The 144,179-nt window shown below is 48.6% G+C and overlaps 1 protein-coding gene across 1 annotated transcript; it reads right to left on the reverse strand.

Annotated features, from left to right (window-relative positions):
- Positions 1-20,886: 20,886 nt before the first annotated feature.
- On the reverse strand, positions 20,887-103,474 carry EPAS1 (endothelial PAS domain protein 1). Its single transcript, XM_080814302.1, has 16 exons — positions 102,928-103,474; positions 56,465-56,655; positions 48,075-48,226; positions 47,574-47,658; positions 44,017-44,135; positions 43,715-43,920; positions 35,099-35,205; positions 29,719-29,866; positions 28,827-29,041; positions 27,376-27,566; positions 26,781-26,891; positions 25,390-25,877; positions 24,463-24,589; positions 24,115-24,232; positions 23,635-23,802; positions 20,887-23,124 (listed from the first exon to the last, which is right to left on the reverse strand). The coding sequence occupies exons 1-16, from the start codon at positions 102,951-102,953 to the stop codon at positions 22,973-22,975; spliced, it is 2,604 nt and encodes an 867-aa protein (XP_080670428.1). The 5' UTR covers positions 102,954-103,474; the 3' UTR covers positions 20,887-22,972.
- Positions 103,475-144,179: the final 40,705 nt, after the last annotated feature.

A 144,179-nucleotide genomic window follows, 5' to 3' on the forward strand; every position in this document is an offset into this window, starting at 1 on the left:
AACCAGAAGCTCAACTAGATTTTAAGGCCTCAAAATACTAACCACTCTCCTTTGAACTCAATGGATATTGCCATTCTACTTCCTTCAGTGAATTGTCCCAAACTTAGCCCAATACTCTAAACTACACACAGTAATTTTAGCTAAAGCCTATTTTAAAATTCTCATTGTTTTTTTTAAAGCTGTAGGTACAATAGATCCTACTGGATTTCCTAAATATTCTATTAGATTAATTCAGTGTTGATTGCTTGCCTGCTGTGTGACAGGCCTATTCTCAGTACTGGGAATATAGCAGTGAATAAGTCATACAGGAATTCTTGCCCTTCTGGAACTTACATTCCAGTGACACATGGATAGAGTTGACCATGTAATAGCTAACATTTATTGAGTGATTGCTATGTGCCAGGAACTATCTAGATTCTTTATACATATAAATTCATTCTGCCCTTAAAACAACCCTTTGTGGGGGCTCCTGGGTAGCTCAGTCATTAAGTGTCTGCCTTCGACTCAGGTCACGATCCCAGAGTCCCGGGATTGAGCCCCGCATTGGGCTCCCTGCTCAGTGGGAAGCCTGCTTCTCCCTCTCCCACTCCCCGTTTGTGTTCCCTCTCTTGCTGTGTCTCTCGCTGTCAAATAAATAAATACAATCTTTTTAAAAACCGCAAGCCTTTGTGGTAGGTATTATTATGCTCATTTTATAGAGCAAAAGAGAGGTCAGTTATATGCCCAGAGTGGCAAAGTCAGTAGGAGGTAGAGCTGGGAGCAAATTCTTGCTGTCTCTTTCAGAGACCAGCCAAATACCTGCTGTACCAGCTCTCCGTGTATGGTAACTCCTCCGAAAAACTATACTGGGATCAACTCATCTCAGTTATGATTTTTGAGCTCAGGCCTCCATTAACCTACAACTTTACCAAATCAAGGTCCATTGCTCCAAATTCTGCAGAACTCAGGCCTAACTCTAATTGTTCTCTCTTTTCTTGTTAGTAAATACGATGTCACCTTGAGAAGATCCTTTGTCCCAAAGCCATTTAAGAGCTGCTCAGAATGTTAGGGATCTAATCTCTCCTTGCCTTTATCGTCTCTGTGGGGAGTCCTAGCTGGTGCCATCTTGTCCCTTTTTAGAGAGGCAACTCTCCACCCCCTTAAAATATTAAGTGGGCTGAGTGAGCATTCCTTCTAAAACAAATGCCAGTTTTTTTTGCAAAGGATTATAAGCTGGGGCTTCTTGGTCCAGTGTTTTACAAGAGGTGTAGGCAGCTCCATGCACAGCTCTCCCATGTGAGACAGCCATGGTCATACCTTGGGATAAGTCAGGCCAAGAATATTAAAAATGGGGTATGTGGCATTTGATTCTGGACAGGAATCAGTTATGTTAGACTGAGCTGCTGACCATGATTGAAGAAAGATACCACTTGAATTATTCAACTGACAACTTTAAAGTTATGGGTCCTGTGCTGTATTTTATTTTGCTTGGTCTACCTGATTTGGACCACAAGTTTCTTGGGAGACAAATCCAGTCAGTATTCAGTTAAGGAGAATTCCAGGAAAGGGCACCTTCCATATTGTCTGCCATGTACATTACTATAAATGGTCCGTTCTTGTTGGTTTATACTGTTTAAAAACCCTAAATCTAAAAACATAAATAAATAGTATTTGATTATAAATTCTATATAAATCACGTGGTTATAACTCAATTAAAATAAAAAATACTAAAGATAGTAAACCTATTTTGGACACTGTTGTCAACATAATGGGATGTATTGGTCTGATGATTTATTTTATGAAAGGTCAAAATAACTTTTGGGCTCAGAAAGTCACTCTAAATCTGTAACTTTTGTTTGAGAATTGTAATTTTAATGCCTGTATATGACTTAGCACAGCCTTTGGCCAATAACCACAAGTCTTTCCCTTCCCAAGTCTGGATATTTTAGCCCAGATTTAAAGGAAATATCAATATTTGGCTGGGGAGTAAGGTTTGGTCTATTTGTTATTTGCACAGTGAGTATATTTTTAAAAATTTTTATGTTTTAAATCAGGAGCATGAGAACTCTTGGGTTTATTTCTTACTGCCCTCTTTGGGCTATTCGCTCCTGTGCTTAGAGGAAAGAACTTGGAGAACTAGCTGCCCAGATGTGTGGGGTTCTTCAGTCTGCCAGGGCTGGGCATACGGCAGGTGCTCCCAGAATATCCGCAGGTTGGCGGTGGAGCAGGGGGTGGGGAGGGGGGGTGGTTTGCAAGGTCAGGGGCTCACCCTGTCTAGACATTGCACTAGCATCATTCCCAGGTCCAGCTGGCTCCAGCCACCACGGCCAGTCTAGATGTTTCCAGGTCTTGGCGACAGATGCTGCCTGATGGTGACATGTGGGGCCCATAGTTGCCCCTAAAACTTGGAGAGGCAGGAAACTAGGTCACAGGTGGTGCTGTGCAGGCTGCGGAGCCCTGAGGAGGAGCAAGGGGCATGTGCTCTGGGCTATCTCCAGGATTAGATGTATGGTTAGACTCCCAGGCATCTTGGCCTCTTCCTGTCCTTGTCTGGAGTCTATGGATGTAGCGATAAGAGCTCTGCATGCACATTGAAGACCTTGGATTCTGTCCCTAGCTCGCCATTGGACAAATAGTTTCCTCCTCTGCAAATGAGGGTTAAGCTAATGAATGATCTGTAAGGTCCTTTGAGGACACACATTCTTCGTTCTATCACTTCCCACTTCTCGGTGTTTTTTCTTTGTTTTCTGTCCCTGCTCTGGGGGCTAAACGTTGGTGCCCTATGTGATTGGATACAGGGTGGGGGGTGGATGAAGGGTGGGGTGCAGCTCCTCCCTCTCTTGGCTCTCACTTTCCCTCTTTTCCCATCCTCTCTCTCTCTCCGGGATTGAAAGTGCTGCAGAAACCTCCCGACTTGCAATATCCCACAGCAATTTCGGAAGCTCGCTATGTGAATTCGTGAACTAGGCAAGGCTCTTCTCCCCTGACAATTTTTAGTCAGATACCTGGTGGCGTGTCCCGGGAAGAGCAAGGTGCTTCACGTGAATTTGGCTGGGATTGCAGTGACTCGGGGAGCTTGCCCCTGTGTGTGTGTGTGTCTGTCTGTCCCTGCATCTGAGCCAATGACAGACTACCAGGACCTGAGCCTGAGGCCAGCCGTGGTTGGGGCTGAGGTAAACACCTTGAGACACTTTGTCAACAGAGCCTAAGCCCTGTCTGCATGTGGACTGGGAGACAGAATCAGGCCTCACAATAGCCCAGGGAGGGCTGGCATCTGTCCACCTAGAGTACTTAGTTTTGTCTCCAAAAGCTGAGCCTAATCCTTTGAGCCCTGGCCTCTCCATGCCTCCAGGGGAGGAACGTAATGCTATCCTTTCCTCCCTAGGCTTAAGGTTATGCAACTGGTTCCAGGCCCACAAGAGGGCTGGGCCTGCCTGTGTTGTCTCTGGGCAGGGAGAGGAGGGGAGCGCCTGCTAGATCTTCCTGGGGAGCTTCCTGGCTGGCTGGACGCCTTCCCCCAGGCCTCCTGCATGCCAGAGCCCCTCTCCATCCGGCCCTGCCCTTCTCCTTCCTTATTCTCACTCATTCTCAGGAGCTCAACCCCTCCCGGCTCCCAGGATACCTTGCTTCCAGCCCAGGCCTCTCTGTTGGGCTCTAGACACACACCACCTCCTCTTCGGGTGTTTCAAGGTCAGTGTGGGCCAGAGGGGTTAAGGACAAGGAGACAGGCTCTGAAAACCACGTCAGGGCTCTGATGATCATTTTCAATCCCTCTGCCTCGTTTCCCAGCTGGCGATGGGGAGGTAAATAGCACCCTTCTCAAAGGGTCAGTGTGAGTTGAAATAATTCATGGAAAGCTCCTAGATCAGTGCCCAGCACCTAGCATTTTCTCTTCCTTACCACCCCTCCCCGCCAGCCTGACCCTGCCCAGTCTTCCCAGTGCTAATGAATGGCTCCGTGATGACCCAGTCTTCCTGGATTGTGCCTATGCCTTTCCCTGCATCGGGTCATCTCCAGGTCCCAGTGGCTCCCCTCCTCTCCATTCTTGGTGCCACTGTGTTAGCCTAGAACCCTTTATTTCTCTCTTTCCTCTGGCTCAGGCTTCCAGCTGGGCTCCATACCTCCCATCTCACTTCTTCCAGTCCGGCATCAACCACCAATCTGATTGTCCCCAAGAGGCCTCCAGTCGCTGTCTGGCAGCTACAGAACTGACCGCCCGCCCCTCCCCCCACGCCCAAGTGCGCACAGCCTGCCAGCGTCTGGCCTTGGCCTACCTTTCTGGCTTTGTGTCAGCCTATGTTTCTGTGCAGCGAGCATGCCAAACCACAGCCCATGCTTCCACCTCCCCGTCCCGTTTATGCGGTTCCTTCTTCCTGGAACACCACCTTCCCTCCGCCCTTCCTCATCGGCCAAATGCCTGCTTTTCCTTCGAGAACAATAGTGATAAATACATTTACAGAACCTGAAAGCTGACATTGTTCCAAAAATGCTTTTGGCGTATTAATTCACTGAATCTTTTCAACAACCTTGTGAGGTGGGTAGCATCTGCAGAGTGAGGAAATGGAGGCACGGAGAGGTTACTAAGTTAACTGAGCCCCTAGAAGCAGGAACTGGCAGAGCCTGGGTGCAGACCGACGCAGCCAGCTCTAGAATGTACACCTGGCCAGCTCCGCATGCTTCAGAACCCCCTTGGGCACCACCTTCCTTGGAAGCCCCTGGCCTTTCCAGGCCGGCTGTGATGCTCCCTCCGTCTTCTGGGCTGATGACTGCTGCACATCTGTCACAGCCTTGGTCCCATGGCTTTCTCTTGCAGAGAGAAGACCCCATTCCATTCATTTCTGCATCCCCACTCCCACAGTGTTTGGCATGGGGGACGTGCTGCCATACCGCTTTATTGCACAAACAGGAAAGTGCTGATGAGGGAAGGGTCATCTGTCGGGAGGCCATCTTGTTTCTACCAACCTTTGGCCTCCGTTCCCAAGTCTTATCTGGGACTCGCCTTCTCCCAGAAGCCTCACCCTCCCTCTCTGGTTTGAAGGATTCCTCTCCTTGCCCAGGACCACATGTCTGGTTGGCTCTTGATTGGGTCTGTTGACAACAGAGGGCCCAGAAGAAGCCAGCAGACTCAAGAAAAGCTCTGATTTCTCTTTGGTTTGAGAAGAGGGAGCTGGGTGGCTTTGGGTCACATCATGCCCAGCTAATAGGACAGCAGAGTGAAGAAGGGTGTGAGGCTGAGGGCAGGAGACAGGCCAATGGTAGGTTCTGTTAGGATGTCCCTCTGCCACTACAGCCACCCCAACTCCGATGACTGGGTAACAGGGAATCCAAATGTAGAACCAGGGGCGATTCTGCCCCTGGACGCCTAGAGTCAAGGAATCTTACAGGATAAAGGAAATGTCTTATCCGTACTATTCATTCTGAAACCAAAACTGAGAGTCGGATTAGGCAGAGCATTTTGAGGCTGACTTAAAGTTCCCACAGACCCCAGAAACTTCCCTCAGTCTAGCAGCCTGTGTTTCAGGGGCGCTGATGGGTCACAGTGGGGCGGAAGAGCCACCACTGAACAGGATCTTTCTATGTGCCAGGCCCTGGGCTGGCCACCCTGACACAGTCCTCACTGAGACTCAAGGAGCTGGGCGTCTGGCCCTTTGTGGAGACGACACTGAGTCAGGAACCAGCTTGCCAACCCCCAAGTTGTCTGTCTCTAAGACCAGCCACTGGAGATTTGGACGTATCTCTTCCCTTCAGTCTTTCCCATCAAGGGGGACGCACCACCCAACTTGTCCCGCAGCTCCCGGAAGGAACTGAGGTCTGTGGGCTTCGGTGATGTGGGCTCCTTCCTCCAGGAAGCCTCCCCTCTTAAAATGTGTCTTGTTTCCAGGTGCTTCCTGCAGCCTCTACCCCATGCTTCCTGAGGAAGCTGAAGCCCAGAGAGGGCTTGGAACATTCTCTCCGCCACCCGGAGAGCCATTTTGGTGTGGATGTTTCAAAATGGCCCATCCAAATGTAAAATCACTGGTTATTTTTTAAGTCCCCAAGTGATATGTCCCACACCGCTCCCAGCCATCGCCCCACTTCAGTCCCTGTACCCCATGCCTGACTTCCTCACCTCCCTCAGACCCTGCCTGACTCTCAGATCTCAGATGAGCTGGGGTGGGGGAGGCAGGGAGAGAAGAAAGCACTTACTTGCACGTACCTTGTAATTTTTCCAAAAGTAACATGTTTAGCATGTATGGCTGTGCTGGTTTTAGGTGGCATTAAAATGTCCCTAGCGTGGGCCCTCTTCCAAAATGTTGAAGCTCGGGGATTTCCTGGGGGTTGACCGTGCAGAGGGTGGGGTTTCCTAGGTACAGCAGCTTCAGATCGGCTGGGCCACAGTTTGGCTGGGAAGTCTGAGTTCCCTACCCCTGGGCCCTGCTGGCTTCCTTCTTGAGGAGGGGAGGGGTACTGAGAATCCTGCAGGACACCGAGCTGGGCTGGTGCACATAGGGCAGACCACCCGTGGGGCCCAGGTGGGGACCTCAGTGAGCTCAGCCAATCCTGGCCGTGGCCGCAGGACCTGGAGGGAAGGCACTTACCTGGGCGAGTGTGGGGTTTGGAGCCAGGCCGACTGAGCTCCATCTTCAGCACTCGCCACCCACGTGACCCTGGGGATCAGCCTCATAACTGCTCTGGGGCTCCTGTCCTTGTCGGTGAAGGGCCACAAATGTGCCGTAGCTGTAAGTTTGCTGTGAGGGTGGGATACAGTGTGTCCTTAGACACTGCCCTTCAGTGTCCTGATTCCTGTGGCCCGAGCCCCCCACATTTAGCCTCACCCCTGTCCCCACTACGTTGGCCTCGGAACACGGCAGAGGAATAGCAGACTTGATTTCCCAAAATACTTTTTTTTTTAAGATTTTATTTATTTATTTGACAGACAGAGATCACAAGTAGGCAGAGAGGCAGGCAGAGAGAGGGAGGAAGCAGGCTCCCTGCTCAGCAGAGAGCCCGATGCAATGCGAGGCTCAATCCCAGGACCCTGAAACCATGACCTGAGCCGAAAGCAGAGGCTTTAACCCACTGAGCTAACCAGGCACCCCTCCCAAAAGACTTTCTGTAGAAAAGCAGTTGCCTGGGGCTGGGGCTGGAAGGAGGGAGGGAACGTAAGGGGCACCAGGAGACTCAGGCAGGTGGGCGGGGACCTTCACAGTTTTGTGATGATGCTTCCGGAGGTGTATATCAGGACCAATCAGTCTGCGTACTTTCAGTATACTTCATCATACCACAATCCATTTGGGGAGAAAATTAAGAAGCTGGATTTCAAAGGGGCACAAAACACAAAAATATGCTTTTTTTTTTTTAAGATTTTATTTATTTATTTGACAGAGATCACAAGTAGGCAGAGAGGCAGGCAGAGAGGAAGGGAAGCAGGTGCCCCGCTGAGCAGAGAGCCCGACGTGGGGCTCGATCCGAGGACTCTGGGATCATGACCTGAGCTGAAGGCAGAGGCCTTAACCCACTGAGCCACCCAGGCACCCCAAAAATATTCTTTAATGCTACATTTACATTTCCTTAAACCATAACAGAACATGAGAGAAAGGTGGCTTTGTCCACTGGCTCTCACTAGATGGTCTCCCCAGAATGTGCCATCACTGCCAGGCTCTGCCGGGGCCCCAGGCACCAGCATGGTGCTGTTCCTCAGACCGAGCCCAGAGCCAAGCACCTGGTGGGCTTGCAAAAAGGTGGAGGAGATTGAACAATGCGGAAATGAAGCTCCAGTTTAGAGGAGCCCCTGGCTTGCAGCCAGCTCCTCTCTGTCAAGCCTCCTCTGGACCTGCAGAACATTGCCCATAGTTCCCACCCACTGCCCCCACCTCTGGTCTGCCCAGGACGCCGTGCGGGACCCTTGGCGTTGCCCTCCCCACCACCCATCACCTGCATGCCCCTCCCCCCAACACCTGCTTCTCCCGCACATGTTTCCTGGGGCTTTAGCTGCTCTGGGGTAGCTTCCTCTACGCACAGTGGAAGGGGGAATGGCACGTGGGTGTGCCTGACTCCTGGAGAGCGTATTTTCCATTCCGGAGGAATGTGCACTGTGGGTGCTGCAGTCACGTCATGGGCATAATTAGGGGTTGGACCTGGTGGCTTCTGACACCCTGTCCTCCGCTGGCGTCCTATGGTGCTGTCACTCCTGGACACCGTTGTTTCTGTTCAGACTGATGTATTTGCATGCTGGGATGGTGCACAATTCCAAAGTTACAATATGTGGCTCTGCCTCCTGGTGCCCAGCTGTAGAGGTGACACCACTGCTGGCTTCTCCTGTGTCCTTCCAGGGACATTCTAGCATATGCAAACCTAGAATGAAGCTTGAGGACCTGGGCCAGATTGGGTCAACCTTTGCTGGGTTGGTGTCGACACCGGTGTGCTATTGTTCAGATGCCCCGTCATTTACTCAATCCTTCCCCCACCCCGCGAGATTTAGGCTTAAAAATAATGCTGTAATGCATATCCTTGTATGTTTGAGTACATGTACAAATAGAACTGTCAGAATCCTAGAAGTAGAATTGCTGCTTCAAAAGATGTACGGCATTTCAACCTGTATAGATATGACCAAATTGCTTCTCAGTGATATTTACAATTTATATTTCCACCCGCAATAGAGGAGTGTCCATCTCCCCCACAAACCTGTACCAATAATATTTATCGAATCCTAAGTATGTAGTATATGTAGTAGATGAGTTTTCCCAAGTGATACATACCTATGTAACCACCTTCTAGGTCAGAAGTAGCATATGACCAGCATCCCAGAGCCCCTCTCTGTGCTTTTCGTCACTACTCACTGTTCCGCCCAAGGGTAATCGCTACCTGACTCGTCATGCCATAGGTTAGTTTTGCGTGTCCTCGCCTTATACATGGAATTATGTAGTTCGTAATCTATTGCTTCTGGCTTCTCAGGCTCAGCATTTATGAGAATTCATCTGTGTTCTTGTGTGTGGCAGCCACTCACCCATTTCCCTTGTGGCTGCTTATTCCATTTTTAAAAATGCGGGACGACTTATTTGTTCACTCTGCTGGTAACAGACTTTCGGGTGATTTTTAGTCTGGGGCCACTGAGAAGAATGCTGGTGTGTATATTCTCATACTTGTCATGTAGGACAGCTGGACTAATGTCTCAGGTATTTCTGTGAGTAGAACAGCTGGGTACAAGGGAGTGCGCTTAAATTTAGCATTATAAATTGAATTGAGAGCTCCGGCTGCTTTGCGTCCTCTCCAGAACTTGGTGTTGACGGAGGTTTTCGACTTGAGCCATTCTGTGGGGGTGGAAGTGGTTTCTCACTGTGGTTTTCATCTTCATTCTCCTGATGACTACTGTATTTGAGCTCTGTTTTACATTTTTTGGTCACAAAAACTTTTGTGAAGTATCTCTTCGAGGCTTTTGTTATTTTTCTATTGTTTTTTAAATTGATTTGAGGAGTTCTTTATCTATCCTGGACATGTGTTTTTTTGTGAGATGTAAATACTGCAAATACTGTCTCCCATTCTGTGAATTACCTTTTCATGCTCCAGAAGTCTTGCCTACTTTGAAGTCCTGAAGATGGTCTCCTCTGTTATTTTCTAGAGGCTTTATATATCTTTTTTTTTTTTTTTTTTTTTCAAGACCTGAGCTGAGATCCAAAGTCGGAGGCTTAACCAACTGAGCCAGTCGGTTGCCCCAAAGAGCCTTTATATGTCTTTTATATTTATATCTCTATTCTATCTGGAAATCTTAAGATTGATGTGAAGTAGGAGTTGAGAATAACCCCCCCCCCCCCGCCGTGGATATCTTATTAATTAGGTATATTTATTGAAAAGACCATCCTTCCCTCATTGCTCGTAGAATGAGTGTTCATGTATGAGTGGGTTGATTTCTGGACAGTCTTTCTGTTTTATTGGTCTCTTTGTCTAATTTTACACAATATCACACTGTCACAATTTTTGTGATTTTTAAAAATTTTTTAAAAATATGTTATTTATTTGAGAGAGAGAGAAAGAGAGCACAAGCAGGGAAGAGGCAGGGGAAGAGGGAGAAGCAGACTCCCTGCTTAGCAGGGAGCCTGATGGGGGGCTTGATCCCAGGACCCCAGTATCAGGACCAGAGCCAAAGGCAGACACTTAACTGACGGAGCCACCCAGGTGCCCCAATTTTTGTGTTTTTAAAGTAAGTTTTAGTATCCAATTGTATAAGTCTTCCAACTTTGCTCTTCTTCAATATTGTTTTGGATACTTTGGGCTCGTCATTTTTACATAAAGTTCAGAACACATGTTTCAGACTACAAACGCAAAAGCTCTAGGATTCTGATTGGGATTGCATTTGATATATAACTAAATTTGAGGAGAACTGACATCTTAGACATACTGACTTTTCCAGCCCATGAACATGGAATAGCCCTTTATTTATTTTGGTATTTAATTTTTCTCAATATTTAAGGTTTTATATTTAGCACTCTTCTACATCTTTTAGATCTATTCATGGATATTATATGTTTATTGGTTGAATATATACTTAAAAATGTTATTTTCACTTGTTAGTATATAAAAATACAGATGATTCTTACATATTTAAATGTAGTAACCTGAAGATCCTTTTGCATTTTCTATATACACAATCATGTAAACCACGAAAAATGGCAGTTGTTTTCCTTTCCAATCCTCATACTTGTTATTTATTTTTCTTGTTTTATTGCACTGGCCAGTTCTTCTGCATTACGTTGAGTAGAAGTAATGATATTGGCTTCTTTACCTTGTTTCTCTCAGGGGGAAAGCTTTTAGTGTTAGTATTTCACCAGTAGATATGATGTTTGTTTAGGTTTTTAAAAAAATTTCTTTATTTGACAGAGAGTGTGCAAGTGTGCGCACAGGCAGGGGGAGTGGCAGACGGGGGGGAGGGAGAAGCAGGCTCACCGCAGAGTAGAGAGCATGATGTGGGGCTCGATCCCAGGACCCTAGAATCATGACCTAAGCTGAAGGCAGATGCTTAACTGACTGAGCCACCCTGGCACCCCAGGGTGGCTAAACCCTGTTTAGGTTTTTAATAAATATCCTTTATTAGAATGAGGGAGTTATTCTCTATTCCAAGTGCACTTATTTTTTTCCCTATTAATGCATTTCAGATTTTATCAAATTATCTTTTCTACATTGAGTTTTTTCTTTATTCTGTTAATATGGTGAGTTACATTGATCAATTGTTCAGTGCTAAATTAGCTTTGTTTTCCTTTAAGAAACCCAGTTTGTTCACAGTGCATTTTCCTTTCCATATGTTACTGGGTTTGATTCGGTAATATTTTGTTGAAAATCTTAAAATTGATGTTTGTGAAAGAGATTGGCCATCTGTCCGTTTTCTTTTGTATTAAGTGCTTGTCGGGCTTTGGCATCAAGGATATCTTGGCCTCATAAAGGAGTTCAAAATGTGCTCTCTTTTCCTACTTGCTAAGTATGTTTGAGAAAGAGTGATTGTCCTCGAACATTTAGGAGAATTAATTAATTAATTAATTTATTTGAAAGATTTTCTTTATGTGAGAGAATGAATGAGAGGGAGCACACAGGAGTGGGAGGAGAGGTTGAGGGAGAGGGAGAAGCAGACTCCCCTGCTGTGCAGGGAGCCCAAATGGGAGAATTTAATAATGAAGCTATTCTTCATTAAGAATTTATTCTTTGTAATTTGTTCATTTATTTTTCATAAACTGAAGTTTTCTTAGTGGGAAAGTTTTACTTAAGAATTCATTTTCTTTAATTAGTAATGGAATTTAATAATGGAATTAAAAATGGAATTTCTTTAAATAATAATGGAATAATGGAATTAATAATGGAATTCCTATTCTTGTGTCAGTCTTAGTTTGGTTTTTCAAGAAGTTAGTGTATTTCGTCTAGCTTGACGGCATAAAGTTGTTTTTAATATTTTACAGTCTTTTACTTTTGGATATTAGTAATTTGTATATGGTCTCCTGATATATTTTGCTAGGTGTTTATCAATTTTAGTCTTTTCAAAGAACTAATTTCAGCACTGTTGCTATTTCTCTATTATACATTTATTTTCTAGTTCATTGTTCCCTTCTCATTTTATTTTCTTATTTCTGTTTTTTGTTAGGTTTACTTGGCTGTTTGTTTTTTATGTTCCTGATAGAAATACTTGTGTCTCTGGTTTTTATCCTTTTTTTTTTCCTAGAATATCTATTTGAGGCTATAAGTTTCCCTTTAAGCATGGCTTTAAATAAATCCCAGACGTTTTGATACACTGTTTTCATTAATACTTAATGTATGTTCTAATTTCCAATGTGATCTTTTGTGAACCATGAGCAATTTAGAAGTACTTTATATTCCTACATTCAAGACTTCATGATTCTTAAACTTCCACTTGATTACTGGCTGCTAGTTTAATTTCACTGTGGTCAGGGAATATGCTCTGTGTCATTTTAAACCTTTGAAATGTATTAATATATGCTTAATATACTAATACTGTGGCTTAGTCTATGGCCAATTTTAGTAAATTCCCCATCTGCACTTAATGTGTCTTCTGTGCTTACAGGGCACAAGGTTTGACATATGCCATTAGGTCTGTTTCTTAATTGTGTACTTCAGTCTTTTATACTGTTGTCTATTTTTTATTGAGCTGTAATTCACATGCCATAATATTCATGCTTTGAGGTGTATAATTCAGTAGTTTTTAGGATGTGCAACCATCTCCACTAATTTCAGGACATTTCATCACCTCAAAAAGAAACCGTCCCCATTTCTCCCTTCGTCCCTTGGCAACCACTAATTCATTTTCAGTATCTATGGATTTAATTATTCAGGACATTTCATATAAGTGGAATCATACAATATGTGGCCTTTGTGTCTGGCATCTTTTGTTCCATATAAGGTTTCCAAGGTTCGTCTCTGTTGCAGTATCAGTACTTGGTTACATTATATGGCCAAATGCTGTTCCACTATATTATCCCACATCTTGTTTATGCTTTTATCACCTGCTGGACATCTAGGTTGTTTCTCCTTTTTGGCCATTATGGATAATGCTGCTATAAACATTTGTGTATAAATTTTTGTGTGAACATAGGTTTTCAGTTCCCTTGGGGGTGTGTGTGTGTGTGCATGCGTGTGCTTGTATAGGAGTAGAATTTCAGGGCCATATGGTAATTCTATGTTTAATATTTTGAGGAACTGCTGAACAGCTATCCAAAAAGCTACACCATTCTACATTCCCACCAGAAATGAATGAAGGTTACAGTTTCTCTACATCCTCACCAACACTCCTATTGTCTATCTTTTAGCTGTTAGCCATCCTACTGGTATGTGAAGTGATATCTGATAATAGTTTTCATTTGTGTTTCCCTAATGACTAAAGACCCTGAACATCTTTTTATATGATTGTTGGCCATTTGTCTGTCTTCATTGGAGAAATGCCTGCAATGTTTTGCCCATTTTAAATTGCATCATTTACCTTTTAGTTGTTGAGTTGTAAGTGTCCTTTATATATTTTGGATATTAGTCCTTATCAGATACAACTTTGTAAATATTTTCTCCCATTTACAAAGTCATTTTTCACTTCCATGATTCTTGTTTACTATTTTTGGCTTGCTGTGTCAGTCATTGAGAGGTGTGTGTTAAAATCCTCTACTATGAGTATAGATTTTCTGTTTTTCCTTGGAGTAATATCTAAGACTCATTAGGTGCATACAAACATAAATTTATAATATCTTTCTGTTGCATTGACACATTTTATTATTGTGAGATGTCCCTGTGTTTTAGTAATGCTTCTTCCTTAAAGTCTACAAATCTGATATTAGTATGCTACACCAGCTTTTTTTGTGTGTTTATAAATCTTTTTTTGTCCTCTTAAAGTTCTTCTGTCTGTATTCTTACTTAGACACCACATATCCTGTAAGCAGCTTATATTTATTTTTTAAACCCAGTCTGACATTTCTCATTTGATTGAAATATATAACCTGTTTGTATTTTATGTAATTACTGATATCTTTAGATTTAAATCTAACATCTCATTTTCAGTTTGTCCCACTTATTTTATGTTCATTTTTCTTTACTGTTTGGTCTTCTTTGGAGTAATCATGTATTTTGTTAAAGATTCAGTTTCCCTGCTTTATTATCTTGTTAGTTACACATGATCTTATGATTCTTCTAGCGATTGCCCCCATGATCACAACATGCACCCTTGACTTATTAAAGTCTCATATAAGTTAGTGCACTTGCCACTTCCTAGACTATGCAAAGACTGAAAGTCACTTTCTCCGTTTACCTCTTCCCACCTGTTGTGCTGTGGTTTGCATGTACATTAATGTCCATTATTTAAAGCCCCGTAATATATTTTCATTATTACTGCTTTAATAGTCTCTATTCACTTAGATTTACTCATTTACCTATCCTGTCCTTTGCTCTCCATTTCCACCCACAATTCTTTGTTTTTATCTGGCATCCTTTTTTTATTCAGTTTTTTTTTTCTCTAAAGAATAATTTTGGACTTGTGGAAAAATTGCAAAGACAATACAGAGAATCACTACTTCCCCTGCAGGCACTTGCCCTGATTATTACCTTACATCACTATAATCTATTTCTTACAATTAATAAATGAACTAGTACAATTAGTATTAGCTAAAGTATAGCTTTTATTCAAATTTCCTTCTTTTTTTTTTAACCTAATGTTCATTTTTCCCTTCCAAGAAACTACATTATATTTAACTGTCATGTCTCCCTAGGCTCCCCTTGGCCGTAACAATTCCTCAACTTTACTGATTTCTTAGAGAGCATGCGCTCTAAATCCATATGAAGAAAACCATTTTAAAATTCCCAGGTCAACAAAATTTGCACTTTCTTCTGCCCAGACAGGAGATGAACACTTAAGGGGCAGTGAGAGTTCTCCTCTACTTGTCCTGGGCTCTACGGGGCCATAGATGTCCAGGCTGAGATCTGAGCAAAGCTTTGAAATTGGGTGTTTTTGTTTTGCTTTGTTTTTTAAAGATTTTTTTTAATCCTTTTTTTTTTTTAAAGAGATTTTATTTATTTATTTGACGGACAGAGATCACAAGTAGGCAGAGAGGCAGGCAGAGAGAGGGAAGCAGGCTCCCTGCTGAGCAGAGAGCCCAATGCGGGGCTCGATCCCAGGACCCTGAGATCATGACCTAAGCTGAAGGCAGAGGCTTAATCCACTGAACCACCCAGGCGCCCCTTGTTTTGTTTTTTGAATCTTGACGCTATATCCTTGAATGGCATCACTCTCTAACTTTCTTTGGTGCTCAGAGTAAAGACTTAATTTCCCTATTATACTGAGAAGGCAAACACTGACACGCTAGGGGAGGAGGACGGTTTACTCTTGAGTACGTTTGCGTTGAGCTGAACCCTCTGCACCTGCAGGCCTGGTTCTACCATGTGGGCCATCTGGGAAAACTACACACTATGCTTTCTCCAGCTATCTGAAGGGGGTATTTTGAGATTCCCCAAATCTTATTTCCTCTGGGACAAACTGTCTCAACTTCTCCAGTCAACTGCGGTGACGTGCTTGTGAGGCCTGTCTGCATCTTAAGTCACCCTTCTGTGAACAAACTCCTGTTTCTTTCTCTGTTAAGGTGTGGTGCTAGAGAGGGACATGATCTATTGGGGTTGCTGCCTAGCCTGTAATCTGGTGGAAGTCTAAGCTCCCAGGGCCTGAGCCCAGCCCCGAGAGAGTTGGCCTGTGGGGTTCTGTCTATCTGACAGACATCTGCTGTCCATCTGACATCAGCCACCTCCTAGATCCTCCCGTCTTCTCTGACTGTGCCTTCACCTTCCTCAGCCTGGCTCTCGGCTGAGGCCCCTGCCCCCTGCAGCCATCAGGGAGTGGTCCGTTTCTCTTGTCTAGGCATGCCATCAGGCAGGGCCTAGAGGTGGAGGGGTCCTCCTACTTTTGCGTCGCTGCTTCCAAACCCCCTCTCCCTTAGTGTCCTAGGACTCTTCTTTCTCCTCCTGGCTGTCGACCTTGGCCTCTAGTTACTCCCCCTTCAGTGATTTTCGTCCAGAGCTCCCACCTCGCCTGCGCCTCTCTACTCAGCATCATCGTGCCTCCTGCCATGTCATCCACTCTCCCTCACTTCCTCCCACCTTCCCCTCCATGTTACTTCAGCCACCGCTGAGATCTCAAGTTTTTAAAATTTTTTACAAGTTTTCAATTTACATCAAGTAAAATTCTTTCTGATGTACAGTTCTACGATTTTGCGCCTGCACAGGTTTTCGTAACTACCACCACTGACAGGATGTAGAATAATCCTAATACTCTGAAGAACTCTCCCATGCAGCCCCACCCCTGACCCCGGACTTCTCCCACCCCTGACCCCGGGCATCCAGTGGTCCACTGTCCCTGTTATTTTCTGCTTTTCCAAAATGTCCCATACATAGAATTACATGGACTGTCCTGTTTGATGCTGGCTTCCTTCACTCAGAATAATACCTTTGCTCTTCCTCCATGGTGCTGTGTGAATCGAGTTAACTCAGATTGCTAATTGGTATTCCATTGTAGGAATGGGTTCCAATTTGGTCTTTTAAAAATCCATACCCCTGTTGAAGGACATTTGGGTTGTTTCTAGCTCTTGATAATTATAGCAGCACTATTCATAAGTGTTTGTGGGCAGATGTTACGTAAATCTAAAGTTTTCACTTAAGATAAATACCTGTTGTATTTACTTTTGGTGTTGCTGGGTCATATGTCCGTATAAGTGAAATTTCAATTTTCAGGTTCCTTTCCTCTGACAGGGACTATCTGCAGGGTTCCCCTTGTCCACACCTCTCTCTGACCCCTCCCTGACCTCATTAGGACCTCTCGTTCACTGAACCTACTGATTTTTCACTGGTCATCCTCCTCTTTTTTTTTTCCTCGCTCCTTCTCACACAACTTAGATTTCATGGTCTCACACAACTTAGATTTCATGGTCCGTCATAATAGTCATTCCCTTGGAAACATTCCTATCTCCTTCTGACATGCTGTTCCCGCTGGCCTCCCGCCCCCGCCCCAACCTGGCGACCGTTCCTTCCGCCTCCATTAGGGTGGAACGGTGTGGTCAGAGAACAATATACAGCTGTGCCAGTGGGTCAGTTTGTGACCAAAATCTCACTTGAGCATCTGATACTAACCATCAGTCTGGCCGCCTAACACGATGATTCCACACTTCTCTCTGCTATGAACTCTGACAGCCCCTCCCCTTCTCTCCGCTAATGGTCTTGTCTCCTCCATCGCTGTGGAGATGGAAACAATAAATTGGAGTTTGCTTAGCATCTTGCCCTCACCAATTCCACCTGACAGGCTGCAGCCTTATCTACTCTTTGCCTTCCCTCCTTTAAAATGATGAACTGGGGGTGCCTGGGGTGGCTCAGTCAGTTAAGCATCTGCCTTCAGCTCAGATCATGATCCCAGGGTCCCGCCTCCAGCTCCTTGCTCAGCAGGGAGCCTGCTTCTCCCACTGCCTGCTAATCCACCCCTCCTCCCCGGCTTGTGCTCTGTCTGTCTGGGGTGCCTGGGTGGCTCAGTGGGTTAAGCCTCTGCCTTCGGCTCAGGTCATGGTCTTGGGGTCCTGGGATTGAGCCCCACATCCCTGCTGAGCAGGGAGCCTGCTTCCCCCTCTCTCTCTGCCTGCCTCTCTGCCTACTTGTGATCTCTCTCTCTCTCTCTGTCAAATAAATAAAATCTTTTTAAAAAATGATGAACTGACAAATGTTTCTGTCCATGCTGCATTAGCTCCCATCCGTGCCCATTATTATTCTCAATGGCATTATTCCTGCAATGATCCCGTCTCTTGCGAGCCCTAATCAGTTCCTCCCTCTGCCATCACCATATCAGCACTCCCACGGGCTATAGCTCATCTTGAACTAGAACGTCCCTGAGAAAAATCTGAAAACTTTACAGAGAAACCCGACAAATACCACCTCAGCCAACTGATGGTTAATAACAACAGCGAGAAGTCACACTGATGGCATGGACCCTCGATATGATGGGCTGAGACTGGGTCTTTGTTGTCTTCCTCCCTCCAAACCCAGAATCTCTAACCATGACAATAACATGTGACAAATCCAAACTGAATCCAAAATATCTGAACAGCACCCCTCAATACTGTCAAGGTCATCAACAACACAGGAAGTCTGAATGACTATGATGGACCCTGAAACTATCACAGTCTAGAGAAGCCTGAGGACACATGACAGTTACATGCCATATGGTATCTTGGATAGGATCCTGGAACAGAAAAGAAATTCATTAGACAAAAACTAAGGAAACTGAAATCAAGTACAAATCTTAGATAAGGAGAACATTCTCAATACTGGTTCCTTAGTTGTGACATACGTACCACAGTAACATTAGCAAGAGAGGGAACTGGTGCCCAAACTCTCTATAATATTCTTGCAATTTGTTGGCAAATCTACAATTATTCTAAAAGTTCATTAAAGGGACACCTGGGTGGCTCAGTTGGTTGGGTGGCTGCCTTCGGCTCAGGTCATGATCCCAGCGTCCTGGGATCGAGTCCCACATCGGGCTCCTTGCTCGGCAGGGAGCCTGCTTCTCCCTCTGCCTCTGCCTGCCACTCTGTCTGCCTGTGCTCGCTCGCTCTCTCTAACAAATAAATTTTTTAAAAAAAATTAAAAAAAATAAAAGTTCAGTAATATTAGAAAGCAGAACCGGGTCTTCTAGCTTTACTCCATTTCCCTGTTTCCCTTCATAAGGAAAATTCCCGAAAGAGCTGTGTGTTATTGTGGCTTCTGACCCCGCTCTGCTCCAGGCAGCTCACTCCTCAGTCCGCTCCCATCAAGCTGCTGTGCTTTGCTCTCTGTCCAAACCATTGTGCAAAGTCAGTGACCATCTCCATGTTGCCAAACCCCAGAGCCAAGTTTGTCTCCTCCTCTTACCTGACCTTTCAGTCTAGAGTGAGGCCCAGTTAACGGTTCCATGTAGGAACCATTATATATGAGGAACCTCCATATATGAGGTGGTTAACACCACCTCATATAGGGGAATTACTCAGAATTACTTTTGCTTCTGCTCTGAGCTGGTAAGCTCTTGGAACACCCCCGTCTCTTGGGTTTTGGGATGCCACACTCCTGGGATTTTTCCTACTTGCTGCTTCTGCTCAGCCTCTTTGCTGGCTCCTCCTCTGACTTTGACCCGGGCTCTACCTTAGAACTGTGCTGTCTCCGATCTTATCTGTTGGGTAATTTAATCCAGCCTCATGGAGTTAAGTACAACTTACCTGTTGCTGATTCCCAACCTTCACCTATGAAGTAGGGACTGTTACCATGCCCTGTTCCCAGGGAGGCAGACACAGGCTCTCAGGCATTAAGGGCCTTCCCAAGGTTACGCAGCTAGAAGCAGCAGACTGAGGACCCAAACCCAGGTCTGACTCCAGGCCTGTGCTGTGAGTGGCCAGGCTGCCATCTCTCCAGTCCAGCGTCTCCTGCAGATGCCGTCTGTTCTTATCATGCCTTTGTCCTCCTCATCCGCTCTTGAAATAACTTCCCTGCCACTCCCATCTTCCCTCCCAGCTCCACTGGGGGTTTCTCCACTCTTGAGGCCCAGGCTGATCTTTCCTGGCCGCCTCTGAACTGGCACAGGACCTAGATTTCACCCAAAAGCAACTGTGGGTTCATTTGTGTCTATTAGTTTTGTGCTTTCTGAACCCAAGATGGGGGTCCTTGGCCCAAGTACAAGTGCACTTGGGGACACTAAAGTCCAGTGTCTGAGACAGGAACTACCTAAGAAAAATGTGGGCACTGGGCCTCTATCATTGAACACCACCTCATATAGGGGAATTACTCAGAATAGCTTTTTTCTTTTTTTAAAGATTTATTTATTTATTTGACAGAGATCACAAGTAGGCAGAGAGAGAGAGAGAGGGAAGCAGGCTATCTGCCGAGCAGAGAACCCAATGTGGGGCTCAATCCCAGGACCCTGGGATCATGACCTGAGCTGAAGGCAGAGGCTTTAACCCACTGAGCCACCCAGGCGCCCCAGAATAGCTTTTGTTTCTACTCTGAGCTGGTAAGCTCTTGGAGAGATCATGACTTCACCAAATGAGTATCATTTCAAAAAACTGGGGGCGGGGGGGGGGGGGCGGTGCGGTGTGTGTATGTGTGTGTGACATTCGAACTTTAAAGTCTCTTCTCCTGATCCTGCCTGGGTGGTCATGGAAGTGAAGGGATTGATTTCAGTTTCACAAAGGCCACAGAGAGGCCAAGCAGTTCCCGTAGGGACTACAGAGTCCAGAGGAATATGCTGAAATGACTGGTTCTAGGCCTGACGGTTGTGAGCAGAGGCTGCTGTTGGCTCTCTCCCCAGCCTCTGCATGACCCTACAGAGACAGATGCCTGTTCACAAGCTGGGAAGGATTTAGGAAGGTAAAGTTTGCATTTGGGAACCCATCAAGCCATGTCTAATTCAGGGTTTTGCCATACCTTGTCTCCACCTGAGGTGGTCTTGGCCCTTTCCCTCCTACCTTTACGTTCTCCCTGGGAAGACCCCACTGGAGCCCTGCTGCCTCCAAATGGAGGTCCTCTCTGACCACTCGTTCCACACTGCCCCTTCGAACCTGCGTCTCCAAGTGCAGCTCTCACGCTGCTTCATGTAGTCTTCTGAAAGCAGGATGGTGACTTCTGTCCTCGGGTAACACCCCCCACCCCAACCCCCAGGATTTGAGAAAGGGCCTAGCAGCAGTAAGAACTATAGGCAGAAATATGGCTGATGCAACATGGCAGCCAGTCCTGAGCTGTGCCCATGTTCGTGTTGCTCTCTCCCTCCTGTCGACTGGCCTCCATTGCCTCACAGAGATCAGGGTCCACGCGCATTGTCTGTAAGCTGTGTAATAGAGGTTTTGCTTTCCATTGGTGTAGCCCGTGACAAATCTACACGAAGAAGAGCCACCAGCGATGGTAGGTTCAGAACACTTTAATAAGATATCAGTGTCAAAATACATTTCTTTATAAAGTTAAGCTCCCCTCTAGTATTGTTGTCAGTAGGAGTTTGACACTACGGTAATGTTCATGAACTCATTACGCTGACAGGTTAAGGTTAATATGAAGCTTGGAATATTTTTTCAGAGTTTTTTTAGTAAAACTGCAAGGGTAAAAAATGCCCTTAATGCTGAGGCAACACACACAGGAAATCAAACACCAGCGTTTACACGTCAGTAACCCTTCAAGTTCTGCCACCGTGTGTGGGGCCAAGTGGTGGTGCTACAGCGTGATTGGGTCAAGGCAGCGGCCAGGTCGTTTTTCTCCTAGATTTCTTTTGAACTTCGGTCTTTTGCTGTGTTTTTGGCAGTAAGTCCATCCAGCTTTACCAAATTCTTGGCCCGCTGTGCTTTGTGTGTGTTTCTAGAAACTTCCTCATTGTACCCAGCACAGAAGAGCTCCATGTGATTGCTATTTAAAAATCAAAAGGTATTGTCCCTCTTAACCAGTGAGTTATAAAGTGCTCTGAGACACTTTTCAGTGCTTCCTACCTGAATGTCACTTCAGGTGACAGACCTTGGGGAAGGCCTGAGGCTAGGGGCCAACCAGGAAGTCTGCCTGCTGCTCCTGGCAGGGCCACCTGACAGCAGGTTGAGGAAGGGGTGAGGGCCTGGTCAGGACCAGCTACGCCCCCTCTCCACACCCTCTCTCAGGCCAGCTCCATGTGCTCCGGGCTGGTAAGCTGGGAGGACCGTGGGCTGGAACACTGCACCATTTCTGAATCCTTTCTTTCCTGAATTCCCACTGAAACCATCTCATGGTAATTCTGGAAATACCCAAATGTGCCATGTGAAACACCTTTAGAGTCCCATAGCTCAGTGCACTTGAAGGGCTAGCAACAAGATCTGAAGAAAAATTAAAGCATTTCCCCTCCCTTAGATTCGCCCCACCCTCACCCCATAACATGCCATCAGACCCTCTTGGCAGCAATAATAATATACATACATACATACATACATAATACATATAGAACATGAGAAGACAGCTCGCAGTGCTCCCACACTTCATGATTCCGTGTCTTGGATTGTTTGTCACGCCTATGGCATATCCCCAAAGCAAAAAGCCAACAGCGAGAGATCTTGAGCAGAGCTAGGACAGGCCCAGGGACATGCCGAATGATGGTGGTGTCGGCAGCACCAGGAGAGAGAGAACCCACATCTTATAAAACAGATCTTAAAGTGATTCCATGAGCAGGATTCCATTTCTGTTTCTAAATTTTTAGATATTACAAAGTACCCATATATATGATAAACACATTAAACCAGATATAAGTTTTCTTTTAAAAAAATCTGTTATGGTTTTGAATAATAATTAATAAATCCACCGAACGGGAGAAGAACCCCAAACAGTGAGGGGGAAAAGCCACATTGCACAACCTTCACAAGCACTTACGCCAGAGTTCACCTTTCACGTTTCTCTTCTTTCCCAAAAGTTGTGTCAGGATTAGAGCTAAGAGTCGGCTTAAGAAGAGCAAAAAGATGGAAATTTACGGTAGGGTGATTAGTTTTAAGAAAGAAGGGAGAAGGGCTTTGAAAGGAACAGGCTGTGAAAATCTAGCTTGGATAGCAGAATTACTTTGTTTCTCTTTGGCAACGCCACCACCACCATTTTTTTAGTAAAACGAAGCCAAAGCTTTCCCGACAGACCAGACGCAACACAAGACTTGTTAGTATGGATACTGTGTGTGAGAGAGCGAGATAGAAGGACCCATGAATAATATAAATTAGAAGTAATCAAAGTTGGGGAAAGAAAAATCTTACAAAATTTAAGAACACGTTGACAGAATAAAAGGCAGCAGGTAAAACGGTGTATCTTAAAAATACAGCTACTAAAGTGAGCATCTTTAGAAAAAGGCCACTACTTGGTGACATGGGCAGGTTTGCCAGTAGGTACATCTTGTAAAAAGTGTGTTGGTGTTAGAAATACCTAGTTGCAAAAGTAGATGTAGAGAGTGAAGCTGGCAGGGCAGCGTGCACAGGGGGTGCCCGCCCAGGGGGGCCCTGGCTCAGGTGGCCTGGTCCAGGGCTCTGAGGAGGTCCCCTCCTTGCAGGAGCGTGGAGCTTCCTGGCACAGGAACATTCACCTCACAGTCATATCTGGTCAATTCGGGCAGCAGGTAGGGCTCAAAGGAGGGCCCAAGCAGCCGACTTGCCATGCCTGAAAGAATGGTTGGTACCGTTTTTAAAGCTCTTGTCAAACATTCCAAAAAGGGTCTCTTCCCTAAGAGGGCTTCTGCTGTGTTTTCCCCAAACCACCGATTACGTTCATGTCAAATAGCAACCCTTGGGGGCTGGTAATGAGGATCTGTGAGATGGGAACAGACTCAGGCAGCCCAGGGGAGAAGGGTGGCTAACCCTCCCCGAATTCTCCAGGGCCACCCCGTGGCAGTGCGTTCTCTGTGCATGTCCTCAGCTCCGTTCCTGCCCGAAGGCAGTGAATGAGGCAGTAGGCAAGATGGTGCTGTGAAACACTGAGCAGAAGGCACGGGCCTGGGGATTCTTACGCCCCAAGAGCCCCGGCTGTGCCTTCTAAAACCCTGGGGTCAGGCAGCATCCGCCCCTGCTGTACTATTTCTGGGACAGGTAGCTGCCCTCCAGGGCGTCAGTCTTGTCCCCGTACAAAGCTGAGCCCTGCTGCTGGCTGGTTCCAGGTCCCGGACACACTCACCTGACACTTTGGGAGTGGACGGCAGGCTGTAGTCCTGGTACGGAGGGGCATAGCACTGCGGGGGGAACCCACTCTTGGCGTTCTCCCCCGGGCTCATGGCAGACGGTGGCGGTGGCAGGTGTCTCAGAGGCTGTCCGAGGCCCCTCATGGGATTTTGGGTGAACTCGTCTGAAAGACCAATGCCAGCAAGTGAGGACAGTGCCAGACCCAGGCAGGGGAGAGACTGCACGGCCCCCAGAAGCCTCCTTCCTTCACAAAAGGTACCCAGGTACTTCCTTCACAAAAGACCCAGCTCCTGTGGTCCCAGAGCCCAGAACTTCCTGAGTCTCTCACCCGGGCCCAGTGGAAGGGGCTGGGCGGGGGGACGGGTACACGGGACACCACCTTATCCTTCGGAGGCTCAGAGAGGCAGGGGTGAGACTGCGGAGGAACCCAGAGGCGCCCCTGCTGCCCCCCGGGAGGCTTGGACCCGCTGCTTACCATTGGGGAGGTTTGCACTCAGGAGTTTGTCGGGCATCAGAGGGCAGTTCCCGTTGGCTCTGAGGCTCTTCACCCTTTTCCACACCTGATGGGAAGTGCTGCTTCCTGATGGATCCCCCTGGAGGCAGAAGGGAGAAGGCCAGAGACGCAGGTCCTCAGACGGGGTCTGGGGGGAGGGTGGGCCTGCGAGGGGGCTGGGGTGCTCTCTGGGACAGGTCACACCCACACCCCTTCTGCCCCTGGCAGGCTCTCTGGGCCCCCACAGCCCCTGGGAGAGGACCTCGTCCTCACTGTCTCCACACCCCTGGGCTGTGGAGGGAGTCCAGACACCACCAGCAGGGGACTCACCCCGCTCATGTCTTGGAAGGCTTGCTCCTCATACTCTCGCTGTCGCTTCAGTTTCAACTTGTTGGCCAGGGCCACCATGGCTGGGCTCATCACATCTGGGCCTTGGGGGCCAAAGCCCTTTGCAGACCTGCCAATGCCAAGAGAAAGAGCCATGAAGGAGTTGGAAGCCCCACATCGCCATGTTCTCTGCACCTTCAGAGGACCCTTCCAGAACTCAGACTCGCCCGTGTTGGCTCTGAGATGCGAAGGGCAGAGTCCCCAGATGAGGGGCCCCGGGCTCCAGATGCTGATGGTTCAGGTCACCTGTACCTCCCTCCACAGCTGCCTGCCGGCCTGTGCTTCTGCACAGCCCTCCATTGTGGCTGCACAGTGGGTGACATTGGTCTTGAAGACCTCTGTCTTCTGCCCTGTCTCTCCCCTGTACTGCCTGGACTGCTCCCCAGGGAGGATGGGCAGGTGCCCCCTGAAGGGGGCCCTGAGCACGAAAAGTCCCAGATCAGCCACCGTGACTTGGCCAGGTGAGTGCCCCCCTGGTTGACATGGGCCTTGCTGGGGAGATGGGAGGAACCAGGGACAGCTGCAAGGCAGGGGAGAAGCAAGGGCATCTTTTATGCTTTTCTCAACCAGGGTCCAACAGCGCAGCAAGAGTCCTTCAGATGCCCCGTGCATCTGTGACTCGGCTGCGGAGCCCTGGTCTGAAGGGAGACACGGTGCCGTTCAAGGCCCTCAGCAGGCCCCTTCTCTCTGCCACGGTCCGGACACAAATGTGTTCTGCTCGTGGCCTCACATACCTTGGGGTGAGTCCCCCACAGCCTCTATTCTCAGAGCACAGGGGAGGAGCAGGAAGCCTTTCTGGGGCCCCAGAGCTCCAACCCATCCCCTGCCGTGGGAGCTTCTGCTGGTGCAGCAAGGGTCTGGGCCATTCACCTTTTCTTGAACACGGAGAGATGGGGTGAGGTGATGGGGGCACCCAATGGTGATGGCCCCAAGGACTCCGTGTGATCTGCGGCAGGCCACTTCGTGGGCCCAAAATGTAATGGCGGGTCAGGGGGCCACTGGGTGTTGGATCTGCCGCCCATGGAGGAGAGAGGGGTGCTGGTTTGGCCACAGCACGGCGGCAACGCCCCCTTACTCCCGCCATCAAAGAAGATGGAGGACATGGGCTGGTGCTCAGGCTCGATCTTTTTGCTTCCCAGCTGTTGCTGATACTTGTCCAGGAGGAAGGGACTGTGGGAGGCCATGGGCGCCAGCGGCTGGAAGATGTTCGTCATGGTGCTGAAGCAGTGCTGGGGGGTGGCCTGCGGCTTCTCCGGCAGCAGCCTCTCCTCGGGGCAGATGGGACTGAGCTGGAAGTCTTCACCATCCATGGGGATGTAGGGGGCCAGGGTCTCCAAGTCCAGCTCACTGAAGTCCGTCTGAGGACAAGGTGTGGGGAGGCGGGCATAGCCTTGAGAACTCTATTCCCTTGTCCCGCCCTCGTGGCCCTGCCTGTGCCCTCCCTCTCCTGCACCGCTTCCCTTCAGCAGTGTCCCTCCCTTGCTCTAGCACCACCTTCGATCCCTGTGACCCACCAACCAAAACCTCAGATTAGTCTACTTGCTGTGCAGGACTCCTGGCCTGGGACACTAGCCTTTCCAGGGGTTCATGCCCCGAATCGCCATGCTCCACTCGGTGGTGCCTGCACATTCCCCACGGGTGACCCTGCCTCCTCCCACCTGAAACGACTTCCTCTCTACCCCACTTCTCTCCTATAGCCCCAGTGAGACTGCCTGTGAAGCCCGTGGTGTATACAGTGGCCCCTGGGGAGGCAGGGACAACTCGGTCCTCCTTTTCCTCCTATGCTCTGTGAAACACCCACCCCATCCCTGTTTTGTAATTTTTCAGGAATACCAGTCCCTTTCAAGAATACTGCCTCTGTACATTCCTGAAAAGTGGTGTGTAAATGAAAAATCTGTCAGTCCTCTATCCTTTAAAATGCATTTAAAATAAAAGTTATTATTTCAGAATCCTAAGATGAATGTGTTTGTGAGGAGAGTAAATTTTCCTTATTTATAAACCTCTCACAATTCCTGATCTACTCTTTAAACATAAGGCTTCTTTAAGAAAGGAGCAGGAGTAATTTGCTTTCTGGGGCAGAGGAAAACCGGCCTCAGTAGAGACTACATGAGCTGGATTGGGCCTGGGGAAAAGGGGACTACCCCAGGCTCCACTTCCCATTTAAGACCAGGGCCTTGGCCAAGCACCACCCCTCCACCCCCCTCAGGCTCTTTAGTGAACGTGGCTGTAAGAACGGGTGTGAGCCGGCACAGCCCATCTACCTGGGAGCTGCCCTGGTCCTTTGCCTCTGTATCCATGGTGAAGAGCTTCTCGATGACTTCAATCTTCAGATCGTCACTCAGGGATGTGTAATAGTCTCCTGGGCTGCTGGGCTGGGGGCCAGGAAGAAGAGTGACCAAGTCAAGAGGAGGGCACTGGTCTCCCCAGAAGTCCAAGGTGAAAGGGGCAGTGTGTTTCTAGACTCACAGAGTCTGCTCCAGCCCACGGAACAAGTATGTGGAGGGGACCCCTCCTTACAAGAAGGCTGTGGCCGGCAGGGCTCTGGAAACCATGCCGCTCTCTGCCCCGAGCAGGATGGTGACTGCCCTGCCCAGCGACTGAGCGAGGGGCTCAGAGCTGTGTGCCACTCAGCCCATCTTCAGGGAACTTAGCATTTAGATGGGGGTGCACACAGTAAGAGCCAACAGCTGGAGCAGTGGGCAGGCAAGGGGCCCCCCACCCTGGGGGACTCCGGGATAAGTCGAGGGCCATGCGGGCAGTATTCCTATCTGATGGCCATCTGCTTGGCCATCCTGCAGCAGCCACAAAGGAGCAGCCCACCCTTTCCGTGTCCTCACCCCAAGGCGGGGTGCTCACCGTGGAGCAGCTGCTGCTGCTGGTGGCACTCGGGGTGGCACTCCCAGAGGCCGCTGCTTGTGGCACAGTGAAGGCAGGCAGGCTCCCGGCCTCGCTCTGGGTGCTGTGGCTCCTTGGCTCTCTGGGCCACGGCTGGCCGGGGGGCAGGAGGGTGTTGCTGTAGGATGAGGAGCCCTGGAAGCTCTGGCTCTCTGTGGAGACAAGTCCAGGCTGGTTACCACCTACAACCCCTGGGCTTACCCCAGGGCAGCGAAAGCCCAGAGGGTGTAGGGAAGGTCCTAGGAGGGTCTGAAAGCGTGCCTGAGGCTAGGCGCTCGGCCTCGAGGCCGGGGGCGCAACTACCGGCTGTGAGGCAAGTCTCCCTTGGAAGGGAACACCCTCTTGGGTGTTTCCTCGTCAGGGTCTACAGGTCCTAGGACTCACTTCCTTGACAAGGGGCCGGGAATGTCCATGAGGAGGAGGTTGTAAGAGGGAAACTGGCCAGTTTGCCTCAGTACTGCCAAATCGCAGGGCCGCCGCGAGACTTGTCCTGGGGCTGTTGCCCTTTATAGTTTCTGAGGTTGCAATCCCCATGTGGCCTCTCCAGAGCTTCTAGAGGGGCCAAGCCAGCATACGGTGACCAGGGGGAGGGGCTTCTAGCCCTGGGATGGGCACAGGAGGGTGGGGGACAGAGGTGGGGGTGACAGCCTGGGAGCAAGGGGCATGTCCAGGCAGTGTTTCCAGCATGGGAGGGGGACAGGGCTGAAAACTCTGCCTGGACATGCCAACATTTACACTTTTTTTTTTTTTAGAGAGAGTGCATGCACAGGATGGGGGGAGGGGCAGAGGGCAAGGGAGGGAGACTCCCCCCAGACTCCACACCTGCCCAGCACCGAGCCCGACGCGGGGCTTGATCTCACCACCCTGAGATCATGACCTGAGCCAAAATCAAGAGTGGAATGCTTCACTGACTGAGCCACCCAGGCGCCCTGTGGAGAGGCACACATTTTTTTTAAAAATAGTGCATATAAGGGCATCATTTCTCCCACCACATTTCTGGAATGATTTCTCCTCCTATTTCAGCCTGGCCCTCTACCTAAATGGCATTCTGTCCTTTGAGGCCCAGGGGGAGATCTGCCCTCTCCATGCAAACACAGCAGCGGCCTCTGAACATCTCTCTCGCTGCCCCCTCCCTCATGTCAGACTCCCCCCGCCTCTGCTGGACAGCCCACGGCTCAGTCCCTACAACCCCCACCAAGGCAGCGTTTTGCAGAGTCCGAAGCAGGACCCTCTCACTCCGTGCCAGACCTGCACCTTGCCCTTCGGCACTCAGCACAGAGTCTGGCTACAACAGAGGAATCACAGGACGGGGAAGGGGGCAGGGGTTGAGGAAACGCTGAAGCCAGGGAGGCTGGTTACAGTAAGGAGAGAGGAGGGTTCAGCAGGCCCCTGTTTGGCTAGGAAGAACCCACCGAAATCCAGAGAAACAATGACATCTCCTGCAGTGGGCGCCAGCTGGGCCAGCTCCTCGGGCTCCTCCTTCAGCTTGGTGAACAGGCAGTTACTCTTGTCGGACACTGCCACCTCCCCGCTGCTGTCAAAGATGCTGTTCATGGCCATCAGGTGCGGCTTGAACAGGGATTCCGTCTGGTCCATGGAGAACACCACATCATTCTTCTCGATCTCACTGATGGGACAAGAAGGGTCTCAGACCTTCCATGTTTTCTAGCAAAAGCCTTTTATATCCCCAGACATACAGAAAATCAGACAGCTAACCCTCTTGGCTGAAAACACAGGTGTGGACGCTGTGCTAGGGTTTTGTAAGGCCCTGTGCGGTGAAGTTTGGAGTCATGGAGGCAGCAACCACAAGCCTGCCCTCGGGACAGGGATGACTCTGGGATGCTCTTTGATTACTGGGCATGCGCTGCATTGTGTACATGGGGGGTGAGGGCTTCGGGTTTGTTTTACTCTAGCAGGGACCATCTCCAACTTTCTTCCCAGGCACTAGGGAATGAAGCTGTTACATCTTCTCCCAGAAAACCTGAGCAGTATCTCTTTCCTTGTTCCCCATTAAAAAAATACTAAGTGACAACTATGCTATCTGCCTCCCCATGTGGGTCAGAGGCATGACACAGATGACAGATGGGGGGAGACGAAAAAAAAAGTCACCAGGAAGGGCCACCCCAGATGTCCTATAGTCCCCGAGACAGCCATGAAAATCCTCTGGCTCCCAAGGATTGGCACAAAGAGCTCACAGAGGCAGTGCCCGGGGTCGGGCAGGTGTGTGTCCTCTCGGCCTGCTGCCCTCGGTCTGGGGAGCTTGGGTGCCCTGCACAGCCTGCCCCACGGCCCTCACATGCTCACCTCAGGACGTAGTTCACACACATGATGCACTGGGGTTGCAGGTTCCGAGGGTTGTAGATGACTGTCCCCTGGGTCTCCAGCCACACGTAGCCCCCATGTTTGGCAAGCATCCGGTACTGGCCGCTCACCACCTGCCCTTTGGTGCACACTAGGGGAGGAGAAATGGAGCCCAAGGTCAGGGAGGCTGGGAAGCTAGACCTCACAGGGAGGGTAGTCTACGGGGAAACAGAAAAGACCACGCACTGAGACACAAGGACCTCCACATGACTTCTTTCCTCTTCTAGATTATTCTAAATGCTCATTTAACATTTACTGTAGGAAAGCACTGGGATGGTGTCCCACATGGCCCAGTCCAGAAGGTTCATCTACTCCCATTAAACAGGAATTAATAAATCTCTTTAAAGTCTACCAATGTTAGAATTTCTGGTAGTTTTCTGAACGGTCCATCTACTTTCATTCCTTGGGAATTCATTCTTCAGAATCCTAGCTCCGACCTCCTCCGATCACAGAGAATGGGAAGAGGCATGATGAAGGCGTTAGAAAATCTTGCCAGCATGGGGGCTTTGGGGAAGGAACAATCCCTCTTAGTTTTGGTTTCCTCATCTGCAAAGTGAGATGCTGATAAAAAGAACAGTGATGACGAGAACGACGTTCCTAGTGAGCCAGCATAGAGCAGCTGTTCACACCGAGGACCGGGTCTGCCGAGCTGGCTGATCCCGTGCAGACCTGTTGACAGAACGTCCTGGACAACGGCCCTAGAGGAAAAGCCCCCTCTTCCCCGGGTCCATAGAGAACGTTGTGAGGGGTCCCACGGGAGAGCATCCAGACTCTTGGTAAACACAGATTTGCACTCCATTCTCCTGGTGAACAGGGGCCACCTCCCTATTCACCAGGCTTGGGAGGCTGAGGACGGCCGCTCGGTTCCTACTGATGCCGCTTGTGGCCCTTTACCTTTATGTTTTTTGGGGCATGTTTTACCCACTTCGAAAATTGAACAAGCACCGAGGTGCCAGAGTAGTAACTTACTTGTGTGCAGTGCTTTGCAGTGTTTGACACTGTCTCAAGATGAGCTCACTGGGGCAAAGTGGTTAGAACTGCCTGGCACCTAAGTCGTCCCTAAGGACCAGCATCCCCATCAGCTGGTGTAATTCGCAATGACACCATGAGGGGTCTCTCGTGATTCCTGTTTTACCTCTGAAGAAACTGAGGCTGGGAACTCCCAGGTAGTTTGCCGAAAGGGCCCCTCAGTGGAAACAGTAGACGGGCTCACAGTCTACATGTCAGACTCCCGACCTAAGCTTTCGTGGTTTGGTTTTCCTTTTAAAAATCAACTTCAGGGGCGCCTGGGTGGCTCAGTCAGCTAAGCCTCCGCCTTCAGCTCAGGTCACGATCCCAGGGTCCTGGGATCGAGCCCCACATAGGGCTCTCTGCTCAGCGGGGAGCCTGCTTCCCTTCCTCTCTCTCTGCCTGCCTCTCTGCCTACTTGTGATCTCTCCCTCTCTCTCTGCTGAATAAATAAATAAAATCTTTAAAAAAAAAATCAACTTCAGTGAGGTTTAGTTTACCTTCAATTTAAAAATGCAACCACTTGAGATGCACAGTCCAACGCATTCTGACAAAGCACGTGGGACTGTCACCACAATCCAAGGTAAACCACTGGGCCCTCACCCGCCACCTCCGAATTCCTTAGGCCTCCTGCCGCTCCATCCTCACAGCCACCCCTGGTCCCAGGCTCCCCCTGATCTGTTGTCTGCCACTCTATGGTGCTCTTCTTTCCACCTGCATGTAAGTGGCCTCATACAAGAGTATGTACTCTTTTGTGTCTGGCTTCTTTTCACTCAGCATGTGTTCCAGATTCCTCGGGGTGGTGCCGGGACTCGGGCTTTGCTCCTTTTTATTGCTGAGCTGTGTTCCACTGTATGGAGGTACCATAATTGGTTTATCCATTCACCTGTAGATGGATGTTTAAGTTGTTTTCAGTTTTTTTGGTTATTGTGAATACCGCTGCTATAAACATTGGTGTACACATCTTTGCATGGATACATACAGTGGGTGCAGCTAGGGGGACAATGGCCAGGTCAGTGGCTAAGTACATGCTTCCTTTGTAAGAAGCTGCCACATCCTTTTCCAAAGTGGCACATCACCCTAGTCTAGTCTTTTGGACCACAATTCTGGGCTGCAGAGAGGATAGATACCACCTTCTTTGGACAGGAAGGAACTAAAGCCAGGGGGACTGTGACCTGCTTAACACGATGTAGGACAACGGAGCAGGAGAACGGCACTCCCAGCCCCTCACTCTCTGGCTACGACCCTCATGCTGCCATTCACTGGGAAGCCTCGACTTGCTGTGGCTGTGGTCCTGCATCGTCATGGGCTCCTGGGCCACTGCTGTCCTCCCTGGGGCCCCTCACGTGCCCCACTGAGGCTCCCTTCCTGCAGAGAAACGATTCTTGCACAATTTCAAGTGCCTGGAGTTAACTTATTTAGACGGATCTTAATGCAGACAGAGTTCAGGGCTCCTATTCTTTTTGATTAAGCAGTGCAGCGAGCAAAGGTCTTAACTGCATTTCTAGTGATTGCAGGCGAGGACCTGTTCTGCCAGCACAGTATAATTACGCCTGCTTTCTACCCATCTGGTCATTAACGCCAGCCTTGGTGAGGGGCCTGCTCCTTGGGAGATAGGCCGTTTATAGCCTTTAATCTTGTTTTCCTAAGAGCACATAATGTCCTCACACAACAAAGAGAAAGCGCCCCCCCCCAGCCCCTACCACAGACAGTAACGATGTATAAATTACTAATCCATTTGGAAATGATGGCTTTCAATTATCTAAATCTGGTTTGAGGACAGAGCTTCCCCAGTCATTTGGACAGTAAACGTTCACAGGCTAAAACACACATTCACGCGGAAACTCAGGATGCTGGTGTATAAACCTGACCCAGCCTCCAACTATCCCGCCACAGTAGTGTGACTCTGTGGTATGACTTTATTTGCACAAACCCAACCACACACACACACACACACACACACACACAGTTGGAGACACACAAATAGATGCTTTCTGTTTTAGCTGTCATTAATCCAATTTCCAAGCCACACAGACTTCCCCTTCCTGGATCTGGGTTTGCTGGCTGGGCGTGGGGCCGTGGAGCTCTGGGCAGCTTTACGTGGCTCCATCAGGGGAAAAAGGGAGCCTGATTTCTCTTTGGGTTGTGAATTACCTTTAAGGGTGCCTAATACTTCAATGTATGGATTCAATAAAAAGCACCATATTTCCTCCAGAGTCAGCAGGAAACTGATAAGACCAATTTTTATCCCAGCTCTGTTTTAAGGGTCAAAGATTTTTTAAGAAGAAAGAGAGAATCCTTTTTCTTTGCCCAGGGAGAAGTCATCATTTTTGTTCCTTCTGAAAGCAGTGCCTCGGCTCTTCTATCCCCAAAGACAAAGTACATTACTGTCCTCCAGGAATTCCCAGAAACTTTTACTATTGTCTCCTGCTTTGACTTCACCCTGGGCTGAGGAAAAAAGCTGGACTTTTCCCGTTTCACATGTAAAGGAGGAAAGACCCAGAAAGCCAGGCCCTGGGGAGTCTGTGGGTCAGCTGGGGCAGAGCCCAGGTCCCGGAGTCGCAGGGTTGGGATGACTTTGGGATTGAGAATCACCCTGTAACAGAAAAGCATGGGAAATCCCAGCATGAAGGCTGGAACCACATCCTACAATATCAAAGCTGGGGGAGGCTAGGGCTGGGTCACGTCCATGGGCACACGAAGCTGCCTTTACCTCCCTCCTCCATTCTCTGGGTCCCTGCATGGGGCTGAATCTAGGCTGGTGGCTTGGTTGGTTTTCTGCCAGACAGCATAGTGAAAAACTTCTCTGATATTGTAAGGGGCCGTCTTGTACTTTCAGCTCAAACCCCAAAGCCACGAGGAAAAAGCAGAGAGACCAATTAGAAAGAGAAGATCTCACTCCATCAGAGGACAGGAACTGTGCTCACATACAGTTTATTGGGTTGCTGATCTGTGGGCTGCTCTGAACTCAGCTGTCCTAACCTTAGCACAGACGATGGATTGAGAAACAATGGACAAACAGAAGCATCTCCATCTTCTCCCTTGCCACCCCAAACCACAGCTAATCCCGGGGGCCCCAGACCAGCAGGGCCACCGGCAAGCTTGTTAGACTTACCTTATCCATTTTTAATCCGCCTAGAATCTCGGCACCTCTGTCTGCACTGATTTTGAAGCATTCTTTCCCAAATATGAGTGCTGCCCTTGGGTTTATCACTGACTTAGTGCCCCATTTTATCAAACACTATGTTAAATATTGAGGCTAAAAAGATGAGCCACCTGTTCCCACAGAGCCGACAACCTTCCTTTTTCTTTCATTGGGGAGCAATCCTATAAATGTCTATGTCCCTCAGTGGGCAGAGTATAGCAGAATCGACCCAGAGTCCTTTGCATGTTGATGGGCTGCATGGATTCAAGGGAGACTATCTTGGATCGCCTGTGAACAGGAAGGCTGCACTGGGAATATGGCCAAGTGAAGACACTAGAGTTGCCCTGTCCCATGGGGTAGCCATGTCAAGTCTGGTGACTGAAATTTAAGTAAAATTAAAATTTTCAACATTCAGTTCCTTGGGTGCACTAGACACTTCACTCAGACTGTGCCGATGCAGAACGTCTCCCTTGCAGAGAGTCCTGCTGGACAGTGCTGTTCCAGGATCCTTTCATAACTTGGTTTTCTTTCAAGTTGCAAAGCATAGTGTCCATGTGCCACCACTGGTTTGCCTGGACAGCCTCCAACTGAGTTCTCTGACCCAGCAAGCGAGCTGTTGGAGAACCGAGGCCTACCTCAACACATCTGTGAAGTTGCTGCCCTGGTACCTTCATCTGTTGGGCCTCGTCCTCCCCCATCGTTCAAGGTCCAACTCAAGAGCACTGTCCTCTCCTTTCTTGAACCTTCCCAGGCCTCCTCTTCTGCTTCTATAGCCCACGACCCAGCTGACCATGTGTCCTCTTGTGCTGTTCTCTATAGGGCTGTTCCACAGGGCTGTGCCAACTGCTGGCCACACGGGGCACTGGGTGGAAATGGAATGTGGGGACTGAGATTCAGCCCACCTTCTACTCTCTAAGCTGTGGGCCATGGTATGGGTGTGTCCCCCTCAGAGGAACGGGGCCTTTTTCTAATTTGCATCAAGTTGTCATCTGGGCTGGTGGCAGCCTTGGATTTCCAACCGTCCTGAGGGCACAGGTCTTGTCTGCCACCCAAGATGGTGGCTCTGTGGAGGATGGAAGCAGGTCTTCTCTGGTCTCACTGGTGTCACACCTCATTCAAGGCCATATTTCACAGACACAGGGAGCCATCCAGGGTGCTCCAGGAACTTACGGTTCTGGTGACTTTTGGTCATGTTCTCTGAGTCCAGAGCATGGTAGAACTCGTAGGCTGAGCGGCCAAGCAGCTCCTCAGGGTGGTAACCAACCAGTTCTGTGATTCTGAATTTTTAAAAAAGCAAAACAAAACAAAACAAAATCATGTGGGAAGAGAGACTGTATGAATGTGGGCAGGGGCTCAAGGAGCTAGATCCAGAAGGTAAGTCAGAGGCACACATTCAGACGAAAATGCTCCAGGCATCCTGGTCATCCCGTTCATCCAAGATAAAGAAAACATGGTGTTCAACCTGCAGTGGTGGCTCCACTCAACCTCTCTCCACTCTTCCCGCACTTTCTGAAATCGTGTCTGGAGAGTCGGGATTCCCTACGCCCGCCGCCAATACACATACACCTAGTCTCCCAGCAAGTCCTGGAAGGGGCTCTCATACCCTCCACCCCCCAGCTTTGGCCAAAGAGGGAGATCCAGGGGGTAACAGATAGTCTAGTTGTTGTCCACGTGAGAGCCCAGGGACAGAACAAGAATGAAAACCAGGGCTCCAGATTACCAGATCAAGCTGATGCCAGTACTGGGTGATGTAAGTGAAAAGCGAAAATGGTGCGGCCTCTGTGGGGAGGAGTGTGGAGTCAGCCTTTGTCTGTTTGGTAAGCATCGAGGGAGGAGGAACCCGGGCAGGAGAGCCTGCCCTGCCTGTGTCTGATCTTTAGTCGTCTGAGTACTCTCCCTCAGGTCCTGCCTGGTGACCTCAGGTACTTCTCAGACATCGGACATTGGGCCTGCCTACCTTGGAACTTTAGCTGCCCCTCCCCATTTCAAGGAATGAGGATGGGCAGGAAGTGCTGAGAGGAAGAAATACAAAATCAAGATGTTAGAAATGTGCCTCCTCATTACACTCTGATAGATGGGCAGCTCTGAAACGACAGGGCTCGGCCATCCCAAGTGTCCCTTTCTTCATCCTGTAATGTGTCTGGTTTCATGGGAAGCCGGCCGAAAACAGACAAATGTGGAGAACCATGAAGGATCACTTAACACTCTGAGGACTCTTTTCTCTATACCAGAATCATTAAACTAAAGATGCCCCACCCAAGAACCACCAGATTAGCCACTTTCCCACATCACACCTAAATAATCGTTTCTTACAAGCTTTGCTGTCTCCTGCAGTGTTTCTAATGGGCTCATTGTCTTGTTTACTTGGCCCACCACAAGTCAGAAGAGATGCTGTACTCTTACGATTATGAGCTCTATTTCAGAATGTATGACTTCTGAGTCCTATCATGTATCCACACTGGAAATTAATGACACAGAGGGGAAACCAAAATCAGAGAGCAGAAGCGGCGGCTCCTTGGTTTCCTGTTCTTATTCTCTCCCCCTCCAAAGGGCCTCTACATATGTCTTCCAGAATAAATCATTCTAAAATAGGATGGAAACCCTATTTCCCTCCTGCTCTGCCCCATTTAAGCATCTACAGCTTTCCCTATTACCAACCGCTATTGACCACTGTCGTTACCGTGATCCAGAGTAAATACAGTCCTTCTAACTTCCAGGACCCCCCAGAATCTGGTCTCCAACTCCCATGCAGTGTGATTTTGGCTAACCAGCAGTGTGTCTTACATCCTGTGTCCTGGCAGTCTGCTCCCCTTGGAGTTCCCCACAGCCAGCAAACCCATTTTTGCTGTAGAGCCTTGACGTCTTTTCTTCAGCCCTCTTCTCCAAGCCCTGATGACCACAAGGCTAGCTCATGGCCTGGCCATCTCCACAGAGACTTCTCTGATTCTCCCAGCCCTCAGTGACGTCTCCTTCTAAGTCCTAACAGGCAAACTCACGTCACAGAGAATTACTCACATCCTAGGCTGCCAATCCCTGAACATAGGGACCACTTTCTTCTTTGGCCTTCCCTACAGTGGGTGCTCAGTAAATTCTTGAGTGGCTGACTGGCAACTCTATTCTTAGGACCCAGGGTACAACCAGAGCCCTGCCTTCCCCAGCACTGCTAAGGCAATAAAGCTTTACTCTCTCTCCTAGAACGAGATTAACTGTGTCAACGCACGTCAGTGCGTGTGTGTGGCACACGCACACAGCTCTCAGTGGGACCCCTTGCGATATTTAATCCATCCTTTCTTCATCCTGGAACCTGTACCTGGTGTTGGCATGGTCAGAGAAGAGAAAAATTCCCTCCCTCAATGAGACTGAGGGGTGAAAGCCTTTGTCAAACAAGGGGCAGCCCAAAGGGGCTGAGCAGCTTAGGCCTCAGCTGATTTAGCCCAGCAGAGATTTCCAGTGAGATTTCAGCAGTTCACGTGCAATGGCAAGTTCACTTGTGCCCGCTGGTCTCAGACGGGGAGGATCTGTCTCCTCACTTGGCCCGGAGCAGACAGATCTCTGAACTCATCAGCAACAGACATGTTCCTTGGTAGCCTGATCCTGGGGCTGGGGCCCAATGGCCCCTTAGTGAGGTAGAGACTGGGGCAGAGCATGGAGATGGTAGAACAGTGCTGGCCCTCTCTTCTCTATAACCGAATGGCTTTCCTGTTGGGTCCAGTCCTTTCGAGCTTAAGCCTGGGAACAGGAATTGTACCAGCAGGCCCTGGTGACAGTGAGCTGGCCGATTTGCCAGATACATTGCTTCTGTTCCTGGGCAGGGCTAGAATTTTCTAGAGACCCTCCAAAGTGAGGCTGCTCTGGAAAAGATATGGTACCACTCCCTGAAACAATGAACTTTTCTTTCAAGATTAGAATCTTTAAAATGTTCAAAGTAAATGTTTATTACCACCAGCCTCATAATAAACCATTTTAAAAATCTAATTACTGTACCATACATTCAAAGGCACACAATGGGCATGTTTGGGAAGTGTACAAACAAACCAGGATTTCAGAATCACCAGCTCGCTTCCCAGGAGTGGCCTTCATTTATCTTGTCAACTAAAATAAATATTTAATGTCTCCTTCTTCATTCCTTTAAACAGACTACTATAAAAACTGGGAAATACACACACCCCAAACACAATTGAAGAACGTTTGAGTTGTCAAACTTCACAAAGCCAGGAAACCCCAACTTGAAGCTAATGGTCATTGGCCTCCATGTGCAGGCACGCAGACGCCAGTGGGGAGGCTAATGAACCCAGCTTGTTTATAGGGTCAGCTCCTCTGGCACACAAGGGCCTTCCCTGCTCGTTTCCCCGGGTCCCAGAGAACCCTGTGGAGCTGGGCTGTGATAACACAGTTTCATCTGCTCTCTCCATCAGGGGCAGGGAATTTTTTTTTTCTTTCTTTCTAATTAAGAGCCCTGACTCACTGGAAAAAAAAAAATCAGCCTGGGGTCACCCATAAATTTAAAGTCAACTCAGTAGGGCTGTTCTGTTTTTGAGAAGTGGGAAATGTAAAAGGGCTTCATCTACCAGATTTCAGAAGCGAGAACAGTGGAAGAAGAAAGAGTAGAAGAAGGACGAGGTGAGGAGAGAGATGTAGACAATGATGGGCAGCCGTAGGAGGCAGAGAGAGAAGAGGAAGAGAACAGAAAATATAGAGGAAAAAGGTCTTTATATTCTGAAGTGTTACGCTGAGTAGATATGCGGGTCAGACCGCCGGGCTTCAGACTTCAGCATTAGAGATGTCTTCATAACGTAAAATGGCAGTTACTCATTGTCCTGAAACTGTTTTTTACCCTTAAGTGCTCAGAGGCTCTTTTCAGCATGGATTCCCCGCGCCCGAGTGCCGGGAAGGAAACGGTTCCCTCAGTGTCCATGCCCTTGCGTCAAGGGGCAGAGGGAATCCAGTAAAGGCCTAGCTATGACGGCTTGCCCCCGTTCCCGGGAGGCCACTGAAGCGGCGGGACCTGGCCGCGGTTTCCACCCCTGCTCCCTATGCCGCTAAGGATTTGCTAAGTCAATTCATCACATAAACAAGTTGGGTAGAAGAGTACTGTAAATTACTTAAGAGGATGAAAGTTTTAAGGACTTTGTAACCACCTATTTGTTTTCCAGAGAATGCATTTGCTATTTAACCGTGCATATCTGAAAGTCTGCTTTCTTTCCTTCCCCCATTCTGGCAATGGCCTCTCCCAAACAGCCTGATTCTCCTCATTCTGGTTTCTGTAGGTGCTTATAAGCCTTGGCACGGCCCCTCCTTAATCATATCCAGATTTCAGGGCCTTCTGCTTTAATACACTTTTACCCAGATTTTGCTTGCTTTAAACAACAGTCCTTAAGCCCTGTGTTTTCCTCACATGGTATGTGGGCATGGGAAGCCTATACAGCCAGCTCTGTAGTTCAGGGGCAATCCATTTCCATCTTGTTGGGGTGATGTGTTACAGGTGTGTTACAGGTACTTTATGCCCAGGAAGACTACCCTGGTTCATCAGTCCTGGACCGCCCCTGCTCTGAGTGCCACCAGATGCCACAGCTGCCTTGTAGCACCTTGAGACCCACACGCAAGGAAGCAGCAGCTTGCCTTGAATTGCAGCAAGAGAGGAGCAGATCATGTAGAAGGAATAATTTTTGAGTCAGGAGGCCAATCACACCTGGAAATACATTGCAAAGCGAATTTGTAGAGGTGTCACTTCTAGGAGTATTTGGGGCAGATTAGACAAAATAATACATATGCATCTCTCATATACGTGCCCCAACTCTGGGTTGATTGCAGAACACCGTCATTCGGAGGAGACACAGATGCACAGGGAGAGCACTTCAAGTTCCTTGTGACTCAGGGATTTAGAGAAATTCACTACGCCTTCTCATATAAGATTTGTGCGGAGAGGCTAATAATGTGTAGGTCTGCAAGAAGATTTGGAATATACTATATAGGAAACTAGAAAAGTACCTGTAATGAATTAATCTGAAAGGTCTCTCTGGTTTTTAAAATGTCACCCGTCCTCTAAAAAAAGGACAAAAAAATTTAGTAAACGTATGTCATTACGCAATGAAAGTACTGTTTATGACTAATTTGCCTGAAGTTAGCCTATCTTCGTCCCAGATTTCAAAACTCTTGCCTTCCACGTGTTCTGACATGTACGTATCTTACAACTCATGGCTGTAATTGTCTCCACTGACCTTCTCTTTGTGATGCCCAGCTCTTCTCTCACTAGTATCTGTACTCTTCCCGACTTCTCGGAATAAAAATAATTCATCATAAATTTAAGCCACAGAATTTGAAACACAGGCATCCTAACTTACCCAATTTATTAAACTCCTGGTTTTAGGATGCCCTATGTCGCCTTGATTCAACGGTCAAACAGGGCTGCCTTCAGCTGCTTTAACTGTAACAGTTACATGATCCTCTCTTTGTTAACCTGAAATTTTCACTGTTAACGGTGGCACCGTTTTCTCCTTATTGATACCGATGCAATCTACACAATCTGCTTGGATAATTTATGTCTCGGATACAGAAAGGCGTCTACAACTGACAAAATCACAGTGGGATAATGGGAATCACACAGCTGGCCCCATCCTCCCTGATGCCGGGCTCCCTTCACAAGGACCCCCTTTCGCCACTAGGTGGCACCTCCCCACGAAGTTATGAACCACCCCCATTTTAGAGTTAAACTATTTGGGAATAACCTCTCTCCCGCTTTTCAGGGAATGGAATGCTCTATTTTGCACCAACTGTGGCTCATTAAGCGGCTGGTGTCTTGATATCTAAACTCTCGGAGATCAGGAGAAAGCTCTTCTACTACTTTGATAGACTAGTCTCCCGCACAGGGTTAACTAAGCACCTGGCACGTGCTCAGTAAATAACAGGTTGTTCACCGGTTGCTCGGTACTTTAGGAAAGGGAGACGAACGGCTCTGTATGAGTCAGAAACGGGACAGTTCACCATCAGTCACAGTGATAACCGGGACATCCTCCTCTTGCCTCGCCACCACACTGCTCCCCTTGTCGAGAGCAGTCAACCACATACATGGACACGTGACAGATGTGCGGTGTCACAGCATTTGCTTTTTAAAATGTTTCCTTTGTTTCAGGCAATTATTATGAGACCTCATACGGTCCTCTGACCCTTTATTAAAGAGGAGCGGGACACATGTATTCTGAGCCGTCTGTGTGCCTTGACTCAACCCCAGACTCTCCAAAACGGTTTCGGCTCCCAGTGGCTCTGGGAATCTGGGAGTTTGATGCCAGCTTTTCTCTCTTCTGTTTTATCTCCCTCCCCTCTCCATTCTCCCTTCCCTTTTCTCCATGAGCATTATTCATTCATTCATTCATTTGTTTATATCTGTGGCCTTCATGCATTGAAGAAAAAGTGCTAACCCGGGTTTAAAAGTGATTTCGTGGATTCCAACTGCCTTATATTTTCATCATATCCTTTCCTTTGGCTTACGGGAAAGTAACCCCCTTGTGGAAAATTATTGCCCCGCAATGTGTATTAGATGTCATCAAATCTAGTGAATTCCTAGATTTAATCGAAAGTGGAAAGGGCTCCCTGCCTCCATTAGCTATCATATGTAAATGTTGGTTTTTGAAGTACTGATCTCAGAAGGGGTATTAAAGAGGCAGAAAGAGAGGGATGGAAGGAAAGGGAGGGAGGGAGGGAGAGAGGGAGAGAGAGAAAGACGGCACATGTGTGCACGTGTGTGCGTGCACACCTTGCCCCATTCTAATGAAAGAGAGAAAACAAAACAAGCTACCCAAACCAGAAAGATCCCAGTCTTCATCAAGGCAATAGAGAAATAGCACTTAGGGATCAAGGACTTAAAATAGTCACCTTATAAACTGTCTGAGCTGTGTCTGTCCTTGTTAACTAATCTGCTAATCGGTTAAACACAACTTTCATGGGGCCCAGCACTCTGGGTACGCAAGCGCCTCTGCGTTCAGCCCTCTAGCACCACTGAACTCCGAGTCTGGGCCATGTAATTAGGTTTCTTGAAAGGCAGGATTCTGCTGAAAATGCAATGTGTCCAGCAGCTCTGAAACGCAGTATCGCCCTCCACACTGTGAGTCACAAAGCCTTAAATCACAGGTTCCTCCACGCCAGTATCGACTCCGCCGACAAGCCCTGAGCCAGACGAGGCAGACAGGCCTCACGTGGGTCTCCCCGTTCCGTGGCCGCTTCCTCTCACCCCATGGTTGGAACAGTTCCTCCTGTTTTTGTCCCCTCTTCTATCCCAAGCAGCACTGCTTTTGGGAAATGACCCGAAACTCATTCAAAGCAAGGTAATGAATGGAGGACAACATCTGATGACTCTTTCCAGAGATTTTTTTTCTTCCCTTTAACAAGGATCAAAGTCTTAAGCTTAAAAAAAAATCCCTGTCTTCTATTAGCTAGAGATGATACATTATTTCTCAGGCTGCAGGGTCTTCCCAGGGCTTGTGGGGTGACATGAGGGGGAAGCTTAAGCAGGGCTCGCATGGTCCCCAGCACCAAAGCCGCCGCTCTGGGCTGGATGGCGAAGGCATCCACAGCAGTGCCCCATCCTTGAGCCAGCCCTGTGGGCTACGTGCTGGGATTTCCCGTGCCATCTCGACAGCCTAGAGAGGGGGGTACATTACAGAAGTGTGTCTTCTGCCCACAGGGTTCATTTGAACTTAGAGCCTCCATCTGAGAAATGACCTAACACACAGGATGGATTTCTCTAGAGCCTGCCTTTGGGACAATTTTATCTCCGGTGTGCATCCTGATCCCAATAACAACACTATTAAGCACTGTAATCAATGCTGACTGGGTCAGAGTTCCAGGACAAAAGTCTTCATATGTGACATTGTCTCCCTCTGAGGTTACAGCATGTTCTTCTACTTAGAGAATGACCTGCTGCCTCCAAGAGTCTAGGGCCCGGCATCATGGTGGCCAAAATGGGGGGACAGGAATGACTCAAGGATCCTCTCACAAAAGTCCTTTGACTTTGCTTCGAGGGGAGGCCAGTTCTGAGAAGGGGCATATGCAATCTTAGGTGCTCTTTCTAGAGCTTTATAATAAAGAACAACTTGTAGTGAGAATAACCACTCAAACCAAACACTTCCTGTTGAGCCTGAGCCTAGGTCATCTCGCCAGAGCTGATACTCCGAAGCGCGTCACTCTCCCATGGGAGAATTTCCAGTGGGGCCTGGTGTGGGGGCTTAGAGTCTAGCTTGGCTTCCTTCATCAAAAAGCCTTTAAAATTAGGCTAAGCAGTGGCTGGGATGGAGAAGACACAGAAGGAGCAAAGGCTGAGGGACAATAAAAGACAACAGTAGAAGCCACGCCACCGCGGGCCAGTTTCCAGGCCAGAGCCCAAAGCTCCCAGCCGGCCTCTGAGTTGCCAGTGCTGAGGGACATTGCTAGACGCTGGTCTCCATTCCCAGGAGCATTCCTGGAAATTTCCTCAGGAGCCTGACACGTATGTGAGAGACTATGCCCATACCACAACAATGAGCAATGAGCCACACAGCAGAACTGCTCTGGGGTCAGCCCCTGATGTTGCCTCCATGGGGAGCCACCAAATATGGCACCAGGAGCCCCGCAGCTGCACCGATGGGATGACACAGTGACACACGTCCAGAGACTTGTACCCAGCGATGCAATATCCGTGCCCCAGACCCATATCTTCCCCCCAGGCATAACCACACACACATACACACACACGCGCACACACACAGAGGTAGGAAAGACAGCCCGGCCATGGCACAAACACTCCCAGGCCCCCACCTGTCGTCACAGTAGGTGAACTTCATGTCCATGCTGTGGCGGCTGAGGAAGGTCTTGCTGTCCAGGGGGATGTCCATGTGTGACGGGTGCTGGATGGGCTCGCACATGAGGATGAGGCAGGACAGCAGGGGCTCCTTGTAGCTGCAGAGACCGCCGTGAGGGGGGCAGCTGCTGTATACCTTCACCTGGCCAGTGCAGTGCAAGACCTGGAGGATCAGCCACGGATGGTCAGACGCGGGGCCAAAGAGAGTGGTCTCAGGGCAGGGGGAGGGGACTCCAACCCGGTCCTGATGTCGTCCTACCTTCCAGGTGGCTGACTTGAGGTTGACGGTCCGGCCTCTGCTGGTGACGGTACACTTCATCCTCATGAAGAAGTCCCGCTCTGTCGACGTGTCTTTGCTTTTCTTCCCAAAACCAGAGCCTGCATGGGGGAAGGGTAGAGGGTGCCGGGTGACCGTGGTTTTAGGTTTGCATTCGGCAGAGGTGCCCTGGGGCCATCTTTGCCGGGAATGCATGTTTTGTTATTTCCCACGGATCTGCTCCCTTAGCACCCGTGGCCTGCCATGAATTCTGACCATGATCTTGGCCTAGGGGCTAATGTTTTCTCATCTCCGGCTTGTTCCCCCAACTGGAGTCTAAGCTCCTGAGGGCTGTTTCACTGTTTTGTTTCCTCCTGCATCTAGTATATCGCCAGTGCTCACTTGACAGCGCCAAGGCAATGAGGGCCTAGAGGCCATAATCTGGGCACAGCTCTCATGCGGCAGGCGCATGTTCCTTCACAGGAAGTCCAAGGGACAGTCTGGGTGAGACCACCATCCCACATGGGGATAACCCTCTCAGACTAGAAAGGTCTCTCAACACCCGTTTCATTTTCAGGCCTATCCGTCATGAACACAACCCTCCGGTACCCGGTCTTCGACCCACCACCGCTGCACTGGGGACACTGCATGTCAGCTCTTCCCTAAAGTGATACGTGTCAAGGCTCAAGAGAGACTGCTGGCCCAAGCCTCCTGGGTCTGGTGAGCAAGTTCACTCTGAGGATGAACTCAACATGGATCAGAGCCTTTCTCGGCCAGAATTAAATAAATCACGGAGACAAATGACACAGCCTCTTTTCCTGATGGGTCTCCCAATGCCTGCTCACTCAGAGCTTTTCCCACTTTCTGTAAAACAGAGAGACCAATGCAGGAGAGTCCCCATTGTCCACGTCTAGACTCTGCCTCCACCACCACCATCTCCGGCTTGGACCTTCCCAGGTACACTCCTGCCCCCTCGCCAGCATCACAGAACAAGCCAGAGCCTCCCCCTCCACCAAATAGTCGCACCCCTCCATAAACCTCTAGAGGGCCATGATTTGACAGATGTATCCCCAAAAAGCTGTGTCAAATGAACTTTGGCATCTCTGAATCTATCCCAAACATCTCTAGAGGAGAGCCTACCAAATAAGAGAATGAAAGTGAGAAAGTGAATCTTTTTTTTTTTTAAATTTTAAAGAAAGAACATTCTTCCATCATGACTATAAAACCGTCTCTCCAAAACTTAACGATGTTCCTTCCAGTTTTAATTTTCACAGGTGGGGTCTACCTATCATGAGATATTCTTGTATCCTAGGGTCTGGACCTACCCTGATGACCAGTTCAGGTGCTGGGAGTAACTGCGCTAGCGATACTCATCTGTGGCTATGGCATGGGTTACTATTGTGGCCGAACTTGCTAACCTCTGGATTCTCCCCATTCTGCCAGTTGATGAATCTTTCTACACATCGCTTCGGTCAGATTACCCCAACCCTGCTCAAAAACTTGTCAAAAGCTCCCGTCTGTCTACAGGATAAAGTTCGAGGCTTTCCGTCCGGCCTTCGAAGCCTTCCACAATCTGGCTCATGGTCTTATCTTCCTCTCGGTGTTCACACTAACCCTTTGCTTCCAGATCACGAGTCCACTCAGGCCGGTGCCTTCAATAAGGGTTGGCTGATTCATGGAGTTTGATCCCGAGTCCTTGACACATGGACTGAGAGACCTAACATTCTACTCAGATAAATATAGTAGAATCGGGCTATGAATCATAGAACTTGAGAGCTGGAAGGTCCTAGACTTTGCCTGGTCCAATACCATTCATCTAAAAGGAGAGGTTCTGAGGAACAGGGCAACACAGTGACCTGGTTCAGGTCTCATGTTCGGACTGAGACTGGGACAGTGGCTGAACTCAGACTGAGAGCCAAAGGGCCGAAGAATTTCTGGAGTACAGAAGAGACTTTCTGATTTTTGCAGACTTCCAGCACATGCTTTAGAAAGAGATGCGGAAAGTCTGAGGACCCCTGCCTCACACAAGAGATGAGATTTCTTGGAAGCGCAGAGAAGCCATGAACAGCCCCGTGGACTATACTCTAGGATAGTCTCGAGGCAGGAGAGCAGAGGGGCTGTGTGAGAGCTCCGGGGGGGCGGGGCTGTCATGCTGCTCTTTGTGAGTTCAGTCTGTCCCAAGGCTGGAAGCACCTGTATTCAGCAGCGTGTGTGCGAACAAAAGCTGGGCCTTGCGGGCTTGGTGCCGTGGCCTCCGCCATTCAGACCGGACAAGCACGTGCCCCCCAGTAGCAATAGGTGAGAGATGGTAAAGGAGAGGGACAGACACGGGCGTGATGTGCTCAGGACCATGCTGGACTCTCCGGTTCAGAAGGGACCACGAAGGTCACTGAGTCCCCCTTCCTCTCAAAGCCTCAGTCCACTCGACAATATCCTCATCCGTGCATTTGCCTGAAGGTCCCCAGAGACAAGAGATAGATCCAACAGCTCCAACGGTCACTGCAAAGTGCTTTCTGCTTATGTGGCCCTCCCATCCACGATCATCTGCTGGATACCCCCCACGCACCCCCGGCCCCCCGCAATAGGTAGGGTATAGTATATGAGATCCCGTCAATCTCTTCTCCATCAAAAACTGTTGTGGGGCTTATCACCAGTTGTGGGGCTTATCCTGCTATGGGTGTTATCACCAGGGGACCAGATTCATTCCTTGGCTCCAGGGTACCTAGGTTCCAAAGGTGTCCCCAGTGAGTCACATGTGCCTCCTGATAATCATCACCTTGTGTACTTCCCTCCTACTCTGAGCAGGCACTGGCTTATAACTCCCTCTTAACAACAGAAAGAGGCAGAGGGACGCTGGGCAAGTCCCAGGACTCAGCCTTCGGAAAGTCTGGCAGCCTCTACTTTTGCACTTTGGGAGCCCTGAGCGGACAGGTCAGAGGTCTGGAGAGGGAGGGGCTCTGGGACTCCATGGAGTGAGAGGGAGATCCAGCCCCACCAGTAGCAGAGTCCCAGCCTCCAGCTATGGGCCGCAAGGTCCCAGAGGTGCTGGGGAGCCATCACTGTCATTCCACTTCGTACGGTCCCCAGACAATGGCAGCCTTGCTAATATCACTTGGAACAAGAGAACCGCCCACAGAACCCACAGAATCATGATGGGTAATAAAATGATCGTTTAAGCCACCATGTTTTGGGTGGTTTTTTACACAATGATAGACAAGAGCAATCAGTTTCATGAACATTTGGGCACAGATGAGTATACTGGTTTGGGTGATGCCATTTGGCAGAGACGCTGGCCTCTCAGGTGTTAAGACCTAACCCAGAAGACTGCCTTCCTCGCATGGCATCGGGCAGGAAGGGCCAGCTGGAGTCAGTTCTGAGTACAAGTCCTTCCGGGGCCTTCCATCTCATGCCACAAGCTCTGCTGGATCTTTTACGGACGCCAGTTATTTTCTGGATCATGAGGACCTGGATCATCAGTCCTATATTTATAGACAAAGGGAATGCAGATCCCCTCCCAGGTGGTGTAAGAAGGAAGGAAACACACAGCAAGAATACTTTACCACTTTTGAGACTCAGGTTCTCACGAATCTCTTCATGGTCACAGGGATGAGTGAAGTCAAAGATACTGTGTCCTGTGAGCTCCACCTGTTCCAAAAACAAGGTTGGGCTTCATTCTTCCCACTGCTGCAGAAGTCTCCAGGAGGCAGCTGAGCCACCTTCCAGGCTGGGAGACAGGGAGCAGACTGAAGCAGGTCTTTTGCATCCCAACCCAGAGCTGTCTACAGACATGCAGACCGAACAAAGGACCGCTGCTGCTGACAGAGACTTGATTCCCAAGGGCTGCTTTGTTAATCAAGCTGGCAGAGCTGTCCACCAGCAAGGCCTGCCCCAACACCAGAGGCTGGGACTGCATTCCTGAGGCTTGTAGCCTGAGGTCAGAGAGAAACAGGGTGGGCACAGGCAGGGAGAGGTCAGGAGGAATGTGACCAGAACCCTCCACTCATTTTTACCCCCAAATGGAAACATTTTCCCTTTCTGAAAGAGCCAGAGGAGGATGTCACCTGTGTGAGTCCCATGAACTTGCTGATGTTTTCCGACAGAAAGATCATGTCGCCATCTTGGGTCACGACGGCAATGAAACCCTCCAGGGCTTTCAGGTACAAGTTGTCCATCTGTTGGTTAGCTTCAGGCTCAGACTCACTTTCAGAGCAAACTGGAAAGAGAGGGGGGTCGGATGGCTTACAGGAATGTGGGACTAAGACAGATGTGACTGGCAGGAGACCCTCTGCCAGAGACACGTCAAAGGCATTACGTGGACTTTTCCGGAAATGCACACTGGCAGTCTAAGTGTCTGGTGCATGCCCAAGCGGTGGATACCTGATAAGCACCACGACACAGAGGACACCCTGAAGGGGCTTTGCAGGCAGTGAGGCTGTCGTGGTGGCATACTGCTGGGACTAGAGGTTATGGCTGTGACGGCAGTCACAGTAGTATGAGGAACCATAGTCTTCACCTCTCATATACACTGAGCAACGACTGCACGTCAGGTACCGCCCTGAAGCCAGTATATGATCTCTACGGTGCCTGTGAGGTAGGTGCTATTCTTTGTCTCGTCTCATAGACGAGGCTTAGAGACACACAGTTGGTCCTTTGCCTGAGGCTGTAAAGACTGGTTCGCGGGCTCCGGCTGCTGAATCCAGCAGATACACTCCTAACCATTTATGGGCTTTGGAGTCAAATAGACAAGGTTCTATTCCTCTTAATTGGCTACGCCTTTGGCCATTGACCTCTTTGAACACCAGTTTCCTCATTAGCCCAAATGGAAATAATTTCCAACTTTTTGAGTCATAAAGATTAAATAAGTATTTAAAATGCCCCAAATACTACATCATGGTGGTTTTTCTTCCCCTCTGCTCCCTCTAGGACACCGTTGCTGCCTTAAAGGTGCTGAGAGCCTAGACAGGGGATGTGCAGCACACACAGGCCCAAATCTAAGTTTAAGACTCGGGAGCAGCAGAGCTGCTGGTGACCGAAGAGGAGGGGAGACAGTAAGTGCTCACGGGCTCAGAGGAAGAGGGGGTCCCTCTGACGTGGCCAGAGACACCTGCTCCACAAAAGGGCATTTGAAGAGGCTCATAAATGACAGGCACTCACTCTGCGAAGCCAAAGAACTTTCTGGGCCAGGCTGGGCTGGGCAGACACCGGGCAGACATGGAGGTGCTAGAGCCTGGAGCAAAATCCCTCCCCAGGGAATAAGGAGACCCCCCCCCACCCCCTCCATCTGGCCAAAGGGGAGCTCCATTCCCCAGACTCAGTAACCAGGCTGTTGAGGTGGTACGGCGTTCCGGAGCAGCGGCATCTCAGAGCACTGCTTTGCGGAGAATCACCTGGCAAAGGCATGCTGATGGTTTGCAGAGAGACAGTGAAGACCAGAGGGGCAAGAACCACATGGGGGGGCCACCGCGCTCATGGCAGGCTGGAGAAGCATTTGCTGGGGGCCATCTGGGGAAGCACCCACCCCTAACCAACCACTGTGAGTAGCCCTAGTCTGCCAAGTACACTTCTGCCGGCTGCCCCAGAGCAGATCAAATGTAGACTCAGCTCTTGTCCCAAACAAAGTGCTCAGGCCCCAGGCCCTTGGCTGTTGTCTCCACCATATTATTTAACTCCAAACATACCTTTACTTTAAAAATTTGCATTCCTCCAGTACAAACATCATGCCAAGCAGACCTCATTTAACTCATAGAACAAGGGAAACAGAGAGTAATTTGTCTGTTATAAAAGTTAATATTTACTTAACTAAAAGGCATCTTCCAACCTGAAACTGTTCTAGGGAATGTAAACTACAATTAGATTTCTGGGCCACTTGGAAAAAAAATGCATGGATATGGTGAAATGAGGTCCAAGGGACTCTCTGCGAGGGCACCGGGTTTATTTGGTTCTCTTTTCCCTTGAGCCCCTAAATTTAAGCTCTGGGCTATATGCTGTTATTCCTCAAGAAGAGCAAATCCAAATTAGGAGAGGTCTCTACCAAAGGGCTTCAGTGGTACCACTGGGGACCAGTCACCCTCAGGACATAGGATCAGCAAATGTGCCAGAGTCACAGAAGAACAGAGCGGGCCCATCCAGGGATGGGCTTGCCTTTAGAGCCAAGAGTTGGGCTACAGAGAGTAGTATCCTGGTGACTTCCTTTCCGTTTTGCTAAAATGGTGGAACAAAGGAGGGAAATTCTTTCCTCTTCACACCCTAGCTAGCTTCTGGGAAGGGAGACCATCTGGGGATGGCCTTATGCCACACACATCCCCACACTTGATCCCTGCTCAGGGTTTCTGCCAACTAACTAGTCAGCTGAACTGATGACGAGCCCAAGTTCTAGGTGGCGGTGTGGCCGCTGCCAATGTTGGTGCTTCAGCTAATGGCCATATTTAAATAGGGGCTTTAGGATGTAGGTGATGTAACTCAGTGCTTTCACGGTTGAGCGTGTACCACCATCCCCTGTGGGGCTCGCTAAAGCAAGGATTTTGGGGCCTGGGGCTACTGCATAACTCATGGGCCCAGCAGGGAAATGTGGGGCCTCTTGTTGAAAATTTTAACCATGTCCAGGGCTCTTCTGAGTGTGGAGCCCTGTGGGACTGCACAGGTCACACACTCAAGAAGCTGGCCTGGGATGAACCCTTCCCCAGAGTCCCTGATTCAGCAGGTCTCAGATGTGGGCTGAGAATCTGCTTTTCTAACAAGTTCTCAGGTGATGAGGATGCTGCTAGGACCACAGATTGAGAATCACTGCCATAACTCAAGGTCCTACGAGTGACCCTTAATGCTGAGAAAATCCAATTGTTTTGGTAGAGGGTGACCTACTTTGGGGATGGGTGAGGAGAGGTTTCCAGCACCATCAAATCACACCAGACAGGTGACCACCTTCTCTAGACAGCAAGAGCCAGCCCTGTGAGTTCTGCCCTATTGAGAAGATTTTTTTTTTCTCTTCAATTTCTTTGATCTCAGTGGCAACACTGACCTCAAAATTTGGTATAATCCCAAGACAGCCCTATTTGGGTTAACTAGGCCCAGAGAAAATAGTTCTGCTTAAAATTTCCTGTTTTTAACAGTTCCAACCCAGCCAAACTGGTTTCCATCCATGCCCAGTACACTTGCTTCCAGGAGGTGGCGAATTGGCAAGAGCAACTGGCCAGCGGGTCTCTGGGAGGAAGGGAGAGCGGTGCTCAGGGACCACAAATGGAAACAGAACATCTTGGAACTGAAGTCACAATGGCTAGAAGACCAGGAAGCCAGCAGTCTGGCCCCGGGGAACCCCTGGGACAACCTGGTCTCTTTCCTCTATGGAACTATTTGCTCCCGCAGCACCTGCTTTTCCTCCTGGGGGACGCTGAAGGTTCCTGGCCAGCTCACAGTCAGCTTGGGGCTGAGGGTGAAAACGGCAGGGCCGGAGGCAGATCCTCACCCTAGCGGCCAGGGGTGCGTGCCTATCCTCCTCTGCTCCTCTCCTGCTCTTTCTGGGGAGCATTCGGTCTTCCCTACAGCATCATTAGTCTCCAGCTCAGTGTCAGGCACCTAGAAAGCTCACCTACTCACTACACCATTACCATACCCCGACTACGTGTCTGCCCTGCGCCGGGCACAAAGTAGGACATCAGTCGGGCCATCTGTCAACAAGTGTCCCTGTGTGCTCAGCCCCACCCTAGGGAGAATCAGGGATACGGAAGGGTATAAGAGCCATCTTTTTGCTCAAGGAATCTACAGACCAGTGGGGAAGACAAGGCTAGACCACCATAAGCTTACACAACAATCCAGAAGAAACCTGTGGTGCTAAATAGAGAGGAGCCCACAGTAGATGCTCGAGAAGCCTCCAGTGGGGTCTCCAAATCGCTGTGGGCTCTAGGTCTCAGTTACTTGCTTCCCAGGTCCCGTCAGGGTCCGGCCCCCTAGAAGAGGGGCGGGCCGTCAGAATCAGAGGCACTGTGCTAAGACCAAGTATGCTCGGCCTGGGGAGCACAACAAGATTCTTTAATGCTAACAATAGCCCCAGTAAACAGGCTTTGATGACGACTCCCCACAGCCAGGATATGCGCGGGCTGGGGTTTCGGAGCACTTTTTCCGGAGCAGTGCTCATTTCCTTCAGGCGGCACCACCCATGCGGGGCGGGACCCCACGGGCAGCAGGAGCCGGGCGTCTGGGGTGAGCGGGCAGGGCAGTGGGGCGGCCGAGGAGACGCTCCGGACCAGGTCTCGGAGACCAGACTGTGTGAAGGCCCTGCTGGTCCGGATTGGACCTTATTCCGGCAGACCGACCTTCCTCCCTCTTTGTCTCCCCCTCTGACAAGTTCTCTGATAATTCTTAAAACCGTGTTGATGTGATTCTCCTGGTTCAGTCGCCACTTAATTATCATCACAGAGGCTTTCTTTTTGAAACGGACTCCTCACTCCAGCTTTCCCTGCAGACCCCCCACTACCATTACCCGGTAGTAGGCTGGGGTGACCCTCCCATCTTTGGCAGAAGGCACTGTGTTCTACCTGCTCTTGCTGGCCTCCCCAAGGGCCTGGAAAGTCCCACCATTAGAGATTCATTCCTTTGTTCTTTACATAACTTATTATCCTATCTTAACCTCTCCGTGTACCCTTCCTTTATAAGATGTAGCACAGGGCTGGGGTCAGCAAACACCGGCTGACTGACCAGACGTTTTTGGTTTAAATTAAGGGATTGATCTGATCAGGGTCAGTATCTCTGGAAGAGATTGTCATTAGCTGCTTTCAGCCGTTAACATCCTGGCACGACTCTGCCTCTCAGCTCCTCTCCAAACAGCACCGAAAAAGGCCGTGATTTGGAAGGTGAGTGGGGCAAAGCGTGAATGGATCGATTCATTCATGCCAATGCATCAATAATAAAGCTGACATTTTTCCTTCGAAAACTTGCTATACGAGGACCTCTGGCAATCGTGTAAAATCAATTTGATTTCCCCATATCTGAGTGTGGGGAAGCCAAAAATCAATTTTATCGTGAAAAACGCATTTTGTGTATTTCCTGCTGTCTCAGACCCTCTGAGTGCAGAAGTGATCCTCATTTGGTTGTGGCTTGTGGGGCTCATCTTGAAAGAGGATTTAAGACAATCAAGTGGTATTTCCACCGATGTTCCCGTCAGAGTGTGTTCTGTTCTCGGCCCAGCGTGGAAGCTAATATCATAAAGCCATTGTTTCAGTTTGCTTCCTGTGATACGAATCTTAGTCGGCCGCCCCGACTCCCAGCTTGGATTTCTCAGCGCTGAGATTTCCTCTCCCACATTCCCACACAGAACAGCCTACTGTGAAAATCAAAGGGAAGCGTGTTACTAAGTAAAGAAGAAACTTTTCTAAAGCAAAACCTGGTCTTTTTTAGCCTTTTGAACTCTGAGGTATGCAACCAACTATTTCCTATTTTACAGTGAGCCAACCCTGGTGCTCACCTTTGTTAGAAATGCTTCCGTGAGGAATCTGTGGTTTGTTTTGACTTGGAAAAACTTGACTACTCCGCATTTCGATAGGCCCAGCTGACGGTGGGTAACAGGACAGTGCGAGTGTGGGTTTCCACTGGGTTCCCGCTGACATCATTTCTCCAGAAGCCTATACTTAGTATAAATCAATCTGCTTATTCATCATAACCTTTATTTCTAAGCTGTCACTTACAGAGAGCCTCAGATGTGGCAGGCAAGAGGATAAGGACTTTTCTCGCCACTTCTCTCCATCCTCAAATAGCACTTCAGGGGAAGGACTGGTATCACTCTTGTGCGGATGAGAAAGGAAAGCTCAGAGGTAGTGAAGAGATTCTCACAAGCTTGTAAAGACAGCCATGAGACTGAGTCCCCAGGGTGGGTCTATCTGCCCATAAGTCCTGTACTCCTTTCCACTGGATTGCTTGTTTTGAAAAAGCAAAATGTGATTTCAGAAAAATAAGTAAAGACCCGAGCTCACATACAATTCTTGAAAATGATCTCCACACTTGGTCTAAAGAATGTGCAGCAGGACCGGAAGAGAAGGCAGAGAAAGGGGGTGTTGAAAAGCCATCCGTGTCCTCCTCCTGCCCTAGATGATGTGTGTTTTATGAGAACGGCTCCCTCAAGGATACCAGGACCAGAGGGACAAATGTAGACCCTTCTTATCCTTTTCCGTCATTTCCCTCCTCAGGACAGAGAGGACCAGGGCGGACATGCTGAGGCTCTGGTCAGTTTGGGGCCAAGCCAGGCCAGAGGGCAGGCAGTTGGTGCTCGTGACTTACAATAGCACCCGAGCAGGGGTGTGTGCTGTCTCTCTGTGGTCCTATCACTCGGGGGGGGGGGTTGGCATGTGGGGGGCTCGTGCCAGCACACAGGCAGGCAGACATGCTCTGGGGACCCAGCCTCTGATTTGTAGCCATCTCCAAGCCAACCTTGGAACCACTGAGAAGGATGATTGTGTGGGGGAGAGCTTGGAAATCAACGACGCACACCAAGAGAAAGGATGGAAACAGCTCACTCTAGGTGTGAGGACCATCTCTGTACCCCACTGATCCGGGCTGGCCCCCAGGTGCCTCTGCTCCACTTTGGTCCTGTTGCCAAGGAAGAACCCTCCTCTGCCCTCCACACCAAGCCCTCATCAACATCTTTGCCTGGCCAGGTCTGCGGGATGCTCCCACCCTCCCACGGCCGTCTTTCCCACAGACGCAGATTCGAAAGAACTTGTATTCCAGGTGCAGACTCACCGCGTGCTAAGCATGTGACTTTGAGCAACCTTCACCTACTTGTACCCCACTTGTCCTCTTTCTCCAATGTTCCAAAAGTCCAAGTTCAATCACAGAGGTGTCCCCGGATGCACAAATTATTCCTTTTGGGGTCTCTGTTGGTGGGGATATGGGGCTTGGGCTGGAAGGAAGCAATGATTTACCCAAAGGCATTTCTGTCTAAGAGAATTGCAAGTATCGTAACAGGGAAGTTGAAGAGATGTTTCTGAGTGTGGGGAAAGGGTCTCTGTCTAGTCCTTAATTCCTCTACTGCAGGCTCTTTGTATATGCAAAGACGATTCTCACACTACCAGACACTGCCCTCACCTGTCCAGAAAGAGAAGCCTCTTTAAAGAGAGAGGTACACATGTGCCCTCTGATGGTGCCTGCAGGCCACTGTTCCCTCCTTTAGTCACATCTATGACAAACCTGCCATTCCCTGGCATTGTTTCTCTGGAAGTATTTATAGAGCATGTCTTTGCCCTTGGTTCTCCCCCTCCGGTCTGCTCTGTTCTGAGACTCTTTACATTGGCAGTGCAGAGTTAGCCCTCCGACCCTTGGAGCTCAGTGGGTCTTTCTTTCCCCATATCCTTCCTGTGCTCCAGGGCCCAGAATAGCACACGCTGGTCTGGCCTCCCCACCTCACGCTGGATTCCCTCTGCTCTGGGTTTCTTTCCCAGAATAGCCACTTCATAACAGGATGGCAGAGCCGACCAGCTCCAAGGCACCAGGCTCACTCAGGAAAAGCAAAACCAACCACAAAAGAATCTTCCCTTGCCTGCCTGCCTGCCTCCCTCGGGCTCCCCGGCTGGGACACGGCCACCTGCCACATGGGAGAGGCGCTCCCGGCCGCCCAGTTTCCTTATGAAACTGACAGACCAGATGGGACTGTCACATAGGATCTGAAACTGGAAAACTCCCCAGGCTGCTTCTTTCTGGTCAGGACTAACAGGAAATGGTTTTTTGAAGATTGTGAACTCTGAGGGAGGAAAAAAAATAGGAAAAAAAAAAAAAAAAAGAAAAGTTTTGTGAACTTGAGTCACTGTGATACCAGGGAGGGTGAGAATTTTTAGCAGGTTTTTGTGGGGAGGCTGTTCCCCGCCAAGGACTCTGTAGTGTGAGGGAATGCGGCCGGGTCAGGGGCGGCGCAGACCTGGCCTCCTCTCCTTCTCACAGATGCCCTATGCAGTAAGTACTTTTAACCCCTGTTTGCAGACGAGGAAACCAAGAGGAGAGATGCCACGTGCTTTGTCAGGCACACGGGCTAGTAAGAGGGGAAAGGACGCACAGGCACACCGCTGCCCTTCTGGAGAAGGTAGCTGGAAGACGACAAGTGCTTCCTGGAGACACGCTCCGCAGTGGCGCGTGGGCCTGGAGGTGGCCAGGCAAGGGGGAAGCTGGCGGAAGGGCCTCCTGTCCAGCCCCGGCCGCCCTCCTCAGCTTCTGGGTGTCCATGCGCTCCCTTGGTCCCGTCCCTGCTCTGCACCCCATGGCCCTATTTGTTGTACAGGTCACTGATGGCAAGGAGGGGTTCAGAACGAGGGAACAAAGCCCCAGTGGTGGCCTCCACGTGGACGGAGGTTCTGCAAAGCCCTTCCCAGGGGGCCTCCCCATGCCCGCAGCACAGGGGAACCTCCTGCAGGCAAGCAGGCGCTGGTCGGGCGGCCACTGTCACCGGCACCAGTGGTGGGGAGACTGCCGGGCTCACCTGAGGACAGGAGCTTGTGGGTGCGCAGGAAACTGATGGCCAGCCGCATGATGGAGGCTTTGTCCAGGTGGGAGCTCACGCTGTGCGGCAGGGGCAGCTCGTGGGCCAGCTCATAGAAGACTTCTGTCTCTTTGCTGCGCCGGCACCTGGCGGCATCCCGGGACTTCTCTTTTCTCCTCTCCGAGCTACTCCTGAATGCAGAGGGGAGGGGTCAGCTCCTGAAACATCACTGGCATCTTCTCACGCGCCAAGTCAAGACATCCCCGGGACCCCAGACCGTGGTGCAGCCAGACCCTCCCGCAGAGCTGATGCGGCCCCCACCTGTCATCCAGCACACGCGGCCTCTGCTCTAGGTCAGCAGCCTGCCTTCGCGTGTGTGTGTGCTCTGAACTGCCTCCCTCCTCTCACACCCCTGTGTTGCCCAGACCTGGGCTTCGCGTGCGGGGGCTTAGAACACGGACTTGCCGACTCATCAGCTAGCATTGCCTGCTATGTTTCTTGGTCCTGGGTTACCAGAGGACTGGGGCAAGGCCCCCAGGATGGTGAGGGAAGTGTGAGGAGGCTGTGGCCACTGGCCCAGGAGGCTGTATCAGAGGACCTGGAAAACGAGCTGAAAAACTGCTTCCAGACCCTCTTTCTGGATAAAACGCACTTAGGAAACGTGAAGCCCAGGACTGGACCTTAGATCCCATTTGGTATCAGAGAGTGATCACCACAGTGAAAACGAGAAAGGCCATTAGAGCCCAAGCCCAAGAAGAAACAGCGAGCCAGACATCTGTCAGTCTGTTGTCCCACACAGCATGGCTGACGAGGGTTAAAAAGGAGCGAGAGCGAACACGTTTTCTCTCATCCTGCCAGCATAGGTCAGCAGCCTGTCTCACGGTTGCTTTCCTCCTCTTTGCAGGACAGAAGGAAAGACGACACACACCCAAACCTGCCTCTTGCAGGAAACTCTAGAGAAATTCTAAATCTTCTCATAAAGCCTATGTTGTTAAGTCCTAACACAAGCAGGTTCAAAAGCCAGCCTGCCTGGATTGAAATTCTAACTTCTCCACTCGTTGGCTCTGAACACGTCGGCTACGTGAACTGCTCAGACTCTGTTTTTTCTCATCTGTGTAATGGTCATAATAGTACTTATAATATATATAATAACTTGGAATTATTATGAGGATTGGATATAATTTATTTAAAATCTTTACCATAGGTATATCCCAACTGTAAGCTAGGAATTTTAGCTAATATTAATAACAAATCTGTCCATGAAAAAAATGATCACGAGTAAAAATGATTTCACTAAAGAGTATGGTATATCCTATTTTCATAGAAACGTAAGTATTCTACATAAGACATCTTATAGATTACATAAGAAAAGGTCTAGAGATAGAGTAAGATGAAAATAACTATTATTCTTATAGCCATTCATATATAGTGTTTACTGTATTTCAGGAGCTGTTTTAAGCACCACTGCATTAGCTTTCTATATTCTCACACCCGCCCTTAGAAGCAGTATGACAGTTATCTCTGATTTACAGATGAGAAAACAGGCACAGAGGAGAGGTGATTCACCTGCAGCCCTTGGGCACGTAAGTGGGGAAGTGGCTTTGCGCCAGGCGGGTGGATCCCAGAATGAGGCTTTTTATTCATCAGTGATGCAAGGGGGAGGGGGTTATTATTATTTTTTTCTAGTACTTGTCTGTATTTTCTTATGTTTCTATAAATAACCTGTATTTCTTGTTTAATAAACATTTTTTAAAATTTATTTTTCAATAAACTGTCCAATGCAGTTCTCAAGGCCGCCTCCGACCAGCTCCAGGTCACCGCCTCAGTCCTCCCTTCTGAGATTTCCAAAGTTAGTCGTGGCTTCTCCTTCTGTTTGGTTTTGCAGCCTAATATTTGACCGAAAGATCAGTACTTGGGGATTCACGGAATGTTGACATACTTCTCAAAACCCTCAAGGTTCGGGGCAGAGGGACTGTTTCACTTTACAACATGCTTCATTTTTAAAAAAAAAATGGGCCCTCCAACTCCCTGGATGGATTACACACCATACACTCAGATTGTGGGAAGACTATCCAGCGGCTGTTGATGGGCAAGGAGACCCTTCAGAAAAATTGTGAAATGGGTGAAATCATTTTTTCCTGTCCCCTCTCCCCTTGCTGTTTCCTTTCCCAAACTTCTGTCTCCTCTGCTCTCCCCACATCCATTCTCAGAACCCTCACCCTGTACCGACCAGTACCCCACCATTTGCACTCTCTCAGAGCCTCCCACACCCCAGCTGTAACAGTAGTTTGTACAGGAGTCCCTCCCATTTGTGTTTGAATCCTGACCTCTGACCTTGGAGCAAAAGCAGCTGTTGGAGCTTGCAGACGTCTGGGCACAGGGAAGGACGCTGGGAGGGGACAGGACACCAAAACTGTACACTTCACTCCTGTCTGTCATGAGAGCAGGTAAGGGAGAGCCAGCATCTTCCAGATGCTGGATTCCATTCACTAGCACCAACCTGTGCTCCCCAATGAAAGCACATCAGCACATGACCAGTCATTAGAGCACCTAGGTGAAGCGATCCTGGGTAGAAAGGATCCCCAGCAGAGGCTGCGACATGAATGCCAATGTCTGCAGGCACAGTTCCCCTTTGCTGTTGCTCCTCGCTTGGAGTGCAAGGACAGACAAGGCAGAGAGGAAGAGCCAGGTCGGGGGAAAGGCAGGCTGGAGTCAATGCTTTGTCTGGCAATGGCATTCGAGACCTGGCACCTACTACATTTCCTTGACCATGCAGAAGTTCATTCCCACCTACTTTTGTGCCTCAACACTGCACCAAGGACCTTACATATATGACATTATAATCCTAATGATAATATGGTAGGTGCTGAGGGCACAGTTCGCACATGTGGAAACAGAGGCTCAGACATGATGTCTAACTTGCCCAAGGTCACAAAGTCAATACCTAGTCAATGCCTGCTTGCCTTGGAGAGCATGCGGTCAGTGGGCAGACACCGAGAGGTTCTGACATGGGTGCTCCGTGTCTAATTTCATCTTCACAGCCTGCATGTAAGATGGGCAAGACTGGCATTGCTCTTGCCCCCATTTCACAGATCTGCAAACTGAGGCCAGACCAGGCTAAGTTACTCACCCAGGACAATCCAGCTAATCAGTGACCAAGTGATGGCTAGAATGCATCTCTTCCTAGGCCAATAATATTCTTTCCACTGCTTAACCCCAGGAGAGAGGTGTTAGCAAGAAATAAAGAAAACACAACATCTTAACATTTAGAAAAAGAAAGACTGAGAATCTCACTCAGCCTCTTACTTCAAAAGCCGTGAGCTCCGTTTTAGCTACCTTGTTTTTATAGTGGCACTCAGGGGCCACCATGACTTTAATTGGATTATCTAGTTAACCTTGACACAGCCTAGAGATGCCTAACGTGGACTCCTGGAAGAACAAAAACGTGTAACACTACTCTCATTTAATTAGCAACACTGAAGAACAAGCATAGTTAACGCCAAGGGTGACGGTAAGACCTTCCTAACTGATGCACACACAGCCTGCTTCCTCCGGCCGTTTACCACAGATCGGGCCTCTTTGCAAGTAGAAGAGGAAGCTGGAAGTCAGGAGGACTGGTGTTTTTTTTTTGTTTTTCTTTTAAGATTTTTTTTTTTTTAAGATTTTTATTTATTTGACAGACAGATCACAAGTAGGCAGAGAGGCAGGCAGAGAGAGGGGGGAAGCAGGCTCCCTGCTGAGCAGAGAGCCCAATGCGGGGCTTGATCCCAGGACGCTGGGATCATGACCTGAGCCGAAGGCAGAGGCTTAATCCACTGAGCCACCCAGGCGCCCAGGACTGGTGTTTTTGATGTGCTGGCCACAGGACAAGCTAACCATCAGATTTGGGTGAGAGAATACATTCTCTGTGCCCTGATATCCTTGTGTGTAAAATGGGAGATACTCACGTCTTATTGGTCAGGATCAAAGGAGACAAGTGTACGAGGGCTGGAAGGACTCGGAAGCTCTCCACCGAGGAAAACTGTCATGACATCTGGCAAAAATCTGAGAGTCAGTCGCATTCAGAGTTTTGCCCTAACAGCTGCTCTTCGTCGCCAAATCAATGTTGTCCCAGGGCTAGAGGTGTCACTGGGGGTCGGGTTGATTGTGACGAGTTTGTGTTAAATTGCTGAAGCTTCTCAGGTCAATGAGGCTTCATTTCCAAAAATACTTGCACTTTATTTTCTCTCCCTAGATAGGTCCTAGAACTACCTGCAATAGACCAGCATTGGTGGTGGGGGGGGGCAATTCTAGACATGGCACTTTAGAATTCTCTGGTTTCTCATAAAAGCATGGTTTATCTTAAGTTTTTGAAATCATCAGAAAAGACTCAAATTTACTTCTTACTCTAAATTGCTCATTCTACAAAGTGCCTACTCCTGTCTTTCTAGTTGGCTCTCCTGCAACCACAGGGTGGTCCCGGGTGCACAGTATTTGTTGTACGGCACACACGGCATAAATGGGGCCCTGGCTAACGGTATCCTCCTTGCAGACCCAGAAGCATTTATTGAACTCCATGCTGGGCCCCGTGCAACTGCACGGCGGATATGCTGCCCCCGGCTTAAGGGGAGTAGACAGTGTGGTTGGGGAGCCAACAACCTGAAACACCTCCATTAACCACGGAATTACGCATGGACAATAAACAGTGCATGTGGTTAAGACAAGAAACGAGTCAGTAGGAGCAAGGTGACGGAAAGCTACCCAGGGAGACAGGATTTCAGCTGATCCCAGAAGGAACACCACCCTTCCATCGCTTGAGGGTCAGAATCCACTTTCTCCCGTGTGTGTGTGTGTGTGTGTGTGTGTGTGTGCTATCTCATTTGCTTCTCATAACAACCCCGAGGGATAGGAACTAGGATCCCCGCTTAATAGATGAAGAAGCTGAGATTTGGAGAGATCCTGTAACTTGATAAGAGACATTGTCTCCAACTGAATTCTTCTGGGTCCGAGATCAAAGATTTTCCCACTGGCAGCAAGGAAGCTGCTGTTGACTGTGCGCCTCTGACGTGCTGCGTGCTCTGTCAGACACTTGCCCACAAATTGGGTGCTCACGGACACCGTGGGAGAAGGGGAGGTTAAGATTTGAAAAGGACACAGTGACGTAAAGATTCTCTGTCCTTAAGTGAGCACCACTCAGCTTGGAATCTCAGCAGCAGGATTGAGGCACTCTCTGAGTTTGCATGGGGTCGGGGAGGAAGAAGGGGTCAGTGCTGTGGGCCTGAGGGATGCAGCCCTCATCACTGGGGGGCTGGGGTGAGGGTGGGGGGGTACGCTCGAGGGGACTCCCTCAAGGCTGCAGGTCCAGCTGGTAGGAATGTTCCTCTCCATATTACAGATGAGCACATTTCTGTCCTTTTCTTTGACATGCTAATATCTACAAGTTTACACCTGCCCTCCCCAAGGTGGAAACTCACACTCTAAAACATCTGATCCTAAGGGAGGCAACCACTTAAGGACCAGGCAGCTACTCGGAAGAGAAAGCAAAACTGACCTCAAGCTCCAGTGTGTATATGCCACAACTCAGCCAGGAAAGACCTCTGTGTCCAGAGCTTTGTTACCCTACACAGGACTCCTTAACTTCTGTGTCTGGGCTCCAGGCTTGGCTTAAGTCGATAACTGAACCATTATCAGCTCTTGGTCAAGATGATCCTGGTTGCTGACTTCCAGGTAAGCACGGCCCGGTATAGGGGGTCCCCAGGATGTCTCCAGCTGCACCAGTGGGGCTGGTTCTTTCTTTAGCTATTCTCCCCTGACTTTCAGCAGGAGCAGGACCAGAGTGCCATAACACGAGGCCTGTTAACCCTGTAAGGTTAGCTGGCCTACAAGTAGAAAGGAATTCAGCAGATAGGGAGGGAGACTGAAGCTAATTAAGCCAGCAGTCTGTGGGTTGGTGGTGAAATTCTAAGCTGGTGCCAATTCACAGGAGGGTGTGAATGGGGGAAATGAAGGTCAAATGTGGGAGGGGGTCTCGTGACTCTTCCGTGAGGCTCTGTGGCCGCTGCACAAGGGCCGCCCAAAGGGAGGAGCACACCAGCTTCGGGTCCCAGAGATCAGGGCGAACGGCGGGGCCCCCACACCCAGGGGCTGAAAGCTGCCTGGATGGCATCAGAGCAGAGGCAACACTGGTGCTTCTCAATCCTGGCTGCTCACTTGAGTCACCAGAGGAGCCCTAAAGACCGATGCCTGCGTCGTGCCCCTCCCCCCAGAGTCTGATATAATAGGGCTGGGGTGCAGCTGGGGCATTGGGGACCTTAAAGCTTGCCACGTGAGGCCCATGTGCACCCAGGGCTGGGAACCTCGACTGCAAAGCAGGCAGCTTAAAATCAAAAGGTTTGTTTTCTGGTTTTTGTTTTCGGTGGGAGGAAAAGGAAACTAGTACTTAGGGAGCACTGGGGAGAGGTGCATTTCCTGGACCGCCTCATCGGATCCTCAGTTAAACTCCAGGGTGGTATTGGTCCTGTTCTGCAGAGCCCTGATTCTCAACTTTGGCCTCCAGCAGAATCACCCAGAGGGCTTACTGCACCGCAGGCTTCCATGCCTGCCGTCACAGGTCTTCAGGGGACTGACACCCGGGTCTGTTTCTGAGACTAACCACTGCTCTAAGTATTTTGGGAGGCCTTTTAGAACTAATTTCAGAGCCACACAAGAAAATCAGTCATAACACTTCATAGAACACACTTTATTTTCAACCCCAAACAATATTATCAAGGCCTGCCAACCTCCTTTAGTCACCAGACTCGGCTGAGAATGGATGTTGGTTGTTTGAAAGCATGAAATGTGCCCTCAGAGATAAGGCCTTGCCACAATTGAAGATGTTCCAAAGAATGGTCTTTGGTTGTACAGGCAATTGCAAAGGAGAGGCAAAAATGGGCAGAACCGGGGGGTACTCTCATGGCCAACTTTCTGGGTGAAATCTGACGTTTGTCCCGAGGCAGTGGTAATTAGCTTATGAATCTATTATAGAGGGGAATAAAGGCATCAAATGTTAATCAGTCAAAATAGAAAAAATTCAGGAGGAACTGGGCAGATCAGATGGACTACCATGAGGGGAAAGGAAGCATCCATTCACTTCAACTCACACACCACTGGTGAGGGGCACGGGCTCTGCTCTGAAGGAGACCAAGCCCCACTGGGAGGTGAGACACACTACAGACTAGTACATCAGAAGGCCTAAACAAGAGGATACAAAGAAGGAGTGAGGGTTGGGAACGGGACGCTAGGACAGGAGGGGATGTCTCCACTCCTCCCTTCCCTGAAGGAGGAATCCTGGAAAGTGTCTCATACTTCAACCTCCCAAACTCCCCACTGCTGGGGCTGAGCCCCTGCCTCCCTGACCCACACAGGCAGTCTGTGGCCCTGGAAAGCGAGCCTGGACTGCATTCAGAGCTGACAGCAATGTCTGGGGCCCACTGGAGATGCTTATCTAGTGGGCTTCTGGGCTGCAGGCAGCCTCCAAGAAGAGCAGCACACTCAATTACCAAGCAGCCCCATAGGTACAGCCCACGTGGGGCTCCAGATGCCCCTCTCCTTATATAATCTGAGGACAGGTGCAGTCCCAAGCCCAGCTGGGAAAAGCCAGGCAAGTATATAGGAGTGACCGTGAAGTGGTGCTGTGCTTAGCCCCGCAGAACCCAAGCCTTAGCAGAATTTTCTTTGTTCGACGTGTTGGGAGTAATACCACTTTGCGTCTGGACCAATCACTACAGTTGATACAGCACTTTAGAAGCTGATCTGTAAATCTCGCCCAGCAGGATAGGAAAAGAGCAGGTACCATCATCCCCATTTTAGAGATGATGAAAACTGAAGCCCAGAAAGGCAGTGGGAATGCGTGGACCTGGGACAAAAGCCCCGAGCTCTGACTTTCTCAAGGACACATGAACAGGGAGCCCACTGCCAGCCAGCACCAGACCTGTCACACAGTTGCAAACAGACCTTCGTTATTCATTACCCTCCTATAACCCTGCTTATCTTAAATCATTTCCTTTTTAAAAAACGCTTTGGTGAAGATAAGGGTAATACACATTTAGTGTAGGCAATTTTAAAAGTACAGAAAGATAGAAATAAAACAAACTGAGATTTCATGAGATTTATGGCTTCTTAATATTTTATCACATTTTAAAGAGTTCTTTCAAGTTTCCACGACAGCCAGCCGCTCCCTACTGTGGGCATGTTACCATGCAGCACGCGCTCGTTCACTCACAGTGTCTCGTCTCTACGTGTTATAAATGACACTGCGGTCACTGTGTGCCAGGTGTCGTTCTCTAACTTACTTTTTATGATAAAAGAGGACACACATGCTGCTGGCTGCCAGGTCCCCACTGCTGCCTCCCGGTGACTGCCTCTTGAAAGCTGGGGATTGAACATTAGCATTTCTAGGATCAGGACTGACCACCACCCCTACTGAGCAGGGCTGCAGAGGGAGGTACGGCAGGGGTGGGGGTAGGGTGTAGGCAGGGAAGGAAAGCAGGATGTGCACACCTTCTCAGCAGCTTTCCCTCCTTCCCTGCCCAGTCACCTAGGCTCTCCTAGGCTTCCTCTTTCCCTCGTGCCATATTCAGGCTAACACACTGGAGGAGAGGCAGTGGAATCAGAAATTCCAGGTTTGCAAAGATGGCCACCCTTGTTGGTGAGCAGGACTCTTCTCCCACTGAAAGTAAAGTGTCTTTCCATCTCCTTCGATCTTACCACATCCAGTGCATGCATAGAGCAGGCTCGTGGCATTTGCACCTGTGAAAAGAGGAGAAGCCAGCAGCTGCAAGGGGCCCCTGCCTGGCCCTCCACTGCTCTCTCTGGCCTCCGATGCCTGCTCCTGCCCAACGCCCTCCACAGTGCAGACTCCAGCCAAGAGACTAACTGGCCTCGGCAAGCTGACATCCTGCTGCCACAGCAAGGAAGGGGCCATACGCGCTTCAGGACTCTCATCACCCTGCCACCGATTTCATCCTGAAACGATCCTATAAAGTAGGTACTCTGCCCAGAAGGAAACCGATCCCGAGGATGTCAAGTGGCACGCCCAGCATCACCCAGGGATGGACCCAGCTCTCAAACGTGTCATTTGACCCTAAGTCCTATGCCCTTGATGGTACTGCAGCATTCTGGGAAATGCCCCGAGCAGATTCCTCTTGTAGGTTCAAAGGTTTAGCTGAGCTGGGTGTGTTGGGGGTGAAACCTTCCAGGAATACTAATAGGATGAATTCTTGCTCTGGGAAGCAGCAAAGGGGACATCCGGGTCACCCTCCTGCTCTAGGTCAGCTCCTCCATTAACAAACCAGGCCTAGTGGGATAGATTTCCTCTGCTTGGAGATGTCTGTCTTAAAAAAAAAAAAGGGAAAGAAAAGAAAAAAGGCAAAAAAGGAGAAAAGAAAAGAAAAAGAAAAAAAAAAAGTTCTTCCTTTGCCAGCAGAGTCCACAGATGCCAAGGTAAAGTGTTCCATTCTCACTAGGCCAATTTTTTTTTTGATTAAAAAATTTTTATTGAGGTACAATTGACCTATAAATTATATCTGTTTCAGGCACACAACACAATGATTCTCTATTGCATACAATGCAAAGCAACCGCAGCACGTCTAGTTCTCCTGCTCTTTTCCTCGCCACCACTTCTCTGGGTCTGGGGCTCTTTCCCCACACTGGGCTTTTCTCTAAAGCTCCTACCCACCCACAGCCTTCTTCCCCGGAAGCCCACAGGCCTCTGACAGCGTGATCCAAGGTGTGGTTCAAGCATTCTGCCTGCGCAGCTGCCCTGATCCTACACCACTGCATTCCGCTAAGAAAACGGAACAGACGGCACAGCAGCCAGACCAAGAAAAAAGTGCCTGAGATGAGATGCAGAACAGATTCACCAGCATGAAGCATGCACGTTCTCTGGAGGGAGGCGAGAACCGCTTACGCCAGTCCCCGTCGGCCTCTAAAGCTCCTGGTCTTCCGCATCCCATGTCCCACCTGAAGCACGTGCCCTTCATCCCCTGGGCCGGGCTAAGGGATCCCCATCCCCCACGACCCCTCATGGCCCCTTTCCTCCAGGAAGGGCTCACTTCCGCACATCCAGCTTCAGCGATGTCACAGGGCATGAGCCAGCTCTCCTCCTTATTCTCTACTTATTTCACTTCCAGAGCATTTGTCTCTCCAACTAGACCACACACTCCCGAGGGAAAGGAGCCCTCATCTGTTCTTTGGGGGTCCTCCAAGGTATAAATACCACCAAGTGATGCAAATGGGAGACACTGGAGAAAGACCACTTAAATCATTCCTGTTCCGTGAATCCCTCCAAGTCTCTCGCTGTTCTAGGTATTCCGTAAGAATTCTAATGCAATTCTCAGTCAGAATAAAAGGTTTCCATCCAGGAAGAGCCACAGCACAGAGAGACACTCAAAGATGAGAGTGTGTGTGTGTGTGTGTGTGTGTTTCCAACTATTTGAATGAAACCGGGTCTGAACTAGAGCTGGAGAGACTAGCACTTCTCAAACTTGACTTTGCACACAGATCACCCAAGGAGCGGATTATAGTTTCTGACTCAGGAGGTGTGGGCTGGGGTCTGAGAATCTGCATTTCCAGTAACCTCCCAGATGGTGCTGATTCCACTCGTCAGTGGCCACACCCAGGGACATGATGGAGATGTCATCGCTGACAGGGTCAGTGCTACCCTGATGGCATCCTTAGCCAAAGCCACCTAAAGTCTAATAAGCCATATCTTCTCTTCCGCCAGAAAGAATCTTCCCCTCTTTTCATATTTCCTATGGGATTATTTCACTTAGCCCCACTTGGATTTCCCTGTCTTCTTTTGTGCCTCCCTACCTGCATCATCTCATCCCCTTTTATTTCTTAAAACTCCTTCCCTCGGGGCCAGTCCAAGCCCTGCTGCCCACAGATGCTTTCCCAGCCACCCTCACTTCCTGCCCACATTACTCACTGGCCCTCATTAAAGGCCTCCCTGTCTTGCTGGCTTTTCTAAGCCAACGTCCTGCTGCTCTAACTGGGCTTTAAGTACCTCAGTGCTCTTGCGGGGAGAGGGGGGCACAGACACAACATTGACTTCTGTGCATCCTTCACGGGACCTTGGCCCAGGGCAGACAAACTGGGTAAATATTTGCTAACTGATTGTAAGGACAATTCAAATGTGCCCTTTACTCCTCTCTCCTTTCCCTCTTGGGGCCGAAAGCAAAAGTGATCCCAGTGGCCCTGGCCTCCATCCCCCGCCCTGGGGCCCTGCCTCTCCTAGGAGCTGCAGCCGGGCCTGCTGAGATTTGGGGCAGCTCCTCTTCCCTTCAGTGAAGAGTTAAAGCACCGGGAAGGCTGCTTCCCACTTGGAAACCTCCATTTCCTCATGCAGCGTGAACAAGAGAACATCTATGGACAGGGGCTGAGAGAGCCAACTGCACAGGGAGTGAACTTGCTCTGAATGGGGCTGTTCTAACGCCCGCCAAGTTGAGTCATTAAGATGCCGTCCCCGAGGTACAGCCCCCCGCGTCACCTCTAGATATCCCCACGGCTGGCGGCAAAGGGGATGAATGGCGAGCACAGAGCCTACTCAAAGCAGGCTCTTTTATGAGCCGGAGAGAGGGACTGGGGCCACAGAGGAGGCAAAGGCGGCAGTCCTCTCTCCCACCCCCCCTCTTCACCATGCTGAGCCAAGTTAACCCCCGGTTTGCACAGTGTTGCCCAAAAAACTGCTCCCCGAAAGGCAACCAAGGGGAGGGGGCGGGCAAGAACGTTAGAGAAAATATGTGCAATGCCAAAAATAATTCCTGTGTCATGAGAACACGGAACCGGGCCGCCTCCGGGGCCAGCGCTGGGCAGCTTCAGGAAAGAGGGGGCAGAAATTCCCCTGGCAGTGTCGTCACACATCTGGGTGGAAGCATTTAAAAAGCCCTAACTGGAGTAGATGGTCGTCACCGAGAACTCTTCTCTTGAACAGAGTAGGATTTTAAGGGTCAGGCCTCTCCTCTATTTCAGACACCTTAATTTCAATGCAGAGAACACTAGTCTAGTCTTTGAATCAGAACTGATGCTTGACCATATGCTAATGTGAAATACCCCAGGATCTGTCTTACTAATCCCAGTTTGATGCCAGAACTTTTGGTGCCTGGTATTTAAAGTATTTCAAAACAGCAAGGGTGGGGGGCGGATAGGGGGACAGACTCACTTTCTACCCCCCTCCCGCCCGCCCCATCCTATAACCCCTTCTTTCCTCCCTACTTAAAAAAAGAAAGCAAGCAAAGACAAAAAAGAAAAAGAAAAAGAGAGAGGACCCCAAAGAAAATCTCAGAGACCCTTTCTGTTCTGGGATTCCTCTGATTTTCAGTCAGTTACATGGCCGCCTGTCCAGAGCTGTGGGATCTGATTCATGGCCAAGTGCCAGGCCTTGCTTTCTTCCCATTCTGCCTGCCCTAGTCATACTACGAAGGGAGATGTTCGTGCACAGTGTGGAAGCTACATTCCATTCCTGTGTAGAGAAGTCATCCAAAGCCATGGGAAATGCCAAAGTCTTCTCCAAGTTACTATCATGCTCTCAAAGGATGATGTTGAGCAATTTGGGAAGTGGGGTTGTTCTCCTCCCCAGCAATAGCCTTTCCTCTCCACTCATTCAGCAACTATCCATGAACCCCTCTTGGTGTGCTCGGGCTGGGAACAGTAGCAGGAAGCCTGGAACGACAGGCCTCGGGGAGCTGGCGGCGAGGGGCAGGGTCAAGCACTACAATGCGAGTGTGCCAGGAGAAAGTCTACAGGGCTGAACGGTGCAGGGAGAGCTGGGTGCTGGAGGCGGGCTGTGGAGGAGGCTCAGGTATGGAGTACGGGCATGAGGAATGATAAGGACGAGGACAGTGCTGGGGAAATGGGGGAGGTGGTGGTGGCCAGGGGTCAGGAGACAGGCTGGAGCAGGGTACAAGGCTGGAAAAGTCAGAGTGGTGGGGATGCATTCATGCCACAAACACTGTTGAGTATCCAAAAGGGGCCAAGCAGGGAGGAGGGCTTTCAACAACAAAAGGACCGGTAAATAAAGTCAGATGATGGGAGAAGTGCCTAGCCTACTGCCGAGGTAGTGTCCCAAGAGCCAGGTCATGGGCAGTGCAGAACCCAGCCCCGGATCCCTCCCCTGCTGGCTGTGCTTCTGCCACACTGGACAGGAAGTAGGGGAACCCATCTTTCTTGCCAGTTACGCCAGGGGACATGAGTCCCCTTATGAAGAGCTCTAAATATGGCAGCAACTCGTGGGCCACCACGGGCTGAAGCCTTGGCATTCCCGCTGAACAGTAACTCATAAACGCTACCCCCTGGGACGAAACATAAACTTCACCAAAGATGCACACCTCTTCAGGCTCCAGTGGTGTTTTATTTTCAAAGACTTTAGCTCCCATCTTCTAGCTGTTTCTCCTTGCTCTCTAAGCAAGAAGCATACAAGTCCAATCAGACCTCAGGGAAAAGGAAGAGCTCACCAAGCCACTCCCAGACCCCTTTAGCCTGTCACTGCCCTATTTAAAAATGGGAGTGGCTCCCTCCTGCCCTCACGATGAAGCCCAAGCTCTAGGTGTCCCTCAAGGTCTCTTCATTCCCGAAAGCCAGCAGCACCCTACCTGCTCCAGCCAGACCATGCTTCAGACTGTCCCCCATAACTCAGCACCCCTTATCTGCCACCCAGTTACCTTTTTCCACCTGAAATGTGATCCTTCCTATCCGATATTCCAAACCCTATATTTTCAGAACCACCACTTCCAGCGAGGTTTTTCTGATCCCTCTACGCAGCCCACACCGATCCCCCACTCCTGAGCACCTGGAGAACTGACCGATACCATTTACCGTAAGGTAGCATCACTTTATTGTTCCTTATCGTATGGGTCTTCTCCGAGGGCAGAGGCAAATGTCCAAGTTCTTATGCACACAGAGCCTGGCACTGGACCTTACCCCCAAAATAACAGTTTCATCTCCTTCAGATACAGCATGGCGAGCTGGAGTGAAGGCCCAAGTAGCTGGGATTCCGCCAGCTACAGGACGGGGACTGTAGAGTTAGAATGCCTTGGTCGGCATTGCTCATTAGAAAGTGGGTTAATAAAGAGGAGGGACGGGGGGTGTCTTCCTCACTAGGTTACCTAACGTTCATTGGGACCTCACCATCCCAGGAAACAGGTTCCCATACCCTAGGGATATTTTCATATAGAAGGTGCTGGCTGAGCCTCTGTCCACACCACAGGGAGTGTTCAGTGAGCCAAATGCCACCCAGTTTCACTGACGCGTACAAGCCTAGACAGGGGCGGTCCCCTCTTCTCCCCACCGGAGGAGACTTGGCGGGGTTTCTGCCTCTGATCCCAGCTCCTTGACACAACAGAACAACCGGCTGCCCAACACTACCTAGCACCCAAAGCCTTCCTGCCACATGGATAGATGCCCTTCTTAGAGTCAGATTTCTAACAAGGAAGACACCAAGGTTTGGCCAGGGTTCCAGCCCCTCAGGGATGTAACACGGAAGTGGGAAAATGGGCCAGGCACCCCCCACAAAAGAAAAGTTTCTGAAGGCAAAAATCTTAAGAGATAAACACCAAACAAGTTAAAAACCCAACGACAACCCTAAAGGTCAGCAAGGAGGGCTCAAGACCCACACTTTGGAATAAACACTCTCCATTAGCCTGAATTTCAGTGTTTCCAAATCTAGACTCCAAGCCTCAATCCCACCCCCTCAACAACACACGCATCAGACCAGGAGGGGGTTAACAGAATCCAGCTGCTCCCCTTATCTGGCTAACCTGCTAATGGCAAATCCCTGCTCCTAATATTTTATCAGTGATTTCTGCAGATCACTTTTATTAGAGATAATGTCATTTTTACTTCATTATCCAGCCCAGCAGTCAAAGAGAAAACAATCTGGTATTTTTTTCCATGAAACACCAGTTCTGTCCATTAATGCTGACAGGTGACAGCGAACTGAAACTCTTGGCCACACTTTGGGGCAAAAGCCTGGGCAGTTAACCCTCCGTTTCCTGGGTGGAGCAGAGGCCCCCAGCGGCCTCTTCCGCAGCCAAGGCTGGTTTCTGGGTTTTAGATGTCCGTTGCCCTGAATGCGCAAGGAGGGCCCGTTGGCTAGGCCGCAGCTGTCCGGCAGACTCCATTCCACCGAGGCAGATAAAATGGTTGTCTAACACCCAGGCAGGCCAGTGCTGTAGCACTGTTAATTCTACTTTGTGGAAAGCGATAATTAACATATGAGTCAGCAGCAGAGAAAGACTTTAAGCCCAGGGAGAAAAACGGCCCCAGAGTCCCTGAAACCTCAGAGGCAGTACAGTGTTCGATTAAACGCTTTAGATTAGCCTTACTACGGGGACACCTGAGCAGAGGGTGGTTTGTGACCTCAGTGGCTCTCACGAGTGGCTCGTAGCCACTCCTGGGACACCCCCAATCTGACTGCCAGTGCGTAGAAGGAGAAGACCTCTCTCTCCAGCTTCCTTGTTTCCCCTAATTATTTTATTATTTATTTATTTAAAGATTTTAGTTATTTATTTGACAGAGATCACAAGTAGGCAGAGAGGCAGGCAGAGAGAGAGGCGGAAGCAGGCTCCCCACTGAGCAGAGAGCCCAATGTGGGGCTCAATCCCAGAACTCTGGGATCATGGCCTGAGCCGAAGGCAGAGGCTTTAACCCACTGAGCCACCCAGGCGCCCCTTATTTTTTTTTTTTTTTAAATGCCAGATGCAGCTTTGCTTTCTTGGAGTGACTTCTGATTGCCTTAGAGATTGTGACAAACCCATTTGTCCTATACCCACCGTAGTGGGTCACACCCCACAACCCTGTAGCCCCCAGAAGAAGGTTCTAAAGTAAGCAGAGGACTTAGCTAAAAGGACAAGTGCACCTTCGCATTTTAGCATTTTTAAAAGAAGTGTGGCTCTTTGGAATTTAAATCCCATCTGGGATTTATGTCTGGTGAGCTTTAGCTCTCACTAACTGAACATTTGCTGAGTGTCCACCCTGTGTCACGCACTGGGGATGCGGAAGGGAAGACAGGTCTCTCTCTCTCAGTGAGCTGGACAGCCAAGTGAGGGACACAGGCAAGCAAATCTGGGCACAAGGCCAGATGGGCTGCCTGGGCTGTGGGGCTCAGACACCCTCTCTGTGAGGCAAGAGCTCCTCAGGTTTTTCTAAACCTTGTGTCCCATGAAACAGTGACTGTAGAAGTCCCTACCTCCTCGAGCTCTCATGGACTAACACACCCATGCAGCTTAGAGCTGTGTCTGACACACACCGTGAGCTGGCAGTCCTGAACCTCTCACTGCAGAAGTCAGTAGTGAGAGCTCTGGAGAGCACAGAGGGTGCCCTACCCCACTCTTCGGGAAGAAAGGGGGCCTTGTGGAGGGTTCCCACGTGAGACTGTGAGGATAAACAGGCGTTGGCCACAACAAAGAAGTGGTGATGGGGCCCCTAGAAGATGAAGCAGAATTAGGCACCATGAGGTTTAATAAAGGGGCCCTTGGCTCAGGTTTTAGGAGCATAGGCCTTACCAGGCGGGGCTGGCTTCCAGAACGAGGGCTGGGACCGTCCCTCCCCAGGTGTCCCAAGGTGCCCTCAGACAGCAGCAGAATCCTGGGCTAGTTCTGGACCAAGGGGCAACCCTGTTGTGGCATTTCTTCTATTTTTGCATTTCTTGTGCTTTGACAATGAGATGATTGTGTGGATATTACAAGAGGTGATTATCTCCATGGGCACGGAGCCTGTTTTAGTGCAAGGACTTTGCCTTGTCGGAGCCAAGACTTCTGAGGTCACAGCTAAGTTGCCAATTCCAGAGGACCTCTGACAAACCCCAAGGCCACCAGGGAACCTGCTCTTTGCGGGACAGCTTATTTGAAAAGACAAGCTGCCACAGGTGTTGGATAGGAGACAGCCCGCACGTGGGCCCGTGCTGGCTCAGGGCGGCGCACTAAACATCTGTGTGTGCCCAGCTTTGTGTGAGGGGACTGGAGGCAGTTACCGCTCAGAAATGGTCATCATACTTCTGTATTCCATGAAGCATCTCACCCCAGATTTATGGGAATGGGAGTGCCCAGTGCAGTTCACATCAAAGGAGTGGGGAGCCCAGAGCTTGTCTGACTCTCATGAGCAAAAAGTGTTAAGATGCAAACTTGAACAAACAGGTTCAAGAAAATGGAAGCAAGGAACATAGTCCTGCTTCTTCTATGTGTTACAACAAACACAGGGCACCGCCAATGTTCTGGGACCTCACCCTTAATATGGTCAGCAGTTACACACTCTTAGCTGGATTCTGCATAGGATTCCTCTTAATGCCTATAAGTAAACTTCTTGCCTGGGGATGGGGAGGGTATGGCTAGAGAAATTAAAGTGTGTAATATTCCGTAGGAGCCAGGCAGAAGGTATACAGACGGCCAGTAGTGTTTTAATCTTTAGGAAAGCTGTTTTGATTTGTTTTGTTTTGTTTTGTTTTTTTTAAATGAAAATGTTACTATTCTCTTTATTTCTATCTCTAGGGGGAAAAAAAAACTTGCCATAGAGGGAGGGCTCCCCAGTCCCAACGCCTTTTAGCTTCCAGCTTCCCTTCAGCATCTTCCTGTTCTGCAGGCTAGCCTACATGTTCCTCTCCCGCCCTGCAAGGCTCCAGAGTAGGAGCTGAGTCAGAAGGTAGGAGCATTCTAGAAACAGCACCTCTCGTCCAGTTGTTGCCTAGCACCCAGATGATGATCCCCAAATCAGCATTAGACCAACCAGAGGTCTCCACTTTTGGACATGGTCTAACCATCCAGGAAGGATTTCTGGAGCTGCCCTTATTAAGGAAAAGAAATGTAATATGTGACTTGACTTAAAAAATCCAGGAAGTTCTAACACTCTATCAAGCTCTTAAGATTTTTTCTTTCCTCCATAATCCTTGGCCAAGTTCAAAGGTGAGCACTTTCCCAGAGCCTCATTAGGAATAATGTTTATTTCATACATTTGGGGTTGCAAAGTTTGATTCCATCTTGCTTATTTGGGAAAAGAGAACTTTTTTTTATGAAAGGACGGTGGGGGGGGGGGGCGGTGCGGATGAGCCAAGGGTAAGATTTGGGAGAGAAGAAAGGTGCTTAGCAGGCTCAAGCTCTGAACATTTGTCGTCTGTGATTTTCTCTGGAAGGTTATAAGGCCAGGTCACTGTACCTTTCCCCCTTCCAAACCTCCGTGACGCCATCTGCCCTCCCTACTTTTGTGGGTGCTGGTGTGGACATGTGTTCTGATGGCAAATATGACCTATACTTGCGCCTTCCCAGAGGATTCTTGATGAATTAAGTGTACTGACAGTTATTACTAAGGTTTCTGGGTGAAGGAAATTCGGCAGAAAGCTGTGTGAGGGTTTGTGGTCTGCTCATCTGAAGCAAGGATGTCACGAAGTGGCCTACCAAGCCAGGCCATCACTGACTGCTTGGGGGATAAGCAGCAATTCTCCACGACTGTTTGAGGGCAGGGAGTTCATTTTAATGGCACATCTGTCATTTCCACTCATATCCCTGCCCCAGAACAAAATGGCAGATCTAACCGGCCCCGCCGCCCCCTCATGGTTGGTTAGTGAGGAGGAAGTGTGGGGGTACAAGTAGGGGGGAATAACAACTACGTGATGCCTCTACCCATCTTATCTGCTGTCCAGCCTCCACACATCTTTCAGAGCCCAATCATGCCCCCAGCTCACCCCTTCCAGGAGGGGTCCCCCATTCCCTGGCCGAGGTGAACTCGCTTCCTGTCTACACCGCTCTTTTGTCACGTGGCAGCCTCCGCCAAGTACTGTGAAGTCTCTTGTGACCTGCGGAGGCCAGGGTCACTCATGGCCCAATCTGCGTATCGACCTTGAGGAGCTGTGGATTAGTCAGGCTGCAGGAGAAATTTGAGGCTATTGCTGAGTCTCCTCAAAACCCAAGTTCCAACGCTGCTGGGGAGAGACGACGTGGAGACCCTAAGAAGGGTAACTCTCAGGGAGCAGGAGGCCCATCTCTGATTAAGTATGGCTCAGGAGGCATGAGGCAACACTGAGCTCTGGCAAAGCGGTGGCGGGAGGGCTCTGCAGGGCCACTTCTGTTTGCCGCCCTCTAGAGGAGGGGCTGAGAACACCACCATGATGCCCGGGGGCTGCCCAGAGCTGTGGAGGGCAGGCAGAGCACTGGGCTTTCCCACATGGTTGCTTTGTGCCAGGCGCTATGTTCTAGTGGAATGATTGTCCAAGAAGATCTGGAAAACCAGTGTCCGCCTCCTTATAGTTTCAGTCCCTACTGGTGCTTTGCGAGAGGAGTTTTATAGACTTTGTCCCGTCTCCACGCTAAATATGTAACTGTGGTTTTGCCACAATTCTGCTTTAAATGTGAATGCCATGTTCCATGCTGAAGAATCCTGGGGTTTGGTAAACAAGCAGGAGCTCCTGCCTACAGCTTCTGTGGTCCTCTCTGTTGGATTCATGGCTGCTACATATCTCCTCACTGCTCTGGTCCCCTCTGTACTCTCTGCTCCTATTTTCTTACCACCCATAGCACCAGGAGTTAGATTTCTAATGTTCTCTCACTCTCTAATATTCTCCTGCATCTCAGTGTCCTCTCCTCACTTAGACTATAGTTTCTTGAGGGCTGGGACTGCAGATTCTACTTTTGCTCTTGGCCACCACGCTCAGCACAGTACTGGGAATAGCACACAGTAGGCACTGAATATATGTTCAGTCACAGAACAACAGCGTTTTAGAATACACGCAATGTTAGCGTTTATCCAGTCCGATCTGGTCCCTTCGACGTACAGTTGGGGAAACCGAGGCCTAGAGGGCATCATTCACTGACTCAAGCAGCACATCCCATTGGTGCTAAGAGCAACTTTAAGAGTCACTAAGACACACCGTTGGACACAGGCACTACTAGAATGACCCCCCTGTTGCCCATGAGGAAACAGGTAGGGAGTGCTTAAGCAACCTAGCCAAGATGCCTCTGCTAATAAGCAGCAGAGCCAGGACCAGAGCGCAGGCAGTCTGGTTCCAGGGCCTACACCGTTACCGTTACTGCCATTCCAGAACCTTCCAGAAGCCCTGGAGGTGGGACACCCCCCACCACCCCAGCATGGCATTTACCAACTCCTGCCTTGACTGTGACCACCTGCATGCTTGTCCTCTCCTACACGGCCCCCACTTAGACTGGAGCTCGAGAGGTCAGGAACAAAGGTGTCTCCATTTCCTCTAATCCTCCAGGGTTTCCAGGCCACTGCCTACCTTACAGAAGGTGTTTATGGGGAAAAAAAACCAAAAACCAAAAACCCTCCATTATATATAATAATTATTAATAATTAATGATTATTCCCCACTTGGGAATAAGATAAAGTGTGCTACGTTAGATAAGGCAATCAATCTCTTCCTCCTAGAATGCTGTGCAGTAGTTCTTATACCTGTCCCCCCGCCCACCCCCCCACTCCTCCATCTCCCCCCGCCTCATACACCACCACCCCTCCCCCCCAAGGAGGATCTAGGCATCTGTTAGGAGTGCAAATGCCCTTGCAAGGCCTCTCCACCCTGGCCAGACATTGCACAAGTATCGCACAACCATTAAGTCCTACAGGAGATTCATCCTCCAGGCAGGTGATCCTACCACTCCTTTCTGCAGCTTTATTCGTGGTTTTCATTCCCTTATTCTTTCACTCTGTGCAGAAGACTTTGTGTTGGCCCACATCCTTAAGCCACTGGCTACTCCAAGATGTCTTATTTCCCTCAATACTAAGTAGGCAGCTAGGACTGGAGACTTATATGAAAGCGTCTTCCAGAAGCCCAAGTTGGTGCCATGTGGGTGGGAGAGTCAGCAGCGATGCTAGATTTGGGGGTTTCCCAAACCCACACAGGAGAGGGAAATGGGCTCTCCCTGGGGTGACAGGATGGAGGGACTTGCCCCAATCCCAGCAGCACAGGGTCATTCCCTTTCACAGGGAACACCACTCTTCTCTCAAATATTCAAAACAGCACCCACGCTACATTCCAAGGCTCCCCCTTAGGAAGACTGACCGGGCCCCATAATTATAGTTTTCTTTGCAGGAAGTAAGCACTACAGCTCAGCGCTATTTTCTCTGCTCAGGACGTAAATGGGGTAAGAGCGAGGGGTGTTCTCACTACCCGTGTATCTACAGCTCTCTATTGCTTCTATATTTTGTATCCTTGTTTCAAAAGCAAAAGCCCTAACACAAATTCTGCAAAACATCACGGTAATGCAATTTCAAGTTTTCCACCAAATTTCTCATCTATACAGCAGCCATGGATAAACATATATAAAACCTACCAGAAGTGAAGGTGCACATCCCAGCGGAGTTTTCCTATATCTGATGGCAGGCACAGAGAAAATGGGGCTGAATGCATCCTCTCTCACCTGCCTGATAGCACTGGCCTGCCAACCACTGTGCTCCTGCTGGGCACCGTGAAGGCTGAGCAGCTACGTATTGGTAACTTCTCCCAACCCGATGTGCTGCGATTCTCAGCTGAACTGCCAGGAGGTCACCACCAGACTGGGTCACCTTTCCAGGCTGCATGGTCATTCTCACACTGAGATTATTAGGGACTTTACCATGAAGGACCCACACCCCTGGTGTCTCCCCCAGTCTCTCAGCCCCAAGGAAACATTCACATTAGCAGAGTTCTTCATGCTCCTCTCTCATTTCCAGTGGATGGGGCAAAACTACTTCCCCCCCAGAAAATAAAAAACATGGAAAATATAAAAAGACATGAATATTCTTATATAACACACTAACGCCTTTTAAAACCTTTTCTCATCCAAGACTCCAACCCTGCACATCCCAAACCATCGCCCACTGGAGAATAATGGGCCTTCAGACCTCAAGGAGCCTTCTTTCAGGTGCTTGAGTCGGGAGGGGGGCTCTTCCCAGGAGCCTGTTCTTAGGGAACTTTTCTGCTCCACCTGGGAAGTTCAAGTCCACCAAAAAGATAAACCAGATCCGTTTTCTTCTCTTTCAGTGTTAAACAAGCTATAGACCACACCTAAATAGTAAACAATCTCTTTCAATTGGGAACTTCCCAACCCAGTACTGTAGCTTAAGTCTGTACCCACACCGAGCAGGACAGAAGTACGGCTCCTGTCGGCTGGGAGACTGGCTCTAGCCAAATCCATTTTCAGTGCCGAGCAGGAACATTCACTGGTTTTGAATTTCCCTACCCTTGACATTTAATGAAAACAGGCTCCAAACAGAGGACTCTGCCTCTCCTCTTAAGCCTTTTATACGGTGCAGTCAGCTTCCCACTTATGTAGCTGCTTTTAATACGTGGCTTTAAGACTTACTGTGGAAAAACCTTGACATCCAGGAGTTGCCCAAAAATGACCAGGTTTCATTCTAACCAACCCCATGGCAGGTCTTGCCCACCATAGGGCGTCACAACCGTCAAAATGGGTGGAGATGATGTCATTCCTTTTCTTGTGCTCCCGACATCTACATGCTATTCTCAAACCAAGATGGACTGTTCAAAGCATGTATACTATTTAGCCAGGACAGGTGACATCATAAAGGAACCCTTTTTTTTCCCCCTTAGCGGTCCTATGTTCAAGTTTTTAACCATTAAATGACCTGTTCTTGTTGATCTATTTCATTTGACCTGCATGGCCGTGGCCAATGGCTTTCAATGGCCAACTGAGTCACCACTGTGTTTTTACATGAAATGGACTTCTAATCCCATATGGTTACACTGAAGACCCATTCAGCATCTTGGAAAGCTGCAGACGTATTGTTGGACGAAGTTTTCTTCCTCCTTTTGCCAGTTAGGCTACACAGGAGGTCTTCTTTAAAAACAACAACAACAAAAAAAAAAAACCCAAAAGATAGAGGCACTTGGGTGGCTCAGTGGGTTAAGCCTCTGCCTTCAGCTCAGGTCATGATCTCAGAGTCTGAGATCAAGCCCCACATCGGGCTCTCTGCTCAGCAGGGAGCCTGCTTCCCCCTCACTCTCTGCCTGCCTCTCTGCCTACTTGTGATCTCTCTCTCTCTGTCAAATAAATAAATAAAATCTTAAAAAAAAAAAAGATAGCAGGACTACAAGCATGTTCATATAGAAACATGGGCATTAGGAATGTGCAGAGAAATTTGAGTTTTCTTCTTCCTCTATAAAGGGGATCTCCAAAGTAGAGATGGTCAGGTACCACAAAGTCTTTCCTCTCAGAACAACCCAGAAGGCAGAACCCAGGAAGGCCCTTCAAGGTAATAAACGTACATGCTCCCTATAACTGCTTCCTGGTTTGGCCAGAGACAGCCCCTCACCAGTCTGTTCTCAGGATTATTTTCCGACCACCTCCAACTATACACATCTTCCCCACTGGTGTTCTTTTCAACCCTATACACGTGACCTCAGCTCCAATCTTCCCCTCAACCTCATCACATGTCCAATTCGGATCTGAAATGCAAAGTCTCCCATCCCTTAAAAAGAACACACCCGCGGAAACACATCTGCATATACCCTTCGCGCTCTCCCGTCAGGTGTACAAGGTAGATGTATACGTATCTGCCCATCTTACTTGCATGCTTATAGACATTACATTGTTTCTTTCCCCCAAATTTAAAAAAGATCCGTATTTTCAGATAACGAATTTTCATCAAGTTTCTACTACACAAAGCCATGCTAAATACTATGGAGCATCCGAGATGTGTAAAATCGTAATCCATCCTGCCCCTCCTTGTAGGCTGACTACAAACAGCCAATGAAACAAGAGAGCTCCCTACACACATAATAGCAACAGATTAAATGGTGGTGGTGGCGGTGAGGGCCACACCTTGTGTGGGCTGGAGGAAACAGGCAAAAGGTGGTGGTGGGTTATTTCAGAAGACAGGATGATCACACCTGATACAATCAGTATACTTTGGTTATCCACAAATATAGTTTAGTTAGTTAGTATTCGTTCTGTTTGCTAAAAGACCTCATCAAGTGTGGACACGATCGTTTCTGGCATCTACTCTACTTTTACCAGCCTTACCAAGTGTTTGTCGAGCGCTGTTTTGTAACGAATGTTTGAGTAAAATACAGCAGAGATGAATTAATTAAATTATGGTGGCTTTAAAAAAATTTCCTTATTAACGTCATCTAAGTTTAAAACTTTTTAAGAGTCCAGGCCCCTAGCCAAGGATCTTGCCTTTGCCTGGGTGCTGAGTGAAGATTTTCGTTGGTGACCCATGAGGTCCCAGCACAGTTTCGGGGGAGCTGAGCTTCTCAGAGCTCCAAATCCACCAACCACTTTCCTCCTAACCAGTGGAGACTGCTGCTCAGGCTAGGGCTCTTTTCAAATGTTAACAGATCGTTTTTTGGTAATGTCTCCATTTGGGGGAGGCTAAATTCATTGGTACAGGTACAACTAATCTCAGCTCCCACTGCTGGGTAGGTATGGTCATTGGGAGCAGTGTGTGAAGGATTCCAAGGCCGCCTGTGTGCTGGGAGGTGCTGTGCTTGGTTAATCCTGCCTGTCCTAGTGGCGGACTGCGTGAAGGATTCTGGAGGGCTGTGCCTCCTCCACCACTCCAGATACAATGGAGACACCACTGACCTTGGAGTGAGGGTCCTGTCTTCAAATGGGTGCTTGGGCACTCTAACTGGATGTCCTTGGGCAAGTCATTTTGCCTCTCTACTACTCCGCTCCTCCTCTACAAATGGAAATAAGATCTATTTCACAGGGTTGATACAAAGTAGTGGTTCTCAAAGCCCGGTCCCTAGACCAGCAGCAGCAGCAACATGTATCCCGGAACTTGTTACATAAATTCTCAGCCCCGCCCCAGACCTTCTGAATCAGAAACTCTGGGGATGGGGCTCAGGATTGTGAATTCTGGTTCCGATGCAAGCTAAAGTTTAAAACTCTGTTATAAAGAGCCATACGTTACATTAGAAGACCTACAGCTCTTGTTTTAAGGACAGAAGTCATGTTTTTCCATCTGCTATGAAGTGACCAGCAAAGTGCCAGGCTTACCCAGGGTGGTCAATTCCAACTTCTTTTCCTTTCCTGCCAAAACACAAGCTGCCCATGCAAGAACTTAGGGGGTACATAGGAGGAGGGGGGTGTGTATATGGTTCCAGGTGGAGAAATTAGATAGCGGGGTGGTTCAAAGACCTCCACAACTGCTGGCAAGATGTCTGGGGGATTTCCTGGCCGAGGAGAGCAATGAAGATGGGTTCAGACTTCTGTCGCCTGTGCCAACAGTGCTTATTCTCAGGGTCACTCACGCCTACACATCCTGCTAAAAGCAGGAAGGATTACAGAGCATAGGTCCAGCCCACAGAGGGCTTGCCTTTGTTAAATCTCGTCCAAAGATTCACCCTTATTTCAGTCCCAAAGGTCTCCAGTTTCACATAGTTTCACTTGCTCCACGGTATGAACTTTGAGAACGGGTAGTCTACTGACATGCCTGTGTCTCCCTCCCTTTCACCTCTTAGGCCAACAAGTATCACTACACCGAGGGGCCCAGGGGTCTCACAGGGCTAAACCCCGGGCCTGACGTTCACTCCCACACAGGCCAGCGTGTATGGGGCAATATATTCATTAGGACAAATAAACGGCTAATTGTTAGGGAAATTCAAATTAGAACCACAATCAAATACCACTTCCTGTCTCCTAGGATGACTTTTAAAAACGAAAACAAAACAGGAAACAACAAGTGTTGGTGAGGATGTGGGAAAATTGGAACCCCCTTATGCTGTTGTGGGAAGGTACAATGATGCAGAGGTTATGGAAAACACTTGGTGGTTCCTCAAAAACTTAAACATAGGGGGCACCTAGGGAGCCTGGGAGGCTCAGTCGGTTAAGCATCTGCCTTCTGCTCAGGTCATGCTCCCGGGGAACTGGGATGGAGCCTTGCGTGGGGCTCCTTGCTCAGTGGGGAGTCTGCTTCTCCCTGTGCTCCCTGCCTGTGCTCTCTCTTGCTATCTCTGTCAGTCTCTCTCTCTCGCTTGCTCTCAAATAAATAAAATCTAAAACGAACAAACAAAACACAGGAGGCACCTGGGTGGCTCAGCTGGTTGCAGCTAACTCTTAATTTCAGCTCAGGTCTTGATATCAGGGGTGTGAGTTCAAGGCCCACACTGGGAAAATTTAAAACAGATCCAGCAAATCCACTCCTAGGTTGATACCCCAAAGAACTGAAAGCAGGGACTCGCACAGATATTTGCACACCCATGTTCTAGAAGCATTATTCGCAACAGCCAAAGGTAGACTCAACCCAAATGCCTATTTAGAGAAGAATAAGCAGAAGGCAGTATATGCAACAATGGAATATTATTCAGCCTTTAAAAGGAATGAAATTCTGACATGTGCTACATACAACATGAATGAAACTTGGACACATTCTACTAAATGAAATCCACCAGACACAAAAGGGCAAATATTGTATGATTCCAATTACAGGAGGCATTGAGAGTAGTCACGTTCACAGAGAAGGTGGAAGAATGGTTACTGGGGACTTGGAGCAGGGTGGAATGGGAAGTTATTGTTTAATGGACTTTTCAATTTAGGAAGATGAAGAAGTTCTTGAGAGGGCTGGTGCTGATGGCTGCATACCGGTGTGAATACTTAATGCCAATAAAACACACTCTAAAAATGGCTTAAATGATAAATTGTATGTTATATATATTATATATTATTATATGCACATGCATATAATATTATGTATATCATATATTATTATATGCATATGCATATAATATTATGTATATCATATATTATTATATGCATATGCATATAATATACATGTATACATATATACATATATGTACATATATACATGTGTGTATATACATATATATACATATAATATATACATATAATATACATATTATATATACCTATTTTTTCTTTTTACCACCATGGGGGGAAAAAATGTCATTAACCACCTTTACCCACCATCATCACCAAAGGAAAAAGACACCACAAGGTCAACTTCCTACCGTAGTCTTTAAGTCTCAAAGTAAATGTCTTGAACCAAAAAGGACTCCAAAACATCTCCATGTTTGAAATCTAAAATGATGACAGCTACACCTTTTCAAGACAAACAGCACTCCCAGTTTTCATTGGTTTGCCAAGCTCAAAGCGTATCTGATGGGGAAAAGAGACACTCAGGTGAAAACAGAGATATTTGGCTGTGGCTCTCCGGTGTGCTCACCCAGTGGCTTCAAAATCCCCGTCCTTCTTCCCGTTAATAAAGGTTTGCTTCGACCTTTCCATTAGCCCCACAAACTACTATTAAAAAAGCCATTTATCAGATTAACACTGAGTACTGCAAAAGTCATCTGCAAGCAGCGTGCAGGTTTCCACGTAGGGGTTGCCATGCCAACAGCTGCTCCATGTTCATTGTACAGAAGTATCAATTTCAACAAAGTCCTGCTTCATAGTTCTGAGGACCGACTCAGTCTTGCCGTCCCACCCCATTTCCTAAATGTGCACACATGGCAAAGAGCCCACCGAAATCAGGTGAGAACCAGGAAAGGGAGCAATGACAAAAATAACTTGCTAAACATCTACATACTGCAAACGCTGTAAACCAGGCAACATATTATTTCCTCTCCTTCTCAGCCCCCTCCTAATTCCTCAGGAGTATAGTCGGGGAATTTGATGTAATAACAGTCTCACCAGTAATTCTAGAAAAGGGAGTCCAGGGTGAATAAATTGAAGGAGAGACTATAATTATGCAAATTTGTTGTAATAGATTATTTGCCCAGACAGCAGACAACTGTAAACAAAATGGGGTAAGACACTTGGATTCTATCGGTGCTGATTTCGATTGCAAGCCGTAAATGATGCCTGAGAGGTTCTAAATAAATGCATTTAAATTGACTAGCATTATCGTGCTTTAGAAGGTTTAGATTTAGAAGAAAAGTCTGAAACAGAAAGCACTAGGAAATGATTTGTCTTGACTCAAGAGTAAACCTAACAAGCAATTTCCAACCACAAGCAATGAATCCCAGCCTCAACTCCTTATTAAATCAAAGAAATATCCAATGCAGCTTAAAAATGATTCAAAGAAAATTAAGCAAATGCTGCAGACACCTGACCTTCAAAAGAATAGGCATCATCTTTACATTGAAGTGAACTAAAATCCATGCCACACTTCCAAGGGCCACCAGCAGAAGAGAATAGGAATAGCTCATCCCAACCCTTGAAAATATTCAGCTTTCAGGATTGAGATAGAAACATTGTATTGATACCGTTTGTTGTAGCTGATTTTTAAAAATCTTATAACTGTAACAAATCTGAATGATACTATATACACATTTACGTTTCCAATATCACGAATACACCACTGTGTAAAGAAGAAAGGGTGCCTTTCACAAGATATGGATTGTGTCACAAAATTTCAGAATGGCAAAACCAATTAAAATTTTAAATGGAGCTTATTTGAAGTCTTGGGCATAGGAACACCACTGAAGAAAAACTTGTTCTCCCAGCTAGTGGCTCCTTGCTCAAAGCAGATATATGGGCCACACTGGGAGAGCAAAGTGAGATGCAGCCCAGGCCTGACAGCCCTATGGTCCCAGTCTCATTTATGCAACCATGTGAATTATCGTCAGCCTAGAGAAAACCCTACATGGGTTTAAAACAACCAACTAATCCCCTCCCCCCCCCCAAAAAACCCTTTTAATTTGTAGTAATTTCTGGGATAGCAGAGCTAATACACTGGTCAGGAATATGGGAGAGATGCTGCTTTTCAGGTTTGAGAATAATCTTTGGGCTGGTTATAGCTTGTTTGCTGAGCCTAGACATGTCAATGAATGGGGCTGCATTATGATAGATCTGTAAGCAGAACTTAATACAGCCACCTAGGAAATTCATGTACCATGGTAGCTATGAGATAACTGATATATTGCTGTATAGAAGATGCATTTTTCACAAGATATAATGATAGCATTCTGGATTACACATCCATATTTATTATGTAGAAGGAGATTCAAGAAAATGTTAACAGTGGTTACCTCTGGGTGGTAAAATTTCCCTGATTTTTTTATCTTGATACCCTCCTGTACTAGGACTTTTTACAGGGAACATGTATGCCTTTTTATAATAATAATAATAATAAACGTAGTTACTTTAAAAATAATTTTAGAGGAGAGACATGTGTGGGGGCTGGTGTGTGTGGGTGTGTGTGTACACATTTCTGAACAGTCTCCCCAACTACCCTTATGCTAAAATCTTCCACCAACCACTATGGGGAGCCCCGTCCCTCCTGCCCTTGACTCACAGGGCCCAGAGCACCCCTGGGTGACATTTACGTGCACCCATCCTCCCTCCATGCTCCCCAGCCAGCAGTGTCAGTCAGTGAGCTGCCCCCGCACTGGGGGCAGCCATTCAAGAAGCAAGGAAATATTATGCAAGAGCACAGGAAGTCAGAGGAGACAGGATTCTGGGCAGGCCTGGCAAGGAGTCTGTGTGAACTCCAGTGGACAAGTGGACTTTGCTCAGCAGGGCTGAAGCCAGCAGAGAGCCTTCCCAGGGCGACAAGTCAGAGCCGTCCACCTCAGGTCTCTGGCCAGTGGGCGGCCATCCAGAACTTGGTGTACCTGATTAAAGGCAGATAAAGCCAAATCCTAATATTTCTACTCTTTTGGCCCAAGTTCAAGGTGACTCCCCAACACTCATGCACAGTGACTCACCTCTGTCCCACAGTGCGCTCCCTTCCCCCCAGGACAACATGACTCCATTCAGTAATGTTTGAACCCGCTCCTCTCAGGGCCCCCCGGTTTCCTACCTCAGGCTTGCTGCCCACTGCCTCAGATCACGGGGCTTGCGCCCAGTGTCTCATGTCTGTATCACATACATACACACACATACATAAATATCTATCATATCTGCATATATGAGTCGGGGCAGGAATGACACAATTTATATTCCCAGCCCCAATCCAACCAGCAGGCAGAGATCACAGTGTGGCAACAGAGGATCCGAGGGAGTCCACAACAGACCACAGCATGGTTGTGGCAGGTGAGAGCGAGGTCTCTTGGTGAAGGGTGCTCTCACTAACCCCAGCAGCCTGCCTCCCTCTCCTCTGGCATTAGGAGGCAAGCCACTGCCCCTCCTCATAGCACAGCTGTCCCCTTTACAGAAACCACTGGGCAGTGTGCATTCTGTCATGCCTCAACCCCCGTCCTTTTTTTTTTTTTTTTAAGATTTTATTTATTCATTTGACAGAGAGAGATCACAAGTAGGCAGAGAGGCAGGCAGAGAGAGAGAGAGAGAGAGGAGGAAGCAGGCTCCCCACTGAGCAGAGAGCCCAATGAGGGGCTCAATCTCAGGACCCTGAGATCATAACCTGAGCCAAAGGCAGAGGCTTAACCCACTGAGCCACCAGCCACCCCAACCCCCGTCCTTCCTAAGGGTGGTCCTGCTGCTATGGTGGAAGTGGATCCAGCCCTCTTCTCTAGCATACCCCCATGCCCCATAGTGACTGCCATGTCTCTGCCCCTGTCCTCTTTAACGGAAACTCCTCTTGGAGTTGGGAGGCGTGGACTGGGAGGTGGGTTTCAGGGAAATTGGAGAGGCTTCCTCCAGGCCCACACCGATCACCTTCAACAGCTCATCCTCCTTCCCTAAGGAAGCACTGGAAACCACGCTCCCCTTGGCTTCAGTTCACAATGGAATTAGAACCCTAAAAGGGATCTTGGTGTCTGGTTCCCTCCTATTGGCCCATTTTAAAGGTGGAGAAACTGAGGCTCAGAGGTCACTGAGCCGGTTAGCACTCCTCTTTCCTCTCCACCAGACCACAGAAATTCCATGAGACACCCAAACAGGACATTCCCCAAGTAGAAAGGGACTAGAAGGGAGAGATGGGATGGGGGGACCAGACAGAAAAATGGGGCTGTGGTCCGAGGACTCCCACTCCCCTTTGCCTCTGTCAAGAGCAGGCAGAACCAGCCACCTAGGGAGCGACACCCACCCAGTCACTGCCCCTGGCCTGACAATCGCTAACTGTGGTGAGAACCAACAGTGGTGCTCTCCTGGGACTCTGTTATGTATTTCCAGACGCCACCAACACACAATGGCCCCCACTCCTCCGGTGTAAACACTGCCAAACAGGACAAACAATAACATCACTGCAGCACAAAAATCAGGTGCCCAGAGAGACAGGAGGAAGGGGCAAGGCCTGGGGGTTCGTTAACAAGGGCTCCACCACTTTCTGGCTTTGTGATCACATTTTTATGTCACAATGGTTTCATCTATGTGATGAGAATGACAACTACTTTAACCCATATCATCAGCTTTGGGAAAAAAAAATTAAGCACCAAATGCATTTAAGAAACAAAAGTGCAGAGTTGAAGACAAAGACCCAGCAAATCTAGATTAATTATTTCACTTGGCAATTATTTTCAGGAGCACCAACTATGTGCCTGGCACTCTGCAAATACTGGGGATATGGGGATGAGCAAGTCAGCACAGTCCCTGCCCTCTAGGATCTTAAAACTAGAAAGCAGCAACAGATAGTAAGCAGACACACACACACACACACACACACACACACCAAAAAAAGAAAAACAAAAACAAAAAAAAAAAACCAAAACCAGAAACAAAACCCCAAAAAACAGCAGGTAAGAAGTTTTTTTAAAAAAATAAAGAGGAGACCAGGGATGGAGGGGTGGAAGTAACTGAGGGAGGTCAGGAAAGTCTTCCCAAGGTGAAACAGAAGCTGAGACCTCAGGCTCAATCAAGTGAGCTGGCTGGCTGGGCAATGGGATGCAGGAAAGGCAGGTTCAAGCACAAGAGGTAGCAGGAATGCTGCATATCTGAGGCCAAGCATCATGGTCCCCATATGGCAGAGCCAGGGTCCTCATACCCAAAGTCTCTTCCCACCTCCAGTAACACCAGGAAGCCCAGGTTATCATCATGGCACTGGTATGCCTCCCATTTCTGGACCTTGCAGTAAGTTGCCTGACCTTTATTTTAAAGACCCCAGGCCAGGCACTCTGTCCCTTCGAGTCCACAATTAGGTCTTACTCATAAGATGTGTAGCAGCAGGTGGGACCTGAGCAGATGGGGTGTGGATACAGCCCTTTAGGTCAAGAGATCTGGGAGTGCTAAGTCAAAGGGGAATTTCTACTTACAGCAAGATGGCATCTGGCATGGGCCCTCTTTCTCCACAGGCGAGAGGAGAGCTGGCCAGGCAGGGAAAAGGACATGTCCCAAGTCAGACCATTTCTCAGGAGTCTTGGAAGTTTCCTTGGCCTCTTGGTGTTATCAGATTTCCTCTCATCTCAGAGCATGGGAAAAATATAACTCATAACCTGAATCACTGTTGGTAAGAGCCCATAATCCTGAAAAGCATCTCCCTCCAGATTCTCTTGAGATTCCCTTCCAGCTACGGTCAAATCGCTCCAACAAGTAACGATGGGCCCAATGATTATACTGCTGTGCTTGTTAATAATGATGCCTTAACAGACTGCACTTTATACTTTCAAAGGTCTTTGTAGTGAGATAATGGTTGCAAAAAGGATTTTTAAAGTGTAATATGCTTTTTAAATGCATGGTTTTACTGAAACTCTAGCTCATTTCAACCTCATGACAGCACTCTTAGAAAGCAGTTAGTGTGTCTAATCCCCCTTTTGGAATGTGAAACATGCAGAGAGGTTAAATTACCTGTTTAAGGTCACACAAGTCAGAAACAGATCTAGAACAGTCTTTCAGACTCCTAGAGACTTTTGGGAGCTCCTCTGACCTTCATGTGGAGGCAAGCTTTGCCAGGGACACAAAACAAGTGAGGATTTACAATCTGTTTTGCCAAACAGATTGCAAATACCCTGGAGCATTAACGATCTGTTTGGCAAAACAAAGGCTAAAAAATATGGAACTCTTGCAGTCACCCCTTGACACTGATTTTGGAGGCAAAGAAATCGTCCCTTTCCAATGTAAACATGTGCCCTGCTGCGGCCCAGAAGATCTAAGTCAAGGAGAATTAGAGCCGTTGTCACTACCTCTGTAATACTGGAATCCATAGAAGGAGCTACAGGTGGTACAGAGTCACAAGGCTTATGTTAATCTGAACAGGGAAAATAGCTTCAAGTGTGCTCAGATAAATGGCTCCAGAAAGAAGAGATCAATGTTCACCATCAGCTCAGAACTCCTTTCTGCCTGCATTCTCTAGTCACCAGGATTTCTCAAGGCCCAGAGCTGGCCAGAGGCTGTGGTGACCACTGCACCACCAGCGTGCCCGGACCCCCTCCCCTCACTGATCTAAGCGGGGAGAACAGTTTGCTAGGAGTCGGCAGAGGCAACGTTGAAATTTTGCAGAAGGAGTTTTTACTTTGGAAGGGAAGGGAAAAAGGAAAAAACGCAAAGGAATAGATATGGTATAGTCCCACGCTCCAGACCCCAGTGGTATAGTCACAGATGAGCTCAGTCAGGACTTTTCTATCTTTTCCTTCCTGAGGCCTACCTGGAGCTGTGGTTAGGTGGATGCCCAACTCAAACTTCTAGCTCTGGCCAAACTGGAGTAAACATCACTTTCTGGCCAGTGGGGTTTCTTAGGATGTCCCCAGGGCAGCTTCCTAGGGATTGCCCAAGGCCCAAACAGCCCTGTCTCTGGGCTACCCTGGGCTCTGCAGCTGTCGGTCACCTGTAGTCCAGATGAGGAAGGCCCTGCCACCAGCCTCCTGAGGCTCTTCCCTGGGTTCAGGCCCCATGTTCAGCCGCCTGCACAGAGTAGGTACTTTGAGGACTAAGCGCACCACTGAATAAGGCTATCAAGCCAGCACTGGGTAGCCATTTCCCAGTTCAACAATCAGTTACTGATTACCGAGGGGACAGAAAAGGGGTAAGAGATGGAGACCTGCAGATGTCATGATGAGATTATCTCCCAAGCCGAGCACATTCAGGTGCACCACTGGAGAGCACACCCTGAAGGGATTGTGCTGGCCCCCAGTGATTCTCGGGACTTCTGGCCAAGACCCCGCTCACAAGGGTCCAGCCATGACCTTGAGCACTTCTGAATACCTCTGGGGGAAAGGTTACACCTGCTGGGGGAGGGAAAAGGCTCCAGCTGCCTACCCCCGTGACTCCACGAAGACAAGTCCTTTCTTCTCTTCTGGCATCACCTGCCCAAGAACCTCAGAGCTCAGGCTTTGGGGAATGGTATAGCTGCGAACAGGAGAGGAGAGGGTCAAGGCACAGCTCGGCTGTGGTGGTCTGCACGAGGAATGCTCTAACAGTTCCTGGTAGAGACTGACAAAAGCGGCAGTCTGACTCGGATGTGGCTGTCTCTCTCCCTGTGAAGAGTGGTGGGCTGAAGGGACTTCCCTATCTCTCTCTACAGTGCTCAGACTCAGAGGCTTAGAACCTGGAATGAGAAGGAACCTGAAGGGATGGAATGACAGGTTTATCAAATCATTAAGTGGACAGAGATTTTACCATCAAAATGAGAATGCAGGATGACGGTGGCTGTACCCCTCCCTGGAGCCTGAAGGAAGTTATTTTAGCCTATGGTAAGCTGTCCCCTTCTGGTTTTGAATACTAGGCAGCATTTATTGCCTTTAGGGATGGGTACAGTCCAAATCGGGGGATATTTCCAGTCGTTGAGGTCATTCTCATGGAAAATAATCACCACCTGCTCCAGGTACCCTGTGGTATTCACTCAAGAGCCAGGCTCCCGGTTGACAGGTAACCGAGGTGCCCTGAGCAGCTACCCCATGTCTCACTAGTTCTCAACAGAGGCAGACGTTGCCCCTGCGGCCCCAAGGCAGCCCAAAGATTCCATCGCAATATGACTCAGGAAGGACTATTCCTACTTCCCCCATACCAGCCCAGGCCTGGTCCTCGCCTCCTGTCCGTTACCAGTGCTCTGGACTCAGCTGCGGAAGGAGCCAGCTCAGCGGTCCTGGCATGCCCGGCCTGTTTATTCCTGCCTCTTCCTCTGACTTAAGCTGTTCACCCCAACTGTAACGCCCCATACCCACACGCCTATCTGAGTTCTACCCGATGTTCAAGATCCAGATTTAATGCTCCTCTGCTAAATGGGCCCTCTAAGCAATGCCGACCTTCTCCCTTTCTAACCATTCACAACGCACTAGATTTACCCTTATTCACACTCGCTAATGACGACTAACAATCCTCTGTTGGCTCCACCTTTTATCTGAGCGAGTTTTCTAACTACCCAACTAGAGGGTAACATCTTAAAGAGGGGCCTAGAGTCCTCATCAGCATAATCATCTTGCAATGTTGTAAACAATCTTAGGGATTTTTTAACTCAAAACTAGACTATAACCCCTGAGGGCAGGGTCCATCTAATGGTTCTTTGTAACTTCATTGCCAGGCATGACCCCTGACTGTGGCAGGTAAACTTACACGCGTTTAGACACAGACCTCACCACACGCGTGGTGGGTGATCAAGGAGAATGAGTCAGTTGATCTGAGCAAAGGTTTCTGCCTGTGCTTCAACCCCCTGTACTAAGCACCCCAAATTCTGGACACAGAAACACTGAGTCTACAAAGAACCACCAGGCACCCAAACGCAGGCCTGTGTTCTGGGTGCCATACACGGGAAGAAAGAACAGAAAAAGAGGACCGTCCTTGTTCCCCCTTGTTCCCCCTGGCCCTTTACCCCAATCACTACCTCCACAGACTGGGGACCAGCCCCCTCCCCTGCCTATGTCTCCCCTCAAATCCCTTTAGCTGGGGAGGGAGAGGAGGGAAGGGAAGGGGACCTGCCCCCATGGGCTCCACCCCTTCCTGTGGGCTTTGTTTTGTTAAACATTTGTTAAAATCAAACCTGAATAAAACTGCAAGTTTAATAGGAAAAAAGAAAAGAAAAACACGACTGGTTCCTGCTCAGTAAGGGCTTATCACCTAAATGTTTTCAGGGACAGACATACACACATATTCAAAAGCAAGTTATAAAAGCATCATACAAATAATAGAGACTGAAGACTATATAAATAAGGGGTAACCGATGCACTGCCTATGAGGGAAGGCTCCCCAGGGAAGGTGATTTCTGAGCTGCGAGCTGTGTACTCTCCTGTACACACTTCCCCGGGTGGCCTTTTACACTTTGAGACTAAAGCTGGAGTACTTGTTAGTGGGGCTTTCCTGAAGAGAAGCATTAACATAATACTAGCCTGATGTTTGCATTTTCTGTAAAATCCAGTACCCAGGAGACCTGCCCCAAGTTCTCCTTTTTTTTCTTTTTAAAGGAAAATGAGTAAAGGGCTCAAACCTACATGAATGAGAAAAGCAGAACCCAAGAGGCGGGCTTTCCAAGCAGCCCGAAGGACAGCGATTTTAAAAAATGAAGTATGATTTCAGGGACTTGAAATACAGAAAGTATGACAGAGCCCAGCAAAAAAATGAGACATCCTAGCCCTTAAGCAACACGGAACTTAGCTGGAAAGACAGAACACATAAAATGTCGTTAGATAACAAGGGAGCACAATCCGGCAGGCTCTCCGGCAAACCTACGGAAGAGCCACGAAGGGGTAGAGGGGAGGCGGCGATAGGGGAATTACCGTGGGAGGCTTTGCTGGAGTGGGAGCCCTTGGGCTCGCCCTAGGAAAGTGGGGGATAGTAAAAAGAGAGGAGAGAAGCATCCAAGATAGAAGGACTTGGTTGAGGGGATTCCAGGTGGGATGGGGTCCTGTGATCTGGGGGGAAACGTGCCGTTAGGGCAGAGGGAGGGGGCCTGCATAGCGGGTGTCATGCCTGGCAATGAAGTTACAAAGAACCATTAGATGGACCCTGCTCTTGGGGGTGATAGCACGTCCAGGGGACGGTAGATGGGGAGAGAGCTGGGGTGGGTCCCGCACTCTCAGTGAGATTAACTTGCAGGGCCCTGTAGGCTGCCCTGGGGAAGGAAATTGGGCCAAGGATCCATGTCTTCTTCATTCAGGCTCTGAGCGAAGCTAACTCTTAGGGATCTTTAGGAGAAGCACTCAAATCCGCCACAAAAGAAATCCCTTTCCCACCCTGAAGACTCTCTGTGCTCTGAGGCCATGACCACCCTGCCTAAAATAGGGGCAGTATCAGCACCATGCAAACCTCTTCTGAGAGACTAGGAAAGCTATTTTCGCAGCCAGCCGGCTCCCCAGCCAGTCAGATAGCAGGGAAATGCACGGGGCACCAATTTCTACAGAGTACAAGGCTCCGGAGAGCAGGGTCACACAGTGGACTCCAATTTCCTTGGACTTCTTGACTACCCCTAAGGGCCTCGCCTAATGGGAGGGGCACATCAGCTGAGCGGGGACCTGCAGGGCGCAGGCAAGGAAGCCAGAAGACTGAGAAGGGCCTGGTTCCCATGCCCCACCCACCATTAATTCCCCTAAGTCCCTGGTATAGAATAAAGGACAGACTCCTGCAGCAGAGTGATATGGTTACATTTATAGAAGCTCCCCTCTCACCAGCGAAATGTGACCTTCATACTTTTCTTATCTTAATATCTGGGTAAACATTTGTTGTGCAAGCACACAAATAAAGGTTCTAAAGGTGAAACCGGCGTGTCTGCCTAACACCATGCTTCTCCAACCCCAGGCACCAGAAAGCCCTTTTGGCTGCGCAGAGGACTTCTCTCTCCCTTTACCCCAGGCACCAAAATTAGCTTCATTGGCCTTAGCCAGTCCTGGAGTGAATACTGCCATTCGAAAATAGCATCTGAGAACTCTTGGAAACACTGGAGAGGAATACAAGGGGACAGTGGTTTAGACACTGAAGAAAGCAATTTCAATGAAATGGTCTTTAAGCAAAGTGTATAGGAAATGAGCATTATCAGGATTTGCTCTGGAATCTTTATTAAGTGAATGGTTGTCTTCTAGCTCCCTGCAGTGCCCCATATGGCATATTTTACATGTCCTGGTTTACTCCATTATGCACGACAGTCCTCATTCAGAAAAATATTTCAGAGATTATGTTCGTAAGAGCATTGACCAAATGCTTGAACTCAAACATTTCACTTAGCAGTCTTTTTAATTCTAGAATAATCTGTAAAAACATCTTGGGTCCCATTTTCTTAGATATCCGATCATCCAGAATTGATTTTTTAAAAATTTGTTTTAAAGTTCCAAGGAATGGATCCTCAAACAGCCCCTCGTGAGCACAATTCTCTGTTGTTTCCCTGTGGAATTCATAAACAGAGCAAAGCAACCAATTTTCTGGTGTGTGCTTAAAGCCACTCTTTCCTGCAACTGTGTATGACGTCTTTTTCCAGGACAATCTTTCTCAATACTCCAAAGTGCTTCAGCAACAGGAAGTTGTAAAGGTAGGAAGGAGGCCGGTAAATATTTGCTGTAATTACTCATTAGTAATGCGGGTAGTTACCACTGAAGTTTGAGTCACCCCTTTTGTGCTCTTGGTTCTTTATTACCTTTTAACAGGAGCCCCAGGGAATACCTAGGGGCCTATCCTCACCGAGGACACCTGGGTCCGGTGGTAGATTTCACTGCAGACAGTGTGGCTTGCTTCTGCCAGCGGCTCAATTTCTCAAGCATAAAATTAGGATAATGTTTTGCCCTTCCTTCCCCCTGCCCCCACCCAGGGGCAGTCAGGACAAGTATCATCCACAGTGGTGACAATATGAAAAATCTTTTTGAAACTTTTGTATCAAGAGTACAATACGTGTATCTGTTAATAATACAATATCAAGACACAGAGGAAAAAAACACTCTGTGGCTAGACACACAGCCCAGTGACTTAAAGGATTACCACCACCAATAACCATATGTTCTCACTGATGTATTTTAAAGGATTTATAAAGTGCTTCCGAATGGTCTCAGATTGAGGACTTGTCTCTTATTCATAGCAACCCACTGACTCCCACAAGAGCAGGGAGCCTCGGACTGAAAATCAGACTGAGGAAGTCAACTAAAGTCACAACTAAACAACTAAAGTCACGGAGCTGATTGACTTCTACAAAAACTGTAATAGTGGCTGTACTCCCAGCATTTGCAGGAAGGCAGCGCAGCAATGGGGGCTCCCCTCCAGCAGCACCATCACAAGTATGGTATAATGGAGTCATTTTCCTCACTCATGGGTTTTGTTATATAGCCTAACCCAGTAAAATCAATAATGCTGAGATTCCTAGAACTAACCTCTGGGGGTTTTTTTGCTTTTTAATTGGAGGGGCCATAGAAAGGAGATGCAGGAAGTCACTGGAGGCATATAAGAGAGTTCTAACAATCCACTTCCAAGGCTTCAGAGAATTGGGGAAATGCCAGCTGGGTGTGTGACAGATAAATACACTTTTTTTTTTTTAATGGGTCATTCTCCTTACTAACAAACCACCCTTTCTGAAATATCTTCCCACGTGAGAAAAGGTACTGCTTCCCAGAGTCATTATCTTGCACTAAAGTTACCTATAATGTTAAAACTAAAGACTTGTCCCAAATTAGTGGGGAAGCGTGTATGTGCTGGGAACATGTGAAGCTTCCGGTGGTCATGCCACGTAAGAATTTTGCTGATGTACAAGTGGCACCCCAGAAACAGCCTGAGGCCATCCAGCAAACCAATATCTCTAGAGAAACTAGGAAAATGAAAGGCCACCTACAAGTGGAGGACATTCTAACCCATTCTGCACCTGTCTCCTTGGCTCCAGAGATCTCAAAGGGCCCTGCCACTCTTCTTGACTTCATACTTGCAAGCCAGTCTGTGGTTTTCAATTAACAGGACCCCAAATTGTACCCAAACTCTGCCTGGAAATCACAGAGGCTGTGAGGAGCACATACTCATGCATGACTAGCACACATATGGTATCTCTTGGTTACGATACCTGCCAGTGCACTTACGGTTTACAGCATGGGGAAAACTCAGCAAACCCTTCTAAGCTCACAGTGCCAAAGCCACTGATGGCTGTGGAGGCTCAGGGCTCCTCAGAGAGAGGGCTCTATAAAAATGCAACATATTATTATTGCAACGGTCTTAGCTATTCTTTATTCCCCCATCCATTCTTTCCTTCCTGTCCTTGCAATTTCAAAAGATCAAAAGCGCCAGAGGAAGTCTTGTGCATCTTGATTTGGAGATGGTTCTTCAGAAGCCACGGAGGAAGACTTCTAACAGGTTCTTCTGCACAATGGAGTCTGAAGGCTAAAGGAATTATTGAAGTCCTGCCACCAGTGACGTGTGGGAGGTGGAAAGCTTTGAACTTCTTGGGGGCAGTAGAGAACTACCTCCTGTCCGAATTGAGGGAAACCCACGAAAAAGAAGAATTTCCAGGACTTCCAAGTCCACCCTCCAGGTCTTCAATCCCTGTCTGTGTGTGAGGCTCAATACAGAGATGAGTCACAAAAAAGCAATTATAATAATTATAACTACAACAGCAAAAGCAGTTATCATTTATAGAGTACTTACCACGATCAGGCATGTTATTAAATACTTCAGAGACAGCTTAGAAAAGGTCAGGGGGAATGAACCTCTGGTTAAATTAGTATAGACTACAGAGATAATTTGCCCAATTCAAATCCCACTCCCACTGATCTGACCTTTGACAGTTACCTTTCTATACTTCAGCATTCCCATCAGTGAAATGGGGATAATAACAGGGCTCATGTCACAAGGTTGTTAGGAGAATTAAAAGAGTTAATCCACGGAACGTTCTGAGAACAGAGCCTGCACAAAGGAGACTAAAATGTTCTGGGTTTATGGTTTTCTCCTACTGCATATATGATTTCTCTTAAGGACACACACATTCTTAGCGCATAAAAGGGCCACCAAATAACTGTTTGGAGAATGATGGAAAATGTGACAAATTTTCATGGCTCTTTTAAGAAGCATTGAGAAAATGAATCACACTGTGGGGCACCTGGGGGCCTCAGGCGGTTAAGTATCTGACTCTTGATTTCAGCTCGGGTCATGATCTCCAAGTTGTAGGATGGGGTCCAGAGGCTCGTTCTGGGTGTGGAGCCTGCTTAAGGTTCTCCCTCTGCCCCTCCCACCCTGGGTGGGGTGGGGGGAGGAAAAGGAAATGAATCACACGGGAACTAACCCTGTGCTGTGCGCTCACTCCCCTTCCTTCCATTACTGAAGGCAGCCATGTGGGTAGGTAGACAGGCCAGCCAGGTACAGTTAAGCTTAAGGTGCACCACAGAATCTTTACTAGGTACACACACACCCAACCCCTCCCCCATCTCCAAGACAAGGAGACACTGGCCGTGAAATCTGGGACCTGAACAGAAAGATCCTGAAATGTAAGGCAGTCGCCGAATCAGACATTGAACAAAGGCTTGTCTTTTTCAGATTATAGAACCTTCGAAGGCTGGGCAGAATTCCCTCAGGGGAAATTTTTTTAAAAATGGCTTATATACATATCTTGCACCTAATTTCAGAGGCTCACAGGTCACCCCCTGAAGCCTACTCACAAAGCCCAGGTTAAGAAATTTCCTCTTGAAGTCCTCCCTCTTGAAGAAGTCCTCCTTCTTGAAGTCATAGCCGTCTGCATGGTTATCCTCAGAGGGACCACAATCTCTATCCCTCTTACTCCCAGAACCTTACTGGACACTTCCTCCAGTGCCCCTCACCCAAAAGTTCTAAAGAACAGCAAACATTCATCTCTGGGGACTTCCGTAATACAGAAGTACAAAACAGGGAACACTCCTGAACCCTCCACCTTTTCTTTACTCTCATAACCCCCAACCCTGACCACCAACATCTGACCTACCAGAGCCAGTCTCTATGCTGGTGGTCAGCACCTGCCCTGAATGATTCCAAGGAAAACTATGGATCAATTCTCCCACGCACCAACACACAATACTTTTCAATAACTGTTTGTGCTCGTGTGTGTGATCACTGCCTGAAGAGCTACAAGAGCTTCTCATCTTTACCTTCAAAAGATTTGATCCCAACAAAAAAGTTACATGTAAGTTGCTCTATCTATGTATTTAGGTAAGCTTCCTTATGTGTCCTCCTCCCCCCATCAGTCAAATGAAGCAACTGAAAGCACCATATCTCCTATTTCTTCGGCTCTTCTTTAGCATTTTATCCAGAGTAGGAGCAAGTGTTCAACACACATCTGTTGTCTTACTGATTTATATCAGGCTGTGAACAGCAGAGCTGGTTCTCATCATGAAAATGGACATCATGGGACTGGGGGCTCCAGGAGCAAACACTGCTAACTCCACAATATTGGCAAAAACCTTACCAGGGGAAATATCAGTGGTGAACTATCAGAGACGGGCAGTACTAGAAGCAAAAGGGAGACTTCATTAGGTTAAAATGAAAAGTCATGTTGCTGTAAGACAGGACTGGGGAAAATACATAAAAAGCAAATGCTACTGGACAGATTTCTTGAAAAGGAGAAAAGCCTAAATCTTGAGATAAGTCATGACAGCAAATACTTTCAAATGTATGGGGCTGAAATTCTGGAGCACTGAGAATTATCTAATTGGTTCCCTCTACCTGTAAACATTTTATACCATAAATTCCTAGAGAGAGTTGAGGATCACTCTACACACACACATACACACACACACAGACACACACACACACAAACTGACTGATTTACATTCTAAGTGAATTAAATAGTTTTGAGTCTCACAGTTTTCACTCCTAGAGAAAATGCCAACTCACTCAGGACAGGAATCAATCTAGCAGCTGCTTGAATGTCTCTGCTGACAGGGGGTTCTCTCCTTCACAAAGCAATCTGCTCTGCTGTGCAACAGTCCTTGCATTGGTTTTGTTTAATGAGGTCCACATATAAGTAAACTTTTTTTCTAAGTGAAATAAAGGGAGAGCACTAAGACTATTGAATTCAAACTTCCCGAAGTTTATAGACAATGGAACCCACGCCAACTCTGCTTCCTATTTTCCAAAAAGCAAACAGAGCCACTGCTGCTGCAACTTGGAAATCTTTTATAATTATCTAGAAGAGCAAATCTCCTTTCTACAAGGTTCAGTGATTTGGCAGGGGTGGGGGAGAGGGCCCCGTAATCCTTTGGAAATCATTCTCACTGTTTAGAGGCATTTCAGGCCTGGGGATATTATTTTTGTCAACAATTGGAAAATACGTAATTAATTGAATGCAATGAACCAGGGTTCTGATTCTGACCAGCACTAACTTTCCTTGTGACTGGAAAAGTCACTGAATCTCTCTGAGCCTCAAACTAGATGATTTCCATGAGCCTTTATGAAATGATCGTTAAGTTCCCCATCAGCAACACGGAAGGAAAAACAAAAAAACCCCGAGACCACAGCATTCTTTTTGAACTTGTGAAAGCTGCATGAATTAAATAAGAAATACCTGGACCTAGAATGTGTTGAGCCAACTCCTTATCATCCCTGCATTCTGGTGATTTCTGGTAATGCAGTGGACAGATATAGCAAATGATAACAGAATATTTATGGAAAATATAATTAAATTGAGAAAAGCTCCCTAGCAATAGTTTTCCCGTCAGAATTGGGAAAAGATGGGCTTTGGTTTCGTCTTAGCAGAGGAACAACCAAGTCCAGCTGACAGGGGAAAGAGGAGAGAGAGTAGTTTGAAAACTTCTGGTCCAGGTGTCTCCAACTCCCCTTCCACCAGCGCCCTGCATTAATGATCTAAGCATTCCAGAAAGGTGCTCAGAGCTGGGTCTGGCTTTGGAGTGGACTTTGCTCCAGGATTATCCAAAGATCTCATTTACATTTACCTGAACCACTCTCCAATCCCCACACAACTAAGAACTTCCAAACTCCTCTCTCCCCCGGAAAAGACTCAGAAACTGTTTCATCAGGAAGCGAGACACCTTCTAGCTCTTTTTAAATAGGCTCCACACCCAGCATGGAGCCTACTGGCCTGCCGAGCTTGGGGTTGAACTCACGACCCTGAGATCAAGACCTGAGCTGAAATCAGGAGTCCAATGTTCAACCGACTGAGCCACTCAGGCGCCCCAGACACTCTCTAGCTGGTAACAGAATCAGGAACCTTAATTAATAAAACCGCACTTCCACCTGACAGATTGATACAGAAAGGTGTGTGTTCAAACTTAGCAAGTTTCAAATCAGTGGGAATGCCCACTACCACCAAAATGCACTTGGAAGCCAGCCAACCAGCCTGCCCGCCAACATGTAGAAAGCAAACTCTATTATTAAACATTAACATATCCATCTAGGCATGAACGTTTTGGAACAAAATAATCCTGCGCACTTCTTGAGGGCTGTTGTTAGAAGGAACACTGCAAATGTTCTGAGCATCTTGAATTTTGGGAAAGAAATGGCTCCCCTGAACCAGAAGTAGGACAAATCTTAAGAACCAATGCTGCAGAATCATCATCACGAGAGCCCCATCAGCAGGCATCACACTGCACTTGTGAGGCACTTCTGGAAAACTAAGGACAAGATACTTAGTGTGTCATCTAACTTTAAATGTATGGGTTCACATGCTTTCATTACCCCCTTGGTCCCTGCAAGGAGCCTGCAGCGAACAAACAGCCAGACGCGAAAAACGAAAACAGATTTCAAAACAGCCCAACAGACATTGGACCACCCTTCACGGGACTCTGGAGGGCGAGGGGCACACCGTTTGTCCTGAGAGTCTGCAACACAAACATCCAAGCAAGTCGCAGAGGGCGAACACACTGGGAGCGACCACGAGCTCTAAAGGGCAGCTCCCCAGCGGCCTTTAAGGCGGCTCACCAGGCGATGCCGAGAGTAATTCTTACCCAATCTCTTTTCTTCTCCTATTCAAGCACCCTCCATCTCTAACGAAGGAGGCATTACAGCAAGTCAAAGTATTATTTCCCGGCTCCCAAGTTACCTTTGACGATTAATATACAGAACACAGGGACACAGCGCTGAGCCCGGGGAGAAGCTAACGCTTCACCCAACTATCAAGATTGCCATCAGGCCCCACCTCCGCGATTGCGACAGTCACCGATAGCCATCGAAGTTGTATAAGGTACCATGTTTCCTCGCCGGCGCCAGAGCCAAAGCGCACTCAGAAGAGCTGACTATAATTTTGTGTTTCGGTTGTTCAGTCTTTATTATTGGCATCATGATGCAGGCTATGTTGGTTATACAAACTGTGTCGGGATCTTCAGGTCTCTTCCTTCCTTTGCCGCCCTCAAATGACACAGGCCCCCAGGGGAGCTGCGAGGCCCTTGGGGCCCAGGGTCCCTCACTCGTCTCAGGCCCGGGGACGCCACAGTGGCACGGGAGGGGGAGGTGCGGCCGGGAAAGGGGAGCCGGGTCCTCCAGAAACACAGGAGTGAGGGCCCCCGCACCGGGCCAGAACGCGCACGATTCCCTCCGGTTTATCAAATCCTTATCGGCGCCCCGAGGTGGGAACTAACGCTTTCCACCAGAAGATACCCGGTTTCTGGCACAAGTCCCACAGTGGAAGTCCGAACAAGAACAAATCAACCCAGGCACTGAGCTCTCGGTGCCAGTCATCCCCTCCCTTCGCGGTTCGCTTCCCTCATCCCCGAAATCCGCCCTGCACCCCTGCGGCTGTTACGCCCGGGCACAGGCCGCGCGTTCTATTCCATTCCCCTCAAAACCCAGACCCGACAAGCCGCCGCCGAGGATGGGGCTGAAAACGCAAGCCCACCGGGACAGCCCCGCCGGGATCAGAGGAGTAGGGGGCCAGGCGGCCACTCTCGCACGATCGCGGGAGGCGAAGCCGTACACGCTTGCATGGCCGCGCGGTGTATTCACACCAGTGGCCGGAGTGGACCGGGCGGGGAGCTGCCGGGAGGGGGCGGGAAGGCAGTGAGAGTTGGCCGCAATTGCCTCTCACCCAGTGCCGAGAGGCTCGCGAGGGCACACGGGCAGATCGCGGCTGCCCTTCTCTGCCCTCTTGAGAGAGAAACACCAGGACCCGCCGGGGGCACCCGGTGTCTCCATTCCCTCCCGGCACACCAACGCATCTGCCCTCGCGAGGCAACCCGGCCCATCACACACTCTCCTCCCGAGGCAAGGTGCAGGATCTGGAAGGGGGTTTCTCCAAGCTTCAATGGGGTCTGCAAACCCGGAGTAAGGCCCTTTGAAGCGTCCCGGCCCCTTCGCGGAGGCGCGTCCCAGCGCGGCGCTCCGTCTCCCGCCCCTGGCCAGTTTGCGGTTCAGTGCGATTACAGCAGCTCATTTGGAAGGACCCATGGGGTCCCAAGGAAAAGAGACTAGTGGATGGTGCCCCACATGCGAAACCGGAAAAGGTTAAAAGTTGACCTGGGTCAAGTCAACCCAGAGACATTTCAACATGCTGGCCACATGAGTTGGGAGGCGGGGGGGGGGGGCGCTGGAGCCGCAGCGATCTGGAAAGGTTCCGCGCGCCACAGCCCCTCCGACCTCCAGGGCCATCTCCCTGGGCCTCCTGGCCTCATCGCGCGCGCAGACTCGCGACTTCTTCGGGCCACAGATCCTTCCACTGCGAAGCCGAAACGCCGCGTCCGCAGACTGGGCACCTGCTCTCCCGCCCCCCGCCAAAGCCCTCCACACAGATCCTCCGGCCTCAAACACCCCTGCGGACTCGTCTCCTAGACGCTCTCGGTCGCTCCGGCCCCATACGGCGTGGCCATCCCCCTCAGACCAGCTCCCTGGCCGGCTCAGACGCCCGCTTACCTTTTCTTCTCCTTGTCAGCTGTCATTGTCTCCGTGGCGCTCTGAGACGCCAGACACCTGAGCTCCCCGGCCGGTGGGGATTGCAGTCGCCGCCTTCGCTGTTGCCCTCGCCTACTCCTTGTGGCCCGGGCGGGTGTTAAAGGTCCAAGGTGCTCGCAGGTTCCGAGCGCCCCGCACCGTCAGGTGAAGTTTGCGGGCTGCTGGCTAGGTGCGGGGAGGAGGGTGGAGAAAGGTGCCGGGGAGGAACCTGCACGAGGAGGCGGGGTCGGGGAAAGGAGTGGGAGGAGGCTGTCAAACCCAAAAAGAGGGCCGCGAGAGCGGGACCTTAGTTCCTTTTTCCCACGAAGAGAAGTCACTTTTCTGGGTTTTCAAAAAATAAAGATAAGAAGTGGCTGTAACGACTGGAGTTGGAAGAGTCCGAGGCCGGGGCGGGCGCGACCGCGGAGGTGACCATACAGTCTCAGGACACTGCCGAGGATTGTACAGCCGCCTCAGGATAGCGCTGCGTTGAGTGCGCGGGATGCGCCGCGGGCCGCTCTCAAATGTCCGGCTCCCGGGGCCGCCAGCCCACTTTAAAAACTCCTGCGGCCGGGCGGGGGAGGGCGCGGGGGGCGAGGGCGCAGGGGGCGGGGGCGGGCGTGCGCCGGCAGGCCCCGCCCCCGCCCACCCCGCCCGCGCCGCGCCGCGCGCCCGGGCAGCCCACTGCGTCCCGGCCAATGGGGAGGCGCGGCCGCAGCCTCTGCCCTGACCCCGGCCCGCCCCCTGCCCCCGCGCTCAGCTCCGCGGCGGCCCGCCCGCCCCGCCTCCTCCCGGTGCAGTTCCAGAAGTTGTTTATGAGGTCGGCGGGGTGGCTTGTGGCAAGGTGGGACTCCGCACCGGGCAAGCGCAACCCAAGTGGGGCTAACCGGCCGAGAGCGGTCGGTCTCCGGGAGTGCTGCGGACAGCGGGAGTGCCCCTTTGCACCTAGGCGTCCTTTCACCTCTGCCGTACCTTTGGGACAGGGCATGGCCGCGAGCTCCGAGGGTCCCGTGCTCTGCCACGCCACGCAGAGCCGCTCCCGCGTCCCTCGCTCTGCTGCCTGATCCCCGGGCCCTCCGGGGATAATTCCGAGGGCCCAGCCGCGGCGCTCTGAGCCTAGGCGTTGCATTTTCCCCTTCAGAACGCAGCTGACTTTGCCATCCGAGAGAAGAGGCAAGGAAACCGATCACCTGCTCCTGTCGGGTCTGAGGAAAACATGCAGTGAAATAGAGCTAGGGCTTCATCTGCTCTTCCCTTCCCTCACCTGTTTGCTTGAGGGGTCGTGTTGGACTGTGTGGCTTTGATGAGGATGCGGGACAGGCTTGCTGCACTCTGCTCCGAACGCCTGACCACCACCACACGGGCCTGGGCTGATTGAGAATTGGACAAATCAGTCTGGCTTCCTAGTGTGATTTGGGGATAAGAATTGACAGCGAGCCCTCAAATCACAGGATCTCAGACCTGCCCTATGTGTCTCCAATGTTTTATTGAAGCGCTAGGAACATCAAGTCTGCAGGTGTTGAGTGTGGAGAGATCAGAGATCTAAGGGGGCAGGCCATTAGAGCTCAGGGATTTTCAGCTGGGCACCTATGCTGGCCCCGGGCACTTAATGCTCCACGTGCCTCTGCCCCGACCCAATCGATTTGCTCTCCCAAGAATTCCACCCCACTTACTACCTACATTGTGTTGATCCAGACCTCAGGATGGGACAGGGGAGGCTCAGTCTTCCAAGCTTTGAGAAAAGTTTCATAGGGTGTGAATGGAAGAGAAGAGAAAGCAAGGGCCATGGGACTGGTAGCCCTCACACTGAGAGGCTTGCTGTACGTTTTCCCCATAAGCCTTGTCATGTTTTATAAATGTTCTACATAATGAAACTGCAGGACTTTATGCAAAGTGAGAAGAGCCAGTCACAAAAGGACAAATACTTTATGATTCAGCTATTATAATGTATCTACAGGAATGAAATTCATAGGAACAAAGTAGAAAGGTGCTTGTAGGGGGGGATGGGATGGAAACTAGTAGGTAATGGGTATACAGTTTTGCTTGTGCAAGATGAAAAAATTCTAGAATCTGTTGTACAAGATGTGAATGTATTTAACTCTGCTGCAGTGTACACTTAAAAATGGTTAGAGTGGTAAATTTAATGCTAGCTTTTTTTTTCTAACCACAATTCAAAAATAAATATCAAGAAAAAAATCATAAACAAAACTCTTTTTGGTATCGGTCTGTGTTATCACCAAAATACAAAGTAAACATTTTTTTCCTTTGCACACCAGGAGGGGTGGGGCTACTTTTCAGGGCCTTTGGAAGGCACTGGAAAACAGAGTAGGCAAAGGAGAAAACTTGCCGAGAATTGGGGAACCAGGCAAATTTTCTTATTTTCCTAGAGCCATGAGCACTGTGTACACAGACTTTGAAATCAAACATCACACCTGACAGTCAAGGGATTCCAACAAAGATTGCAAATCTCTCTAGGGAGCCATTTCTTGAGGCTGGTGGGTTTCAGAAATAAGAGAGATTTCACTGGGCTTCTCCAGCCACCCAGGGCTCGTGGACACATTTATTTATCTTAATAAAGAAATTGGTAGGACACAGTGCTCCCTTAATCAACAATAGGCTTACTTGTGTGATGTGGTGCTGGAGTGGGAGAAGAAACAGGTGCTTTTGTGGCTTCCAGGTGCTCAGGATGTTCACTGCCCAAGGAAGGAGAAAATTCTTGAGTCCTGGGCTATGCTTGCAAGTCACAAAGCAACACCTCCAACCTACATAGAATATTTCAGCAGTGCTGAGCTTATGAAATTAGATTTTTTGATATTTTAAATGAAAGAGGAAAGGTAAAGCGTCACTCAACACATCTACTACATGAATATTGCTTCTTCCCCACAGCCAGCCTGCCCATCTTCTAATTGGGACTTTGCCCTCTAAGTGAAAGGTCCTCAAGCTCCGATAAACAACCGGATGGATATTATGAAAATCACAGTGAGTAACTTTGAAGAGTCTGGGATTTGGGCAGTGTCTGAGAAATTCACCAAAGCCCTCTATAGAAGGATTGGACCCAGCCTTGCTTAGAGCAGAGCTGAGCAGCCCAATGACCTCTGACAATTTCTTCCAGGATTCAGTTCAAAAACCTCTGCAGGAAGTAGCTGAGAGTGTAAACCCAACGCAGGCCTATGGCTAGAGTGTCCCATTTTGCTCTTTAATGCCGTGGAGCACTGCAGGAGAAAAGCTTTAAAAGATGATGGCAGAAAGTGACGGGTTCAGGGATTTAGAGGAGTGTCCCTAGAGACGGTGATCTTTTGGCCACAGAGGGCAGCAGAGGGCATCACTAGGGAAAACTGCCAAGCTGCTTAAAATGGGAGTAACTACCCATCTCCCAGCAAATCTCTCCACCTGTCCCCCAACCCTAGACTGGACAGCTTGGCAACACAGTCCGTGACCCCGGGAGAATATGACTTGTTTTCATGCGGGGCAAGACTGGGTCTCTAGCTTCCTCTCTCTTCTGTAGAGCACACGTACCCTTAGAAGAATGGGGTAGATGGAGATCAATGATAGTTAACGCATAGACTTGGTAGAGAGCAGGCACCTGGGCTTCGGTGGACAGGTGGAAGATAGAGGGCCTCAGTAATCCTGTCAGAGTAACAGTGTGACTCAGGATGCGGCTGGAAATTAGGTTGGGATGGGTGAGATCTCATAGGAGAGGAGATCTTGGAAGGCTGGGCTATTTCTTCAGCTTTTTACAACTTTCAATGTATTGTCACATGTCAGGGCTGGGGTGCAAAATTTCAGGGGGCATTCACTCTCGGATGGTACTAGCCTGGGCCCTGCATGTGTGTTATCTCATGTAATACCCATCAGGCCCTAGTCCTGCCATTTATTGGATTGGAAGGGAAGTCATCCTTTCCCAACATTTGCCTGCTAGTCCTCCAAACAAAACCAGCTATTAAATTGTGACTTTAGGAGTCTATCCTCATGCTCGTCTGAACTCCATCATCAGAAAATCATACCTCCTGTGTTTGGCTTCAAGCCAAAGCCTGAACATATCTTGTATCTATGGTTAAACATGACTTTTAACCCTACAAATCCAGATTTTGCTATCTTTCAAAAAGAATTCTGGGATTCTTATTGAGGAAAGTGTTGAACATTTTTTTCTACTTGAATTCTTAGTGCCTTCTAAGCAGAAGGATCCAGTTTTAAAAAACCACACTTTCCCCACCCACACCCCCACATCTGGATTATCAGTGACTTAGAGACTAATCTTTGCCCAGGAAAGGTCTTGTGCGTTTATCATTTGGTCATTCAAAAAATAGTGAACAAATAGTGGTCCATGGCCACTGTGTTATGCTGATTCAGGGAGAATGGAAGGAATTAATCTGGAGGGAGAGAGAGCTGGTGGTTCCCTTCCCTCCAAGAGAAGCCAATCCAGTTGTGCACTCGCTGCATTTCCCAGATTATGAGATACACATTTGCTTTCTTTTTAAGGCTTTTGAAATCAGAGAGCATCAATAAGTAATGATTCCTTTCTTCCTCTCCCACACCACTTTTAAATTAATATATGTAATTTATATATTCTTAAAATGTTTTCAATACAAAAGTTGAGAGCAGAATCATATGCTCTGAACAATAGGTGTTGTTAAGGATTTGGTGGTGGTGGGTGGGAGGGTGGAGAGAGTGAATAAGGAGGAAGATAAAGCTAGAGTCCCAGCCACCTTGACTGCTCCGAGTCAGAGATGCCTCGCCCAGACTGGCTCTTCTGCTAGGCTGGTGGGTGCGATCTCCGTGGGAGGAATGGCCTATAGGAAGGATGTGCCAGCCCCACCTTGGAGTAGAAAGGGCACAAGCAGACATGAAGGTACTACTATCAATAGAAATGATGACATTAGGCCTCAAGCAGCACTGCTCTGAAGTCTGGTAACTAAGAATGGCACAAAGCGAGGGTCAGAGACACCTTCCTCACTCCTACCATATGGCTTCGGCCTGTAAGGGGTGTTAAAACGGGACTTTCTCTAGATCAGTTTCGAAATACAGAACCAGCAAAAGAGCTTTTGAAATGGTTTTGTGTGCTTTAGTCAATGCCCACCTCAAGAGAGTGTACAGACCGGTAGAGATAAGGACTATATAAGAAGTTGGATTTTTAGGATAGACTCGTCAACATCATGGAATTTCCCCTCCCCACACCGTGGACAAAGGTTTGCCATTCAGCCATCTCCAAGTCCAGGGACTGGGGCTTACTAGAGACCACACGAGAGCCTGATGCTCGTCCCCTGCTACTTGAGGGACTCGGGAGACTGCCCCCAGGTGAGAGGCTGGCTAATGTGGCTGCTGGAGTCGGATGGGGGGCTGGGTTTGAGGCTTACTCTCACTCACCTAGTCATGGCACTGGTGTATTTTGCAGGTTGGATTCCCCAACAAGCCAACAAGAGGGGGGGATTAGCATTCAGCGGGTTCATGAGGGAGTGCCCTTGGGATCAGCACCTGGGGGAGGGAAGGGACAGAAGTGGGACTGGGGCAGAGGGCAAAGTAGAGCCTCCATAAGGGTCTCATCTGACCCCTCATGGTGTCTGAAGCTGGAATGGCTCTTCAAAGTTGTCCCAAAGTGGAGTAAAGGGGTCAGGCCTTTCTACTGCTGCCCCGATCAGTCAAGGACTATGGCCTTAGGCAACAGCACCGGGAAGGGAAAAGCCCTTCATTCCCAAAGGGGAATCTAGGCAATAATCAGAAGGTCCAATACAGAACATGATGTTTACAGACCAGATGTGGAATTCACAGGGGGAACACCCACTGAGGATTTTTAAGAGGATCTTGCCATGTGCACCTGTTCCAAAAGGTCTCAATGGAAAGAGATGGAGGTACCATGGGAGGCGGAAGCTGAGGACGCCCACAAGTGACCCGCTGGAGGAGGGCCCTTCTAGAACCACGAGGGGTTGCAGTTGGAGGACACTATCTAAGGAATCCACGAAAGCACCGAAGAGCCAAGTAGCTGCCTTGGCCAGGGAAAACCAAAGAGAAATTATACTCATGCTAGTAAAAAGAAGGAGAAGAAGAAGAAGAGAAAGAAGAAGAGAAAGCCAAGCTTTCCTATCCTATTTTCCCCCTCTCCTAGCCTGGAGGGGCCAGCGTAGGCCAGTAGAGGGTTTATGTGTAGAGGTGATAGGTAGGGAAATATCTTAGGCTCCTCAGTGCCTAACAGGGCATCTGGCATAAAAGGGGCGCTCAATAAATGCTGACCGAACAGATATGCAGATGTATAAGTAAACAAATTCATGTATCAGCCAAGATCCTAGGGTGCAAGCAACAGACAGCGTCTTCCCTCCCGTCCGCTCAGGCTTCCAGGTTGAAGCAAGTCTAAGTTGGGGAGGACAGAGCTTGAAGTCGGGGTGAAGCTTAGAATTCTCATTATCTACCAGACTCCGACATTTATTTAGTATGAGCAAAGGAATTTCTATTTTTACTACTGAAGAGTGACTTTAAAAGTCTTGGGGCCTCACTGAGATTTTATTCAAAGTGGGAACTAAATAATCCGTCAAGTGGACCACTTAGAAGTTTAATGGAAGAAAATAATACTGTTGCCTTCTGGTTGTATCATACAAATCCCATTTGTTCGACATAACTCTCTTGGGGGTCTTGAGGCCCCTTTCAGGGCTGGGCATGGGGCTGATGTCAGAAGCCACAGTGCTGGTGATTCACTGGAAGGACCTCAAGAGGTGATTAGGAAAAAAAAAAAAAATGGGCACAGGAAGTAATGGCAAATGTACCAACCTCATTTTGGAGAGGGCCTTAGAGATGGAAATCACAGGCAGTGCTGTAGAAGACAAGGGAAAAAAATGGCTGCTACAGATGGAACTTGTGAAGTATGCTCCAGGGACTCCCAGAAATAAATAACGGGGAGACTGAGGAGCAAGAGAGAGGGACATCCTGTAGCAAGGGTCAACCAAATGGGGCAAATAGAGGCAAGAGTTAGCCAAACGCACAATGTATTTACATCTTGCACCTCCATTGTCTTCATTTATTCATGGCAATGGACATCTCTCTCCTTAGCTCCTTAGCATCCAAACCTGAGCACCTTTCTCTGTTTGGGGAGCTCCTCACTCAGCTTATGAAGCAAGGATTTAAAAAAAAAAAAAAGTAAAAATGGCAGACCATCTCAGCTTCCCTAGAACCCTGGGTGTGGACATGTGACTCATGTTCTTTGAATCAGACACATCTCCCCAACTTTGAATCTCGTTGAATCCGGGGGAAGGAGGCACCTCACAAAGTGGTTACCACCTTGCTGACACACCTCGGTGCCGGCACTTCTAGCATCAGCATCCACGGTCACGAGTTGTTGGTTTGGCCATAGTCACCCGCAGTGGGGTTCCAGTGGAGGGCTTTACTCCTGTTTGCCTTAACCTCTGAGCCTGGTCCCCCAGTTACTCCCCTCCCTGAGATTTTGTGAGATAACCAGAACCTTTTTAAGAAATCATTTCTTCTCGAATTGCTGGATATAATTTCTGTTACTTGCAGCTAAGAATCTTGGCTGATAGAGTCATTCATTCATTCATTCATTCACTTGATCACCTGTATGCAGTAGCCTCCGAGGAATGCTCACTGTATGCCAGCTATCCTCCTAGGCACTGGTATACCAAGATCAAGGAGACATGCAACATTTCTCAAGGAACTTGCAGTCAGATAAGAAGTCTTTGACAGGGCGCCTGGGTGGCTCAGTCGGTTAAGTAACTGCCTTTGGCTCCGGTCATGATCATGGAATCCCAGGATCAAGTCCTGTATCAGGCTCCCTGCTCAGCAGGGGCTCTGCTTCTCCCTCTGACCCTCCCCCTTCTCATGCTCTCTCACTTTCCCACTTTCTCTTTCAAATTAAAAAAAAAAATTAAAAAAAAGGTAAGTCCTTGACAACTAATTTTCTATTTCTGGCCTTCAGTCTCCTGTCCTTTAAAATGAGAGCGCTGGATCTCAGAGACTTTAGGCTCTGATGTTTGGATTGGCTATGAATCATTGAATTAAGCGGTGGTCTTTGCCCCAGAAGCCTCAGTGGGCAGAGGAGAGAGTCCATCTGTGGACTCCTTAGCTCAGGACATAACTGCATCTTTAGGGCCTCCGTTTCCTGCATGGAAAACTAATCACTCTGGCATCTTATCGAGGCAGGTGCTTGGCTAAAGTCTGACTCAGTGGGAGCTGGTTTCCAGAATCTTCTCACCTCACCTTTCCTTGATCTCATTCAGAACAATTCTCCTGCCAGTGTGAAACCACCCCTGGGGCAGACCCCGGAGCACCCAGCAATGTCTTCGAGGGAGCTTATCTGTGGAGAGAAGTTCACAGCGTTGTCTGGCCCACTCTCCAGGTTTGAATTTCAGACCTAGGCTAACAGAAGCACAAAGGAAAATAGAGGGAAAAAACCTCACAGACCAAGAAACGGCTTGCCCCGAAACTCATCATGTCTCCCCAGCAAAGTGCCTGCAGATTCAAGAAATGCTTGGAGAGGGGAACCTGGGTGTCTCAGTGGGTTAAAGCCTGTACCTTCGGCTCAGGTCATGATCCCAGGGTCCTGGAATCGAGCCCCACATCAGGCTCTCTGCTCAGTGGAGAGCCTGCTTCCCCACCCCTCCTCTGCCTGCCTCTCTGCCTACTTGTGATCTCTCTCTCTCTCTGTCAAATAAGTAAATAAAATCTTAAAAAAAAAAAAAAGAAGAAAAGAAATGGTCGGAGATGGCAGGAGACAATTGAAATTTAGGATCTGTGAGAAGTGAGAAGTGATAGTTACATGACATTTAGGCCATCTGGATACTAAGGAGTTGGTTTTGAAACTTATTAATATATAAGGAAAGAGGGAACAGTTTGCCCCTTTATGATTTCTATGGCTGTGTAAGGGCTTTTCCTGTCGGCATCGTTCTGGGACTGCAGCTGGGTCCTTCTGTAGCAGAGGGGAGAGGGGTGATCCTCAGGGGCCCATGTTAACACGGCCCCAAATGCACCTGTGTGTTCACACACATACATACCCACGCAGCTCCCCAGGTGCCAAGGCCAGAAGTATGTCCCCGCACAAACCCCATTTAAAATGCTTCATTTTTCTCTGAGCGCATACCTCTGTCTTTGCCCTGTGAAGAAAACCAGCGATGCAATTCTGAGAATGTGCCTGTAAATACTTAAGATTTTAAACTCTGAGGCTTTCCTCTTGGTCTGCCTCAGAGGATTGCTGTCTCTGGTGATGGATGCTGGGGGTCATAAGCCCAGCTGGGACCAGTGTGCTCTGTGACCTACCCCAGGGGAAGTGAAGGCACAGATGTTTCAGAGCCTTTAGACAAGGACTTACCTTAATCGTTAACTTTACGTTATAGTAGATTAGCCCTCCTGAGTATTCTATTTTAGGTGAAATGAAAGTGGGCCTTCATCAGACAGTAATTTATGGTAGAGAGATGCTTGGTGACATAAAACCATGCTAAGTAGATGACACCAAGGCAGAGAACCTAGAGTTCTCTGTATCAAAGTGAAGCTCACAATGCCCAAGGTTGATAAGTAAGGCCATACTTAGAAGAGTACTGGAAAGACCCATAGACAACTCCACAGTAACTTTACCTGTTAGGAAAAGAAAGCACAGAGGCACCTGGGGAATCCCACCCCCTACCTGGGCGGCTTAGTCAGTTAAGCATCTGCCTTCAGCCCAGGTCATGATCCCTGGGTCCTGGGATAGAGCCCTATGTTGGGGCTCTCTGCTCAGTGGGGAACCTGCTTCTCCCTCTCCCCCTGCTGCTCTGACTACTTGTGCTTTCTCTCTCTCTCTTTCTCCCTCTCTCTGTCAAATAAATAAATTTTTTAAAAATCTTCAAAAAATTAAACAAAAATGTACCTTTCCAAATCCTCTCTTCAAGTTTCATTACACGTGAGGCCTCATCCCCTTTGTATGTGTTCCGATCTTTAAGTAATTAATTTTATTCCTTCATCCTTCCCTTCTTAAACATTTATCAAATGTCCAGCCCTTATCATCAATGTGGTTAAAATTCAGCTCAGAAAGATGAAAAAAATCCACACCCCTACCCTCTAAACTCACAGTCCACTGTTGGAGACAAACTTGTAAACAGACAAAATACTGCACATAAGAAGTTTAAAACTCTGTTTTTCTGGGAGTCCAGAAAGGAGAATGATTCTGTCAGCCTGGCTGGAGGTGGGAGATGTTAGGGAAAGTCTGCAGAAAAGGTGAAATTTTGGCTGCGTCTTAAAGGGTGACCTGGAGTTTGCTAGTCAGAGAAATGACAGAAGAGCATTTTTGGTCTGGGAGGAGGGACTGGATCCTCTCTTTTCCCTCTCAAAGCAAAAGGCAGGCCATACAGAAGCAGCACAGAAGACCCTTGGGGGAGGTTTAGTTATTATTGTCAGCTGAGGTTAAAAGCTCTTTCTGGCTCTGTATAGCACTTAGAACATCTGTATGGGACATTTGTTTTTTGTTGTTGTTGTTGTTGTTTTAAAGATTTTATTTATTTATTTGACAGAGAGAGAGAGAGATTACAAGTAGGCAGAGAGGCAGGCGGAGGGGGACGCGGGGTGGGGGGGGAAGCAGGCTCCCTGCTGAGCAGAGAGCCTGATGCGGGGCTCGATCCCAGGACCCTGGGATCATGACCCGAACCCAAGGCAGAGGCTTTAACCCACTGAGCCATCCAGACGCCCCTGTATGGGACATTTGGAGGATGACCTCGACCCCTGGCTGGTGAGGAATGGAACATGAACCTCATCTTTCAGCCATGACATTCCAGCTTTCCCACCATGATTTGCTCCCAATAATTAAGTGGCCATTGTGGCAAGTGATGACACCAATATACAGTGGTGAGTATTTCGCTGCAAACTCGGGGAGCATATGTGGAATGGGGCATGGATATCCTTGACCAGGGCAGCCCTTGGCTCAGGGTTCCAGATAGCTTTGCCCAGCCTTGCCCTTCATAAGAACAGTTTATCTTTCTCGTTCAGCCCAGATTTTACAAAACCTTCATGTTCAATGCATACTAGAATTTTGCACACTAGGTATGAGCATCAGAGCAAAATCCCCGTGCATTCTAGAATCTCCTAGGGTACACTCGCTCTAAGCAAGGAACCAATTATTACAGCCCCAAAGTTTGAGAGGATGCTGGTCTGACTGCATGGCCCTGGGAGTGGAGGTGGGTAGCTGTGGGGGGGTCTTAGCATCTTGGGAGAGTTAAGTAGGTTCAAAGGCAACTCGGACTCTCCCCACAGTCCAGCTCAGGAGATATTTAGGTGTAAACAACATGGAGGAAGCCCAGAACTGTGAGGAGTGGCCCCACAGGGAGTCCCCAGGCCCTGCAAGTTTCTACCGCATGTCTTGCCCTGGGCAATCCCACCCCCTACCTGCTCCCTGTGCCTGTCCCTTCTCTTCTTCTCTACACTTTTTCCTTTCTTTCTCCCCAGTCCTCTCTCCCAGTGAATATACCTTTTCTCTCCAGAACTCTCTACTGACTTTGAGGCTTTCAATGACCACACTTTTCCCAGCCATGATGATCACAGAGATAAGGAGGCTACTTCCATTAGTATCTGCAGAAGAGAGAGCTGAGGTGGGCAGGCCCCTCTCCGAAGGCCTGCCTGGACTATTTATAATGAGCCAGTGGGAAAGATGCATGCGAGATGACTCTCCAGCCAGCCTCTGCAGCTTGAGGTCACTCAGGCTGGCTGGGCACGGGGACGACAAATGCTGGAGAGGTTCCGCCTACAAATCTCAAGAGAAGGCATGAGGAACAAACATGTCCCATCTCCCATCTGTTCCTACATTCATTTTTCTTCCAAGTTAAGACATTAACAAGCCACAGAATGGGGAAAGTCCAAAGCCCTATATAAGCATAAGGACCCGATCTGACTGAACCGGGTCTGTGAGCTCAGTGCTCTGGGCTGGGGCGCCTTGCGATGAGCAGGCAGGTTAAACATGGCTCTTATCTCCTTTGGCCCCAGAGGTTGTGCATAGGAAGGGGCTGCGGAGCCCAGTGGTCAGCCTGGAGTCTCAAGCCTGAGCCCAGATTCTGGTCACCACTTCTTAGGTGGTCACGGACGCATTCGACATCTCTGAGTCCCAGCAGCCTCATCGGCAAGATGGGGATACTAATGGCTCCTACTTCCCAGACTCTCAGGGTCAGGTCCAACAAAGTGCCCAGAAGCACCTTAGAAATATGATGATTAATGTCCTATCAGTGTCATAGTTTCTTACACCGTTATTGGGTTCCAAAGGGAAAGCATTAGCAAGACAGACTAGTCTCAGAATAGACTAAAAAAACTAAATCTTGCATGCTAATATAAATTCCATACCTTTAAAGCTTAGTATTTGATATAATTTTAAATCAATTTAAGATTAAGAGACATTTTTTAAGAGTTAGTAAAGACCCCTCTCTTCTGCTTTTGCTAAATGAGCCGACTTCTGGAAGGGCGGATCCACTTTTCCCCCTCCCCACCCACTAAGGTAGGTCTATGTAGCTGAAATCCCTCCCCTTCTCCCTGAGTACCTGGGTGGGGACCAGGTAAGCCTCTAGTTACATTTTTAACATAGTGTTGAAAGAGAGGGAGGCAGGGAGGGGGGCAGGGAGCCCCACATGGCAGGAAGGGCAGGTTTTTCTGCCCTCTCTCCCTGCCCGAGGTCCCGAAGCAGGCCAAACAGCTGAGCCCCACACCCTGTCACCTTGTCACCCCAGAGGAGCGTGGGCCCAATTGCACTCATTAGAGGGCACTACACGGGCCCCACATAGACTTTCCTACTGATTTTCCCTTTTCCTCAGGGGCTTCCCCCCAACACAGGAAGAAACCCCTTTTCCCAGCTCAGTTTCTGCATCCAGGCTCCGGGCAGCCTCCACCACTCAGCCAGTCATCGCTGATGCCAGCTAATTGCTGGCAGTGCTGAGAGGATGGCTCTGTAGGGAAAATGGACAGTGGGGCCAGGGTCTGTGCCTGGGGCACCTGGGCTAGCCTGAGATGGGCACGTGGTCTGTGCTTGGCACTCCCAGTGGCCCTGGGCCAGCCTTGTGCTGTGCTCCAAGGAGATGCAGGACCTGAGCCCCAGGCTTGGGAAAGGGAAGCAGTCAGGCCCCCTGTTTTCCTATAGTGACAGTTGAGTCCATAGCATGAGCCTTTTGCCCCTGTCTGCATTTCATTGACCCTGACTTATTTATTCTTAGCCCCCGGTCAGCTCCTTCCTTGGTGGCCAGCATGGCCTCTCCTCTGGGCATTGACGTTGTTGCCTCTTGCTCCCAAAATATTTTTGGATCTGCACACCTCTGGCCTGCCTGCCGCCAGACCTCTCGCCCAGCCCCCTAATGAATATTCGCTGGCTGATTATTTTGATGGAGTAAATGACAAACCAGCCCCAAGAGGTCCAACTTTGTCCTCAATCATCTCTGGCCTGAGGGGTTCCCAGAATGTCTGGAGTGCTGGCCTTCAAGGAAAGAAGAATGGGGAGGTATCCTGAACGCTCTAGGGCTGTAAGCCTAAGGCCTGGGGTGCACAAGGCTTCAAGGCTTTGGAAGCAGGCTGACCCGGGCTGACTCCCAGCTCTGCAGCCCACCTGACAGCCTTGGACAAATCCATCACTTTCCGGCACCTGGGTGGCTCAGTGGGTTAAGCCTCTGCCTTCGGCTCAGGTCATGATCTCAGGGTCCTGGGATCGAGCCCCACGTCGGGCTCTCTGCTCAGCAGGGAGCCTGCTTCCCCCTCTCTCTCTGCCTACCTCTCTGCCTACTTGTGATCTCTCTCTGTCTGTCAAATAAATAAATAAAATCTTAAAAAAAAAAAATCCATCACTTTTTCTGAACACCAGTTTCCCAGTCTGTAAAATGAGGATGATGATATCTCCTCGGAGGGATGCCATGAGGGCGAAGAGAGATTTAATGCACACACAGTGCGGAGGCCCCCAAATCACCTCCACGTTGCCCAAACGGTACGTGTGCCTCAAGTCTGGCTTCTTGCGGTTTTTTGTTTGTTTGTTTTTTGCTTTGCACACGTGTTTCACAAAATGGCCTTCCGCTGGAATCCAGCCTGCAGGGCTGGAGGAACACAGAAATCTTTCTTGATGTGTCACAGGCTTTCTTTCCCAATCCAGTGACAACAGAGGTAGTTCCCTTGGCAGCAGCAACAACACGGCTAACACACCAGTCCCTCCCCAGGGGTTTCTGTGGATCCCACAGGCCCCTGTGAGAAGCTGGGGTGAGGCTCCCTCTTCTGAAGAGGCCATGGCTCAGCATTGGAGCTGGTTTGAAGCTGACCTTCAGCCCCGGGAGTGAGGGGCTGGGGGTGTGCTCATTCCCTTGCACGGGGGCTCCCTCAGTGGTGAGGGGTGGCCCCTGGTTCGGTGGGGCTGGTGTGACTGGTGACATCCAGTGAAGAGGATGTCTGATGAGGCTGTGGCCTGGGAACGGAGGGGAAGAATCTGGATGGCCCTGGAGTTGAGTTTGGCCTCATTAACCATGAGCTAACTAGTCCCTGTGCGAGGGAAGACTCGAATGCCGCCATGATGCTCACAGAGGAAACGAACTCAAGTGATTATGACACAGACCCCATTTCATCACTAGAATTTCACCTGCCCAATATCCCGAGGGGCAAGAAGAGGTCACTGCCTTTGTTTTGTACAGCCCTTTGTCCTTTAAAGGTACTGTTTTAAATCACCGAAGGCTACTCTGTCTCTGTGACGTAAATAGCCTAGATCCTACTCTTGGCATTTGACAGACAGATAACACAGGAGAGAAGCTAAGTGACGCACCCAAGATCACACACAGCACACTGAGGATTCCAGAACTCCTATCTCGCTGCCCATTGTTCTCTTTTGTTTGGTTTTCCCTGGTCGCTGCTCTAGGCTATTCTCCTCAGAGCAGCCGGAGTCATCTTTGAATCTCTGATGAGACCATGTCACTCCCTCCCTTACAGCCTCACGTGGCTTCTCTCCAAAGTGGAGGACAGTCCCTTCCTGGCCCAGCTGAGGCTCATTCTCTGAGCTCCGGGCGCGCCCACCTCCCAGGCCACCAGGCTGCCCTCAACGTTCCCGGCTCCAGGCCTCCTGAGCGTGCTGCCCCTCCTCCACCACCGGTCCTTCACTGCCCTCAGGCATAGGGTCTTCTCCATTTCCACCCTCTGGCCTGGTTTTGCTCCCCGGAATCACATTTGCTTCTGTCTCCCGCCATCAGAACCCCAGTGGGGGTGGGCTCAGCGACTTTGGCATCCCCAGTCCCTAGAGTAGCCCCTGGTGGGTAATCAGGAAATATCAGGCCATCAGTAAATATTTTTGACTGAATGGCTATTGCACTGCATTGTTAAGAGAAAGAGAAAAAGTCCTGGGAGAAAGAGTTATGAATGATGGGAAACACAGGCCTACCTTCCCTGAGCAGGTGCTGTGAGAGGCCACAGGAGCTCTGCTGGGTCCGCCCAGCCCCACCCAATCTTGCTTCCTTTTTTTTTTTTTTTCCTCTTTAAGATTTTATTTATTTAGAGAGACAGAGAGAGAGAGGGAACACAAGCAGGGGGAGTGGGAGAGGGAAAAGCTGGCTTCCCTCTGAGCAGGGAGCCCGATGCGGGGCTCCATCCCAGGATGTTGGGATCATGACATGAGCCAAAGGCAAACGCTTAACGACTGAGGCCCCCAGGTGCCCCCCAACCTCGCCTTCCTGAACCCAGCTTCCTTCAGCCCACAGAGCTCCCCAGCGAGCAGAGCCCAGCAGTAACTTCAAGCAGACCGACTCTAACCCAGGCCTTCACCCCAGGCCTGAGGGGTAGCACTGAAAGCTTCTCTGACTCTAACCCTGCCCCAAGTCATCACCTCAACTAGCTACACTAATCGCAATGGCAGACCCATAATTACAGTCTCAAGGGGGCTAATCACAGACCCCGGAACCAGCAGATCCGTTCTCCTCCCAATTCTGCGGTAACTCATCTTCACAGACTCGGCATCCAAATCATTAGTAGACACTAACAGTGTGGACCAAAATCAGAGATACCAAAAGCTGGAAAAGCCCTTAGCGATCATCTCATTAGATTGGATTATATTATAATTAATAGGTACTATCATTTATTTTCTGTTCGGTTTCTCATTAGCTCTTTGCTCGTGTTTCTGGGGCTCTTTCAGATCAGTCTTGGATTATAATTTAGTATTCCATTTTACCTCCTCTGAGATTTGCAGCTAGGCCTCTTGATTTGATTTCTCAAGATTTCGTTCTAAGGATTACAATGTGCCTCCTCAATTTAGCACAGTCTACCTGGAATTTGCATATGAGAACTTAAACGCTTTGTGATCCCCTCCCCGATCCTTTGTTCTGCTGTCATGTCTGTTATTCCTTGAATGTAAGCCCCAGGACACATTGTTGTTAGTGCTATAGACCATTGCCTTTTAAAGAGATTAAGAATGGAGATTGCTCTCTCAGAGTCACCCATACAATGACAATTTCTTTCTTTTTTTTTTTTTTTTTTTAAGAGAGAGAGTAGAAGGAGGGGCAGAGGGAGAGAAGCTTCATGCAGGCTCCCCACCGAGTACAAAGCCCAACATGGGGCTCGATCCTGTGGCCCACGAGATCACAACCTGAACTGAACCAAGAGTCCAACGCTCAACTGACTGAGCCATCCAGGCGCCCTGACAGGAGTTTTTGAAGATTAGTCCAGTCAGTTTTTTTTGTTTTTGTTTTTAAGAGTTTATTTGTTTATTTGACAGACAGAGATCACAGGTAGGCAGAGAGGCAGGCAGAGAGAGAGGAGGAAGCAGGCTCCCCGCCGAGCAGAGAGCCCCATGTGGGGCTCGATCCCAGGACCCTGGGATCATGACCTGAGCTGAAGGCAGAGGCTTAACCCACTGAGCCACCCAGGCGCCCCATAATTTCTGATGCTCCTTATTCTTCTCTGGAGATCAAGCTTCCATGTGCTATTATTCCCCGTCAACCTGCAGAACACGGCAGTTCTCTTCCCACCTCCACAGACACTAGCCTCTCTGTCCTTCCATCCCTGTTTCCACCAAGGTTCCCAAATCTGCCAGTTTCCATCCGTTTCCCACAGTGCTTTTAACTGCCAAGATAAAATGCTAGGCATTTCCAAACTCCCTGAGGATGGGTGCAGCTGGAACCATGAAAGAGAAGAGGGCAAGTAACAAGGGACCTCCCCTCTATCCCCTTCCTACACCACCTCCCCCTTCCCTTCCTCTGCCCTCACTCTAAAGGGCATCTGCCTGACCCCAGAATGAAAAATCAAACTGCTTTATTTATTTGCTGTTTTTACATCCCCTCCTTCCTGGAGGAGGGAGGAGAGCCAAGCACCCTTCCGCGGTAAGTTGCGCCTCCTGTCAGTCATTCTCAGACATTTACGAGCCCAGCCTCAGTGCAGGCGGGCGGTGCTACGGGCAGGAAGGGTGGAGCTGGAGAGGGCTGCAGAGACGTCAGGGAGCTTCTACGCTAGGTGGGAGACCCCATCCTAAGGAAATCGACAATCCTGTCTTCTGCCTTCTTCCCCTTTCTTTCCCTGGCAATTAGCAAGCATCCATAGAAGTGAGGGTTAGAAGATATGTAACTGGGTAAGAAAAGACGATCCAAGAAGACCTCTGGTTCTGGACCCCTCTGAGGGTGTGCCCTCCAGTGTCTCTCTCATCCCTAAATATCAGTGAAAGTGGTAACAAGTGGCTTCTCAAGGCCTCGAGAACATACATACAGGTGAGGATAAACCTAAGGTTGTGGGACGGCACACAGAACTGGAGAGGATATGGGTAATTGCTGGAGGCAGTCCTCTGAAAGGTCATGAAGGTACCAGTGATGCCAGAAGCGTGTCCCTAAGCTCTAAGGCAATGACCAGAGAGACGCACAGCTGGCGCCAGGCTAGGCCCCTTCCTGGCTTCCAAGCCCTCAGCACTGTGTTCCTCCTCCTCCTTCATAAACATCCCCCACCCTTCCAGCAGCTGACTACTACTCATCCATGTACTCAGCATATATACAGAACATGCTCAAGCTCCACCACGGAGGCTTCCATAGCTACCATTATTTCCTCTTCTCTTCTTGTTTTTCTCTGATCAAGAGTTCTACAGCTAGTAAGACCTGGGTTCAAATCCCAGCTACACCACTTGCCAGTTGGGTGACCTTGGATAATTCATTTCCTCATTGAGTCTCAGTTTACTCATCCATAAAAATGGAAATCTTTTCTTCTCTACTTGGAAAATTCTTCAAGAATGAATATGATAGACATAGGGTTAATATCTTTAAAATATAAAGAGCGCATCTAAAACATCAAGAAATACACCAAAGACAAAAACAGTAGGGTTAACGGGAGTCATGAACATTCCTTAAAAGAAGTACACATAGCTGATAAGCATTTCAAACATGATCATTAATAATAAAAGTAAAAATTAAAAACATGAATGATGATCAGTTTTGCAGTGATATGGTAAGACAGGCAATCTCTGGTTATAAGGATGCTTTTCGGAACACCATTAAGCAATATGTACCAACAGCTCTGACAACACTTGTACACTTTGACCTAGTAACTTCACTTCTAGGAATGCGTACAAAGGGATATGATCAGAGATGAGGTCAAAGATTAATACTCACAGATGTTCAAGATGTTCAGATATTCATAACAGAGTTACTAATAGGAAAGTTTTGGAAACAAATCTCTAAATGGCCACTAGTAAAAGAATGCTTCAATTTGTGTGATGTAGCTTTAAAGTAAGAGTAATATTGTCAAAGATAATCAATAATACAATGATCACAGTGCAGGGCTTGCTGATAAGAAACCTGTAGCATGGGACATACCATGTAATACCCATTCTTGCAACTTTATTTATTTATACTTACATATCTATGTCATTGGAAAAAGGACTGAAAAATAAACATCCCAAAATGTTAATAATAGCCACTTGAAAAGTTAGGAATGTTGTTTTCTTTTTTAAGTGTTCTAATTTTTCACATTAAACAACTCTCACTTTTGAAATTAGAAAATAAAACTACTATTTAAAATTGCAATTACACTGTTTGACCCCTAACTGGTCTTCAAATGTATCCTTAAAAAAAAAAAAATCAGAAATTCATAGGAAGATGTCAGTACCAAAATGTTACTGAACCATTATTTATCATTTCAAATGATAGGAAAACAGATGCCTGACAGTTGGGAAACAGGAAAATTCATTGTGTATCCAACAGAATGGAGTCCCGCGAAGGTGCTACAGATACGGTTTTAGAATTTTTAAGGACGCGAAAATATTTTTAGTATAAAGGTCTGTTAAAAAAAAAAAAAGGATGGACAATTGTGTGTACAAGGTGATATCACATATATATAAAATGAATTTTAAAAATTGGAATACGCACATGTAAGTGCTAATGATAGTTCTTTGTTGTGAGTTTAGAGATAACTTTTCTTCTCTTCCTTACACTTTTGTATTATTTTCATATACCATGTCTATAATGAACACTAATTACTTTATGACCAGAAAAGAAAAAAACAAAACAAAACAGGAAAAAGAACAATGGAGAAAGGGTGTGAGAGGAAATAAACTGCGTTGGGGAATGCAGCTAATGACAATTATCTCACAAGATTTGGGGGAAGATTAGAAGAGGTCACAGATGTAAATGTGATTAGCACAGTGTGTGGCATACCATAGGTGCTCAATAAATACAAGTTCATCCCAGCTTCCCTCTGCATCCGGGCACCTGGTTTTCCCACCCTGAGTCTTATGCGCCATTGGCAGTCTGGCCCACTCTACTACAGTCGAGTAACGTTTGTCTCCCCATTGGGCCCGTGGGTCCAAGACGACGGATCAGCTCCTTCCCACAGCTCTTCCTCAGAGCAAGGTGCTAGAGGGTCAGCCTTGCTGACCGGGGACAGAGGAGCAGGGAGGACACCTGCTCCCCTCCTCCCAGGCAACCTAGCCACGAGGTTTCTTCTCATGGTGGCATCTAGGAAAGTAAGGTCTCCATGGAGTAAGGGAGCAAGAGGTGAGTTTCCCTGTAAACAGACAGTTTCTTCCTCCTCTTTCCAACTTGTCCCCCACAAGCCCTCACCCCCAGCGCCCCACCCCCATGCCCAGTCTAGAACTGGCAGCCTACCCAGGCAAAAACGGGCAGGGAAAGCAGGGTATGAGTGAATGGCTCCAAGAAAGGTTCCCATGCCAACCATTCCTCCCTTGCTGATAACTGCCATTCCACCGTTAAAGCGCAACGGTGGTCCCTCATGCTCTTCCCAGGCACCTCTGGCAATGAAGATTCCCTTTGGAGGACAAATGTACGAAATCTCTGATCCCTCGATATGCATGTATTTCTCAGCTCCCCTTCAGAAGCCTGTGTGTGGCAGCCCCAGCACGTGACAGCTGAGCAGGGAACTACTGAAGACAGGACTGTCTGGGGTTGGGGTCTGGAAACTTCCATCAGCAAAGCCACACTGATTCTGCTACGACATACCAGGCGTTGGTATAGCATAGACAATGCCCACTGACAAAGGCGGTCTGGTCCTCAAGACTCTTCCTCTGTGAGTGGAGAAGTAAACTTGTAAAAGATGGCAGCAAAAACGGCTGGTCAGGATAGAACTACATGACTGAAAGGACCTTAAGAGCTCTCAAGGTCAGCTGTCTAGGTAATAAATGGCGACCATAGGTGGTAACATACGTGATCCAGGGCTCAGAGACCAGTGACCCAAGACTGTCTACTAGACAGGCTCGTATGCAGAAGCATTTGGGAGGACTGGGTAGGTGGGGAGGCACAAGGAAGGCATCCAGGACAGGGGAAGCTTGGAGCTGGGACAGTGCTTGAGGGGCTGTAAGGTGGACTGTTGCAAGGAGGTTGGTGATGGGGAAGAGTAAAAACAAAAAGTGCACACAGGGGAGCTAAGTTTTAATTTTTAGAGGAGCCAGGACACCAGGTTGGTGTCCAGACTGACTTTTGACACTAAGAGTCACCTCTCTGCTCGGAGACTTGGAAAACAGAAGTGTCTGGATATGATTCTAACATTGAAAGGAGAAGGTAGGAATTGCTAGGGGATGGAGACAAGGCGGAGAGCCAGACCTTCTGGGCCATCCACGTTCAAGGACGGGGGGAGGGGTTAGGATTGTGGATGTCAGAACGGGAATAAAATGACTTTCAAGGGAAGACTGGCAGACTTTGGGGGGCTGAGGGGTGGCCAACCAGCCAGCCCACTGCATTCTCTGTAAGTGCCACTGCCCTAGGAGTGCTCAGAGTCCTGGTGGGAGGGAGAGGAAGCCGATTTCTGACCAGGGTTTCCAGGAGTTGTGTGGCCGGCCACAGCCGGGCACCCAGGGCTAGGGTGGGGTCAGAGAGGGGGGCAGCTTCTCCTATACTCTCGGACAACAATGCCCCTGGAGCCAGTCATTTTCTGTGGTTAAAATGAAGACCTTTTCCCCCCTGGCCAGTCCCTCACCCACAGGAAATCCGTGACCCGGGAGTCCACAGCTGTGATTACAGTCTGTTAAATATCCAAGGGCAAGCTGTGGGCTGGTTGATTCAGCCCCAGAGTGTTTAGGGAACCAAAGCAGCCAAGTAGTGTGCACTCACTCAGTCGAGTTGCCTTTATTGAGCACCTACTATGTGCCAGGCAGGCGCTGGTTGCTGAAGTCATAGAGGGAAGGGAGGGAGGGCCAGGCTCACTGGGGCCACCAGCAAGTCAACCCGTAATTGCCATGTGGCCAGACACTCGCCTGTCAAGGTCTGTGCCAGACATCACATAAGCAGAGGATGGGCCGGAACTAAAGTTCAAGGGAAAGTGAAAAGGGGCTTCACGGAGGACGTGATGTTGCACAGAATCTTGAAGGAAGAGTAAGGGCTTGTCAGGTGGACACAGGTTCAGGAATGTGTATGACATTCCAGGAGACACCGTGTGCCAAGGCCCCAAGCACGGTGGCCCTGGGGAGCCACGAGTCGTGGGTCAAGCTGCAGGGTATGCGGCAAAGCGAGGGGAGTCAGGCATGGAACCAGAGACAGAAAGCAAGCCCAGATAATGAGGATACCTCTGGGCATCCCGAGGCGAACACACGTGATTCTGCAGACTAAGCCGAGGCACCAGGGACAGAGGCGGCCACTCACCGTGGGCCCTGTCTCAGGGAGATTTTTTTTCCTTCAGCTGAGTTCGGGGAGTCCAGGCAAGACACAGGTGGCTGAGGGGAAACACCATCTCTGTATAAGGCACGTTCTACCAGGCAAGCTCCCACTTCAGAGCTTTCCACTGCTTGTTTCCTCTACATAGAATGTTCTTCCTCCAGAGAGCTGTTTGGCAACTAGGTCTCCCACTCCCATTACTGGTTGCCCTACCCCCTCCTCTTTCTTTGCTTCCACAGCACTTAACATCGGCAGTATGGTACATTTACTTATTATACCGGGTGTTCCTGGTCTGTCTCTCTGTCTGTCTCTGTCTCTAGAACGAAACTTGAGGGGCAAGGATCCTTGGCTGTATCCCCAGCGCCTAGAACACTGCCTGGCCCATGCCGAGCTCAGTAAGGACTGGTGGAAAGAATGCATTAGCGAATGAATGAATGAATGAATGAATGAAGCAAGCACAAACCAGGCTTTGTAATGCCAGCAGCCAACACAGAACTTGGCAGGACGAAGTACTATAACCATGAGGGGAAGGAAGGAAGGAAGGAAGGACCTGGCCAAGAAGTGAGCGAACCCGGCTGCCCCTGCAAACCCCAGGGTCTAGTCTGGACCCCAGCGTGGCGCCGCCCCCTCACCTCCGCCCAGCGGGGCATTTGGCAGGGCTGGAGGCGAACGTGCCACTCAGAGAATCTAGCGCTTCCTCGGCGGGCCGCGCTGCCAGGCTGCCCGGCCGCGCGTTCCGGAAACGCCTCCCCCCTGGCCAGCGGCGCGGTCCCTAGGCGCGCGCACAATGGCTCGCCGCGGGAAAAGCCAAGGCCACGGAAGCCTGGGCGGACTTTTCTAGGAAGCACCTCCCCCCCCCCACCCACTTCGCCGGTAGCTCCCGCCCACCCGGAGGGGCAGAGAGAACCAACCTGAGGTCGGCCCGCCCCCGAGACCCCCTGAGCAGGGCCCCAAGCGCAGAAAATATCATGGGGGCCCGGCCCCATTTGTAATTTTAGAATGACATTATTTTTACTTATTTTACTTAAATAAACAGAAAGCTCTACAAACACAGAAATGTTAAGATTAGGATCCGGGCATGAATACCAGGGCACTCAGCACTACCTGAAATGTTTAATGATTGAAAGTAAAGGGGAAACAAATCTTAGCTTAAATTTTAGGTGTTGAAACTCCAGGGGCAGGCTAGATCATTCTTTCTGCTTTTCTGTAACGTTAAAAGATGTCAAGATTTAAAATAAAAGCAGCATAAGGAAGAGCGACCAGATTCCTATTTTCTTTTCCATGATGACTACTTGGAGGTTGGCTGCGTGAGCAAACGTCCTGGATTCCTGCCTTGGCGCTGCTGGGACCCTTCTGGGGACCGAGGCGCCAGGACAGTTTTGTGGGCAGAAGGGATTTGCAGGGGTTTGGGGTGTGGAAGGGAGGGGGGTGGGAGGCAGGGACACTCTCTGAAGGTCTCTCAAGTCTCACCCGCTCTTCTCACATAAAGAGCTTCCTCCTTCCTTGGTTTCCTGCAAGTTTTATTTTCTGCTTCTGAGGTAGACCTCCATGGTCGCTGAATGAATGAGAGGGTAGGGGAGGTGGATGGACAGAAAAGGGCACCTGGGAGGTACTCTCTCTGCAAGAGGATTCCAGCCGCTGTCACCTTCCAGTAACCCAGATCTGCATCTGTCATTGCAAGCTCCAAGTGGCTGGGGGATTTATAAGGATGCTGGTGGCCTCCTGACAGACAGTGAAACCCAGCACCTCAAAACAGCACATTCCAGATCCCAGGGAAACACATGCAACTTCTGTAGATTCCTGTTTATCCACAACCCAATGAAAGTACAAGCCATAGGTTTTTCTGCTTCTGTGAGGGGACAAGGGAGAAATCTTTGCTTCCATTTTTATAACATTCTGGGCATCTCATAAGGTTGGTGTAGACTCACCTCATCTCTTGAATCTCCATGAGATCAATGACTCTGCTGGCGTCTTAGCTTGGGCTGCTGCGTTAAATACCATAGACTGGGGGGCTTAACCTAGAGACTGTTTTTTCTCACAGTTCCAGAGGCTGGGAAGTTCAAGGTCAAGGTGCTGGCTGATTCAGTTCTTGGTGCAGGCCTGCTTCCTGACTTGTAGACAAGTACCTTCTCACTTCATGGCACAGAGAAGCAGCTCTGGTGTCTGTTCTTCTTATAAGGGTACTAACCCTATCATGGGGGCTTCACCCTCATGATTTCATCTAAATCTTAACCCCATAAGGGCCCCACCTCCTAATACCACTACATTGGGGGTTAGGGCTTCAACAGATGAATTTTGGGGGACACAAGCTTTCAGTCCATAACAGGTGGGAAGCAACCTGATGGGTGTCATACACGGCCCCTCCAACTGATGTACATGCAGCCTGCCTTGAACTTCCCCAGTGGCGGAAAATTCACTACCTGTGCCCATTGAAAACAGTTCTGCTCTCTGGGCCGTACGAAATGTGCCTGACCCATATCCACAAGGCACCCCTCGCATACGTAGCCCGAGTATTCCCTTCTCTGGGCTAAATGTCCTGGCTCCTCCCATAGGTCTCCCACTCTCTGATTGAACAGGTTCGTGCAATGTCAGTGATGCTCCCAAGAGGACTTGGAAATCCCTGAAGATTGAAAAGTGATCAGTCCACTGGCCGTGGACATGGATTCACCATGCCGTCGACTCACCCAGAGCTGTTTACTTCCAGGTCGGCTGGGTCATAGAGTTGGTCAAAGATAGAGTGGTCTTCTAAAGTGTTTAACTTGGGCTCACACTGGGCTCAGAAATTTTGAGACTTCTTTACAGGAATAGTCATGTGCTTACTGCTCCATAAGAGTCATCAAGGGTCAACTCCTCAGGGAATCCTCCACAATTAATTCAGAAAACAGACAGTGGAGCTTAGCCTAAAATCCTTTTAAAAACATGTTTTATCTAGGTTCACAGGGCACTCCCAATGTCAGCATTTCAGGGGCTGGGCACAGAATTCAGCTACAGCAAATGCTTCTTGTGAACAGGAGTTATTGGCTAGTACTTCTGATTTCCAGGGAGTCAAGATGGAGGAGAAAGCTGTGGGGAGAGGGGTGTAGGGCGGTGAGGGGGGAGGGTTCTAAATTACAAAGGAAGAATGGGTGCTGGAGGGTCCTGACTTTCTTCCTGAGATACTTCATCATCCTTCCTGCCTCACCCAGAATCTAGTCTAGCTCCCTGGTGGCTCCCCTTTATCTCTCCCCGCCCCCCAGATCTCCTTCAGAGATTTCCTGCAGCAGACTGTGGGCACTGTGAGTGTGGGCCTGAGTCAGGAGCCACAGTTTTTAATCTGGGTTGCCTGCTGACTCATTTTGACTCTGGATAATTACACAGGGCCGGGCACAGTGTCTAACTCAACACTCTGCAGCTCCTGGGACCCGGCCAGGTAGCCGTACATGTCAGGAGGCTCTAGGGAGATAAAGCAACATTGAACGGGATTAGAGACACGAAGGGGTACTCGGTACCATGGGGTGCCAGGTCTTGGGTACCCAGCTTACCCTATGCCTCTGGGGCACAAGCCAGCTCTTGAAAATGTCTCTGTGGTTTCTGCCTTGGCCTGCTGGGGCTTGAGGAGGTCAATATACAACACCCATGTTTTCCCCACAAAATTTCCAAAATACAGAAACAGCAGATAGAAGTAAAAATGTCAGCTCTGTTTCCTGGCAGGACTCTGCTCCCCTCCCTAAGTGTTCACTCAGTTGACCGGGCTCTCCTCCGTGGGAGGGGACTTGGGTAGAGCAGGGGGCCAGGAGGGTACAGAGAATTCCTTCCTATAAAAACCATAAGAATGGGGAAGAAGCCGACTCCTGTCTAGTAATTTATTTCTAAGGAAAAAAAAAATTGAGATGGGGGATAAAGAATTTTGGTTAGGAATTGGCAGAGAAAGTTGGAAAGGAGTCACTGAGGAAGGCCAGTAAGCCTCTTGGGCGGGGCACAGATAAAGGCTTCAACTCAATTCCACACCAGTCTGAGCCTCTGCTTGCGACGTGGGTCTGGGCCCACACCGAGAATAGCAACTTCCTGCCTTCGAGGTTGCCCACTACAGCTAGGTCACGTTGTTCGGCCTGGGATTGACCAAGGAGTCAAGGGCAGAAAGAGAGGGGAGCGGTGTTTCTATGGGGTACATTCTTTTTCTTCTTCTTTTTAAATTCAATTAGCCAAAATATAGTACATCGATGGTTTCAGATATAGAGTTCAGTGATTCATCAGTTGCAAATAACACCCAGTGCTTATCACGTTCTGTGCCCTCCTTAATGCCCATCACCCAGTTACCCCATCCCCCCTCCCCCACCTCCCCTCCAGTGACCCTCAGTTTGTTTTCTAGAGTTAAGAGTCTCTCATGGTTAGTCTCCCTCTTTGATTTCTTCCCATTCTGCTTTCCCTCCCTTCCCCTACGATCCTCTGCTGTTTCTTATGTTCCACATATGAGTGAACCATATGATAAGTGTCTTTCTCTGACTGACTTATTTTCTCTGTGTAATCCCCTCCAGTTCCATCCATGTCGATGTAAATAGTAAGTATTCCCCCTCTCTGATGGCTGCATAGTATTCCATTGTAAATATATATGCCACCTCTTCTTTATCCATTCGTCTGTTGATGGACATCTCGGCTCTTTCCATAGTTTGGCTATTGTGGACATTGCTGCTATGAACATTGGGGTGCATGTGTCCCTTCTTTTCACTACATTTGTATCTTTGGGGTATATACCCAGTAGTGTGATTGCTGGGTAGCTAGGGTAGCTCTATTTTCAACTTTTTGAGGAACCTCCACACTGTTTTCCAGAATGGTTGCACCAGCTTGCCTTCCCACCAACAGTGTAGGAGGGTTCCCCTTTCTCGGCATCCTAGCCAACATTTGTTGTTTTCTGCCTTGTCAATTTTAGCCATTCTGACTGGTGTGAGGTGGTATCTCATTGTGGTTTTGATTTGTTTTCCTACAGGGGCACATTTCCTACAGGGGCACAGATTCAGGGTAGCCCAGAGGAGAGGAAAACATGGAGACCTCAAAGGAAGCTTAAATGACATCCTGTCTGGAGGGAGAAGATGGTGCCAGTCAGATCACCTCTTCAGACTCACACTGCAACTGACTACAGGAGTGTTTGCATGTACAGCAACAGTCCTCCAGGGAGACACAGAAGGCCCAGGTCAGCCGGTCTGCTTTAGGCAACACCTCTGCACCCCAGAGGTCTCTGCATGGCTGCACCCTGTCCTGTCCTACTCTCACTGGCTTTCTGGGATGACCTTCTCCCCAAGTGTCAGCAAAGACTCTGCGGACGTCGCTCAGGTCAGCCTCTGAGGAGCCTAGGTCAGCAACCTAACTCTTCTACATCTGAGGCCTTGCAGCCGAACAGCAGGTCAGGAGAAGTTTCTCAATGTAGTAGTGTCCCTCCGCCCCATGAATATTAGAATTATCTGCCCTTTTGGGGCAACAAGTGCTTTCACCCTGGAGAAGGGACCAACCTTTTCCAGAGGTCTGTCTTTGTCACACAGTCCCATCTGCCTGATACTGTGACTGACCAGGTTTCCCAGGTCCTGGCGAACAGGAAGAGCTCGGGGTTGCCGCACCATGATCACCAGCTCCACACATATCTGCAAACCTCCTGCTGGCTTCTGAGCCCACACAGGCTTCTGTTCCACTCCAAGAAACCCTCACTTGCACCGGCACCTGCAGGCCGATTACGCTTAGCCCTAACGTGATAAGATATTAATACCCAACAAGAACCAAGAATTAACTTAAGCAAAAAGAGAAGCCCAAATTTGGAGCTCCATTTGTCAGACTGATTTGCCTTCTCTGGGGCCAGTGTAGGGCCGTGGGAGGCCACCGGGTTGGGGGAGGAAGTCGTGTGAGCCAAGAACGACTACTGAGGGGATGTGTGCCAGGGAGAGTAGGATAGGGAGGAGGTCTCCTCAAGGGTCTGTGTGGGACGGGGCTGGAGGCTGACCAATCCAGGGGTCTGCTTCCCCATCTGGTCTCCAGATGGGCACGAAGCTACCTCTGGAAGATGGCAAGAAAATGAAGGACAGACACTGTGAACTGTAAGCAGGGTGTGATGGGTGCTAATCTCTGCTTGCATCTTCTGTACTACTTATCAGAGTACTCAGCTCTTAGAAGCCGCTCAGCAAAACAAAATGTTTGTTGAACAAATGAATAAATCTGTTTCCTCCCTGCCAGAAATCCCCCATCCTAAAAGGGAAGCAAGTTTTGGGTGGGTCACAAATATTACAATTGTTGTATCCAGGACCTTCCATTTCCATATTGTCTATAGTTCTAGGAATTTGCTGAGAAACACCAGCAAAGGCTTTGCTTTATAAAGGAACAATGCTCCTGAAAAGTTGGGTGTAAATCAGAGTTTTGTGAAAACAATTTAGTATTTTAAATGCACAATGGGAACTGGCTATTTTAAGAATGCTGTGAATTTGTTTTTTTTTTTTTTTTTTTTAAAGATTTTATTTATTTATTTGACAGGGAGAGATCACAAGTAGACAGAGAGGCAGGCAGAGAGAGAGAGGAGGAAGCAGGCTCCCCGCTGAGCAGAGAGCCCAACGTGAGGCTCGATCCCAGGACCCTGAGATCATGACCTGAGCCGAAGGCAGAGGCTTTAACCCACTGAGCCACCCAGGCGCCCCAAGAATGCTGTGAATTTGTATAGAAAGTGAGTAATTTGTTGAATTAGCATAAGGTGGAATTTGACTAAATCACACACACAGATACACACTCACTGAACCCTCCTTCATCTTTATCTGTTGCTAAGGGACCAATCTTCTACAAAGATTACATTATATTATCAAAGAGAACAAAGAAAAGAAACTCACTAGCACTATTGCTCTTGAAAAATGTAAATAAGTGATAGGGGTTCTCCTAATCTTCCAGGATTGCAGTTGCTGATTCCCAGTAGGAGCACCGGGAAAACAGGCTGGTGCATCACTAATCAGTTGGTTGGTTAGCTTCTGGGAAGCCACATGAGTCACACAGTGGCCCCTGTGAGCAGCCCATGTGTGCTGCTCAAGAATGACCACGAATCTTCTCTCACAAGGGGCGGGGTGGGACCCTCGTGACCATTTGCACAGACTCAGCCCGGAGTGTGGGAATGGGACAGGAAATGAACAGACATGGAGGGAACCAACAAATCCCCCTAAGTAGACTTTGAGTCCTCAACTGCAGGAGGTAGAGGCACTAAGAGTTCTTTCTGTGGGACAGAGTGTGTGGGGTGTGGGTGGGGTGAAGATGGCATTCTCCCCAGCCCCAGATTTCTACCTGCAGGGGTGAGGAAGGCGCTGGGGAGCTGGGTGAGTGCAGTGCACTACCACTGTCCCCTGACAGTCGAAGAGCACCCTGCAGGAGGAATGTTATTTGCCACCTATTTCAAGCCGTGCTGGACCGTGTGACGTGCTTTAGACAATGAAATATGAGTAGAAGTGACCTGGGTCGTTTCCAGGCAAAGGCTGGAGCCAGCACCCATGGTTATCACTGTGTTCCAGATAATGGCTGTGGTATCACCTGGATCCCGGAGGGAGTGTGACACAGAGAAGAGACCCCGCCAACCTGCGGTGGGTACGTGGAATGAGCAAGAACCAAACTGATGTTTCCAACCACTGGAAGTTGGGGACTATTAATTACCACAACAGAACCGTACCTATACAGATGGGTTTGTGCATAAATACACATGGAGTGGGCACAGATCGCAAAGGAAGATCCCACAGAGCCAAGGAACACACACAACTTCCTCCTCAGGGAGGCGGGGAAGGAGGACGGAAGGCGGGCATCATCTCCCAGGTCACCCCTGGAGACTTGAGTCACCAGGACTCAGAGATCTGAGGGAAGGCTCATCTTGTCTCTGGGAGATTAAGATAACCTTCAATGAAAGCTTTTCATAGCTCTCCCCAAGAGAATTTGCCTTTCTGCACTCTGAGCCTCCCCATCTCCCATCGAGTCCTATGGGTGGATTAAGCATGAACTGATACTCGGGCTTCAAGAACAAGTGGGCTTCCAGACCCAGCTCTCGTGAAGCCTTGTTGGGAAGACATGTCTAACCCGTGAGAAAGTTGCAGAAGCAAGATAGTGTAGGGCCGACCATAAACCCTGCAGTCCTTGTTCTGTTTTGTTTTCAAATGTGGTAAAATGCACATACCGTAAAATATACCGTCGGAACTATTTTTAAGCGAACGCTTCAGTGGCATTGAGTACATTCACACTGCTGTGCAGCCCGCCCCACCGTCCACCTCTGAACTTTTTAATTTTGCAAAACTGAAACTGTACCCATTAAACACTAACTCCCCTTCTCCTCCCCCTCCCTGCCCCCAGCCCCTGGCAACCACCTTCTTCTACTTTCTGTCTTTGTGAGTTTGGCTCCTCTCACTATCTGCAGGACTTTCTGCTCACGCTGAAAGGCGGTGGTCCCCAGATCTTTTGGACTGTGAACTCCCACTGATTACACAAGTTTACACACACACCACCATTGGATCTGTGACTGCCCATTTCTGCATCAATGTGTGTATCTCACTATATGAATACGTTATGTGTATTTTAAAACATATGAGAGCAGTAAAGCTTATATTCCTTCTTTTTTTTTTTTAACTTTTTGTTTTGAAAAAATGTTTAGACTTCCAGAAAAGTTGCAAAAATAGCATGGAGAGTTCCTGCACACCCTTCTCTCGGTTTCTCCCAACGTTAATATCTTCCCTAATCATAGGACCATTATCAAAACAAAGAAAGTAACATGGGTACAATACTATTAACCAAACTACAGACTTTATTTGGATTTTCACTGATTTTCCCACTAATATACATTTTCTGTTCTGGGAGCTAGTCCAGAATCCCACACTGCACTTACTCGTCACATTGCCTTCATTCCCTGGTCCACTCTATGATAGCTTCTGCTTTTCAGTGTCTCTCCTGACTTCTGACATTTTGTAGAATTTTCCTCAGTCTGGATTTGTCTGATGTTTCCTGATGCTTTGATTGTGGTTCTACATTTTTGGCAATAATACCACAGAGCCCATGTCTCTTTCTTGCGTATCACCTCAGGGGCTCCATGATGTCCACCTGGCAGACTACTGGTCGTATCTACTCGGAGCCTTACTTGAGAGGGTGTCTGCTGGGTTTCCCCACTGTCGAGCTACAGTGTGCCCCTGTGTAAATGATAAATTTCTCGGGAGAGGTGCTTAGAGATAATGCAAATAACTACTTTCTCTTCAGACTTTTGTCCCCTAATCTTAGCATCTGGGCGGATTAGCCTGTAACAATGATTACTGTGGTGTTCTAATGGTGGTTTTCCCACTTCCTTTATTCTTTCCACATGTCTATACTCTTTCTACGTTTATTAGTTGAAATTCTTCTGAGAGGAGGAGCTGTTCTTTTACTTCCATTTATTTATTTATCCAACTATTTATATTGGTATGAATTCATGGATGTGGTTATAATCTAAGGCTATTATTTATTTCATTCCTCCAATTGTTCTGACTTTGGCTACTGGGAGCTCCTTCATGTTGGTTCCTGTGCCTTTTTACATGCTCATGACCTTTTCCTTTATTTTATTTACTTATTTTTTAAGATTTTTATCTATTTGTCAGAGAGAGAGAGAGAGAGAGAGAGCCAGCACAAGCAGAGGGAGAAGCAGGCTTCCTGCTGAGCAAGGAGCCCAACGTGGGACTGGATCCCAGGACCCTGGCATCATGACCTGAGCTGAAGGCAGACACTTAACCACTGAGCCACCCAGGCGTCCCCAAGTTCATGACCTTTTATTTATTTATTTATTTTTATTATTTTTATTTTTTAAGATTTTATTTATTTATTTGACAGCGAGGGATCACAATTAGGCAGAGAGGCAGGCGGGGGATGGGGGTGGGGGGGAAGCAGGCTCCCCGCCGAGCAGAGAGCCCAACTTGGGGCTCAATCCCAGGACTCTGGGATCATGACCCGAGCTGAAGGCAGAGGCTTTAACCCACTGAGCCACCCGGGTGCCCCAGTTCATGACCTTTTAAAAGCATCTCCTAACTCTCTGGGTTCACAAGATGCTTCAGACTCATCTCACATTCCCCCTGCCTTAGGCCTGCAATCAACCACTTCTCCCAAGAGCCCTGGTTCCTTTTACTGAAGAATGGTGTGCGTAAACCAAGATCTGGGTGCTAGGTGTGCTCATTACCCCTGGAGAATAGTTACTCCTTGGCACTTTCAGGAGACAGAGACAGGAAAATATGTCTGTGTACTAATACATGGACACTCATGTCTCTGTATTTATTTCTGTAGCTATCTATCTATATATAAATTTCAAAAATCATGAGTGTCCATCCACAAATGAATGGATAAATAAATAAAACATGGCATAGACATCATGGTATACAGCAGAATATCATTCAGGGATGGAATTCCGGGACATGCTACAGCATGGATGAACCTAGAAGGTAGTATGCTAACTGAAATCAGCAAGACACAGAAGAACAAATATTGCATGATTCCACTTACATGAGGTGTCTATAATAGCCATATCTATAGAGATAGTATAACAGAGGGTAATAGGGACTGGAGGGACAGAGGAATGGTGAATTATTATTTCATCCTTACAGGGTTTCTGGTTGGAATAAAAAAGTTCTGGAAATGGATAGTAGAAATGGTTGTACAACATGATGAATGTACTTAATGCCAGTGAACTTTACACTTAAAAATGGGTCAGGGGCGCCTGGGTGGCTCAGTGTGTTAAGCCTCTGCCTTCGGCCCAGGTCATGATCTCAGGGTCCTGGGATCGAGCCCCACATCGGGCTCTCTGCTCAGCGGGGAGCCTGCTTCCTCCTCTCTCTCTCTGCCTGCCTCTCTGCCTACTTGTCATCCCTCTCTCTCAAATAAATAAATAAAATTTTTTAAAAAAGGGTCAAAAGGGAAATGTTACATATAACGTGCTACGCCAACAAAGAAAGAAACATGAATTTATGCTGATACCTCTGAATCCGATCCGACCCCACGGAGTTCATTCTGGCCTTCCCCCTTCCTTATTTGTAACTTCTTGCTCTGACCGTGAGAAATTGGGCTGTCCTTATCTATAATGTATTTACTTATTTGTCCAATACAATTATATCCATTTTCAGAATGGCTAATGCATATCCCTGTGAGAAACTAATTTATTAACCACATTATTGTGTACACAGTCTATTTTTCCTGTAGCCTGACAACATCCAGTCAAAGTACCAGTTTCCAGAATTACATACGTTAGGTCTTTTCTTCTCCACCGCCTTTGGTGTAGTGACGTTATCCATTTATAATACACTGAAGTTCATTTATTACAATTTGTATTCTATTTTGAGTTCATCCCATATCTTGGTGGGGTTTTTTTTTTTAAGTTTTTATTTATTTATTTGACACAGAGAGATCACAAGTAGGCAGAGAGGCAGACAGAGAGAGAGGGGGAAGCAGGCTCCCTGCTGAGCAGAGAGTCCGATGCGTGGCTCGATCCCAGGACCCTGAGATCATGACCTGAGCCGAAGGCAGAGGCTTTAACCCACTGAGCCACCCAGGCGCTCCTGGTTAGTATTTTTTCTTAATTTACATATTGTAAATTTCAGTTTTTATTATGTTCACTTGTATGGGTTTTGGAAAATGCATAGAGTAGCATATCCACCATGAGACACGTGATGCAGAACATGCCATCACTCCCAAGTCCCCTTATGCTGGCTCTCTGTCGCCCAGCTCCTCCCAACCTCTAGCCACCACTGATCTGTTCTCTGCCTTTTGGGAATGTCATGTAAACAGAATCCTGCCATATGGAGCCCCTTGGCACTGGCTTGTTTCACTTATGAGCTATCTTTAAGATTTGTCCATGTTGTTTGAATCAATTCTTTGTTCCTTTTTATTGCTAAGCAGTTTTCCATCCATTTTGTGGATGTGTCTGTTCATTCACTAGTTGAAGGGCGTCTGGGTTGTTTCCAGTTTGGAACGATTATGAATAAAGCCACTGTAAACGTCTGCATACAGGTGTTCGTGTGAACATGAGTTTTTGTTTCTCTTCACTAAATCCCAAGAAGGATGGCTGGATCACATGGTAGTTGTATATTTCACTTCTTGTGAGACAGCCAAACTATCTTCCATGGTGTCTGTGCCGTTTGCATTCCCCCCAGCAGCATTTCAGACTTCTAGTTGCTCCAAACCCTCATCAGCACTTGGTATTATCAAGGTCATGGGGTTTTATGTTTTTGGTTTGTTTTTGTTTTTGTTCTGATGTGTGTGTGCGCGGTGGTATCTCATTATGATTTCAATTTGCATTCCCTAATGACTGATGTTACGATCTTTCCTTTACTCATTCTTTAAGGTAAACAAATAAATCTGAGTAAATGCTCCAGTATTTTCTAGCTTTACTCTAGTAGGAGATAAATTGTTCGTACTTTGGAGGCCATTTCAAGAGGAGGTGAGGAGGAAAAGCTCAGCCTGGACTGAGGTGGTCCAGAAAATTACCTGGGCAGTGAGCGTGTGGGCTGGGCTGGGTGATGGTGTTAAATTGGCCCTTGAGGGGTGAGGAGTATCTAGCCAGGGATGGACCACCCTGTTGCATTCTGAATCCCAGCTTCTGGGGTTTCTACTTGAAGTCTTTCATGTGAACAAGAAGGTTGCAATAAGCTAGAGGAGCAAAACTGTGTCCTTACCAATTCCTGCCTGGTTCTCTCAACTAATTCCCATCTGTAAGGTGTGTGTACATTTCACACTCACAGACTCCTTAAATCTTCAGAACCAGCCTCGATGTAGCTGTTGAAACTGTTCCCGATCTACACACCAGGAAACTGGCTTGGACATGTTAAGGAACTTGGCCAAGACTACCCTTACTAGAAGCAGCAGAACCAGGACTCATGTCTGGATCAGATCATTCTAGAGCTTGGGCTTTTGCCATTATCTGTGCATGATGGAAGGGGGGGGGTGCCTCTGTTTTCACATCTCAATTAATCTTGGCTTTATTTTCACAGACAGATGTATCCAGAGATTTTATAAATATTTACTGAGTCTCTACTATGGGCACATCACTCCTAAGTTAAGTGGGGGTTCAGCGAATAATAAGATATAGCTTTTGCCCTAAGAGACCTACCCGAACACAAATAATATACATTTTTTAAAAGATTTTGTTTATTTATTTGACAGACAGAGATCACAAGTAGACAGAGAGGCGGGCAGAGAGAGAGGAGGAAGCAGGCTCCCTGCTGAGCAGAGAGCCCGATGCGGGGCTCGATCCCAGGACTCTGGGATCAGGACCCGAGTCGAAGGCAGAGGCTTTAACCCACTGAGCCACCCAGGCGCCCCCAAATAATATACACTTGATGACTCTTAAGCTTATGTCTTTGGCCTGGAGCACTTCTCAAAATTGTGCTCTCATATTCAGCTGCCTACCTAACATCTCCCCCTGGGTCTCCAACAGACAACTCAAACTCAAAATGCCAGACTCCCACTCTTCCCCAACCCCCACCAACCCTTCTCATCCTTCCCCTCACTTAAGGGTGACCCCACTCTTTAGTTGCCCAGTCCTAAGGCCTTGGAGTCATGCTTTATATCCACATTCAGTTCATCAGCAAGACCTGTGGGCCTAACTTCAGAACAGATCCAGAAGCTGACCACGTCTCACCAGCTATGACACAACCACTTTGGTCCAAACTGCTGTCATCTCTCCCAGTGTCCCTACAGTCTCTCTTCAATTCAAGTGACCCTGTTAAAAATGGGAGTCAGGTCATGTCACTTCCCTGTGAGAAAACACAAGACCACGTTCTTACAGCAGCCCCTGAGGGCTTGTGTGATGGGGTTCCTTGCGGCTCTTTGACCTCATCTCCACTCACCCCCCCACCCCCCCCCAACGCCACTCCAGCCACACGGGCCCCTGCTGCTCCCACTCATTCTCTCTTGCTTCGGGAGCTCTGCATTTGCAGTTGTCTTTGCCTCGACCTGCTGTTCCTCCAGACTGTCAAGTGGGCTCACTCCTCAATCCCTCCAGGGCTTGCTCAAACCCATCCTCAGGGAGGCTCCGGACCCGCACCCCTATCCTCCACACGCACACACTCCCTGTTCCCCTTTCCTGCTCTCTGCTGCTCCACAGTACGTGTCCCTGTCTGGCATATGTTACAAATATAGGATGTTTTATATCTTGATTGATGTGTCCATCTGTTCCCATTAGAATATAAACTCTATGATGCATCAGTTTCTATCTATTTTGTTCATGATGTACTCCAGCCCCCAGAACGGTGCCCGGGCACGTAGCAGGTCCTCAGAAACCAAACTCTTGTTGAGTGAAGGGAATAACTAGTGCAAGAAGAAAGGGATTCGTGCCACAAGTGATGAGCGGAATAAGCGCTCGAGGATTGCCTAAGAGCAATTGGAGGGAGTCCAATGGAGGATGAGAACCGAAATTATTTGAGGAGAAAATGACTTATTTGGTAATTCTGCATGCATACATACACAGCTTGCATTTTTCTACTGTATCTTTCCATCTCTTTCCTTGTTTTGAAGCATTTCAGATTAGGGTTTAGAAGTAACCACATGAAAGTAAACTGCTCTCAGGGCACCTGCGTGGCTCAGTGGGTTAAAGCCTCTCCCTTCGGCTCAGGTTATGATCTCCTGGTCCTAGGACTGAGCTACTCAGCGCAGCGGGCTTTCTGCTCAGCAGGGAGCCTGCTTCTCCCTCTGCCTCTGCCTTCCGCTCCCCCTTCTTTGTGTTCTCTCACTCTGGCTCTCTCTCAAATAAATAAATACATACTTAAAAAAAAAGTAAACTGCTCTCGTTACATATGTGTGCTTATACACAAGCAAAACATGTTTCTTTTTAAAAAAGGGTTATTTCAAACAACCACTATCGAACTCTCTTCTCCCCACTCCCCAGCTCTGGAAGCCTCCACGTGCCCACGGGTGCTGGGCCAGGGTGCCTCCTCCGCGTGCCCCCACACTGACCACCTTTTCCCTCAACCTTTTCCCTCAACCATTTCCCTCAACCATTTCTTGCCTCTTTTCTTGTCACTGGAGTGCTCTGACAGCCTGGGAGTCTTTTTTGCTGTCCACATCTTTCCCACCCCAAAGAAATTTAAACAAACCCAAAGAGGAAAACTGGCTGCTTTACTTTGAAGCTTTTTTCATGCTATCTGTTGAGTCGAAGTGGTGACTCCGGGGGATGCTCACGTGAGGTATGGGGTTTCTCAGCCCTTCCTGACTACAGCCCCTTATTAGCCCATTCTTTTTTTTTTTTTAATTTAAATTCAATTAATTAACATATAATGCATTATTGGTTTCAGGGGTACAGGTCTATGATTCATCAGTCTTATATAGTACCCAGTGCTCATTACATCACATCCCCTCCCCAATGTCTAAGCCCATTCTACGTGCCCAGCTGGCTCCCAGGTCACCAGGTGTGAGAGAGGGAGGCTGCTCAAACCCCCTGCCTGCAACAGAGTAGAAGACCTTTCTCTCTCCTTTGGCCACAAACCTAGACACTTCCTCTCTACCTCTTGTAGATCCTGCTGTACAGATTTTGGCTGCTGGCTCCCATCCTGCCTCTTTCCGTCCCCAACTCAGGCAGGGCCCACCCACATCTCTGAGGCACCCATTCATTCCATCAACAAACATGTCCTGTCTTTGTCTTCCTACTTGGTGACAGGTCCACGGTAGAGCCGTGGGCTACAGAGACAGCTAAGGCCCATCCCTGCTCCTGCAAAAGTCGTGAGGCCCATGCCTCATCTGTATGTGTCTGGGGGCCAAAGTTTTCAAGAGAAGTTAACCCTGAAAGTTTTAGGAACTTCAGGATGGGGTAAAGGAAAGTTTGGAGTAAGGGGAGACAATGGGAGGGGTGAGGGCAGGACTAGATGAATTTAGAGTGGGAATGATATCTCAAGGGGGAAAAAACTACATTTCCTGAATAGTAAATTGATAGCACTTAGTCCTTACTTAATATTTTTTAAAACCTTCCTATGTATTATCTTATTCTCTCATGACAACATCCCTATGAAGTAGGCAAGACAGGGACAACTGTCTCCAATTGATTGATGAGGCATTTCAGGATTCAGATGGGTTAAGAGCCTCACCCAAGATTGTAGAATGAGTCAGTGGTGAAGTTGAGACCAGAATTGGGATTTTCTTTCTCCTCTACCAGGGTGAGGGACATTATCCTATTATGATGATGTCATGTGAGGCATGTATATGTGTCTCCTAATTAGATTCATTTTAGTCAATTAAGTGTCATAATCTTCTGTGAGGACATGAACTGTTGCACTTGCCCCAACCTGCTTTGATCTGTGATTGGCTGGCCAAGAGGATGGGCACCATGGTGATGGATTTGCCACCAACAAATTCGTAGGCTTCCAAGAAAAATATTTTGTCAGGAGTAGTCATTGTACATGTTGGTGTGGTTGAGATTCCTAAAATGTTACTTGGTTGCCTGCTGTCAAGGCTCTGTGCCCCAGCAAACACCCTTCTCTGGCCTGAGCATAAAGGCAGGAGCCTATGAGTTTCTGCTCTCACAGAAGCCCCTCACTTGGTGGGGATGGGGCCCTTGAGGGGCCCCCAGACGAAGTAGGAAGCTCAGCCCCCGTCCTCGGTGAGGCTCAGTGAAACTCCCATCTGTCTGGGCAGATGGTTATGCTGTTGGTGTGTCCTCTCCTCATTTGGTTGGCTCTGTTGGCAACCCAACCTGCTCTGTAGATTTCTGAGGGCTTCTGGTCCAGAACTCTCTCCTTCCCCATTTAAATTTAGGTGTGCTAATTTTTCATCATCAAGGTTTTCTGGCCAATGCCAGTGAGTATAAGAGCCTAAGCATGCATCCTTGGAGTGGAGGCAACTTTTTAAAGCAGAAAGAAACCACCCAACAACACTGACAGTTGAGTTGCCTTGTTGAAAATATGAGTTTAGTGTGGTCAAATTCTCTAGTTTTCTAAAAAAGCAAAATTGGAAATTAGATTTTTAGGCAAAATCCCTCAATGTTAAAATAATTGGCATAAAATTTGTTAAATGCTTGAGTTTTCATTTAAGTAATATATTTCTTTGGATAAGATTTCATTATTTTTTTATTTTTATTTTCCCTGCCTTTATTATGTGGAAAAACTTCAAATCCAGGAGAGTTAAAAGAAGAGTAAGATGAAGCCCTCCATTCCCACTTCACCTAGACCCACCTACTGCTAGCATTTTACCACATTTGCTTTATTTCTCTCTTTATACACATGAACACTTTCATTTTTGCTAAATGTTTGCGATTAAGTTGGATACATTGTGATCCTTTCCCCCTAAACACTTCAGCATACATCTCCTAAGAACAGGATGTATTTCTACCTAAACAAAGTATGACCAGCACATCGAAAAAACTAAACATGTCCTCATCACAAGAAAGAAAAGGTTTTCTAACTACGTATGGTGCTAAATGTTGGCTGGACGGAGTGGGGGGGATCGTTTCACAATATATACGAATCCTGAATGATTGATTATGTTATACATCTGAAACTAATATGATGTTATATGTCAATTTTAAATCAATAAAAAAGAAAAAGAAAAAGAAACAAAGCAAACATGACACAATATCATCCATATTCAAACTTCCCCAATTATCATACTAATTTCTGCCGCGACTATTTTTTTCTTTTTTTTCTTGACCGGCCACCTGATGCAGATGTACACATATCTGTAGTGTCCTTTACTCTTCACCGGGTCCTCTGCCTTCTTTGCTTTGCAGTGATAGTTTAGAGGAGGCCCAGGCCAGTTGTTTGGAGCGTGTCTCTGGATCTGTCTCTGGATCCTCAGGAGCAGAAGGACACATTTTTGGCAAGACTACTACCAAGGTGATGTTGTGTCCTTAGGTTGTGATGTCAGTTTGTCCATTAGTGGTGATATCTATCTTCACCATGTAGCTAAGGTGGTTTCCGGTACGTTTCTCCCCCTCTGTAACTAGGAAGTAATCTATGGAGTGATATTGTGTGACTGTCATCTTTGGTTTCTTTCATACCTTTGCAGGTGTGTGGGAACGCAAAAGGAGACAGTGACCCAGCAGTGACCAGATGCCTGTATTCCTCCTAAACACTAATCTGAGGCCAGCCCTGGAACCCCTGGGAGCCTCTACCAGCTGCCGACCTCCAGGTTCGAGGGCTGTGGGCAACCACCGGAAGTGAGGACTGTATTTTTCACAAAAAGTGGAGCACTGCCGGTCCAGAATACACCTGCAAACTAACATAGACAGAAGCTCGAGCACCACGTTGGGAGGACCCCAGCTGCTTTCTCCTGTGGGTTCTCAGTTTCCTCATCTGTAGATTATATCTCATTATTTTCAAAAGTCTCAGCTGTAATATTTTATTTATTTATTTAGAGAGGGAAGGGGGAAAACACGGGGGAAGGGGCAGAAGGTGAGAGAGAGAGAATCTTAAGCAAGCCCCACACTCAGTGTGGAGCTCAATCTCACAACCTTGAGACTGTGACTTGAGCCGACACCAAGAGTGGGTCCCTTAACTGACTGGGTCACCAGGCATCCTCTGCTGTAACACGTTTATTTTTAAAATGATCGAGCATCTACTATGTGTCATGACTTTCCCCATATTGTATCTCATTTAAGTTGCCAAGGACTCAGTTTGTTTACCTGGGATTCCGAGGCTGAAGAAGGCTAAGTAAACTTGCTATAGTCACAAGCCTAGTCAGTAGGCGAATCGGGACTTGAACTGTGGTATTCCTGAATACAAGAACAGTGTGCTGTAATCCACAGAGCCAAAAGGCAGATTAGTGGTTGCAGGAGGTGACGGGGTGGGGGGGGTGGGAATAGGGAGTGAGAGCATATTGGGTACAGGGTTTCTTCTTGGGGTTTTGAAAACGTTCTGGATTTGGACCTAAGTGATGATTGCATAACATTGCGCATGTACTAAAAGCCACCGAATTACATACTTAAAAAGGATTAAAATGGTGAGTTTTATGTTATGTGAATTTTATCTCAATGATTAAAAAAAAGTAAGAAAAAATAATGTGCTTTTTTTCCCCCTATACCATGTCAACTTTCTGGTCACAGATTGCACTAAAAATGAATAAAAAATGTGAGCAGATCTGTAGATGGATGCCAGTCTCATTATTCTTCATTAAAACGAAACCTTGGAAATAACCTAAATATCCAGCAATAGAAAATCAGTGAAATAAATGGTGAGCTAGCCAGTGAAGGAACATTAGGGAGCCCTTCCAAAGTATGTTAAAAAAAAAACAAGAACAAACTTTCAA

The sequence above is a fragment of the Martes martes genome (assembly GCF_963455335.1).
Source record: "Martes martes genome assembly, chromosome: 9".
NCBI classification, from domain to species: Eukaryota; Metazoa; Chordata; class Mammalia; order Carnivora; family Mustelidae; genus Martes; species Martes martes.

Excerpts from the sequence above, each read along its gene's own strand:
- EPAS1 (XM_080814302.1), bottom strand. The coding sequence starts at position 102,953 with ATGACAGCTGACAAGGAGAAGAAAAG. Across the intron at positions 56,656-102,927 it reads GCTGACAAGGAGAAGAAAAG|GAGTAGCTCGGAGAGGAGAA; the intron begins GTAAGCGGGCGT and ends CTCTGCATTCAG. Across the intron at positions 35,206-43,714 it reads TTCACCTACTGTGACGACAG|AATCACAGAACTGGTTGGTT; the intron begins GTGGGGGCCTGG and ends TTAAAAATTCAG.